Source organism: Pholcus phalangioides, unplaced genomic scaffold (genome assembly GCF_987345545.1).
Source record: "Pholcus phalangioides strain wild (caught in Gottingen) unplaced genomic scaffold, Ppha-v1.0 ptg000008l_1, whole genome shotgun sequence".
In the NCBI taxonomy this organism is placed as follows: domain Eukaryota; kingdom Metazoa; phylum Arthropoda; class Arachnida; order Araneae; family Pholcidae; genus Pholcus; species Pholcus phalangioides.
Window position 1 is genome coordinate 19,674,323 of NW_028301601.1, and position 137,078 is coordinate 19,811,400.

Here is a 137,078-nt window from a genome sequence, read left to right on the forward strand (position 1 = left end):
CGGCTCGCCCCCTTCGACGGAACCAATATTACTTCCTCCCAACAAGCCGCTCAAGCGGAAGTGCAAATTTTTTTGAAATGCGTATATTCACCACGAACGATAAGCGACCCTTCCCCCCCGTTCAGTGTACGTCAAAGCGTGTGGGTGAGAAAAAAATCTTGTTGTTGACAGAAACTTTGTTTATAGGAGTCCAGAGCAGCTGCAAAGAAATGCATTTTCAAATGGCTCTGCAAAAATGATAGGCACGCATATTTCATTTATGTCATCAAACGATAAAGAAGAAAACTCTTTTTCTTGCAAGAACTCTTGAAGAAGTGTATATCAAATCTGTTTGTGTGAATAGGAATAATAATAATATAATGAAACTTCCGTTTAAAAAGGGGACGGTACTGTTTGAGTTAGACAGGCGTATCCTGTCAACACCCACCCTGAAGACATAGCAGCAAAAACGCTTTGACCGATCTTTAAACAATATTTCTTCCCGTCTTCCAGATAACTTTAAAATATTATGGAATAAATATTTAAAAAAAAAATAAAAATTATGAGGTATTTTATGGTATCAGGGGGGGGGGGACAAACGACAAAGGACTATATTTTTGGCGGTGTTGCACAGTAAGAAAAGGTGAAATGTTCTTCAACCAATCATTTTGGGCATCGCACATGTGCTTTTATTCACATCAGGACCCAAGTTAGAACGAACGAAATAGCTGTTCCGACCATTGCGCCACGTGTTAACTCAAAGAAACATTCAAATAAATGTTGTGATAATGATATCCTAAATGGGATAAGATTTTCACTCATACTACTATTCTTAAATGTTCAATAATTTTGAATATTTAAGAACAGGATGGCTAAGAAAGAAAATACGTTAAATATAAATAAGCCTTACTATTGGGATAGCAATTGTGTAAATGAGAGGCAAAACAATTTTTTTCAACTAGAAAATTAAGTCAATTTAAGTGAAAACAAATCACCATTGAACGGAAACATAAACAAAGCAGAAAGCACTTTACCGCCGAAAAAAAAACAATCTCAGTTATCTTTTTCAGACAAGGAATAAATACTATTTTTTTTCAGCCCACTTTGTGGATCCTCGAAATAATTTTTCAGTACTGGAGTTCAAAATACCTCTTTATTTAATTATTCCTAAAAAAAATACTATAAAAATGTTTAATTTTTCGATTTGTAAATATATTTATTGGATTTTAATATCAATTTCCAATTCGAATAGGAGGTTTAACGCCATCTATCAGAAGAGGAAAAAACCATCATCATCCTGGAAATTAAACCCATTATGGAGACTTGACTTGACTTGACTTGAAAAATTAGAGTCCTCTATACCTACTGGGGGCTTTAGGACAATTGATAAAACACAGGCATTTTATAACAGAGAACAATCCAAAGAACTTGAATAAATAAAAAATACAAAAACAATACAGACTTATGCAAAGAAAAAAAAAGAAGAACAACAACAATAGATATTATAAAAACAACATGAAAATAGAAAAATATGATACAAGATCTAATTGATCATGAATAGACAAAGACAAAAAACAAGAAAACAGTTTCAACAAAATTAAACAAAAATATATACGACTAGTATCAAAAAATAAAAAAGCAAAAATCATGTAACAATTTGAACAGGAAAAAGAAAAAAAATATACATACACATATATATTTCTTTTTACATACCCAAATAAATATATATATAAATTCTCAAAATTTCTGCAACAGATATTATAGCTCGCAAAAAATAAAATAAAACTAAAGAACAAACATCAACAAATGAAAAATAGGAAAGAATTCAAAATCTATTACAAGCTGACAGATATAATTCAAATTCATCAACTAATAGCTTCGGTGCAATTTTCAAGATAGAAATCCAGTTATAATCTTGAATATTTGAGATACCAATATTTTTAAATAATCGCTTTCTCTGAATGTCCCACTTACAGCATGCAAACATGAAATGATTATTTGTATCTTCAGAACTGCAAAAATCACAATTAGCTGAACGTTCCTGATTTATTCGGAAAAGATAACTTTTGGTTGGGGCTCTGTTGGCTAACAATCGGTAGAACAATGTCTCATATTTGCGTCTTGAAAAATGATGTGAAAACTTTTCAATTGATTTGAAGAAAACATCAGCCTGAGGGTAATTTAATTGGTCCCTAATGAATTGGTAAACATGAAGTTTCCATTTATTTTGGAGCAAATTCAGAACATCTTCCATATATGCATATTCTGGAGGTGGAGTGACAGGATTGTTAGCTGCTGAACGTGCGAGTCGATCAGCAATTTCATTGTATAAGATGTTTCTGTGTCCTGGTGACCAGACAACTGATATTGAATTGGCTTTATAAGACGCATGTGCCAATGCACAAAAAGAGGTTAAAATGACAGAATGAGATTTAAGATTAATTGTGGATAGTGCTAAGATGGCAGATTTACTATCTGACAGGATCACATAATCAGTTTTTTCAGAAATAAATTTAGATGCAGCCTTGGCAATCGCCAAACACTCCGCAGAAAATACAGATGAACAATTATGAACCAAAGCTTGAATACAACATGAATTTTTCACACAAAAAATGCCAATGGATGTATAGTTGTTGTTTTTCGAAGCGTCTGTAGCTATTATAGTGCAATTAGACCAATGGAGTTGTTCATACTGTTTGAACAAAGGTGGAATCAGATGTGAGTCAGATGTCATTTGAAATGGGAGAGAGTCTGTTATAAAGTTAATATTCGATATTGTCCATGGTGGGTCTGGAATGATGATAGGTTGAAGTGGAATCAATAAATGATTTTCTTGCAAAAACTGGATATGTGAGGGACTGCAAACTGGTAAAATAGTGTTTTGAGATACGTTGCTGATATTCGTGCAGACAAACTTGAAAATAGTACCATATTTTGATACCCTAGCCTTAATAATTTGTCTTGAGGAAACTTTCAGGATAAGAGAAGGGAAGGGAGGTTTGCCACAAATACTAAGTAAAATTGGAATTGGAGTAGATATGGGAAGGCCTGAAGCAATTCTTAGTACTTGATTATAGATAGCTGAACATCTTTTAAGATTTTTCTGAGAGCAACTGTTCCAAAGCATTGAGCTATAGTTGAAAAAGCTAGAGATGACATTATAGCAAATAGATAAAAGTTTATGGCCCGGAGCACCTTTAACTCTGCCAGCAATAATTCTTGTGATGTTCAATACATTAACACTTTTCTTCAAAAGATGATTAATATGAGAATTCCATATAAGCTTCCTGTCAAAGATAACACCTAAAATTTTCATATTTTCTACAAATTGCAGTTGAAATTCATTGATATGAAGATTAGGAATATTGAAACTATTTTTCATTGTAAACAGAGTGAAGTAGCACTTGTCGATTGAAAGAGTGAAACCCCAATGATCCATCCAATCTTTAACTACAGATAAAGCATTGTTAAGCTCAGTGTTGATATAATTGGGATCATCATTACTGCACCAAAGCAAGATGTCATCGGCATATATGAAAGGGTGAATTGAAAGAGGTAAATGAACAAGCAAATCATTTAAAAATATATTGAACAACCATGGTGAGAGGACACATCCTTGGGGAATGCCACGATTAAAGTTGATCCATGATGATTTATGTTTTCTCCAACTGATAAAATATTTTCTGTTAGACAAAAAATTTGTAATCCACCTCAAAAAATTATCATGAAAACCAATCATATGAAGCTTATAAAGGAGAGCAGAATGGATCACTGCATTATAAGCTCCTTTGATGTCCAAAGAGACCAACACTCCCACATTTTTTGACTTGAAAACATTGAGAATATTGCATTTAAGGTCTAAAAGTAAATTTTGCGTGCCAGTTCTTGGTTTGAAGCCATACATGTTGGAAGGGAATAAATTGTATTTAATAGTTATCCAATTCAAACGAGAAAGTATAATGCGCTCAAAGATTTTCATGATAATATTTGTTAAAGTGAGTGGTCGATAAGAGGATGGATGCCTTGGGTTTTTGTTTGGTTTCAGTAGAAACACAAGTTTGCCTTCTTTCCATCTTGATGGTATGGATCCAGACGACCAAATGGTATTAAATTCAGCCAACAGAAATTCCAATTGTTCTTGTGATATTAATTTGTAGGCCTTGGCATTAACTCCATCCGGACCAGGTGCAGTATTAGGTGTTTTCTGGATTGCTGATAACAATTCTTGAAAAGTAAAAGGTTTGTTGACATCGGGTGAGAAACTATTATGGGGACCACACAAAAAATCATAATTTTTTTGGATATATGGGTTAATGAGTGTTTCTTGCAAAAGATCTATTTGCTCATCTGGATCAGACACTAAAGAGTTATTATGGTAAAAAATGAGGTTATTGTCCTCATAAACTTTTGACTGAATGAATTTGAGTCTTCTCAATATTGTGAAGATTTTAGGATAAGATGCATGTGTAAACAGTTGATTAGTCATGAAGTCATTTTTACGTTGCTTAAGGGATCTCTTAAAAATGGCAGATCTTTTTTTGTATAGAATCCAACAGGTTTGGCATGGACAACTTCTGTACTTGCGGAATGCTCTTTTCTTAGATACCAGAAGTAAACGAATTGATGAATCAAAATATTCATTATATTGATAGTTCTTACGGATTACTGTGATTTGTGAATTTATACAGGTTGTCCTTATGAATTCAGAGTAGGTGCTGTTGTCATAGTTCATCAAATTATTGCTATATTTTTTCCAACAGGTTACAATACGCCTTTCAGGACCACGATGAGCTTGGATTTTAATAGACAAAGTGATAGGTATATGATCACTTCCATAAAGTGAATCTCCACAAGACCATGTGATATTTCCAAGAAGGTCAGTACTGCAAAAACTGAGATCAATGGTATTGGAAGAAACAGCTGAAAAATGTGTAGGAGAAAGTGGTTGTACGATACAAACAGGATTTAGAATGAACCAATTATACAAAGCACGACCTGCTGTATCTGTGCGAGATGAAGACCAAGCAAAATGCGAGCTGTTAAAATCACCAACAATGATGAATGGAGGAGAAATCTTTTGGAACAAGCTGGACATTATTGAGATGATATCTGATGTATCAGCAAAATACAAATTTAAAATGGTAATAGGATTATCTTGTAAGTAGATTTTTGTTATGAGAGCTTCAACACCTGAAGAATTATAATGGTAAGTTTCTTGAGAAGGAATATTGTTTCTGACAGCTGTCAACACTCCGCCCCTTTCACCATCATTACGATCACACCTATAAATCTGGAAGTTCGGTAAATAAAACTGATCATTCACATTTAAGAAGGATTCTTGAATACAAAGAATGCCGAAATCTTGGATGAATCTTAAAATATGATGTTTTTTATGTTTTATACTTCTGACGTTCCACTGCAAAAGTTTATGATGTGAAGACATTAAGACAGAAATTAGATGAGAAAGAGAAAAAAAAAAAAATCAGTTATGTCTTAGTTTGGTACGTTCTGATATTGATTGAGTAAACTGATCCACAATAGATGAAACAGGCAAAGGATCCAATAGTTGTTGTTGAGAAGATGAGTCGGCTGGAGATCCAGGTTTCTTCCGACGAGGCAACTGTAAGTGATTCAAGCCACGTAATTCTGAGACTAAAGTTGCAACCATAGATTTCATGTTGTTAGCAAACTCATTTCTAAGGTCATCAATTATCTCAACAAACTCAGTCTTTGTGAGGAAGACTTGTTCATGATGGGTGATACTATTGTCCTTGATTATATCCAAGTCCTGGTGTAACTGATCAAACATGGATTTAATTTCTGATCTTGTGATCCATTCCGGATTCTTAGGAATGTCGAGCTGATTTATTTGCGAGATTTTTTTACCCAGAGAGTTGTTTCTGTCTTTAAATACTTTCCTGGCAACAGATAGCGGAACATGGTTTTGGCATTTGAATTCCAGAACTTTTTGTTCCAATTGATATGTTTCACAGTTATGGTCAGATGCCATATGTTGAGCATTGCAATTCGAGCAGATGAGATTCTCGGATGTACAATTATCTGAAGAATGGGATTCAGAACCACATTTGATACAAATGGGTGCTGTACGAGAACAATATTTTGTAGGATGGGTAAATTTATAGCATTTTAGGCACTGTCTGGGCCTATCTATGAATAATTTGATATTTCGTCTAATCAACCATACTATGATTTTTTCTGGCACATAATGACCCAAGATGGTAACGAGAACATTGGTTGTTGCTTTACCTTTAAAGGAGAATCTTCTTACCTCCAATACACTTAAGTCATTTCTTTCTTCTATTTCTGTTAATAAGTCTTTCAAGTCTTCTTGAGTTTCTATGTCCCTGAGTAAAAATCGGCTGGATAGTTCTTCAAGGAGTAACTGTGGTTTGACATCAAAGTCTAAGAAGGATTTTAAATTCAGAATATCCAAAGCTGTATTTACATTTGATGTTTCTACAACCGGATGGTTTTTCGATGTGAAGTGCACTGAAGTGATGTCCTTGGCCGAACGAACGTTTTCTTTCAAAAAATTATTGAAGATTTTCGGACTTAACTTTGGAAAAGCATCTCCATTTCCTTTCATTAGCAAAATGCTAAATTTTCCAATACCGGAATTTGAGGCCTGATTAAGAATGTCAAAATTTGTTTTGTTTGAAACCACGTGGGTAACAGGGTCTACTTCCATGTTGGGTGAATTAACTATTGCTGAACTATTTCCATTTGATAACATCTAACAGACAGCGAGGAGGGAAAAAAAAAAGTGAAGACTGACTTCAAGTCTCCACAAAACAACCGCTTACGCGGCACCCTAACAAAAAAAAATATATTTCTAATAGCTACTCACTAATAAGATTTGTAAAAAACACCAATTAACTAAAAATTAAGTTCAGGCACAACTGTGCTCAAAAAAAAAATAAAAAATACGATAAATACGAGACACAAGCGAAACAAAAATCCGACCGTTCTTACCGACGGATCCGATCCATCGCGATATCTCAATCCCCCATTATGGAGCTTCTGCTACCTCTTATATTATAATATAAGCTCGATGGCTACCACCCATGATTCATGAAAAGAAAAATAAAACTTTAATCGTATCACACTTCAACACTAGATGGCTGCAGACCCTTCATCAAAGAATGTCTTAGGTATTACAATCCAACCAATAAGCGTATTGGTTGCATTTGCTCGAATGTAAGCTATGCGCTTAATTGTCTAGATTTTTTGAGTTTTATAAAAGGGATTTTATAAACTTTTATAGTGTTAGGCCGGTATTACACTATAAAAGTTTGATAAAATCTCTTTTATAAAACTGGAAAAATCTAACCAATAACGTTATTGGTTACATTCTAGAAAATGCAACCGGTGGCCTTATTGACTGCATTTTTCAAGTTTTATAAAAGGACTTTTACCAAACTTTTATAGTGTAATACCAGCCTTAGCCCAATGAAGTTACCACTATAAACAGTATGTTATTGTATTGTAAACAGAATGTTAATTATATTTTGCACTTGTCTATCAACCTGACAACCGTTTGAGCAGTTTTTTTTTTCAAACTGCTACTTTTTGGGGAGAGTTTGCTACATTGATGGTAGCCTGCACCAGCAGTATGATCAGGAACCTTTCAATACGGTCCAACATCAAATTTGAAATGTGGGCAGCCATGTTGTTTGTGTACATGTTGAAATTCCGACGGCTTTAACCAAAAAAAAAATGGACTTTTCTGTTATTTGTTTGCAAAATGTACTTGTTTCCAGTTTTCCCTTTGTTGCTCAAACAATAGGTGGCGGCATGAGATCTATTCCCTCTTATTTGGAATTCAATAATGAGGTTCTCTAACCTATGGATAGATGGTGCAAAAGTCAATCATGGACTTTCAAAGACTTTGAATTCGACTTGTCGATGACAAAGAATTTGAGTTGACAAATACAGATTTCATTAACAAAAATGAAAATATTGACAGAAAAAATGATCTGAATTTTTCATTCTGAAATGTATAAAAATTAAAATGAAATGCTCACAGATCTGGCATCAAAACAACCTGGTCTTCAATGAAGAAGCTCGGTGAATTAAAACATGCCACCGAATGTCAGGAAGTAAATGCCTAAACGCGCGTAAACAATAAAGCATCTGCGTTTAAATTAAATCACGGATTTACGATTTATTTTTTCGTGCGTTATTAACTCAATTTTAGTGTCGGAGAGAGTTTCAAACGCCATTCGTATTTATTCAGTGATTAACGTTGTGAATGTTCCTTGTTTCGTATTAGTGTTGACAACCAGTGTAACGGCTGAGATGGTGGTTTGTATTTATAACAATTTTTTTTTGTATTTGTGATGACTGTGGGGGAAGATTGAATTGTACGCTGTTGGTCGCAGTCATTTGCCGCATTATATGATTATATTGAATGCGGCCATCCAATGACAGATTGCTCGATGTCCAACTATATTGAAATTACGTGCAAGATCTTTCTTGAGCTTAAACTTGTATTCGGCCCAAAGCCCCCCCCCCCCTCCGAAATTTCCCACTATCTCCATAATAACTTATCTGAGCCCATCAACATTTGTGAGCCCTCCCAACATTTCCAACACTGAGGGTAATTCAGCACCTTCTAGAGGTAGAAGGCCCCCCGCACAGGTTTCCAAGTTCATCCGTGACGTTATTAAGATTACCTAGCAAGTTTGCTACATTTTGAACCACAGAATCCTATTTTGTGTTTTATTTGGGTGTAGAATCTTCCTGGTTAGCTTACAAATACAGTATGATGATTGGATGTGGGGCTTAGAAATCGTCACTTTTGATCTCGATCGTTTCTTTTCCGCACAACGATGACACTGCCATGTGCAGTGGAATTTTTTCCCCCTGAATAGTCTGAGAGAAAATGGTCTACTTGCTGACATCATGAGCAGTGTGCAGAGGCCTTCTATCTAGGTGGCGGTGGTTAACTCCCAATATATGGTTTGCCATGATTTGGCTACTTTTTCTATTTATCGGCGAACCTGCTTTGATGCTATGCACAATGATATTTTTACTAAATCATGAAAAATAGGCAAATGCATGTCAATGAATATTTTAATAAGCATTTATCACATCTTTTTCTCATCATTGTTAGGCTTTTATTAGAGATTGCATGGGGGAGCATCCTTATAACATGTGGGGGGGCAAACGATATCAATTTTTTTTACAGAACTATTGAAAAGTGGTTTGTTTTCGTCCTTATGAAAGCGACCCCACATAAACTCAGCTAGGTATGAATCAAATTGTTTGTACAGTGATGCACACCTTCAATGGCATTAGTATAGGTATGATTTTTTGGATCTTTGAAAGTTAGGTTGGGATTTACAGTGAAGTGAACTATCTTTGAGACTGGTGTATGACTTCCAGTCATAGGCGGAGGTAGACCTGGGGGTGGGGGGGGGTCATGGAACAGATGCAGTATGGTCCGCCACGACTTTGGCGACTTTTTTCTTGTGATAAGTCGCCAAGACCGTCATAATGCTTCTCTGGGTTGCCGTATTTTTTAACACTTTTTCGGTTTCGTTGGGTGATACTAGATGGCGCTGGCTTCACCAAACAGGATTTTTATTTTGTTCATCACGTTTTTTCAAAAATTCTAAGTAGCCGTTGTTCCATTTCCAGCATAGCTGCATTAAGATCTTTCAAGCGGCTTTGATTTCCAGCGTGTCTCTCTCTCTCTCATTATTATTCCTCCCTTCTGTAGCTCTAGTTATTTGGATTATCTACTGCTCAGGTTGTATCATACCATTTTATTATTTCGTTGTATTTATTAGTTATTCATCCATTGCCATGCCTTCCGTTTTATCGGTTTATTATTTAAAATGAACGTACAGAATTTTTCATGCCCGGATCCGTTCATTTAAAAAAAAGGGTCCGGGTTTTAGTTTTAATGCATAGAATATTTATTTATTCAACATGCCCGGATCCGTTTATTTAAAAAAAAAGGTTCCGGGTTTTAGTTTTAATACATAGAATATTTATGCCCGGAATTCCTTATGCCCCGATCTTTTTATTAAAAAAATGGGCCAGGTGTAATTTTTTTTAACTGATATTTTTTTCTATTTTTATGCTTGGTGGTTTCTATTATGTTTTGCACGCTGTTTTTTTTTTCGGTGTCCATAGTGTCTGACGGCCTTGGCGACTCTTCGTCGGGCCATCGGACATGTGTGGCGCCAAATAATCGCCAAGTGGCAGACCATACGACAGCTGTTCCGGGGTCATTATTGCTGGGGGGCACGATGATGATAATGTTAATTTATATATATATATATACATTTATACACTAGATCAGTCAACTCCACCTTTGACGCTGGGGGGCAATGTCTCCTGTATCTCCGCCCATGCTTCCAGCTGTTAGTGATTACTATTGTTCCTGGTAGCGTATGTTTTTCAGAATGTTTAATAGAGCATACTAGAGTGTACAAAAAAAAAATTTAAAAAAATGGCAACAATAAGTTCAAAAAGATAACCAGGCATATGTGTTTTAGGACCTCAAACAATTATATAGTGACATCACTGTTTTGGCATGCATAAAAATTTGGCCACAAAACAGGATGCTGCATATTGGGAATTATCCCAGCTTTCTTTATATACTTATAAGTGTAAACTTGTATCTAGCCCATGCCCCCCCCCTCCCCCAAAATTTCTCACTATCTCAATAATAGCCTATATTGGGTCTGATCCCAACACTGTGGATACATATCGAAGCCAGACGTTCATTTGATATACGTCTGAACAAGAAGTGACGCCGTGTCTGTGTGTCTAATATGAGAGTGCATGGGTATTAGTAACAAGTGAATGTTCAACAAATGATGAATTAAATTAGGATTTCACAAGGGCTGGGGCTGACAGGGCTCCAACTTAGTGGGCATGGAATGATTAACATCATTTTTTGTTCTTCTCACACTATAAATTCACCATAGATGACCCCGCCAAAGGGGCCATGACATGAGCCATCATGACAATTGATTTCTTTTCAGTGACTTTATTTGGGGTTGAAGGGTCATGATGTGCTTGCTCCGTGGGGGTGGCAAATCAGTGAGCGAAATACGTACACCGTTCCTCCCCCCCCCATGCGAACCGTCATGACAAAATAAAAGCATAATTATCGCATCTATGTTATAGATGCAATAATTATGTGCTTTATTCATTTCAAGGCTCCCACTTGTCCTACAATGCCCTTCATTTGCCCCACTTTTCTAGGTTTTGTCCTTTTTTTTTTATCGAATTCTATCAACAAAATTTGTGTAATTGATTTTAATTGAGGAGAGAATCATCAATATATTGCTGAACAATGCAAATGTAGTAAATTGCACTTAATGATTTTGCCAAAGCAGAAATTTTATCGTTTTTTAAGTTATTCAGATTGGGCGGTGTACACAAACCATTTGGTTTATTAATTATTCTTTTGCGTAGTTTCTGGGTTCAGCAAGTGGATTGGCCATTAACCATTAACTGATATGGTGGGCCCACACATTTTTCATTTTGCTGCCCCATGAGAAAGAAATATGTCTGGACCCATTTCATTTTCAGTACCTTTTAAAAAGCTAGTTGTTTACATGCGCTTGACAAATTTATGATGCTTTTCTACTTCTTCCCTCTACATCATTGATCAAAGTTTCCTTGGGGTCAAAATGACCCCCAACACACCACTTGAGTAAGTCTTTTTTCGTCTGACAACTGGAGTGTTCAGATCAAAATGTGGTATCGAAAGAGTGCCAGTTTTCTCTATAACAGTTCCAAATTAATAGTCAAACATTGCATATCCAAGGTAAGCATGAGGATAGTGTGTTGTTAGTGAATCATACCTAAGATCTCTGTGTTCATGTCATGGCGGTTTTTGCAAAAGTACTGTGTTTCCAACTTAGAATATGTCTAATTTTGGTTCTTGAATGAATGAACACTAAACTTTGTTACTGGACTTATCCTGTTACAGAGATCTCTTCCAGCCCAGCGATTAGTGACCTGTCGGGATTCAAACCCTGGATATCGTAGCGAGGATCGTACATGTGACGCTCACCCATGGAGACGTAATTTTGGTGCTTGTGAAAATAATTTAATTTGCAAATTTTATTTTCTGAGTGTATTTTAATCATATCTGTTCATTTTTTTCAGAAATTTAATAAACAATTAAAAAAAAATTTTAAAATTCATGTATCCCTCCATTTTTTTCGGATGTGTGTTTTGCATTAATACTTGCTGTGATCAAAATGACCCCAGGACACCAGCTATGCACTGAATTTTCGCAACACCTGTTAAGGGTTAAAAACTCTATCTGGATGGGAAAAAAATGCTTTCATATTTACTACTTTGTGGTCTTGGACAGTAACTAACATTCATCATTCAAAATTATGGATGTTTGCTGGCACATTTTTGTGTATGACATTGTCAAACCTCGCTAATGAATCACTCTTGGGAAACCAAAAATATAACCTTGTAAGTGAAGTGACATGCTAAACGGAGTAAGTCATAGCCGTGCTGATTCCTGTCTTCCTATTGATACATTCATGCAAGGGGGGGGGGGGACATTTTAGTTATTTGAACAAATTCAGTCATGAAAATTAAGTTTTTCTTCTAATCAATTAATGTTTACTTCCTACGTAATTACGCACATTTGAGTAACAAAAATACTACCTTTTCAATTTTTTAAAAAACTTCACAAATTTTTTCATGTGTTTATGGAAACCAAAGTATTTCTAAAATTATGTAAATAGTCATTATTTATGATTTATTATGTCATTTTTCACCTATAGAGTTGGTAGCGCATTGCTCTGTAAATCTATCCAAATTAAAGACAAACTTAGCACGTTTGGTGACAGCTTCTATAAGTTGGCGATGCCGTGATGCCAAAGGAAAGGATTGCATATCCATAGAAGATGGTAGAACTCTCGAACATTTTTTTGCTGCCATATAGTAGTGACGACATAAAGAAAACATAGAAGAGCTGAAAGTTTGCTGGTCGTCCCATATATATGGGGCATACGCATGTACACAGGAGAGGGTACATTGCATTGTTTTTTCTCTAAATTATTGGGAGGGGGAGGCTTAGGCCCCTTACAAAATTTATTGGGGAGGGGCCTCGAATAGTTTCAGCCTCAAGGTTTCAGTGCCTATGGCTGCCACACCAGAACTATGATCAGTTTGTTGAATTTTATTTGGAAGACAGTCTTATTTGTCTGTCACTCGCAGTTTTTAACGTGTTTCATTAAAATTGCTGCTTATGAATACGTGTAATAGCTATTCTGTAAAATAAATCTCTGTTCGTGAAATTGCTCCATGCTTTACCATCTTGAGTGCTTGTGAGAGACATTATCTGGAACAGTATTATCGTCTTGAATGGCACAATCACCAGGTGATTTAACTCGAGAGCAGTAATAACAGGTAATTTAACCTACTGGTTGCAGATAATTTGCTAATTGGCACTAATCTATGATTTGCAAGATTTCACATTTTTGCAAGGTGAAAAAAAATCCCCATTTACCTTTTTTTTTTTTTTCAAAAACCCAATATTTTCTTCAAAAATTTCTCATCTTTATTTTTGTACAGAACTTAAATCTGTGCGAAAACCTCCCTGATTCACATTTTCCAAAGTTAGCAGCTACGGCTTCAATTTTTGTGTAATGTGAGTATTTTGTTGAAGGTGTGCATTCTATCTGTGAGGAGACTTTTCCAAATGAGAGGCAGAATTGCATTCACACTTCAAAGTTGGGGAACCGTAAAAGACAGACTTCAGTAGACCACCATCTTGTGGTGTGAACCTCAACCCTCACAATGAGAGTCTGACACGATACCAATGACAATTAACTTGGTGTCCTATGTTTGAAAGTCTTTTGCATGTCTAATCACATCAGAATTGTTGTTTCTCTTCTTAGTTATGTATGGATGCCATGTTGAAATACAAATATGGATTATGCTAATTCCTATGAAATTCACGTTAATTTTAATTAAAATTTGAAGACAAAATGAATTTTATAGCAATTAGCATAATCCATATTTGTAGTTCATCATGACCTAGAATTGTTTGGCACGAACACCAATTTTTTAGTTGGCATGATCGTCTTGTACATGGAATATGCCAAACTGTCTTACACTGATGAATATTTAACGATTTCACTTTTAAAAAAAAAATATTTATTTTAAATAAAAAAGTAAATACGCTTTCTTGATTTAGTGTCAGAAAATAACATATTTATACAGTCAATTCTCAATATAACAATTTCCTTCGTCCCGTGAAAAATGGGCATTATATTGGGAGGGTTGTTATATCAAAAGTAAAACGTATGTGATAGTTGTTAGATGAAAACATTTGGAAATTGTCTCATTGTAATGGACTGGTCACTGTAATGTGGGATTATTATAACGAGCGTCGACTGTATATTTTTTGGTGGCATGACTTCTCTGAATTACTTCATAAGGTTGTTTTTGTCAAATGATTTTCTTCATTAATAATAATAAAATATTTAAATTGTAATATTGAAAATAAAAATTTTCTTTTTCAGGTACAGTAGATTTCTTCAAATGCAATTAAGACACTATTATCCTGAATTTCGCATTCTTACGAGAATCAGAGTAACATTGGTATTCGCTTAGTTGTAAGATGTGTGTAGTTAAGAAAATATAGATTATGTGAAATTGAAAAATATATATATATAGAGAGAGATTATATGAAATTAAAAAATAATGTATATTGATGTCTATTTCATGATTATTTTCTTTAGTATTTTCATTGGTGATTGCTTTTTATATATATGTAATAAACACGTTTTGGAAATTTGTCAATGTATTTTTTCATAATAATTTTTACCTTTGATGAGTCAGATAACTTCCTTTTATTGATTAGTTTCCATAAAGTTCAGTTGTAGGATAAAAAAATATTTTGTTATATTATTTCAGACACAGGACTTAATTTTTTGAATTGCTGACATTTCACTATTCAGTTTTTTTTTTCCATTATTGATTCCCCCGTAATCAACAAGGTTTTTGATTCATGTAGTTTATTTATTTTACTCAAATTTTCTTTACCTGTTTCACGATTCAGAAAAGGTGTGATGTTCATCTACCCAATAGTGTTTGATTTCGACCATTTCTGTGCTATTTTCTATGAATATTTATAATTTCTTATCATTTATACTTTCAAAGATATGAATTTTAAATTTAAGTTTGCCAGTTTTTTCAATGACTAATCCTTGTTACACATTGCTATTCGTCAATTATTATTATTATTTTGCTTATAGGTCACCATCTGAAATGCTGCATGTATTTTTTTTTTTTCTATAGGATATGCTTCAAGAATTTCAAAAAAACACAAGTGCTCACTTTGCGAGTACCAGACTAGTATCTTTGGAAGCATGCAAAAACATATGCGAATTCATACTGGAGAAAAGCCATATAAATGTCGTTTTTGTCCTAAGACGTTTTCTGTTAACTCTAACAAGAATCGCCATGAAATGATACATATGTCTTAAAGTTCTATTTTTTATATATATTTTTTATTTCTTCCTCGGACAAGTATTGGAGAAAGGTTGTGAAATGATTATCATAGGTGCCAATCCAATGCCTCCAGTTGACATCAAGGTCTTTCGATTTTTCATCCTTATTAAAATATTCTTCACAGAAACCAGATTCTTCTGATTTTTCATATCTTCATAGAAAAATCCCTGAAAATCTATAGATTGGGCTTTGATCGAATGAAAAATCCCTAAAGGAAAATTCTCCTTCAGTCAAAAAATGACCTTTTCTGGATGTTATGCTGAAGCCAATCTTTGGAAAGAAAAGTTGCTTGCTTCCTCTGGGAATTGAACCTGCAAGGGTTACTGGGGGAGACAAACAACTTTTACAGTGAAACCTGTAAATAATAATACTGTAGGGACCTAGGAAAAATATTGCCATTGACAGGTTATTGTCATAGACATCTTGAGCACTATTTCCTATTGAATAGGAATCCTGCAGGGGGCCAAAAAAATACCATTATAGACAGGTTTATCGTTATACACAGGTTTCACTGTGTTTCCAAAGATCTGTTTCAGCATAACATCCAGAAAATCCTATTTGTCAATTTGGGCTGACTTCTCCCAATTTTGAGTAAAAAAATAAATTTATATACTCTTTCAATCTTTGCAATTCCACATTTTCTCAGCAAAAATATGGGGGTTTAAGATTTCGAGTACACAAAATTGGCAATTGCCACCAAGTATGATGCCGAAAGTAAAGTAGACAATTATTGCTGAAAAATCATTGTAGGTGGGAAATGAAGCATCACTGTAAATCACATTAGGTTAAAATGAATTCTACGAAAAAAACAATTACGACAAATATGTGAAATACAATAGCATTATTTATAGTCATAACTTTCATTTGTAAGCTGGTAAAATAGTTTTAATCCTTCATTTTAGCAAAGGATAACAAAAATTCAATTAGGCTTCAGTGAGAAAAAAACGGAACATTTTTATGGGGAAAAAATCCAGACAGCAAAAAATATGGGGACATTCCGGAAAAATTAGTCACATGGTCACCCTACGTAGTCGCAAAAAAATCCTCCAGTTTTCCTTTTTATGTGTATGATATATTTTCTTCAGTAAATTCAGTAAATATATTTTCTTCAGTAAATTCAGTAAATATATTTTCTTCAGTAAATTCAGTAAATATATTTTCTTCAGTAAATTCAGTAAATATATTTTCTTCAGTAAATATATCATCACACCAAAAGCTACAGATTCCTCATCTGAGAATTGGCATCTGTGTTATTCATTTAATTGTAAGATGTGTGTAATTAAAAAAATAAAATAAAGATTATGGAATTAAAAAAGAAAATGTATATCAATGTCTTTATGATTGTGTTTTTAAAAGTATTTTCATTGGTTTTTTTTCTGTATGTAATAAACATGTTTTGGAAATTTTTTGATGCATTTATCATTTTTCCAGAATAATTTTTACCTTAAGTTGGATAACTTCCTTTGTTGATTAGTTTTGGTAGAGTTCAGTTGTTCAAAGAATTTTTTTCATTCATACATGTGATATAATTTTTTGAATTTTATGAGGTTTTGCTATTCAGTTGTACTTTTTTTCTGTAATCTGCAAGGCCTTTGGTTCATGGAATTTATTTCACTCAGAATTTTCTTTACTTATTTTCAAATTAAAAAAAAAAAAATGGTGATGCTTAATAATGTTTGGTTTTATTTTCTGCCCCCTCCCCCCCGTATAATTATGATTTACGCTCCTATAGATACCAACTTAAATTTCAAATTTCAGTTCATCAGTTTTGCAAACACTTTTATCTTCGTTTCACATTTGCTATTCATCAGTGAATTTTTAATTTTTTTTGTGCCTATACTCTGAATGCTGTATGTGTTTTTTCTTTTCCGTAGGATATGTTTCGAGAATTTCGAAAACACACAAATGCTCACTGTGCGAATACCAGTCTAGTCTCTTTGGAAACATGCAAAAACATATGCGAATTCATACTGGAGAAAAGCCATATAAATGTCGTTTTTGCTCTAAGACATTTTCTAATAACTCTAACAGGAAACGGCATGAAATGATACATATGTTCTAACGTTGTTGTTTTTTTAGATTTCTTTTCGAAATTTTGTGTTGAAAAAAAGATTGAAATGATTATGGTAAATACCGATATTCCGGTTTTTTTTTGTCGAAGGAAGAATCTGATGGATTTTTCGAGTTTCTCTTTATACAAGCAAACTGTGAAAATCTTATTTAGGATGGGACAATAAAAAAGAAAAAGTTTGGTATAAGCCGGGTAGCTATATAACAGAGTTCTACTGTATGTGGTAGTAGTTATTTTGATTAGAATTGAATATGGTATTTTTGAACCAAACACAATGTGGTTTGAAATTGCAACTCTGTGTAAGAATCACTGGAATTCAAAGGAAGTTGATTGTACTTGTTTCTATCAGTGATAAAAACAATTGATTAATATTTTATAGCAATGCAACAACTTTTTAAGAGAAAGAAAGTTAGTATCATCAAAGCCTCAATGAGAGGCTGGTATAAGAGCTTCCATAAGACATTGAAACAAAAATGTTTTGAATGTTTCCGTGGGAAATCCTTTGCCAAGCTGCTTCTATCTGAATTCACGATTTATTGGTTCTGGACGGTAATGATGACGGGCTACCTTTTTTTTTAGACCATGTTCAAGAACCTTCATGTCTAGCAAGCAAGTAGACCAGAAAGTAAGTGGTATCTGTTAAGTCGTGAACATTTCTCGTGACATGGGTTCAGGCATTGTTTTTTTGAATTAAAGTGTTTGAGAGTAAAAGTACTGCTTCAGCCCCTAGAATTTCTGCCATTTTGTGTTTGCTGCTGCTTATCTCAGACATATACCATCATTTCAATTTATATTTATTATTTGTTATTTTTTTATTAATACTCTAATATTTCCATGGGATATACTGCTTTTAATTTTGTGTAAGTTTTCATGCTCACTGCATGATTCCAATGTGATATTGCAATATCAAATCGATGGAATGTTCTAATGGGCATTGTATAAATCTATAAAATAGTGCCTCAGAACTCTACCGCTGAAATGAGAGGTGATAATACATGTCAAAATAAATTATTTTTTCAATGGAAACTAGATTCCTGATCTACTCATTGAGGAGATGCACACATTATCCAACTTCAGAAGTCACTAAATTATGGTAACCCTGCTCACTTCGTGAGGAACAAGAAAATTTTTTCTGTAGCAATTGTTGCTATACTAGAGAGAAAAAATTTCCTTCCATTCACAGGTTATTGCAGAGAAACAAGAAATATTTCCTTTTCTCCCTAAGATAGGTGTGTAAGGGAAATTTTTTTTTCTCTCACTCTTAGGGTTACTTTAGACTTTTCTCCCGTTTTTTTCTGGGAGGGGTCATTTGCGACCCTTGGTTTCATTGGAAAGATTGTTTGCCTTGATGTGTGAATCAGCTCTATCATTTTAGCGATAGAGTTCTGGGGGCAACTTATAAAGATACAAATAGTCACACTATGCTGTAAAGAATCTGAAGAAACAATTTTGTTCATTTAAATAAAAAAAATCATTAAATTGGGATCGAGAAGACCAACACTATTCACACAAAACCCTAGAAATAGAATTGTGAAATTGGGGACTACTGAATATACACGTAGGAAATGTATAGCTATAATATGCTTGTAAAGTTGGATACTTGTGTATTTTTTTTTTAAAGGAACAATAATTTTCATAATTCATGTCATTCTTCAGTATTTGATTTCACTGTCTTGTTTTGAATTAATATGTTTCTATCTTCACTATCATCCATCCTATGCATTTTTTCTATCAATAGGGTATGCTCTGTATGATTTTGAAAGCATGAAGAAGCATAAATGCCCACAATGCACCTTTCGTACTGCTTACTCATGGTACCTGAAAAATCATATGCGAACTCATACTGGAGAAAAGCCATATAAATGTAGTTTTTGTCCCAAGACATTTGCTGTTAACTGTAACAAGAAGCGGCATGAAATGATACATATGTCCTGAAGTTCTTTTTTTCTTTTTTTAATTCTTCCCAGAACAACTTGTAGAAAGGTTGAAATTTTGTTAAATACCTATATTTTGTTTCATTAGTTGAAGACAGAATCTGCTAGATTTTTTGAGTTTCTCTTTGTATAAGCAAACTGGTGAAACATGATACAAATAATACCAAAGGAATACTGTTATGTATCATATAATTAGATATGGACATAAATATAACCTTATGGGATGTGGGACAATTTTTTTTTTTTTCATTATAAACTGGATAGCTGCAACAGGGCCCTATGTGTGGTAATAGTTGTTATAATTAGAAATGAATATATAAATTTTTGAATCAAGTGCAGTGTGGTTTGAAATTGCAATTCTGTTGAAGAATCAGAATTCTAAAAAAAAGTTGATTGTATCTATTTCTATTAGTGGTGAAGTGATTATCACTTTAAAACAATGCAACTATATTGAGAGGAAAAAAATGAACATTATTAAAGCATTCACAAAAGGCTATTAAAAGAGCTGCTATATGACATAACATATATCATCAAAACAAAAATTGTTTGTCTGGTGCTGAAGGAGCTAATGACTTGGTACCCCTCGTTGTAAAGCACTGGAGTTATCTAATTAAAGTGACAAGAGTTGTTCCTGAGTGCGAGCCCAGCTTCAGCCTCTAGAACTTCTGTCATATAGTGTTTGTTGCTAAGCTCAGACATACGTCATCACTCTCACTATAATTAAATCGCTTTCATATTTTCATGTCATATCCTATTTTTCATTTCTTCTGTTTCCATACTCTGCATAATTCCTTCATGGAGTGGCAATATCCAATCACATGAATGTGCACTGTATTTGTATATATGCTTACATATAGATGGATACAGAAACTATGATTTAACAAATCCAAAGGGATGGGCAATTTTGTTCATTAAATCAAAAAATCCTTAATTTCGGATTTAGATGATAAACAATATTCACACAAAAACTTCATTTATTTTTATTGAGGAATACTGAATATTTATGTAGGAAATGTGTATGCCTATATATTCAATCAGAGGCATATATATTGAATGCTAGTAAAATAGGACACTTAAGTAATTTTGAATTTTACGAGTGCAATAATTCATAAAATTCTTCAGAACTTGATTTCTCTATCTTTTCTCGATTGAATTAATGTTTTTCTATCTTCACAATCATCCATCGGTATGCATTTTTTCTATCAATAGGGTATGCTCCATATGATTATGAAAGTATGAAGAAGCATAAATGCCCGCAATGCACCTTTCGTACTGCTTACTCATGGTACCTGAAAAATCATATGCGAACTCATACTGGCGAAAAACCTTACATATGCCGCTTTTGTTCTAAGAAATTTTCTGACATGTCTAATATGAAGAAACATGAAATGATACATGTTTATAGCTGAACAGAGCTGTCAACTTTTATGAAAAATTGCTATTGTAAAAACGTGGTGTTAATTTTTTTTTTTGCCTGTGTTGTAATGGACGCCATGATTTATTCATTATTTCTTTGATGGTATGCTAATAATCTTGAAATAAGTGATGATATAATACTGTGCTGTAAAATATCAGTCTAGAAAATCATTCATCTTTGAAGTTTGGAGTTCATTTATATCGGGCCATGACAATTAAAAAAAAAAAATAATAATAATAATTAGGTTCCAACCAAATTCCTTAGAAGCCGAACATTTTTCCTCCAGTCTTAAAATAATCTTTTTTTTTTTACTTTTTTTGGGGCTTGGTGGTCTTTTATGTGCTAGTAGACTTGCAGACATAAAATTCCAAAAATTTTGTGTTGTACTCAGACCCAGTTTAGTTGTCATACACAGAAACTTTCAAGCATCAATGCCAATTTTTAATTTGTCATGGCAACCTTACACCTGGGATTTGACAAGCATTGTGGCGTTACGTGACTGTAAAACATGGCAGCATATATATTTTGTAATAGAATATAAAATTAGTTGATTTTACTTGAAAACACTCCTAACTTCTGTAAAAAAGTTAGCAGAATTTTACACTGCTACTACGTATAAAGAGGCTGAAATAAATCTTATGTTGAACTAATAAAACTTGTTTGAATTCACATTTGTTATATAAAATGGGGCATTATGAAATTATTAGCACATAATGCTTAATTTACCACTTGGTGTTTGACTTATTGCTGATACTGATAACACTCCAATCAGAGATCTTATAGTATTATACTGAATCTTGTTCCATTTCATGCAAATTTTATGTTCTAGCTTTCATGGAAGATTTTTTTAAAATTCATGTTTTTAGCTTCACACAAGAATTTTATATATTCAGTTTACAAATTATGATGTGTTTCAAGTTTTTCATTCGATTGAGTTTTACTTTTTCATAGTATTTGTCATTGTAAAATTAGTTTCATATAACAGATTTAAAGGGTTTGAAATACGTGTGAATAAAATTATATTTTGTATTTTCGAGAAAAATCAGTGGTTTATTACTTTTGTTTTGTACTGTTAACCCTAGATAACTAAACTCAAAACAATGTTACTGAGTAACTAATCTGTTAGGTAGTCTGTTAGACGAATGTTTAGTTACCTAGGGTTAAATATAATAACATATGTAATCATGATATTGTGTTGGTGTAGATTTTCTACCATGTTTTCAATACTCATGCAAAACCATGTGTTTAGTTGTCACCCATTATAAGCATCTAACTTAGCTAAAAACATGGGTTTGTAACCAGTCTGGAATATGGATCTGCACCTTAAAGATGGTATTGTCTAGTTTCACATGCATCAGTGACATCCTTGTTGAAATAGATATTTTCAAAATCAGTCATACAAATAAGGGTACTGGGAACAAAAAAAAAATCTGTCCTGGAGTGATAAATTTTGGTCCGTACTTAAATATAAGTTGAACAAGTTATAAAATCAAAGGATGTTTTTTCAGTTATTCCTTGTACATTATCCCGCTATCTAAAACATGGTTTTGAAAAGATAATTTGAGAAAGCACAAACTCGTGAAATTTCATCAAGAGTTTGATACTTATAATTTTAATCATGAAAATGAGCTTGCTAATCAAAGATATGACATAGATGAGACAAATGTGAATAAAACACTCAAATTTCTCACTCATCAGAGCTCTGCCTGCTTGTAAATGTTTCGATAATAGTAAAATCTAAACATCCTTCCATGTGATATCATCCGGAGGAGTGATTGTATTTGTGAAGTACATATGTCAGAGCATGTCCAGTGAGTGAGAATCTTTATTGCTTGTGAGATAATTTGTCAGAATTTTAAATTAGAGTGAAATATTTATTTTCAGTTAATTCAACTTTCATAGGGGAAAGGGATATATATATATATATTAGAATTTTATGTATGTTTTCTTTAACTTGGTTAAAATTTTTATTGGCAAATAATTTTCATTGGAGAGAAGAAAAAATGTCATGAGAAAATGATGTGCCCCCCCCCCCCCATTGAAATAGTGTGTGCTAATAGTCTGTTATTTTCACACTTACGTGGATAATCAAAATATTCACAATTTTTTTTTTTTACATAGGATTTACTCTGAAAAACTTTGGTGATGTCTCAAACATAAAGAGATATGCCTGTTCGTTCTGTTCATATTCATCTCTCTATTCCTGGAATCTGAAAACCCACATGCGAACTCACACAGGCGAGAAGCCATATGAATGTTCTTTCTGTAATAAAAGATTTTCTCAGTTGGTTAGTGTGAAAACTCATCAAATGAGAGTTCACCAGACATTCATTGCTAAGAAATAATTTGAGTCAAAAAGCTGCTATTGAAGTATTTTAATTGTCTTATATAACCTTAACTTATACATAGATTTCCATTGAATTTCATTGCACATTATAAGTAACAATGATATCTTGGCTAACGAATGCCTCAGCTTAAAATTTTTAGGCTGATGAAAAATTTTTTCCGTGAGTTTTCTGCTTGGTCTAACAAGCATTTTAATTGATTGGCTGCACATACTAACATAAAACAGTTGTGTCATGAGCTAAATTTTTTCACAATCATCATTGGTGTCACTTGAGCCTGATTAAATCATTTCCACCTCTGAATCTTTTTCCAGACATATCTTCATTTTGCTTTCAGAAAGTTTCTAAACCATTTAATGTAAAATGAAAGATTCAGCTAATAGAAAATGTTTTTGAAAAAAAATGAAGCCCATGTTTTCAAAACATGCATTCTTTTAGTGCAAGACTTTTAGCATCAAACATTGAACAGTCTGGGCATTCTAGGAGATTATGTATCTGCATATATCAGACAGAAATTATTTGTCAAATGAATAGGGACACTTATGAACTTGACTGGGTTACGCCAACACCAGCTTTAGTAGACTTGAGACTTATCTACATAGTGTAAAATAAAACGATCTTATGCCATCATCTTGTAAATTCTCATCCAATTTTGAAGCTGTAAATGCAATTTTGAATCTGCCTTTGGACAGTTTTTGTCTGTTTTATAGCACTCCTTGGTGTTTCAAAAAACTTACCTTTAAATTTTTGACAGTACCCGGAACAAATTAAATGATTTTGCATAGAAACGTATGGAAAATCATGTCTCAGCTTATTGAGATTTCAACTAACAAATGCGATCCTGAAATGAATTGTCTTCATTAGCCAAGGTATCACTGTATTCAGTTCATCGTTTGCATGGCTTGTACAGTATCCTAGTCAAAAAGCCTATTTCAGTTCTTATGGAAAATGTAAAGATTTAGTTTTCATTAACATTTTCATTTCATTAACAAGTTTTCATTAGTTTTCAGTATTTTAAGGTTGTCTGTGCTTTGAATGTAAAAAAAATTTCTTATTTATGTAAATTAGGAGTAAGAAATCATAGTTTTCTCAATATTTGTGTATGAAGTTTGTAATTTCACATAATGAACTAGTGGTTTGAATAAATAATCATTCTGAGAAGCATTGGTTTGATTTATTCTGTATTTCTCAAAAATTTATGTGTGTTGAGTTTCATGAAAATAAAAAAAAATTGTAATATAGTAGAATAATTATAAAACAGGTATATTATTCACTCTTTTTTTGTACTGTTTCTGCACAAAAAATCATGTTATGAAATTGTAATCCTTTTGGAATTAATTTTAGAGAGTTTGTGTGATTATTATGTGTCCTATCGGCATAAAAATCAAATTTTTCATTCTTGTATAAAAATTACGCAAAATATACTGCTCATTTATAGGGACATTTTTTATGCTTCAATAATTTCGTTTTCCTTTTTCATGAGTTTTTGTCTTCTTTAATGTGTGTATATGAATATTCAGTTTGGAATATCTCTTTCATTAAAGATCTAGATAATTGGTGTGTTTTTATTTTTAATAGGTTTTGATCTATCAGAATTAGGAGACATAACAAGCATAAAAAGATATGCCTGTTCATTCTGCCCATACACATCTCTGTATGCATGGAACTTGAAAACCCATATGCGTATTCACACAGGCGAGAAACCATATAAATGCCATTCCTGTCCTAAGAGTTTTGTTCAGTTAGCTCATTTGAAGATGCACCAGAGAATCCATACTGGAGAGAAGCCATTCAAATGTCATTTTTGTTACAGGACATTTTCTCAATTAGTCAGTGCAAGAAAACATGAAATGACACACATAAATTGAGCCTATACGTTTGAGAGAGAGAAAATTGACGTATTTTGTTCATTACAAATATGTTTTATAGTTTAAATTTAGTTTGTTTTTTCATAAGATATTCAAGAACTTTGTATACCGTTGTCACTTTTGGGTGGGGAAATTCAGAATGGTTAATAGAAATAGTTACCTGTGCATTTTTTACAATTGGGAAAATACAAAGGAAAAACAAATTGATATTGCAAATATTTGAAGAAATTCATTATGGTGATAATTAACTTCAAAAATATGTCTATTGTTTGTTTTTTTGACCATTACTAAATAACTTTTTTGGCAATATTCAATGGTGGTTGTTGATTATTTGCATTTAACATTTTTTTAATACTCTTGCCATTCCCTAGTTTGTGTGTTTTTGCTTTTATTGAAAGACTGTTTTTTTACTGTTATCCTTGTAAGGATAACGCGTAAACTCACTAAAAATAACTGTGTAAAAATCAATATGCAATACAGTACATAATATGTTGTATATAAATACACTGTATTTTATTTTTCCTCATCAAAATACTAAATTTCAAGGTTTTTCCTTGGAGTTTGAGCAAATTTTGCAAATATTTATGTTTTAATCACCTTAATTGTTTCTATTTTATTGTTAACATTGACAGTAATGTTAAAATTCTAACAGTTTATACAAAATTTTGTAACATTAAAAAAGCAGTCTTCGGTTCTAAATAATTTGTGGATATGCAAATGATGATTTGATTGTTTTCATCATGAACTTACGTGTAACTTTTTGAGTTTAGTTATGCTTATTTATGTAATTTCAGTCTGAACTCAAAAAGTTTAAAATAAGTCAAATGCAATCTTAAATTACAGTCACTATCAAAATATGCTTCTATCTACTGTCTTTTCATTCATTAGGATTCCATGAATTTTGGTCTGAAGGTTTGAAGCAATTTTGTTGTGCTTTTTGTCCATACAAAACTTATAAAATGTGGAACCTTAAAGCTCATACAAGAACTCATACTGGCGAAAAGCCTTTTATATGTCGTTTTTGCCATAAAAAATTCACACAAGAGGTCCACGCCAGAAAACATGAACTAACTCACAAGCTGACGATTTAATCGCTCATCAACTGTATATATATATATTTTTCAGTATTTTGAAAATGTATTTCAGAGTGCTTAACCTTACATGTAATGCTATCATGCAATAAATTTCTAAATCACATGGCTCTTAGCTTGTGATGATTCTCATACAACTGTACTGGATTCTGACTTATTGTTTTTTAGGTATTTTGGTCACCAGTAAGTTTTGTGTTTCTTGTAATCATGACCAACATCAGAATATGTGCTTATTTTACTTGTGCTGAATTTAGGGAAAACCAGCTTGAATTTACATAATAAGATTAAATGACTAGAAAATTCTTGTGGGAGCATGTTGCTTAAAAAAAAAGACTCCTAGTTTAGAACCGGTAACACAATGTTTTCCAGACAGGACTTTAAGCCCTCTGCATAGAGAACCAGAATGGTACAAACAGTTGCATAGTGTCCAATTTCTGATACCAGCTCGTAATAATGAACTGGACTGATTTGTGATGTAGTCTGTAGAAAAATATTTTCTGCTGAAAGTATAAAAAAATTTCGATGGGAAAAGAAAATTGAGAAAAAGTAAGTGAATATAGAAATATTTTATTGTACTAGACATTATATTTTTTTGTTATTAATCTTTTAAGTAATTTTTAAGCGACATACTTTGAGTATGTATATATATATGTGTGTGTATACTTTGCGTGTATTATTTCTAATTTAAAAATTTTTTAATTTTTGTAATGTTGCTGACTGACTTTTTATGTTCATGAATCAATTTTTAAAAATAAGTGGATGAAAATAATATTGTCACACAAACTCATAAATGCTTTTCAAGAATGAATGAGTACTTTATTTTTGTAACCAATAATGTGTGTGCATAATTACTTCACATAATCACATCCATAGAACAAAAAAAACTAAGTATAAATATGTTCAATTATCTTGGTATTTAAGTTAAAATAATAATCCTGAAGGTGAATATGTGTGGTGCTTCAAAAATTATGGTATTGATAATTTTCTCATGCTTTGTATTTATATTCAATTTTATGAAATTGTATTGATGATAAAATGTTGTTGAATACAGTGTCTTAGAAAGAAAATTATATACGTGCTGCAGTAGTTTTTTGAAGTCTGCAAAGTTTTCACGTTAGCCTTCATTTTAATGGCCAATGTTTTCAGTTGGAAACATGGGTTTTATTAATTAGAAAGAAATATTTTTCTTGCATGAAGCACTTGATTTTTTTTCCTGAATGCATGAGATTCGAAACTTAATTTGCAAGAAAAAAATTCATTCATTTCAGCATTTATGCCACAAATTTATTTTTTTTGAATCACCTATTTTTAAGGAAGAATAAAATTTAATTTTTTTTTGTTTTGATTTTAATGTTTCTATGGACATGAGCAAGTTCAGAAAACATACAAGAAAATTTTTTTTCATGAATTTTATGGTTGATATCTCTAATCTAAAGGATCAAAAGGGGAAATAACAAAAAAATTTAGAAAATCAATTCAAATCTTAATTTGGCCAGTAAAAGATTAATTGTGAAAGAGATGTGGTTTTTGTTATTAACTGTCATACTAATTTTTGTTTTGAAGTCCTGTTTGGTAAACCATGTAGAGTGTCATTCAATTTTGTTTTTACTATGAGGGAAATTCAGTTATTCCTATATGCCTTGGTTATAGCAACACTTATTCACCGTAATGTGTGAACTGTTTCATTTTTGCTGCAAAATTTTATGACACACATAGCGGGACGTACAATTTTTATTATTTGAAAAACTGTTCCTCCTGACTCCTCAAATAATTTAATTTCCTCGAATAATTTTCATCAATTTCCTCAATATTTATATTGAGATTAGTTAATTAATTTCAATATTTTGACTCGGAAAAAGAAGTAACAAAAGAATTATTTTCAATGCGTTTAATGGTAGTAAATTTCATAGGCACCTTAGTACTTGACTAAGGTGCCTATAAAGAAGAGTTGACTCATCATGCTCCGTCTTTAAACAAAAGCTGGTTTGCTGCTCCAAGTGATGAGCAAGACAGGAAACAGCAATTGGCTATAGGGATAACGTTGATGTCACACTTTTGCTCGAAGATGGTGGATTAGTCAGTCTGATATTTCAAGGAGCTCTATACTGAACTAGAGTTCTTATAACTTATTATGGACTTATTAATAGAACAAATGAAATTCAAAACAGCTCTCCTAAGACAGATATTAACCAAATTAATCTAAAAACACCTGACCTGTTTCAATAAATGATTTCAAAATATGTTTTATAAATATCAAAGTTGAAGCCTGAATTAATTACGTTTCATCTGAGCAGCTGTTATTTTAGCAAAAACTTGTGAATTCAGATAAAACAAATTTTCAATCCTGGTCAAAAGGGGAATGCAAATCAATTTGAAGAATAATCTCCGGGCTGTAGTTTTGTAAATGTTATCATAACAAAAAAAGTTCAGGCTGCAGTTTCAACTAATATTTGTGGTTTGACAATTTGATGCATTAAAAATCAATTTATGTTCACATTTTAGATAGATGGATGCAAGTTTTGGTCCCTGCTGAAAAATGCAAGTTGGTCCTTGAAGTTCATCTTTGATTTTTCAGAACATTTTTTTTCTCCCTTTAGAATCATTCATTTGAAGAAATATTTGATTTTATGAATCAAAAGCAGTAATAAAATTATTTTTTGTATCATTGAAGATCATTATTGATTTTTTATGTCAAATATATCGATTTTTTTTTTCAGGCTTCAAAGTTTATTATTGTTGCTTTTAAATTTTACAGGTTCAAATTTTTTATATTCATGGAGGGGGATATAATTAATGTCCTGAGATATATTTGTACAGTCTAAGTCGATCAATTCTTCAATTTCAGAAAGTGTTTGGGATGAAGTTAGTCTTGGGATGAAGCCAAAAAAGTTCCAGTGCCACCTTTGTTCCTATGCCACAATTTGGAAGACAAATCTAAGGAATCACATACGAACTCACACTGGAGAGAAACCTTACCAGTGCAAATATTGTGATCGGGTATTTGCTCAAAAAGGAAGTGCAAAAAGACACGAGTTATCACATTTTACACTTAAAGAATTTTAACTTTTTTTTAATAACAGTCTTACATTTTGAGTCTGATGCTTTATATCGCAAATGTTATTCTATGACAGGAATTTAATTGAAATGTGCATATTGATAGATACCAGTGAAGTTTCAGTGTAAAGTTCTAAAAATTCTTAGAAATTTAAAGGAGAAATATTGATTGATTTTACCATATGATATGGTCTTACCAAATACTTTGCCTTTTACTTGTGTGTGTTCATATATACATTGTACTTGTGCATCACTTGATAGAAATGGTCAAAGGTCTTTCAATGATTGTATTTTTAATAAATAAATAGTATTGAATTTTATAATTTTTTCTTCATGGTTCTCATTTGGTTTAGCTTTAGTGATTCTTTTTATGTTTCTGTCTGACACCTTACTCAGCCTTCACCTTTGCTTGAAATTAAATCTGTGTAAAAATAAATTATAGTGATTCTTGGTCGCAGAATATTTTAAAAATAATTAAGCTACATGAAATGATTTTATTCCTACCCTGAGTATTTGTACTGTTGTGGTTGTGCAAACTCAGTTGTACAGTTTTTGCTGTGTTATTATTAGAACTGCAGTAGTGCCTTGCTATTTGACATTAATCTATTGAAAAAATGTTGAGATACCAGGCAATGTATTCTATATGAATGTTAGTCCAATTTCTGGATGATGTACTTCATATAGGTCTATCTTTCGATTTCACCCTTATGCATGCACAACTTGAGGATTGTGAGCAATTGCAGGTCATTGAATTGTGAGGCAATCACTTAGTATGTTATTCTTTCATCCTTTCCTATTGTATAATATTTTCATGTCGAGGTATGATATTATTTTGAATGTTCATATAAAATACGCAAATCTTTTGTTGCTCGACATAAAATACTTGTGTTCTACATTTTGATCTAAAGTTTAACCAGTCATTTAATTTTTGAAACAGCATTATTGAATTGTATTTTTGTCTTATTTTGTATTAGGTTATCTGTCTTTTGAATCAAGAGAGCTTGACAGAAAGTTTCAGTGTTCACGATGCGATTATTCAAGCAATATAAAGACTAATATTAAAAACCATATAAGAATACATACTGGTGAAAAACCTTACAAATGTTGTTATTGTGATCAGAGTTTCACTCAAAAAGGGTCTGTCAAAAGACATGAAATGCGACATCTTACTTTGTTTGAAAGTTTGGATGAATAGTTAATTTGGTAGCCTGAAAATTGTTGGATTGAGCCATGTTAAAAAGTCTGTTACTTAAAAATTATTGCATTGTTAAAATAATTGTTGTGTATTATATATGTTGTGTTTGTTCTTTTGACAATAAAGTTTCATTTATTTTTTTATATTAGGCTATTTGATGGAACTTTTAAAGGAACAGCAGAGAAAGTTCAAATGTCCACACTGCAACTACTCAAGTGATGTCAAAACTAACTTGAGAAACCACATGCGAACACATACTGGTGAAAAACCGTATCAATGTACTTATTGTGATCGTGTTTTCAAGCAGAGAGGACATGTGAAAAGTCATGAGATATCACATTTCCTTTGAAAAGGACTTTAATCTTAAGTTTCTCTAATTTACCATTTTTCAAAAATTTCAATTCAATCTCTTCAGAAAATATGTATGTACTTAATTTCAAAAGTTAATTATATGCTGCTTGTTTGTCCATCAAAATATTTTCCTATTTGTGATAGATCACATGAATTCTTAAGAGAAAGAGAAATAATGATTGATTTACAGTTGAATAAGCCATTTTTTGTGTTAATTAGGTCATCTTGTTGAATATGAAGCAGAGGAGAAAAAATACCATTGTCAGTTATGTGCCTATGCTACAAAGTGGATGACTAACCTGAAGAATCATATGCGAACACATACTGGAGAGAAGCCATTTCAATGCCGTTATTGTGATCGCGTGTTCAAACAGAAAGGACATGCCAGAGGCCATGAAATATGTCATTTCAGTTCAAAGAAAGATATTTTTTGACATGTATAGTTACGGAAGTATAAAAGTTATACATAAAGAAGAGTGGTATTGTTTTGCATTCCTATGTTTACCATGTCTTATATGGTTCAAAAATAACCTTTTCCCAGTGCAGAAAATTTCCTATATCTTGTTGTTTTCCAATGTTCCGATGGACTATCAGTAAAAAAATTGTATATGCTTCGCTATTTTAAAAAATAATAATATTGACTATCATCTTGTCAATTTTAATTTCGTATTAATATTTTTCCCCATTCTTATTTCTTTTCTTTTTTTTAGTATTAATGTGCGAAATTGTTAAGTAGACATGAGAAAATGTGGAACAATATTTCAGTTAAATCTCTGTATGTGGATACTCTGTGAGGGAATAAGCATGTCAAATAGATAATTTTTATTGTTGCATTGTTTCCACATGCATTACATATGATAAAAATTGAATTGGATAAAACCCCAATTAGCAGATTGCTCATTCTCTACCCAAATGTACAAACACAATGTAAATAACACGTCCTTAGGTGGGTACTAAAGTTTCATATCCTAATTTTCTTTCCCATCTGTTAGCGAATTATCCGCATAAAATGTGTTTGTAGTAGAAATTTACATGTAAAAACTATATTTGCGTAGTTTTGCAACGGCTAACAATTGGGAAAATTCTATGAAACAATTTTACTGCATTTTGCAAGACTATTTGTACATATTTTTTCTGGTCCTTATATTGGTCTTTGATATTGGTTTTTTGAGAGGTATTAACTGTAGTAAATTCTGTGTGATAGTCAAGTTGCGTATAAGTTTCTTTTTATGCCACTACCAACATTCCCTCTAATTTTTATTTTACATGCATAGCCCCTTTTCTTCTGTGCGCTGAAGCATTTTCACGATGTATTGTCAGCCGCCCACACGGCGCACACAGATTAGCGGGAACAGTGGTCACTACTGCTTCTTCATGGCAGGATATGTTGCATATACCAAATTCTATTTTGATAAACTGCTTATCCGGTTGTTCTAGTTCAGTGGTTCTTAACCGGGGTCCTTGGAGAGAACAGGTTTGTGGGCTTGGATGACAAAGCAACGTATTGTTTTTACATTTTCATGTGCGGAATATTATTCTGTGAAGTTCATTTTATTGATGATGGGTCCCTGGGGCCTTCATCCAATTGGAAATGGGTTCCATACCTTTTGTCCTATTGGTGTAAAGGGTCTGTGGGGCACCAAAGGTTAACAACTCCTGTTCTAGTTCCTTATATGTACATATATTTTTTATAGTAACTTTTTTAGATAATAGAGTTTGTAATATATTATTGAATCATAAATACACCAAATGAGATGACTGGGTTTTTTTATATTGTGTTTTATTTAGTTAATGATAATTTATTCTACTTTTTTAAAGGCTAATTTTCATACATTTTTATTTGATACAGTTTCTAAAGCATTTAAATAATTATTCATGATCTTTATATGGTAAATTTTCATTTAAAACTTTTATATGTTATTTGAAATTATTATTTGCTGGTTCATTTGTGAAAAAATCTGGAACATATAACAGTGATTATTAATAAAGGTACCATGTACGCAGCAAATAAATTGTTGTCAATTTTGTTTTAAAAAAGAGTACAGTAAGGCCGGTATTACAATATAAAAGTTTGATAAAAGTCCTATTATAAAACTTGAAAAATGCAGCCAATAAGGTCAACAGTTGCATTTTCTAGAATGTAACCAATAACCTTATTGGTTAGATTTTTATAAAATGGATTTTATCAAACTTTTATAGTGTAATACCGGCCTAAAACCTCATTATAACAGACTAATAGGGGCTAAAAGTTGTCCATTTTAATCAGAATCCAGTTTGTAAAATATAATTCTTATAGGGGGTGTAATGCAATAAGACAGTGGTTCTCAACTTTTATTGACTTGCTAAAAGCCCCATAACCATCTTTTTTTTTAATAAAATTTACTGATTTATTTTATTTTTCTCAAGTGGCCGGGGAGTCCCTGGGAGGTGCATATGTGGAGCATCTATTGATAACCACTGCAATAAGGTGTATATTAATGAAATTTAAGTAGTTACCTATAGAAAGTGCTTATTATATAACAAATAAACAACCTCCAACATTGGATGGATTGAAGATGTGTACATATATACGCTGCATTAATTTAAATTTTTCTGGCTGGTGTGAGCAGTATGAATCGTGCATCACATCCATGCAAAACAAAACCATGACCAATGTTTAATCATTTGCTTGGAGATATATAAAACTTGTCAGTTAAAAATAAGCGCCCTTTATTATATTATTTAAAATTTTTTAACTTCCATAATTAGTGATGTCTGTCTTAATGAGGGTCTACCGTATAGTAATTTATATGTTTCCTGTGTACATTGTATTTACTTTAAAAGCTTCTGGGATCGAACAAAGTTTCTTGCATTTACTGTATGTAACAATATCAGAAAGTACAGTAATTTTCCATGTATTATCCTTGTGTATGAATTTCATTCATCAGTAATGAGATCTTGAGAAATGACAGGAGGTGAATGCTTACCAGGATCTGTCGTTGAAATAAAATAATTGCTAAAACTTCTGTTCCCAAAGTGGAATTTCAACTTGGCCCTTTCCGACAAAATATTAGCGGGCTAATCACTGAACCGAATCGGCCAAATTTGCATGTTGATTAGTAGTGATTTATTTTGGTTTCTGTATCAAATGTGATTATCATTTTACTTCAATATCTTGGAAATAATGAGCTGTACTAAAAGAATGAGATACAATTTGTTTCACAGTGAATGAAAAGAAATTAAAATATGCATCTGTCAGAACAGTTTTATTCTTCTCAATAAGTCTCATCTTTGATTTTTTAAAAAATGTCTACTATAATTGTTTTGAGTATACCAACAATGCTTGACAAATACTACAGTCGAACACTTTTCTGATCCCCCAAATAAGTTTACATAGGAACAATGCCAGGTAACCTGGGATTCTTTATAACAAAATTTCGTTCCAATGAAGTGATTCCTCCCTCCAGTCTCGTGGCGTTTGTTATAACAACATTCGACTGTATATATAATGCATTTCATACCAAAAAATAAGATTCTACTACTACTATACTAGGCCATACATGCACTCTTAACTATTCATCTATGAAATTATAATGAATTGGTACATGTTAGAATATGTGTTCTACATATATGGGTGACCCTAATGGAAAAATAGTTGGTTATAGTAATAGATGATGTATGAAAATGAAACTTTTTTTATGTACTGTATTTAGTAAATGAATTAAATTATAGTGAGAATATTTTATTTTAGTTCAATTTATTTTTGTACTTCCTAGAGATAAATATATATCAAACTTATATATTTGCAAGAGTTTTAAATTTTGAGTATCCATTACCTGACATGAAGAAGAAGAAGAATGAGAGAGGTATGTTAGCAAATCACTAGCTTAGATTTCTGAACGTGTGCTTGTGAATCCTGCTAATGTGGTTGTAACCATTGATACTTCCAGATGCAAAAGTGGTTTTAAAATAGGATTTGTAAAAGATAAATTTCCAATTCAAAGAAATTTCAGTTTATTTACAACTTCATGAACTGTTGAGTTTTTAAAATCTATTATGCATACATAGAAATGATTTTTAATTGATATACATGTTTTTAAACAATTTAACTAATTTATTGTGGTTTTGAGTAGTTTTTCCCTCCCTTCACTTGAAGAAATTGCCAATTTACATTTTTGGACCATATGTGCTTTATGTATTTCACTTTTTTGCACATTTTGTACTTACACCAATTTTTTCCTCCCCAACAGGAACATATGGCTTTCAACAATCACAATGTCGAAGATATAAGTGTCAGTATTGCAACTATTCTTCTAGTTATTCTGGGAATTTGCACAAGCATGAACGAATCCATACTGGGGAGAAGCCTTTTCAATGTTTCCACTGTAAACAAGCCTTCAAGCAGAAATCTCATTTGAAAGCCCACATGATAACACATATGCATAATGCTTGAGTTAAGAAGAAAAAACAAGTTAGATTGTGAATCTGCTTGGCATGAAAATATATTCACCCTCTTTTTATTGTTAGACTAATACTTCATTCTGAATATATTACTTTCAATGTGTATACCAATTTGTTTTCTGGATTTTTTCCCCTATTTATTGTGAATAAAATTTTGTATTCACACTTTGCTTCTTACTTCATAAATTGTTGCAGTGTTGAATTTTATGTACCAATTTTTTTTCTCTCCATTTGTGGCAATTTACTTCAATTATTTTACATTTATTAAAATCATTCTGGTTTCCGATTTCTTACAGGAATGTTTGATTTCATGCAGCCATGTTCTATGAAAAGACATAAATGCCGCTACTGCACATATTCTTCTGATCGTTCTTATAATGTGCTAAAGCATGAAAGAGTGCATACTGGAGAAAAGCCGTACCAATGTCACTATTGTGAACAAGCCTTCAAGCAAAGGGTTCATTTGAAAGCCCATGAAATGAGACATATTAAATGAAAATCATTCTACTTGGTAGAAATCTAAATATATATATATATAAAACTAATTTTATTGCTTTCATAAAAAGCATGATGTAGAACCATTCAGACTATGAACTTAACTTTTTCAGTGTTTCCATGATTCATGACATAGTCATATTTGTATTCATGGATTCATGGAATCCCATGTTTTCTGTACTGTGTATTTCAGATGTGCATAACACTTCGATATTATTATGTTTGCTACAGAATAGTCAAATCAGCAATAGAATTATTGTTCAAGGATTCAATTTTCGCAGTTGTTGTCTTGATATGGTTTAATTTAAAAAATGTTCACAGAGCTCTTGCTATCTTCTGATTTTATGAATATTGTTGTATAAATTTTTATTATGTACAAATATAAGTAACTGTTTATATTATAATTATAAAGAACAAAAGTTTGAAATTTTAATTCAGAAATCTGCCTTGAAAAATTTAAAATTTATGATGACATATCATCTTTTTAATTTTTTTAAGCTGTTTAATTAATTTCCTTTTTAGACGTTTGAAAATATTCAGTAACATCTTCAAAAACTATTTCAAAATGATTAATACCAGTATTTTCAATTGGAGAATTTTTTCTTTGGATTTGTTTTGAGTAGTGAATTTTGTGTTTGCACAATGGTTTATGCCAACAATTTTTTAATGTTTCATTTAGTATTAGAGAAGCTGCTATAACTATTTTTCATCAAAAGAAAATAGCTTCCAATGAATGGATGATTGATTTATATGTTACATTGTGAAAATAATTTCCATCTTCTACTGACTTGTTATTTGCTTAAATTTAAAAAATGAAAGACCCTATGCAATTTTATGTTCTTTTATGTTACAGATCTTCACTTTTTTCAATATTTTATTCTTCACTTATACCTTTGATATCAATAAATTTCATTTGTGCTTTGGTAGTTATGATGTGAATTTTGTCAAATGATTAAGTATAATTGAAATAAGCAACATTTGTTCAAAAGCATGTTCCAATGAAATTTTATGTCTTTATGTTGTATCATCTTATATTATATTGTTAGATTAAATATTATATTTGCATTTATTTATTTTTTCTGTTGTTCATGCTAAATCATATCCTTCTTTTAGGCTTTCAACTAGCTTCTCAGAAGAGACATAAGTGCATGTACTGCTGCTATTCTTCTGATAATATCTCCCATCTGCGGTATCATATACGAGTTCATACTGGAGAAAAACCTTTCAAATGCTCATGTTGTAAACAGGCTTTCAAGCAAAAAGCACATTTGAAATCACACGAGATGATACATATGCATAAAAAATTATTGTAATACTCCAAATCTTTAAAAGGTTTTCAATTGTGAATCTTTGTGGTAATTATTTTAATATTTTTTTAAATCTTTTTTTTTATGTGCTCGGTTGTTCTAGAAATTTGAACATGCTTATTTGTACAATGTCAGCATTTGTGGATTATTTCTGTTGAAATGTATGTCAAATATATCTTATTCTTTACTCATACTTCATCACTAACACCAAGTTAAATTTTGTTTGTCAAACAAAATTGAATTGCATTTCAGATGCTAAGTACATGAAGATATGACAGTGATTATGTAGATGTCTAAAAATGACAAGATTATTGCTTCTTCTCTGGAATAATCCTTATTTCCAATAAATTCAGATCATAGGCTGAAGGTTGTTTACCCTTGCTTTGAAAGTTTATTATTTTCAATGATATTTGTCATGATATTCCATTATACTTCCTATTCCATTCTTATAGGTGGATTTTACATTCAACATGTGACAACACTTCAACAGAAAAAATATCTGTGCCAGTATTGTACATACTCAGCAGACTATCCTAGTATAATGCGGAATCATGTGAGAACTCATACAGGAGAAAAGCCTTTTGAGTGTTTAAAATGTGGACGGTGTTTCAAGCAAAAGAATCACCTTAAAGTTCACAAGTGCTCAAGGTGGTATCATAAAGTTCCTGGGCTAGGCATATAAACTAAGTGAAAATTTGGATTTTTTAATTTTTCTGCCTCAAATTTGGAAAAAAAAATATTTTTTGTACATGCATATTAAACTTTTCTTTTTCAAAATTCATTCACTATCACCTGTGTGTTTGTATCTAAATTTCATCCGTAATTTGAAGTGTCACTCTTTCAGTACGATATCCACTTTAGAGGTAAACTGATTTGTTGATATATATATATATATATATATATATATGAAACAAACATTTATGTCTATATGTTGTTGTAGGATTTCCACTACTGCTTCTATTTAATATATTATGTTCAACTGAAGAAATTGTTATTGAACATGCATCACTACGACACGAAATATGTACAGTCGAGCTCGCGTATAATGAACATAGATATTACTCTCTCTCTAATGTTCACATATAGCAAAGTTTTTCTATTTCTTGTGAGTTTTGTATTGCTTATCTATGTTTATAAAAACTGGTACGGATGTAACAAAACTCCCAGGCGACAAATATTTTTTGTTTTTTCTGACTTTGTTATAAGCAGCTCCAACTGTGTATGGAGAAAGAAGTAACTGTTGAGAATAACACACTAAATTATTAAGACTGAGTGAAATGGCAAATGATATCAGTTTTTCATAATTATTTTTTTGATTGTGGATTATTGTTCTTGATAAACGGCAGTTGGGGAAATTTTTTATATGGTGTAACTACAGTGAAATTGATATCTATAATTTTTCAAAACCTACCAGCTTTGAACCAGAGGGATATGCTGTAAGGAATACTTATTCATCAAGAACTTTATCGTATTATACAGAACCTTGAAAATGGTGATCAGAAATTATTTAAAAGTTTTATTTTGTGTGTGTGAGTGAGAGAGAGAGGAGTATTTTTGTGATTTTATTGAAAGGGAAAAACAAATAACTATTGTAATGTTTCGCCCTTATAAAAATTTTGCTTTGGCTGTCCTGAAAGGAATTATCTGGGGCTGTAGATGGTTATATCGGTGATTGTTTTGAAAGTTTTAAAACAAATTGTGCTACAGGAATTTGTATGTGTACTTCTTGTCTCTTTAAAGTCACATATTCTGAACATTGCTTTTTATGTTATGATTAGCAAGAAAAGTTCGATTTTTTTTTTATGTATGAGAGGTGCTTGTGTGAAAGTTTCTTTGTTGAAAATTAATCTAATTTAAAAAAAAATTACTTTATTGTTATTAAAAATGAGAATTTTCTATATAATTTTGTGTGATGTGATTGATTCGTTAATTTATCATAATCATTAACTTACAATGCTCATGACATTTGAATAACTCAAATCCAATAATGCTGTATGTGTATCTATAAAATAAGATTGCTGTTAAGTTCTTGATAATCCAAGGTTAATGCATAGCTGCCACGTCTCCCAAATTTTAGCTTCATCTCTCGACCTCCTGAAAAGTTCTTAAATCTCCCAAATTTTTACGAAAATCACGAAAATCCCTAATTGTCTCTAAAAATTCCCTACTTCATTTAAAAAGAATCCCAGCTTCTGAAAACAATCCCTGAGGAATTTCTTGTGGGGCAAAAAAGTCTTTTGCCTCTGTTTTTTTTTTCCCTTGCGAAATGATGTCACACATCGTAAATGGGAGAATAGTGGGAAATTCCATTTTTATAAGGAAGTTTCACAAACCCTCTGATGGTAACAAGAAAAGTTGTTTGTCTTATCGTGCAGGGAAATAGCTTAGCAGATAATAGTCCTGGATGATAATTGAAGATTAAAGTGATGCACATGTGGTCAGAACTTCCTCTTTTGTTGAAGTTACGTATGTGCGATAACAGTACATGAATACTTGATAAGCAAAAAAATATTTAATCAATTCTAAAGATACTTATTCCCCAATGAATTTCCTTTCATAAACGTTCCAGAAAAAGTCTGACTTTTTCTTCTTGTGCAAGTTGTGTTAAGGACATGAACATCTGTCATGGTGGAAAGACTGACATCATCACCCATGTGAAATAAAAAAAAATCAAGCCAATGTCACAAAAAGTCAGTGTTCTTTAAAAATTGATGCTTTTTTCCTTCATCTTCTGATGATTTTGGGGTCATTCGTGCAGAATGTTTGTTCAATCACCATTGAAGTTTTGGCCTCCAACTTCACTTGCTATTTGCGTAGGGATTTTATTCCCTACACATTAACCTTTATGTGTGGAAAATCCCTATTGTATTTATTAGGGAGTGGTTTTAGTATAAAATAAGGGTCCGCTCGAAAATCTCCCTAATTTTCATTTTCAAAAGTTGGCAGCTATGTTAATGGAACCAAGAGGAAAAGTTTTGCTTGTGTGAAAGTCCTTGTTGTACAAATACAGTGAAACCTGTATGAAACAGAACGTCAACAGACAAATAATATTCTTTTATAGGCAGATTTACGTTTTATAAAAGCACTAATCATTGAACAGACTATATTTTGATTCCGTTTAAAAGACAGGTTTCTGTCTCATACAATGTCTGTCTTAGACAGGTTTCACTTTACTTGAATTACTTAAGGACTTGGAGACTTACATTGAGACCATGGGGCCATTTTTTTCAAATATATTAATCACTCTTCAGACTTTTCTGCATAATCTGATTTTGTTCTTAATTTTTGATTAATCGACATTACAGAGTGTCTTTCTAGGTGAAATTACTTGCATTCAAGCAAAAAGTATTTACATTTTGTTCCAGTGAATTGTAGTGTGTCTTTTAAAGGAGAAAATTTCAGCATTTCCAATTATTGACACTCGAACAGTTCAGACTTCACTATTTAGGGTGGAAACACATGTCAGTTTCACCTCAAATAACTCCTAAACTGCTGGATATACAAACATTTTCAACTGGAAAAAAGTATTCAAACAATGTGACTACCTTTGATGCATCATTTATTGTATCGAGGACTGCATATGTACAGAGATGGAGAAATTAATTAACTGGATAATTTTTTTTACGGCCCCATCTTCTAACTCAATTATAAACTCTGTCTCTATTGAGCTCAACAACAAAATTTCATCTCTAAGTGCAATATTTGCTGTGATATTTGAATTTAGAAATCACTAAACGTGTGGTAAAGAACAGCATATGAAGTATAGAATAGTTCTTTCCTTCATTTTTGAATTCAAATCTTTCAGCCAATATTCCACTTAGAAACATGGAATATTTCTGTTGAGCTTGAGAATAATAGGGCAACAACTTTCAAATTTGACCTTTCAGGACGGGGAACCATATAGAAAATTAAATTTTGTATCTTGGTACATTTAGTGAAATAAATGACATATCAAGGACACGTTTTTTGATTACTTTTTCTACTTGACATTGTTTCTTTTCCCACAGTTTTGAAGGACACGTTTTCACACCATTCATATATTGTTTCTTTTTATTACTGAAAAGTGTTTTGAAGTACCCATTTTTTCCATTGGTTTAAATATGTTTTGCATTAAATTACTAAAATTAAGACAGTGAAATTTAAAATGTATGTCACAGTCATGATACTTATCTGATAATGCGCGATAGTATTCTTTACATATTTAATATATTTGCAAAGCGTTTGTTTAGATAATTGGAATATGATATATAGTACAAAATATCCAAGAAATATTCATCTGATGTGGTGCAGTAATTATGCATAATTTTATGATGATTAGGCATTTAACCATTTGCATTCGCAAGCAAAATAATCTGGAAAGAAAATTTTTATTGTCCTTTTTCACCAAGAGTGGAATAGTTTTCCTCTAACAGCTTGCAAGTGTTTATGGAAATAGAGAAAAGTATTTGGAGATCATTAATTTCACTGCATTCAGCTAATTCAAATAAGCTCAAATACACTACTACTTAGGGGCTATTCAAGTGTTACATCAGCAAATTTTTAGCCATTTTTGATCCCCCCCCATCAGTAAAATTTTGTAGCTCTACCCCCTATATCCTAACACATATTGATGGGATCAGAGATGTATGCGGGGGAAGGGGGGTGGCATAAGAGGGCTCGTTGCCCCCCCCCATACGATCTAAAATGTATTTCTTTAATGCAAAAATATTTTTATAATGTAAAATTTCGAAAGAAAATACCTTTATATGTGTTATTATAGTAAATTTCTATTAATTTCAATGCTATTTGAAGGCTAAGAACACAATATACATTTTTTAAGAAATTTATTGCATCCCACCCTCTAAGTGGTATATAGCAACTCTTTGGCCTGCGGGACAAATGTTACCCTGGGGGTTATCTGATGTGGCCTACTCCCCAAACCTAATTTTGTAAAAATGAACTAAGCAGCACATTTTTACTGATTGCTTAAGGCCGGGATTACACTATAAACGTTTGATAAAATATTGTTTATAAAATTTGAAAAATTCCACAAATAAGATCACTGGTTGTATTTGCTCGAATGTAACCGATGCGCTTATTGGTTGCATTTTTTGAGTTTGATAAAAGAACTTTTATCAAAATTTTACAGTGTAATGTCAGCCTAAGTTACCTGTGGCACACTTTCAGAGCATTTAAGCAGCCAGTGGCACATTTTCAGATCACTTAACTGACCCGCGATACAGTTACAGAACACTTACGCAATTCATGTTACATTTAGAGATCCCTTGAGTGACATGTAGCACAGTTTATAGCACTTAAGCGGCTACAGTGCAGTTCTACATCACTCAAGTTACCCACGGCACAATCCCAGATTACTCAAGTGATCCTTGGCATAATTACGAATCACTTGAATGATGTGCGGCACAGTTCCATAGCTCTTAAGTGGCCTGGACACATTTCTAGATCACTTGGATCCATAGAACATTGAGATCACTAAAGCAGCTCTGTAGGGGACTTATCAATAGGGAGAATGTTAGTTCACATGCCCACAAACTAGAGAAAGGTTTTTCTTTTCGGGGCACCGAGTAAGATGCCATTAATAATATTTCATATTTTTATAAAGGGTGGTTCATGACATAAGCATCATCCAAACTCCCCCCCCCCCCACCCCATCAGTAAATCGTAAAACCCCTTCCCCCAATCAATGCTGACGTAATACTTGAATGACTCCTTAACCATTCCATGCACCTCGTAAAGATTCCTTTGGGGAACTTCTAAGGGATTAGTGCATGCATGCGAGAAATTATAAGTATACGTATGGCCATTTTATAATGTCAGATTACGCTTTTTTCATTGTCTAGTGGTGCTGCCAAAGTGAGAGTGCTAGATACTTGAAAGGTATGCCCTCTGTATTATTGGTACTCTTCCATTGAAACAAATGCTATAATTTCATAAATGATATATAAAAAAACTCATGTAAGCTTCAGCATTTGCTCTTTTCCACAACTAGTCTAAATCTGACATTATCTAAGAGCCATTAAATTTTCAACAACCCAATATATCAAATCTGTTGGGAATTTCATGGGGGAATATTGAATTTTTTTGCAAATATTGTTGAGAAATCAGGATGATTTATTGCGGTTAAAAGTTATGTAATTATGTTTTACAGAACTAATAGGAGCTGACATGTTACTAATTACTGTATACCCATACTATAGTAACATAAAACCATCCAAGACGTACAGAACAGGATTTTTAGGGGGAGGGGGTGTTCTGCTGTATGTTTTGTTTCTTTTTTTTTTTTTTACATTTCTAGAGCTTACAGTGTTATTCTCTTACTTTGATTTTTTTTATATCATATGATTATAATGGAGTTTGTGAAAATAGGGAGATCTCATTAAAATTATCTTTTCTGTTCCAAAATTTAGGTCTTCTACCTGTTCAAGCTTTACAGAGTGCTAAGGCAAAGAGATACCAATGCCAATACTGTGCATATTCAGCTGAATATCCAAGTTATATAAAAATTCATGAAAGAAAACATACTGGGGAAAAACCATACAAATGTAGTCATTGTGAACGTAGATTTAAGCAGTCAAGTCATCTGAAAACTCATGAAATGACCCATTTATTTTAGCATGTTATTTATGCTATCTGTCCAAAATAATCCCGAAATCTCACATTGAAAAATATATCAATAGGCATGTAACTGTAATGATAACATTTTTATGTATTATTTATGTTATGCCTCATCTCAAGTTTGTTAGCTTATCAGATGTATTCTTTCAATGCAAAAAGATGGTTTTATTTATTATTCAATGTGTTTGTTATTTGAGTTATTATTTGAGTGTAAAGCTTTTGTCATATAATGAGTATAGTTCTCCTCGCATGAGACCAGATTTGGCCACAATACATAAAGAGATTGCAAACCTAAAATTGCTCATTGCTTAGTTTTCACAGTTGGCTTCTGTTAGAAAAAAATAAGTTCATACGACATGACACGGTTGGCATGATGGGGCCAAATCTCACCTCATGCTTGAAAGACTATATATTTGTGTTTTTGTGTGGGATACCGCTCTCAATATGCGAAATGTACCAGATCAGTGATATTTAATGATTATTCAGTGATTTTATAAAAGTTAATTTTATGAATAATGATTTATTCAATGTCCTTAATTTTATTTTTGAATTTTTCTCTACTTCAAAGAAAATTCGAAGAAAAAAAATAATTTAATAATTTTTTTTTTCTTTCAAATTGTTGAATAAAACTTGCCAGAATTTTCTTAATAATTGTTTTTGTTCTGCATTTAGGTGAATCTCCTATGCAGAGTAATCAGCCTAAAAGACTTCAGTACAGGACTTGTATTGTTCGTAGTTCCAGTTTCTCAAAGAGATTTAGTATAATACAAATTGGAGCAAAACCCATTATGTGTCCTTACTGTAAACGGATCTTCAAACAAAGAAGTCATCTTAAAGGACATATCTGGGTAACACATAAAATAACTTGGACAAGTTCAGTTACATTTTTTGACGACTGTAAAGATGCTCTAACACATGCACGTAAAAGGAAATGATGTTTTTTTTTGTATGTGGAGTGTAATGACTTTTACCAGTTTCCATTATTTTATAAAGTTTCATTTGCAGACAAAAAAAATTTTTTTTTTTTTAATTAGTTGTTTTGTTGCGCAGGAATTTTTTTTACTTGATTGTGTGTATTCATTCTTACTTTTGTATTTCTTTCTAAGCATAAAAATCTCGTGTATACTTTTACTTTGGTATTGAGAAATTTGTTTTGTTCAACTGACTAGATAGAATTTTCAGTTATAATTAGGGTAGAATTTTATACTTGACTTGTAGTTTGCTTTTTATGGACTATTATTGTTTATTTACTTTAAAAAGTAATTTTTTTGAAAGATAAATGTTATAAAATATTACATAAAATTTTATTTGATAAGATTATATTTAATTCAAAAATATTCATTATACATGGTGAAAATCGTATAGAACAATATCCTCTATAATTATAACTGCCTATGCAACAGTATTACTCTGCGGTCTTGATGTACTTTTCATAATATTAATGTATTCCATTTATAATAATGCATTTCTTTAGTCCCTTGAGTTTGATTGTATAGAGATGTATTTATTATTATCATAAAAATGCAGTTTCGTATTTGTTGCAATCAAATATATCAGTTCACCTTAATATTTTCAAACAACAAAGACAATTTCTCTGGCACAAGGTTTAAGCTAGATAAAAAATTTCTTTAGCAAAAAAAGCTAAAATGGGAAAATGAGCTTTAGCAAAATGCTAATGACTGATTGACTGATGGATGGATGTCTACTCGTTTCATACATCCTGTAAGCATTTTTGCGTGAAAGTGGCTACTACTTTTGCATTCTAAGATTTTTCTTCACATTTTGCAAAAAATGTGACTATAGCATCAACCCTGTTTTGGCACAAATAATGTGTTTTGAATAACATGGAATAATTTATATATATATATACGATCAAAAAGTTTTTTTTTGCGAAATATTGTTCTGCTCTTAGCTAATTTTTTTTTTTTTAAGTATTTTTACCTCTGAAGGGTGCGCTGAATAATATGAAATTAGAATTTTTTACCATCAGTCGGCAATATATGCTACATTCTCATGCCTTAAAATTATAATCCAAACTAAAAGAAATATATAATTACTGAATTAATAAAATTGCTACTAAACCCCCCCCCCTCCCCCCGCCCCCACACATGAACACAGTTGATATTTATCATTTTGTAAATTCAATTCTTGAAATGCTAAAATTAGGGAGATGGACGTATTAAATTCAGTTTTCTTAAGTTTGCAATATGTATACTGCATCATGATCTGCCATCAAATTTAAGATTTTCAGACATGAAGCTTTTGGTTGTTTGTCCCACCACTTATGCTAAAAAATGATCTCAATTAAAACTGTTCATTAGAATATTGGCAAATTTCTGTTTTACTTCTGTATAATTAAATGTTTAAAATGTAGAAATGTAGACAAGATGCATAGAGAGGTATTTTAAATATAGTAAAACCTTCCAACAATGGCAACTAATGGACCGTGAAAATGTGACCGCTGTTTTATTTCTGAAAAAACAACTAAAATTTGCAATCTATATAACCTAAAAGGATAATCCGTTTTGGAATTAAGATAATTATATAATTTGATTATATTAGAATATATAATTATATTGTTACTGTAATGTTATAATAATTGATTAATCAACAGGGTCACTAGTCACTACTACGAGGGGATCAGTTGGATCTGGCGCCCCAGGCCATAAGGGGCGCACTCTTCAAAGTATCCTTGAAAATTACAAGGGGGCACCAAAATGTGTTTCTTTTCCTTGGCTGACCAAGTATCTAGTTGTTGCCCTGTTAATCAGTCTACAGCACTATTTTTGGTATCCTAATATTTAGGCTTGCAGTGCTGAGGTAAAACACAACAGGAATGACTTGGCAGGAAAAATTGATATGGATCAAGACGATGTATCATTAACTCCAAATAGGTTTTTATTCTCGCCCATGATAGACCCATACATGCTCAACCCATGAGGTGCATCCAAATGTAGCCCTCAGAGTCATCTGATGTGGCGCGCGACCTCAAACCTAATTTTTTATGAATGAACTGAGGGCCCCATTCTCAGATCACTTTAGTGACCTGCAGCATATTCTGACTTTGATTAAGTGGTCCGCAACACACCCATAACACCGGTCAGTAAGAAGACTTGCCATTCTAAATTTTAAGTTCTTTCTTTGCGAATAAATGGGGGAAGTGGTTCCACTCATTATTTTTTGTTTTAAAAAAAATCAAAGTCGTTGTTAATGGGTTAAGATCACAAGTGGCCCACGGTACAATTGCAGATCACTTAAGTGGTCCATAGTGCATTTACAGACCACTTAATTGGCCCTTTTCCCCCCCTCTCCACTGCCTCCAATATACCCATCTAGCATTTGTACCCAGGAAAAGAAAGCAAACATGTGTGATTTCCCCCCCCCCCACCATCGTGGAGTTCGAGGGGGGGGGGGCTCCCTTTAAAATTATTATTTTTTCATTGTGATATGTGTAGTTTTTCTGGCTCATCCAAAGTAGCTGTTTTTCGGAAGTTACCTATAATGTCTATGGGACATGTTTGGCTCCAACAAAATGTGGCCGTTAGAGGAGGTTTTACTGTATTAAAAAAGTTTGAAAGCCCTGAATGCTTTAATATTGAACTGATCTATGATTAATTGAATTCTAATGTATATGATATGTACTTTTTTTTCAAAGTTTATTCAACCATGATGAAATGCTACTTGATACCATTTTATTTGTGAATGGCAAATGTATCTAAATGAAATATGTTTCTATTCTTCATGCATAAAATTCCACTCTTTACTATGTTGACATATGTTTCTGTATATCTTCCGATATTACAATTAGAGAAAAAATATTTTGTGTGTATAAATGTATATTTCAAACGGCTGAATTATACCGTGTGTTTGTTCTATTCATGTTTTGAATAAAAGAATGACGATCACTATGATGTGTGCAAATTATCATTGAGACCTAGTTATACATATCTTGCATAGAACATGCCAGTGGAATAAATTATATTTATTCATCATTTAAAATATTTTTGAATAATGAAAGGGGAGAAATTAATTTAATTCATATATGTGTTTATTTTCAATCAGCTTCAATGATGCATCTGCTTATTGCATGAAATACTGAGAAGCTAAAATTTTGAAATTGATTTTTTTCAAAATTTTTAGGATTTGACTTGATAACATCTCCTTAAAAAAAACGTGCATAACACTTTGTTAACTTATTGCAACTAGAATTTCTCACCTCCCCCTCCAATTCTGTCGACATCATGATATTTTGGTAAAAAGATCAGTATGAACTTCGTCAGCATGGCATCAACTATGTGAGTTAATAGGAAGTAAATTGAAAATGCTCTAAAATATCAGTTTGCATGAATATATCTGTCTCATCATATATTAAAAGAGTTTTTTTTTGTGCAGGTTACATGTTTCAAGTTGGTTATAGACATGAAAGAAAGAAACACTTTTGCCCATTTTGTCCATATATGACTTTCTATACTTCTCATTTAAGAAATCATGTGAGGACTCATACTGGGGAGAAACCATTCAAATGTGACATTTGCAGCACTGCATTTTCTGAAGAAGGCTCTGTGCGTAGACACAAACTCACACATATGGAAATGTTTTTCTGACTTTCTATTTAAAACTCTTAAAATTACCTTTCATTCACATTGTAATGAGTGATCGTTATTCAGTTAATTAGTTTTGATTTAAGTTGCTATAGCTTTTGGTTTTTTATTGATATTTTGTGCTATGCAATTAAAATTTACTGTCTTATCTTTGTGTATCAGCTATTTATGTTTAATAATACCACATGTGACACACCAACTTAACGGGAAAGACAATAAAATTTTTCAGAGTATATCATTTGCATTGAAAATTGAATTTTATGAAATGTATGCAGCTTCAGTGATGTATTTACTGAATGAACTGAACACTGAGAAGCTGAAATTCTTGTAACTTCTTTTGTCTTGCAAATTCCATTAAGTATTGATTCAGTGAGATTTGATGTGTTAATTTCAAATATATTTCAGAAAAATTTTACACCATAATTTACCCTCAAAAATGTGTTTAAATCTCTCTTATATCTTTAAAATTGTGTCAAAAAATATATATATTTTGTATATAAAATTAAAAGTTCATAAATGGGAAAGATGTGTTAAAGAAATGACATTGTTTGTTACGAACAGACTTGTTTGTAAAATCGAGCAGCGACTGCAGTGTCATAAACCATTCCCAGACCTGCCAACTCTGGATTTAGGTGGGAGACTCCGGATTTTTCATTTTTCCTCCTGCTCTCCTTGGCAGAGAAAATGAGATTGTACACGAGTTTTCACGTTGTTGTGACATCAATGACTGCCATCATTGTTAGGGAAAACACCCATAGAGGACAGCTGTGATCATTTCCATCGAGCAGCCGTAAAAAAGTCTTGGTGACCACATATAAGCAACTGACAAAGTCGTGACTTTGTTTACGTAGCGTTTATCGGCAATCATTTATCAGGGGCATGACTTTGGCTGCCGAAATTTCTGTATAATCGTTATTGTATTCCATTAACAGCCGTTCGATAAACACAAGTTTTTTCGCCAGCAACTTTGTATTTTGAAGTTTTTTAAATTGTTTCCTCTGATTAAATATGTCTTCAGAAATAAAATATAAAGCTTTAAGCTATATAAAGCTAAATATCAAGCTTTTAAGAGTTCAACTGTTCAAGATTATCAATCACTGATAGCATCCACGAAAGGAAACACTTATGTTTTATGAACAGTATGTAGACATGATTTCTCTATTCTGCATGGAAAGACTGACTTGGAATTATATTCTGCTCAGGGGCAATGTAGAACCTGCCTTGGGGAGGGGGGGGGGAGGAATAATGGAACTTTGTCTTAATTGGTTAAAAAAAATTTTTTTGATCGAGTCTATGAGGGGCGGGGGGGGGGTATCTCACTCGGGAGAATCTCCGGATTTCTGGATTCCAAAAGTTGGCACATTTGCATTCCTCCTTTTGCAATTTCTGTGAGCTTCAAGTATCAGTTTTTTCCTTGAAAAAAAAAACTAATTCAAGCTTTTTTGTTAAATATTTATGCAGGTGCATACTCCTGATTTTAAATTCTCATTTGAATGATCAGATGATATGCCTGAGAGGGATTTTTAAAACAAGCATTGCTTTCATTAAAAACACAGTGTTGGATGCATTTTGAAGTCAACTGTGTAGAACCATAATATTCTTTTGTGATAAGAATATGGGGATAATAAGTTGGGGTGAATATTCTCTTGGGAATACCAATATCCATCTGAAGCTTGCTTCGTATAGATCTTGAATGGTTTTAAATTACAAGACCTTTTTGAAATAATTTTTCCTTGTTCATTTTAAACAGTATAGGTGGGCATTTAACAAGCTTTATGCATAGTAACAAGCAGTAGTATCTCATCTATTTATTTTTAGTTTGTTATGTGCAGCCTTGTTTTACTTAGTTATAGCTGGATTTTTATTTTCTTAAATTTAGATTCATTGCCTAGTCAACAAAGTTTTAGGTCAAAGCGATATCAGTGTCAATATTGTGATTATGCTGCTGAACGTCCGAGTTACATAATAAGGCATGAACGAAGACATACCGGGATCAAACCATTCAAATGTAGCATTTGCAGTGCAAAATTCACTCAAAAAAGCAGTTTGAGCAGGCACACCATTGTACATTTATCGAAGCAAATTTGAAATTAAGGTTTTGTTTCAAAGAAGTATACTGGGGTATTTATTCTACTCAAAATTGTGTTTTGCAAATCAATACATGTATAGTTCCTGAGAAATATTTATTGATTAGTATTGTGGTGAAATATTTCTTAAATGACTTTAAATGCAGTAAAAGTCTGTTATATTGAGTATGGCTTATAATCAAGTTTGGGTTTTTGACATGACAAGCGTCAAAAACTGGTTCAAACTGTCGAAAACCGTCAAAAACCTAAAGGAATGCTTTTTTGATAATGTTTTGAACATAATAGGTATATAACATGATGGTGAACCTACCTTTTTGCATATTACAATGTTTTATTTTTAAACATTAATTTATTACAATAATTAAAAAAAAAAATTATAATTTGCAATTTTGAATTTTTCAACATAAAGAGCCTAGAACATATAAAATACAATTTTATGGTTTATTTATCTAAGCTACTCATTACCTATGTTCAATTTGCTAAGCAAAATAGAGCTGCTTATTCAAAATATGTATGATAGGGCATCAAGGTTAGGTTTCTGACTTTAGAAACTAAATCAGTATTGAAACAGTCAAAAACTAATTGTCAACGTTGTCAAATAGTTTTTTCACCTGATAGATATGTTAAATAACAAAACACTGATGTAGATTAAAGGGTTTTATATTCAGAATTATAATTATTAAGAAAAAATATCAATTTTGATATTTTAAATTTTCTGATCTGCCCAAAATTTTATTCCATATACAAATACAATGTCACAACAGGCAAAATGCCCAATGAGGTGGCTGAGAAAAAGATGCCCATAACAAATATGGATGTCATATATTTCAAAAATTCTCACGCAGCATCTGTTAATAAATTAATTAAACTCATTTATTCTCACCTAAAAGTTTCTTCGCTAAGTTTGTATAAATTCACAGAGTTTTGAAAAGTATTTTCAACCAAGGCAGAGCTAACAGGACCCAAAGCAAAACAAATTTTGCACGTTTAAATGCAGCCTTAATTGGGAAAACCATTGCATTATAAATGATAGTAAATATACCATATTATAGTACAGAAGAAAGAATAAGTTTGACTAATGATAATTTATGGGAGTTTCTCAAGCATCATATACAAGTTAGCATTGCCAAATTAAATGACATTTTAGTCCTACAATTTAGTATTTTGATCACCAGATATATTTCAATGTTATACACAATAAGAGTATCGTTTTAAGTATCAGTGATTATCTAGATAATTTAATAATAACAAATCAACATTACATGTATGATGTAATAAACTTTTTTAAACACTTATCTGTTGTAAAAAGAGTACAGCAGGTAGTTTATATCAGTACACATATATATAAGTAGTTAAAGAAATTTTGGAAGGTCAAGAATCATCTTGAATCAGGGAATGTCAAATCGTTCCATAATTTTCCCTTCAGTGTTTATGCTATGCTTTATTCAAATTGTATATTTTATAAGAAAAAAACCAAACATATATATATTATTAAAATAATTCTGTAGAGAGTAGAAAATTATTTTACAATCATATGAAATTTTTTTCTTTGCATAACATAGTCATTTTAAACATTACATGCAATCAACGTGTGTATTTCCAATGGGAATTGTTGCATTGAAAAGCAGTATTTGAGGTTTTTGACATGACAGTTTAAACTGCAGTTTAAACCATTAAAAACCTGCCAACCCTGCTTATAATGAGTGATTGTCAAATAGCTAATGTCAAAGATACAAGACTATTATAGCATGCCGAGTTGAAAATTATGAAGCTTTCATTATAACGTTAGAAAAATACTCTGAAAAGTTCAGTTCCCCCCCCCCCCCCACCTCAAAGAATCGAACTGAAAGCATGGGTACTATCATTTGTCATCATGAATGCTTCTTCTAAACACTACTTAAAATATGTCTAGCAATAGACTCAAAAAATCAAACTTTTTGTTGAAAGTCCCACATCACCTCCTTCCTTCCCCTTTATATTTTCAGGCTTTTCCACCATGTGCATAGAATATGTGATGATTTTATTTGGCTGTTGTCTCTCCCAGTGACCAAGAGACCATGGTCTAAAGTCCTGTACTACTGAACAAATCATGCTAAAAACTTTCTGATCATCAGAAAAATGTTAATAAATCAATAACGCCACAGAAAGGAGCCGTGAGAATTTTGGTTATGTTTTCATCAGCAAATTCTATGCAAAAACATCTTAAAGAACTAATTGCTGTGAGACAAAAAATCACTATCACGGCTGAAATTTTGTTCATTCACTTTTATTAAAGCAAAATGAGTGAAAAGATTATTACAATTCAGGTGGCTGGAGTTTCCTAAAATATATACCCAGACGCAAAAAAAAAAAAAAAAAAAATCCTATAATGACAAATTTTTCTGTAATTGTAAGCTCTCGTTATAACAAACTTTTACTGCATATTTCTCAGAGGTATGTACTGAATTTTTTATGTCAGAGCTACAATTGTTACAATGATTATATTTTTAATCACGTAGACAAGTCTATGGACTTTTTATATACAGGGTGCATAGGTAACAGGGCTAATGGTATTTTACTGGTGAACTGTTGATCCTTGAGGTATAATTCCAATTAGAAAAATTATTCAAATAATGTGTAGTATTCAGATACATTTTTCATGTTGCAAGGGATTGCATAGTTATTAAAATGAAAAAAGTAACTTTTTATATAGTCCCCATGTGCCCAAAAACCAATTAGAAAGTTTTCACCCTGTCTTTCCTGAAAAAAAAAATTCAAATTTCAAAGTGTGATATTCTCAGAGATATTTAATTAAAAACCAGGAAAAGTGAGGGAAAAAAACAGCATTAAATGTGGATAAACCGTTTTACCAGCATTTAATGCAGACTTTTCCTTAGCGTTTCTTCATTTTTCAAATTTTTAAATTCAAATATTGCATTGAGTATTCATATTTTTGAATTCAAATATTGCACTTAGAAATATGGTTTTTATTTTTTTTTTGCGTCGGGAGAGACATGACAACTTTGTAATTAGGTTTTTGAGGATAGGGTGTCTGTATAAAAACTTAATTTTTTTAAATTTTTAACTATACAACCCCTTGCAACACACATGAACTTGCAAAACACATGAAATATCTGAGTACTACACGTTATTTGGATACTTTTTTTAATTGGAAGTATGCCTTTAGGATCAACAGTTTGCTAGTAGAATACCATATTCCCTGTTACCTATGCATCCTGTGTATTATACTGCATCACCTGAATTGGTCCTGGTTTTTATTTCAAGGCATCAAGTTCTGTAATAATTTGATCATTCATCAGTTTTTTTTTTATAAAATCAATAATGTCATGCTGTTGATGTTCTTGATTGAATAAATATTATAATTCCTTTTCATGGTCCATAGTATAATTCTTGCCTGCTCATTCACGAAAGAATTTGTTTTACTGTGTTCAGTTTTTCATTTTGGTTTTGAAAAAAATAATTTCCAATTTTTTTTTATGTGTTCTTTTTAGACTTCTATTTGTATTTTTATTATTTTTGTACATACAGTAGATCTTGTTTAAGGAGTCAACTTATGACATTTTCCCAGTTTAAGACCTCATATTTCCAGCTTCTCAATTTTTCTCAATATCAAAATTCATCTCACTTACTATGCTAAAATTGTGTTGTCCATATGATGCATTAAGCAGGATTCATTTTATTTCTGATTTGAAATTTTGCTACACATTGTTTGAGATTAAAAATTTTTAGAGACATGAAATAAATTAAATTTTGTTGTATTTAAGTTTCGCAACAAAAAATGAGGACTTCCAAGTATAAATTTAAAAGGAATATAATCTGAATTAAGTTTGATTTTTTTTCCCTCTAATGCAAACTATTTACACATTCAACCTGCTTATTATGAGCATTCAGACAACGGAATTTTATGTATCACAAAGTTTTCCCATTTCTCTTTGATTATGTATTGTTTATCTATGTTATTTTCATTTTTAATAGTGAACAACTAATTTGGGTAAGCATGCATGAAATGAATTTCTTTTTATCTATAAATTTTTCTAACTGCAAATACTTTGCTACAGTTAATAAATAATTAATGTGGGAGAGATGATTCTTCTCCCCTATTTGTTTCCCCTGGAACGCATTAACTTAGATTTCACTTTGCGAAATATATGTATGTTGTAGCTCTTGATAATGTTTTCAAGTTGCTGTAAATGCCTATTCAACCTTTCTTTCACGCTTTTTTTTTAAGTAGTATAATTTCACTAGCTGGTATTCTTGCACATGTCACACATAAGGGTTTTTTCTCTAAGAATTCATCACCAAAATATTTGTTACTTGTTGGTCGACTGGGACTTCCCTTGTGTGTTGTAATCATGCACTAGATAACTGATAATAAATGAAAAATTTTATACATTGCATCAGAAATTGAGGCTATATAGTTAATTTAAATAATATTATGGAGAGCATCAAAGAAATTTGTTATTCCGTATTTCAAAGAGCTCATTATCCGTGATAACACAAAAAAATAGGTTTTGAGAGATTTTACTGATAGGGGTGAAACTTGTTTTCAATGATATAGTCACAATTACTTAAGATTGTAATTTATTTTTTATCTCACCATTTTTATAGTACTTGATTTATTTACATTATTGAATATTTAGTATCATGTGCTTAAAATACTTCCATTTCGGTAAAACATTCTGGTGCGGATATGACAAAGTTTTTGTGTTGTGTAAATTTCTTTCGGCTTCCTTTGACTTTTTAAAAACAGATTGAACTATAATTTTTACTTTTATTCAATCTGTAAAAACAGTTTGAATGTTGTGTGAGTTAAATTTTGCTGACAAGTAGGTCTATATTAGCAATGCTTGACAAATCCCAGGCGTCAGGTTGCCATAGGACTTGAAAATATATATTGGTAGCTACAATTTTTGATGCGTTTTCAGTAAATTGAAATTTGAGGACGACTTAGAATCCCCCCCCCCCCTTCCCCCAGCATATCACACTGACACAGAAAGGGATCACAGAGTAGAAAAAAAAGATTATTCAGAACCATTTCTTCTTGGAAAAAATATATATTTATCGCCTAAGACATTTGGCTGACGCCTTAATTTTTTTTCAGTTTGTCAAACCTTGTATATAAGAGTGAAAATGTTAATGCATAAGTACTATAAAAAGCCATAGTTTTTTAGCAATTTTATTTTTCTTTCTATTCTCTGCAGTTTTCATGGATAGAGTAAACTCAAGGTTCAATAGAAAAAAGCATTTTTGCCATTTCTGCCCATATGTGACTACTCATGTTACTCATTTCCGTAACCATGTGAGGATACATACTGGAGAAAGGCCCTTCAAGTGTGAAATATGTGGTGCTGCATTTACTCAAATTGGTTCAGTGCGAAGACACAGACTTAGACACGTTAAAGGTTTAGAACTCCTAGATTAAAATCATATTCTGTTCTTATGGATAGTTTCTGTTTTGAAGAAAGATTGTTGTGAATGCATTTATCATAATAAATTTTGAGATTAAACACAAGGGAGGTTTTACGTTAATTTTTTTAAATTTCAGATGAAAATTTTTTATTCACGTTGAATTTCAGCGTTATTATATCTATACTGTAATATGGTGGAAATGAAATTTATTTTAGACTGCTTTTTATATTGATTGTTAAATACTACTTATTTGATGAGAGTTGTTTTAAGTTTGAAACTTTTCACATAATATAGATGTCCAGGTAAATGTGATAAATCCGGTGATTATTCATAATCACAAACCATTTTGTTAAGTTTGATAAATTTTGTGAATTCATCAGCAATTATGTGCGATCTCCAGCTCATATTGATAAATTGTCAATGAATTACAGTCTCTCTCAACATATGTAAGGAACCCCTTTTTTCCCAAAAATTGGGTCCCAAAAATAGAGGAGAGTTTCTGATTTATTGATAGTAGTATAGATATGTATAAATTACTCAATTCCTCGAAATTGAAATCTTCATAACTTGCAACACCAAGGTCTACAATTCATATATGGCTTTGCTTAGTGCTGAGGAACTTGATGATAAATAAAAAGTATCTTTTTTAATATTTTAAAATAAAACCTCTGATAACAGAGAGAGAAATTTTTTTCCAAATTTTAAGACAGAAAAATCAAAGGGTTCCTTGTGTTAAAATACTGTACCTAAATTTACCAGACATGCTTAAACTTCAGTGTAGGAGGAGGAAATCAATTGGTAATATTGGTTGTTGAAAATTGTTTGTTCGGGTTCAAAGACCGTCATCTGTTAGAGTTCTCAACATTTCTCCAACACTAGTGGTTGCATCATCAGGGGAATTGATAAAACTGGATCAAATTTCGTAAAGTTTTCTGGAGTCTCAGGTTGTATTTACGTACATGAGTGGCTTGACATACACTATTGTTGTGTGATTGGTCAGTTGATCCTATATCTGGCAGCGAATTGAAAACAGTTCTTATGCTAGGAGATTCTGATTGGCCGAGAGATATGGAGTAATCTGATTGGCTGTTGTCATCATTCTGTTGCTGGATCTTGAAGGGGAAGGTTCTTGTTGTTCTGAGAGTCTTGTGTCTAGGAGGATCTGCTCAAAGATTCTTCTCTTCTATTATAGCTGTTTTTGTGTTTGTGTATTTCAATAGCCTCTCTGTAGATTTGTGGAAAGAAGTGGTCAACATTAGCTATTACCTGTGTTCTGCGGAACTTTTCGTGGCCACAGATCCTTTTGTGGTTCCAATATATACCTGGCCACAGATGCACGGTATTTGGTAGATCCCAGTGTTTATAGAGGGTCGCGGTGGTCTTTTGATGATCTCAGCATTTCACATATTTTTCTGGTTGGTTTGAAAATGGTCTTTATATGATGTTTTTTCATGACCTTGATGATTCTTGCCATCACTCCGGGGATAAAAAGCAGCACAGTTTTCCCAATTGATTGTGACTCCCCATTTTTCGCTGAGATTCCGAAAAATGACTTTGATCCAGTTTTATCAATTCTGATGATGCCAACCACTAGTGTTGGGGAAACGTTGAGAACTAACTCAAACGGACGACGGTTTTTGAACCCAAATGAACAATTTTCATCAAATGATGGCTGCGAAAACCTTATCAACTAATATTGGTTGTGTTTGCAAATAGTGATAAATGTGAGAAAAGCCAACTCAAACATTGCAAGAATGATAGAAATTTTTATGCTTCTGACCTGTCACATACAGAATACACTGAAAACTGCCTATATGTTTGTGCTCATGTGATCCTGATTTAAAGATTTTTCTGAACTTAACTAATTGTCCTGTCTGATTCATTAAATCGAGCTCTGACTGTAACTGCATTTTTGTGGTAGTGCTTGTCTGAACGTTAAGAAAATATTTCAATATTGTTATTTTCTAGTTTTGTTCATAACAAATATAGTATATTCGATGATATATATCTCTGAGGCTTTGCATTATCCTTGCAACCTTGCTGTTTGTTATACCACCACTAATTGTAACTTGTGCTGATGAGGAAAGTTTAAAATTTAATTTCCTGAATGGTTTATTTCATTTTTTAATGGAAAATGGACAGCCTTATATAAAAAACAGTTTCATGTTTGAAAATTTGGTATTTAAATCTTTGAAGAAAGTTTCATACAGAGGAGATATCAGTGTCAATACTGTGGTTTTTCAGCAAACTGTGAGTCATTTTAGAAACCATGGCCAGAAGACGGAGAAGCCATTCAAGTGAGAAATATGTAGCAGTCCTGTGGGGCCACGCTGAAAGTGCCAAATAACGATCCTCATTGGTCATCGTGGCTCTTCGACGACCTTGTCCAGGTCTTCTCGATATGGATCCAGTGTAGTACTACATTTATTTATCAATGCTGAGACACAATAGTAAATATTTGTAAAAGGGTTCATGAAATTCTCCCACACACACTTGTTCATAAGCCAAATTAAGAAGTCAGCTGGCTGTACTTCTTGGAAAACTCATAAGAATCATTCCTCAGAAACAAACTTCACATTAGATACATAGCACATGTCACACATTCAAATGTGTACCCAGGGCCAGACTTGGAAGGAGGAGGGTGTGAAAGGTGTGGTCACACCAGGTTGCAATTTTTCCAAATGAACCTTTTTCTCAGCAAATGTTTTGGAAATTTTTGATTAAAATTACAATTTTTTTTCCCATTAAACTATTATTGATTGTGAGGGGAGGCTTTCAGTTTAAATCCCTTATAATATCATTTTTAGTGTTATTAGGTATGGCATTAGCTTATTTTAAAGAGGAAAAGAGCGTATACGCAAGTGGGGGGGTTACTGTAAAAAAAAAAGTCTGGCTTTTCTTTCTGCCATTAAATAATAATAGGGCTATATTTACCTAGAAAAAAAAACATGCTTAGGGCATCAAACAAAAAGGAGCATCACAAAAGTAATCTAGTAATTTTTTCCCCTTGAAAATTTCCCCTCTTGTTGGTGGTTACTCCAGCTGGTCTGTAGCATGAACATCTCTAGATGATGACTGCCCCAGAGCGAGGCAACTTCGACTGTCTTCCAGAGTGTTAATTGCATGCATTCCTGGGATTCTGAACTGCCATCTGAATCATTCTCTCATCTATTGTGGTAGATGGATATACATTGTGTAAGTTCAAAATTTTTCTGAGGGGAATTAAATGTGGGGGCCATATGACCCCCACATTCTACAGCAGGGGCCCCCAGACTGGGATCGTGGGTGGGCCTCCTTGTCAGATGTTTCATGGGTCCCAAAGAAGTGAATTTATCGCATGAAAAAAAAAGAAAAAAAATTAGAATCATTCTGGGTCCCCCGGCTGGAGCCCTGTTATCCACACACGGGGGGGGGGGGGCTGGGTGTTAGTTGTGGCGTTTCAGATGGATGCAGCCCATGCTAGAAAAGAAGAGAAAAATTCGAAATTTTTGCTTCTTCACATTTTATGTCTTGCTCAGGCATTAAACTACATTTTATATGTACTGCTGACTGATGGATGTTCCAAGAGGTGGTCATTTGACATCATGACTCACCCAAGGCAAAGTAGGAGAAGGCAGCTCCAGAGACCCATCTTGTTTTGATTTTGTTTTTACACCAAAAATGCACTGTAAATAACCACAACTATTTATTTTACATAAATTTTTTTTGGTATTCGATTAAATTGACACTCCTCATGGATGTGTTACAGATGCGGCCACACAGAACTCCATTATTGAAGGAGTCCCGTGTATGTGGAAATGCAAAAAAAAAGTAATTTTTTTACTATGATAGAACAAGATAGCTATGTTTTAACTACAGAAACTATATTGATTATTCCAAATAATACATGAGATAAAAGAGAATTAATCACATCTCGAAAGAGCCCTACCTATAATTTTCTCTTCGGGCTCCGTGTATGGTAATGGCGGCCCTGCAATTGGTCTGAGGGACCTCAAATGCTTGGGCTTGAAATCAATTCAACCATGCAGTTGTTATCAACTCTGAATGAAACAGTAGACAGATTAAGTGCAACCAATTTTTCAGCTAGTTTTTGGATCCTTGATACCTTAATTTTTAGTTGTATTTGCTTCCTTACATAAATTATAAATGTGCCTATTTTAGGTATTCTTACTGCCTTTTTCGACTATTTTCAGTGCCTAAACTTTCAAGTTCTTTTGATTTTAATTCCAACTATCATTCCTGAATTGATAAAAAAAAAGAAAAAAAGAGTTTTTCCTGAACGATTTTTTCCCCTTCAAGATTTATGTTCATAACTCAAAAAGTTTATTAGTCGACGAGTACATTGTTTTATATTAATATTATTTTGTAAAGTGGTTTGTACTTTTTTATTGCACAGGGGGGAGGGGGGGCTGTGGAACACCCATGCTGGAGTGGGGGTCTAGGTCAATTCGTCGCGATCAACTTGTCGCGCGACAATTCGTCGCAATCAATTTGTCGCAGCGTCAATTCGTCGTGCTACAAACTCGTCGCGGTACAAATTTGTCGCAGAGTCAGTTCGTCGCGGTACAAATTTGTCGCAGAGTCATTTCGTCGCGGTACAAATTTGTCGCAGAATCAATTTGTCGCGGTACAAATTTGTCGCAGAATCAGTTCGTCGCGGTACGAATTTGTCGCAGAATCAGTTCGTCGCGGTACAAATTTGTCGCAGAGTCAGTACGCCGATCAAATAAATTTTCAAAATTCAGTTTTCATGGTATTCATGCCACACTTCCCGCTTTCTGGCGGGATCTCCATTTCTCGCAGCGAGGGGCGTTGGGCGAACACACGAAGATGATAGATAAGTTATGATAAAATAAATTTTTAAAATTAAATTTTCACCGTATAAGCCGCACTCCCGCTTTCTGGCGGGATCTCCATTTCTCGCAGCGAGGGGTGTTGCGGGAACACACCAAGATGATAAATTAGGATCAATGCCCATCCCAAAGCACAATTTGCCTAAGGGGTCATTTAAGTATTACGTCAGGATCGGGGAGGGAGTTTCGGATTTGTTGACTTTTGATGGCGGAGGGGGGGGGGGGGGGTTGAAGGTCGCTTACGTCATCAACCACCCCTTTTTGAAGATATGAAATATTCTAAGCTGCTGGTGAAATTTTGCTGACAGGGGAGGGGATGGGGGTCAGTGTTTTGCTGATTTTTGCTGACAAGGGGGAGGGGGTCAAAAATGGCTGAAAATCTGCTTACGTAATACTTGAATGGCCCTAATTCACTATTGAATATGTATCTGCCATGTAGAGAATACATCTTTGAGGAATTTTTTACCGACAATATATCTAAGGCTAGCATTACACTATGAAAGTGTTCTAAAAGTCCTTTTATAAAACTTGAAAAATTCAACCAATAAGATTATCGGTTGCATTTGCTCGAATGTAACCTATGAACTTTATTGGTTGGATTTTTTGAGTTTTTAACTTGAGCAACTTATCCGGTGCAAATTAAATTTTGAAAATGTATGTGATCGCAATTTATCATCTCGGTGTGCGCCCCAACTCCCCTCGCTACGAGTAATGCAAATCTCGAGAGAAAGCGACAAGTGTGGCTTATCCGGTGAAAATGAAATATTAATTAAATTAAATTATTAATTATTTCAGGTTCTTGTGGAGATACTGTAGTGGTTAATGTTGGTGGGAGTCTCGAGTCCACATGGGACAGATACAAGTTTACACTTAAAGAGAGCCTCCGCTGTGCTGTAATTTGGGGAATATCATAAACACCGACATTTTTTTACAGAATTTTAAAATTTTATCATAGAAAAAATGATTTTTTTAACATTTACAATAATTGAATAATAAAACATTAATATCAATTGTAATTTTAATTTCGATGTAATTTCGATGATTTTTTTCGAAATGACAAAAAAAAAATTTAATAAACTGTGTGCATTTCTTGATGGAAAAAAACTTTTCTTCATGTTTATTTTTTCACGTATGTGACAAAAAACCTACATACAGATCGCGTGACGAGTTGACTCTGCGATAAATTGACGTCCCGACGAATTGGTTACACGACAAATTGTCACTGCGACGAATTTGTACCGCGACGAATTGGCTCTGCGACGAATTTGTACCGCGACGAATTGGCTCTGCGACGAATTTGTACCGCGACGAATTGGCTCTGCGACGAATTTGTACCGCGACGAATTGGCTCTGCGACGAATTTGTACCGCGACGAATTTGTATCGCGACGAATTGGCTCTGCGACGAATTTGTACCGCGACGAATTGGCACTGCGACAAATTGATGCGCGACGAGTTGAGCGCGACAAGTTGAGTGCGACAAATTGACCGGCTACGCTGGAGTGGGATTACCATTACATAAATAAAAGGTCTTATAAATTTTTTTTTTTAATTGGGCAGCATGGAACTTGATACAACTTTGGAATTTTTTATCTGTAATGTTGTATTGTTTTATCTATAATCTGATGATCATCTATATCAGTCCTTGATAAATTTTGAATATGTTTGTGAATGTAAAATTTGTAAAAGGGACTAACTGAAATGCGTTTGTTTTCTTTCAGAGCTGTTTTTTTGTTGGGCCAGTGTCAGATTGAATTGTATGCTCGGAAATAAAAAGAAGCTTATAAGAAATGTGACAATTTTATTTAGCTAATTTTATATTATTCCTTCATTTCCTTGATTGTGGAGCATAAAACATTTTTTTAAGCTCTGGTAAATTAAGGAACTAAGAGCGTTCTCAACAAAGATCCACTAAACACTTCTTGCTTTTTGTTTTAAAGAAAATTTACACTACTTTTGAAATAGCAAGTATTAGAGCACTTTTAATTTGAATAAATTGTCCATTGAATTGGACTATTACAATTACGGACTGATTATCTGTGGATGATGCCATGATCACAATTTTTACTCCAGATTCTTTCCAGATATTGTATATATGTATATCGTTGTTGGTTATTTTCACATAAATAAATAAATTTCCGGATATACCCATCCCCGGGAAAGCTTCTATATCTCTCTGAGATGGGAAGCGGGGGTGTGTCCAGTCCTTCAATGTCCATTGAATTGAATAACAAACAATTTTTCTTTGAAGTTGCGGACTATGTTAAATGGTCTGTAATGTTCGTAATAAATAAGCTTTGCAATAAAGTTATTGCAAAGTTTGAAAGAAAGCAAAAATTCTTTCTCTTTGTCCTTAGATGTTCATATCAGCCAGAGATGGCCCAGTTAAAAAGTATGGGCATGTTTAGAGACTTTTTATATATGTTTATGAAAAAAATCAAATGCTAAACTTGTGTTTTGCAGCATTGTATAATTTGTGCAGATAGTAACAGTCATGTAAAAAGGTTTCTATATTAACCATACTGACTTTCATCTACTTTTCATTATATTATTGAAACAGTTTGCTTTTTTTTTTATTTTGTTTTAGAATAGAACAGTTATGGATGATTTTTTTGTTAATAAATAAATGGGTTTTTTTTTGTTATAACTGTTATATAATTAGTGCATCAATAGTTATTTCAATCATTTTTAAATGTTTTTGTTTCAGTTTTTACAAATACTTGTAAATTTTCATGGTTTTAGTTATTGCTGTTTTACAGAGGTTTAACAAGCTATCTGAACTTTTATCCTATAGTAGAAATATATTTAAATGTTTCATCATATCTGCTACACATACCTTCAGTGCCTGACAATAAATCCGAAATCAAACTGAGACAAATAAGAATATTTCTTTTGCTCTTTAGTGTAAAATCTTTATCTGTGAAAGCTGTTTATCTTTATGATCTCAAACAAAGCAGAGTGCCAGATTTTGTTCAGTCTGAGACCCTGTTGAAACTGTTGTTCTAATGTTTGAAGAGTCCTTTCTGTAACAGGTATAACTTTGATTCAATTTGAATCATGTACAAGATTTTTTATTGACATTTTCTCTAAACTTTATGTGTATATCTCGTTTTGAATGGGATTTTCCTGTTTTTAATCCCAGATTAGCAACTTTTTGTGGGAATGCATTTTTTTGACTTAATGATGATGATGCTCAAACAAAACCTCAGGAATGGAACTTGAGGATTGACTTGTATATTTTATGTATAGATATTGTAGAGTTCCCAACAACCTCAAAAGTCAAGAAAATAAGAAATGGTCCAGGAAAGTTAGGGAAAATGCAAAAAAAAATTTTTTTTTTCATCCAGAGTTCTTTTCAGGAAAATTTTTGAGTCTTGATCAGGAAAATAATCAAGCAGATTTTGCTGAGAACCCTGTATTGAAAGTATGATATTTTATCATGTTTCTCTTATTTGTTTTACATTTTATATTCCTTTTATGACTTTTCTCTCCTAAAGACATTCTTCAAGATTATTTTCCTCTCTTTCTCTCTACAGTTCCCAAAGACCAAGCTGATTTGAAGCAGAAGAGGAAAATATTTTTGTCATGTCTATCCATATGTTGCTACTCAACTTTGTCATTTGGTATACCATGTAAGAGTACATACTGGAGAAAGATCTTTCAAGTGTACAATTTTTGTGGTTCAGCATTCACCCAAAGTAGCTCCTTAAAAAGACACCAAATTACACATTTGGGAATTTAATCTTGAGCTGTCAATTTTTGTTGAAATTTATTTTCATTCTTGTGCATATTTTAGCATAAAGAAAATTTTTTTGAAAATGTGTTATCAGTTTATTTCCATTTATTTTGTTATTGAAACATAGAATATCACTGTGTCTCTTAAGATAAGTAAATTTTATTTTTAACATACAGGTTTCTTTCCTATTCAACAAAGTTTGAAACCAAGAAGATATCATTGTCAATATTGCGATTATGCAGCTGATTATCCAAGTGTTTTAAAAAGACATTCACTAAAACACATGGGACAGAAACCATTCAAGTGTGACATTTGTGGTGCGGGATTTACTCAAGATGGCTCTGTTCGGAGGCATAAACTCACTCATATGAAAGAATTTCCATGAACCTCAAACTGGTTACTATATACATAATATTTTGTGGTGTGTCACTTGTTGATGCAAAGATTGCATTAAAAAAAATATGAATTTTCAAAAAAATTGTATGTGGATTATTAGACAAGTTGGTAATGAAGATGCTAATCATCTCTATTTCCCCTTCGCTAAACAATAAGGAAAGGGTTAATTAAAATGTTAAACATAGTCTCTCTCTTTCTCTTAGTTGTCATTTTTTAGTGTAGATTACTATAAATTCAGTGTTAAAATTTTAACTTTTCTTCCTTCTGCTTCATTATGTCTATGTTCAGCTGAGTAACTAATTAACAAATATGCAACTTGGATTTTATATGGTGGTTTTTACCATCAATTATGCTTATGCATGATATAGTTTCCAAGTGTGCATAACTTGAAGCACTGATGACTTGATGATTTCCTTGTCAGATTTTTGTGTTTAGAACATAACCTGTGAAAAAGATGGAAATTCAATTTGTGTTTGTTTATAATCAAATAATTTTTCATTTGTAGTTCGTTAGAGATTTTTTTTTTTTTAATTTTTTAAATCTTTACACAAGTTTTCAGTTTATGAAGAAATTTACAGAAAATAATCAATTCAAGAGAAATGATACTTTGTTCTTTTCATTATTTTATGTCAAAATTAGTAAAATGATGAGTGCTCAATGAAAAGTAATACTGTTTTAATAATATATTGATCAGTAGTCTATAATAATGTTACATTATCACTCATTATTTAAGTCTTTTTCTCTATTTTTTTATGCTTAACTAGCGATTATTCATGAATCTCAAGCTAAGATGGTTTCTGAGAATGATTAGTATTTTAGAATTCAAATCAGTGAAATATCATTTGCATGAAAAGAAAAAGCAAATTTTCTAAAACCTCTACTTTTTTATGTCAGAAATAGTTTCTATTTGAAATTCATGCTAATTTTTGTAGTTTTTTTATTATCTTAATAATCTGCTTAAACTGGAGTTTTACGGGTGCCCATCTTTTTTTTTTGTCTGTGTATTGTGCAAATACTCATCACGGTATTCCCAGGTGTTGCCAATGATGGTGAACTGAAAAGGGGGAATGCAACAATATATATGAGTTTAGTGTGTTACCTCAAATTGTATGTGATTTTCTGAATTTTTTTTCCGAGTTTCTGATTATTTAAATTTTTAGTTAATTTTAAATCGCAGTAATAATAAAATAACATAGTTTTTTTGCAATTTTATTTTTCTAGTATTTTTCTTGTTTGATAAACTGTTTCTGATAATGCCAAATCTAGTTATTGCTCAAATAAAAACATTAATTCTTTTTTCTTTTTCAAAAAGTTTTCAACTGATAATAACTGAACTTTGCTCTAGAATTATCTATATAGAGCACTGCTTGAGACTGAAATAACTTTTTTTTTTCATGGAAATATGTTTTTCTTTTTCAGTTCACATTTCCCAAGGCGATTTCCAGAATCGAAGAAGAAAAAAACACTTCTGCTCTTTCTGTTCATATGTGACAACCAGAACCAGCAGTTTGCAAAATCATGTGAGAATACATACAGGAGAAAAACCGTTCCAATGTGAATTTTGTTGTGCAGCATTCAGTCAAGTAGGCTCCTTGCGAAGACATAAGCTTACACATATGAGAGATGTTTTTTGATCTGCTGATGTGTGTACATACTTTTTTTCATACTGCACATGTGTTAGCAGGAGTGTGTTCAAATAAAAATATTCAATTGTTTTCTTTTTCAAAAAAATAGTTTTCAACTAATAATAACTAAACTTTATATAACAAAACCCTTTAATTTCAATAATCTTTTATGTATAACAGTATCATTCCATCTATAATGATACATTTTTCCGGTCCCTTGAGTATTATATAGGAGTTTGACTATTTATTAGAGCCTTACTATCAAATAATATAAATAAGCAGATCCTGCTTAATTTGTCAACTTCTGGACCATATCAAGTGGGAAAAACTTGCATGATAAATTTTCCAATACAAACAAAAAAAAATCACAACTCTAGAAATAAGATGTCTTAAACTGGAAAAAACGTCTTAAGTAGGGATCCATTGTGTGAATTTTTATTGTTGAAATGTTTTTTTTTTTTTCCCTGCAGTTGACATGGACCAAAATTATTCCAAGAGTGGAAGAAAACAACACTTTTGCAGTTTCTGCTCATATGTGACCACTAAGCGTAGCAGTATGCGAAATCATGTAAGAATACATACAGGAGAAAAACCTTTTGAATGTGACATTTGTGGTGCAGCATTCACTCAAATGGGCCATTTAAGAAGACACAAAATCACTCATATGCTTTCAAGTGATAGTACGCAATTTTAAGATTGGTGTTTTTCCCAATTTGTAATTTCATTATCATCTGATATGGACCATCTGATATGGCTTTTCACTGTTACTTATTGATTTCAATGTGTTGTAATTTTTTTTTTTGTCTGATTTAGGAAGATAATAAAAGTTGTACACAAAAATCAATAGACCTATAGTTAATTTCTGATAATCATCTGATTTCATTTTACTTTGAAAAGTCAGAAAGAATTTTTTTCCAGCATGTATACAGAAGAACCACAATTTCTAATGATTTCTTTGATTCAATCAACAAAACTGTTTGTCCGGCCCTATTTCTTGAATCACCATTGGTCTACATTATAATCAAATTACAAAGTTTCAATCATAAAGTTCCTGTGTATCACTTTGATCATGATGTATTACTGTGTATCACTTCCATATTTACTTATGTTACTGCTTTTGCTCATTTTGTGGCTTTTTTTCCCCTTCATGCTTAATTGTATCTGGTTTTTTTCATCCCTGAGTAAAAAATATGTACAGTAGAACCCAAGTTTCAAAAATATCCTTGGTTTCATCTTACTTCACACAAATTAATTAGAAATATACCTTTCTGTGTATGCAAGGGAAAAAAATTTCCCTTTTCTTTCGCTGTATCGCATACTATCTAAAAGTTGTTCAGCAGCTCATCATGCTCTTTATTTATGCATGTGGATACAGCTTGGTAGTTGATGAATAAAACTGTCAGTTCTGTGTCACTCATGAAGTCAGGATGGATTGCACAACCATATAAGATGAAATCAATTGTAGAATTTTTATTCACATTCTCCATGAAGTACTGTATCTCCATATGATCAAAACTATAGTTTTTATATTATAATATTCATAATTTCCTCCCTGCTATCGAAAAAAAATCTAGTTTTTTCCCTTTTTGTTCTTTTTGTTGTATGTGTGTGTGTCATACAATACAATACAATTACAACGCCACAACAGGCAAATTGCCCAACGAGGCGGCTGACTTAAGAACATCATGGATCCCCGAGCCCCTACCTACTACTGCTACACCACACATGCACCCCCCTCCCCCCCGCGGAACCCCCCAACGAATCGGTATATGCGGGAATGTGCGTGTACGTGTAGTGCAACCTGGCGTAAAGTTTGTTTCTGTGTAATGCTTGTTATGTGTAGTGCTGTCATCTGCCCCCAGTTTTACTAACTATGAGTGAAGTGTTATGGTTGAATGATTTACCGTTGTAGGACTGTTGCTCTCTGTGGCGAGACTTTTTAACGGGGAGATCGGCTCGCATTTGCGCCTTGAAGTTGGGAACCACAGAAAACCAACTTCAGCCGACCACCACTGTGGGGTTCGAACCCGGATCCTCGCATCACGAGAGTCCGGCACTATAACCACTCGACCACCACAGCGGCCACACCACATTCATTCAAATATGTCAGCAAACAAGCAGAAAGGACTATCCATTCATAAAAGATTTAAATTGATAAAAAGAAATTTATTTATAAAAAAAGGTGTCGATAAATTTCTGCTTTCTAGATGAAAGAAGCATTTTGAGAAATTCAATTGGATCAGTACAGTAGTGTCATCATTACGATGTTTGTTATTGTTTCCGAAATCTCTTTCCGAAGATTACATATAAACATTTAATTGAAAAATTTACACTTTTACTTGTTGAGAACTTGGGTTTTACAACCTGGGGTTTCACAGACCCAGGCGTGACATCATCACTGTTGGATCAACCTAACCTTGTTTCATTTCAGCCATATTGATACTCTTGTATGATGACATCAGAAATTCTACTATTATCCACATTCAGGCTTATTAGTGATTCATTAGATGATGGTGGAGTCCTACTTGATGAGAGGTTGGTCCATGTTTCAAGAACCTGTGATTTTTGGAATTAAATATTATTTGTATATATAATTGATTGTCATGCTACGTTTGTGTGTGCTGTCCATATAAATATTCAATTTTGGACCAATCTTAGAATTTTGCATGAATACCTTTCAGGATGTGGCTAAAACTATTGTCAAAAATTTTAATTTCGAAAATGGTGAAACAATTGTTTCCTATGTTCATTATGGTGCATAAGAAAAGGTGTTTGTTCTCTGGCTAGAGGGAAGGACAAAAAGGAGGAATGAAGACAAAACTGTTGCTGCAAGAACGAAACAGATTTTTCTTCAATGCTTTTCGAGAAACAGTATCTCTCTCCAAAAGCAGAAGTCATGCATGAAGGGGGGGGGGGGAGGATATTTCAGGTATTTTTCAATAACCAATTGTGGCACACTGACCCGCCAACTTTCTGGATTTAGCCCAGCAATGGCAGATTTTGGAATATTTACTGGGCTTCTAGATTATGAATTCGTATTGCCTGGTTTTTCAATTTTTGGCATTAACATTGAAAATGAAAACACTTTAAAAAAGAAGAAAAGAAATATTTTTTTTGCGGTTTTGGAATTAGAATGTTTTTGGTTATTAGAAGGACTTCATGGGGAGAAAACGTTTCATATAATGAAAATGAACAGTTAATGTCATTTTAAGGAAGCATCATTGAAAAATATAGACATTTTCCTTTCGAATAGTCGAATGGTAAACAATGATGAAAAATATGGTAATGTCCATATAAAATGTAGGTAATATATGATCACTTTATGTATTTCTTCTTATGTTGATTCTTATTATGGTCATAAAAAAATTAGGCATGGAAAAGTAAATTTGCAGGATTTTCGTAAGAAAATTATGGGATTTTTACCTTCTGAAGGTTGGCAGGTCTGGACACATAATGCTGCATGTTATTTGCTATTCTTTCGATCAAAATAAAATCTGTTGAATTCTGAAGCATAATTTTGTTTTAAGGTCATGATGTATTACTGTTTTTTGTTAATTTTATCTACTTAATTTTGTAATTTTGTGGAAATTTTTCAAGCACATTTGAAATAAATAAAATTCAAAAGAAAACATTTTGTTTGCACTTTTCAGGTTTGATGGCTATCCAGCAAAGTTGTATGCAGAAGAGATATCAGTGTCAGTATTGTGAATATGGAGCAGATTACATCAGTGTTCTCAAAAACCACGAACGAATACATACAGGACAAAGACCATTCAAGTGTGGAATTTGTACTGCATCATTTTCTCAAAAAGGCAATATGCTGAGACATAAACTCACGCACACGAATGAGCTTTTTTGATGATTTTCATCTGAAATATTTTTCTAAATTTTCAATTATATATATTTTTTGTAATCAATCATTTGAATCCAAATTTTTTATTAAATTAATTTTTGAATAGATATCTACTTGTTTATTCAGGAAATTTAGTACCAGTTGTTGATTAAAAATTCAGTAGCTGTATCCATTGGTTGGAGTAGGGTTTCTCCAAAAACATAGGTCATGTAAAGGGGGGGGGGCAGAAGAATTATTTCAAGGTTTTTCAGTAACAACCAATTGTGACATGTCAGCTGCATGTTATTTTCCATTTGTTTTATCAAAATAAAATCTGCTAAATTTTGAAGCATAATTTTTTTTAATGCTCTTGACTTCATGTGTTGCTGTTTTCATTGATTTTATCTATTTAATTTTGTTTTTGAAATTTGTCAACATCATTTGCTATAAGTTAAATTTAAATAGGAAGCATTTTGCTTAACTTCAGGTTTGATAGCTATTTAAAGTTTTATACAGAAGAGATATCAATGTCAGTATTGTGACTGGAGGAAATTACATCGGTGTTCTCAAAAATCATGAGTGCATACTACTTCACCAAAAACCAACTCTGGACTTATCGCTATATTGCAATTTACTGCCATTAGTGAGATGGGTTGGAAGTGAATGCGCTGTCTATCGGTGGTCGTCTCGAGTTCGTTAGGGAAAATATCTTATCTACATTTTCCCTTGGGTTCGAACCCGGGACCCTGACAACAATCCTTCATGATGGTAGACGAGCATCCTACCACCATGCCACTTGGACATAAAAATTTTTTAGGAACCTATTGGGATTCGAACCCATGGCAGCTGATAAAGTCTTTTGTTCTCCAGGCTAGTGTGCTAACCACTGAACCAAATAGACTTATGAGTGCATACTGCACAAATTATATACAGTAAAACCGTGTTTGTGGACTCTGGTTTAGGCAAAAAAAAATTGTTTGTAAAAGAGGGGGTGACTGCATTTTAGGGGTGTCCATTAAGCCGGGTTTTACTGTATAACAAATTCAAAGTAAATGAATAAAAAGTTTGGAATTAGTACAACGTCATTTACTCAAAAAGGTCATTTGCAGAGACTTACACATGCAAATAGGCTTTTTGATTTTTTTCATCTTAAATATTTCTGTAAATTTTCAGTTATATATATTTTTGTAATGAATCATTTGAAGCTAAATTTTTTATTAATTCAATTTTTGAATGGATATCTAATTTATTTCATAAAATTTAGTGTCAGTTTGTGATTAAAAATTCAGTAGCTGTGTCGATTGGTTGAAGTAGGGTCTCTTCAAAAGCATGGATCATGTGAAGAGGGAGAGGGCAATTATATTTCAAGGTTTTTTCAATTTTCATGAACTTGATGTATTGCTGTTTTTTATTAATTTTATATTTTTAATTTTGTTTCTGAAATTTTTCAATATCATTTGTAATATATTAAATTTGAAAGAAAACATTTCGCTTAAACTTTTCAGGTTTGATGGCTATTCATCAAAGTTTTATGTTGAAGAAATATCAGTGTCAGTATTGTGACTACAGAGCAAATTACATTAGTGTTCTCAAAAACCATGAACGAATACATACCGGACAAAGACCATTCAAGTGTGGAATTTGTGCTGCGTCATTCACTCAAAAAGGCCATTTGCAGAGACACAAACTTACACACCCGAATGAGCTTTTTTGATGCTTTTCACCTGAAGTATTTCTGTAAAAATTTTCAGTTATATATATTTTTTATGAATCATTTAAAGCTAAACTTTTTATTAATTCAATTTTTGAACTTCTATCATATGTTTATTTCATGAAATTTAGTATCAGTTTTTCATTAAAAGTTCAATATTGGTTGGATTACGGGAGCTATTTTTTCTGTACATTTTATGTTTACTCAAGTGTCCCACATAAATCATGGAAGCTGTAAAGCGCATTGTTGGGCTTTAGCTGTTCATTTTTATCAATCAACTAGAGCATATGTAAAAAAAAAAACAGTTTTGCTTTTTATTTATTTTGTTTATGCTGTCAGCTATATTTCTTGTTGAAGTTCATCTAAAAAAACTTGTTAAAAAGATTATTAATTGTTAAGATTGTTATTGCTGTTTGTTGTTTCACCCAACTTGTTATATTTCAACATTAAATATACACTACGGTGAATTTTTTTAGTGAAGCTTTTTTGAAAGAAATCAAAATAGAAAAAAAGAAATCATTTTTACTTCAATATATATTGTTATTGCAGTACAATGAATGCTGCAATATCATTCAACATTCATTATGTGAGTATATTAAAACTGTGTGCCTTAAAATGTTTGTAAGAGAAGTATATTCAAGCAATATAATGCATGTGTTGAGTGCTTTGTTGTGAAAAGTAATGTGCATTGGTACCCCAACCTATGTCAGTAATTCATGCCAAGACTAATAATATCAATTTAGGGAGACAAAGGTCAAGGTAAGCTTTTCTGGGGGCTAGGGTTAGGAAGTTTAGGAATTAAGAAAGGTCAAAATAGGTAGGCAAAAATGCACTAGAAAAAGACATTTATAGTTAATGAATGAAAGGAAAAATAACCAAAAGCCTAGGTATTGAGTATTTGAAAACTGGCTAAAAACTGATTGCACTTACTGCAATCAACAGACCTACAAATAGTACAGATATTCAATCATTACACCATTTCTGAAAGATAAATAGGAGCACTGAAAATCAGACACCACACTAGATATGCGCTCAGACTGTTAGGTACACACACTTACACAACTCCCTAGGTAGTAAATTTTCCATGGCAATAGACCCGAGTTGTGCTCAGTTTGAAAGAAAGTGTAGAAAAATAAAATGGGCTTAAGTGTCCAGAGTGCTCTCAACTCCTGCATGGCCTGGGTGAGCCAAGACGTCAATTGATGTCCTCTTAGGACAGCGATTAGCCAGCTATACATGTGCAGTGCAGTCCAACGCATGCACAAAACATGTTGAAAGGAAAAATTAAACAAAAATTAAATTAAAAGGAAAAACTTCTGATTTTTCTTACCTTCTCTCATATGTAGCTGTGTTTGTCTGAAACACAAAAATATGCATATCCAATGCCATCCCGCAAAAGCAAAGTTAATGCAGTGGAGCACCAAGTTTTCTATTTCACCGGCACTTACAGCTATTTGCATTTAAATCAGGCTGGAAGGATGATGGGGGGGAGGGAGACTTTCTGATGATAATTAATACGAAGAGTGGGATATTTAAAAAAAATCAAGTTTTCTGAGAAGAAGAATTGAAGTTCTTCATAATCAAAATATTCCAGTTCTACAGAATATGGTCTGAAATTCACGAACAAACTTAAAACAATGTTAAAAAGTCATTTATGATAAGGGGAAAAAAAACATTAATGAAGGGCGTTTTTACAAAAAAAAAGTTTGAAAATAGGCATTTATTGCATTTTGCCTGAGCTTTCAGACTGTGATGACTTTTTTTTGCAGTAAGATTTTCAGATTTTCCTTACTTTTTCTTAGCTGTTTTTTTTTGGTGTGATTTCTCTCCAGAAAATGCCTCTCTTCAAGAATGCACAATCAAAAGCCTTTAATCTTTTTTCAAAATGTGTCTAATTGGGAAAAAATCCTTTTTAGAGAAACACATATATTGTAAATATGGGTGGTGCAAGTCAAGGGGACGTAAGTTTGGGTATTATTGTATATTCATACATTCATATAAACTCTATTTTTGTTACATTGTATCAGTATAAGATAACAACTATAATAATAACTATGTATCATCATGTGTAAGAATGAATAACTATTTTAATCAAAATATTTGTTTTGGTTTTAATATTTTGAAATAAAGTAATTACGTCTTTTTAACAGTGACTTTGTTTTTTAATTTGTAAAGCTTAAATCTTGAAATAATTTTTGAAATAATATAATATTCTCTCATTCAACTAAAAGAACTTTCTACTTATAAATTTTCTAGCCTACACAAGAAGATAAAAATCTGTTCTCTTTTTTTTTTTTGGTAATCCGTTTTATTTATATTCATTTTCTGTTTCGACGAAAGAATTTTTTTGAAAAATCTATGTGGAATTGAATCCATTGAAAAGAGGATTTAACTACACCAGCATCTGTTCAAATGCAAGCAAAAACTACCTAGACATCTACAAAATATGCTTGCATTAACTATTAAAAAAAAAGTTTAAATGATATATTTTATTATTACCAATTTTTTTATGCTGGTAAATTCGTGGATTATTGCTGAAATCTGATTTTTTTATTTATTAGTTTTGATTTAGTTTCAATTTTTCCTATTTATAATTAATGATTTTCAAAATTTTGATTATGATTCTTCTGTTAGATTAAGGTGGAATATGAACAAAATATATTGTTCTTAACTATTTTATAATGAATGTTGGTCATTATAACAGGTAAAATATTGTGAATAATATGGCTTAAGTGGAAAGTCTATTGTTATGATCGACGTAGTACTTCATATGCTGATTACGCAAAGTATTCAAAGACCACCATTCATGCAAGGAAAAAGCAAATGTTTTTGTTCAATGCTTGATTTTTAAAAGGAAACTTCCTTAACCTTTAAAGACCACTAAAATCCCCTTCTAAAATCAAGCGATTCAGATTCAAATATCGATTCAGATTCAAATATCGTGTTGGATGCAGGTTTACTTGGGATATTTGAATATATATTTGATTTATTGAATATATTGGTGATGAACTTAGACTAGAAGAAAGACCATCTTTTTGTTTGCATGTGAATGTAATACATATTTTTTCAAGGAATTCTTTTTTCATTTCTAAGAAGCATGAGAATCAAGAATCAATTCTTTGATTAATTTTTTTTTTAAACTTTCACTCTTGAGCTTTTTTTTTTTCGTCTACAGGTTGTATGGATCAAGTATATTTCAAGGATAGAAGAAAGTCACGTTTTTGTTCTTTTTGTCCATATGTGACCAACAAAATTAGTCATTTACGAGACCACGAGAGAATACATACAGGAGAGAAACCATTTGAGTGCGAAATGTGTAATGCAGCATTTACTCAAAAGACCAATTTAAGAAAACACAAGCTAGTACACATGGTTTCAAAATAGAGTATAATTTGATTTTTTTTTCTGTTAACATATTTTAGATATCTATAGAAATATGACATTTCTCTCTTCATTGAATTAGTTCTTGTTTTTTCAAGCATACATGCAATATTTTTATTTCCAACAGAATGAAAAGTTTTATTTGACATTGTTTTTAAAACTGATGCTTCATATAATTTTTTGCAATTTCCTTTCATAAGTTTTTAATTCCTTAGATTTTTTTTTTTCATTTTTATTTCTAATGTGTGTGAATAAGAAAAATCATTGTGTACTGGAAGGAATGCAATATATTTTCCATTGTAATTTCTTACCATCACACGGCAAGGAAATTTTGGATATTTTTTTAAATATGCATTCTGATGCAAGTTCTGTAGTTCAGTAATGAAGTTGGTGTCATCTTAATTTGATTTCATATCTATGCTGTCCATCTTAAAGACATCTTTATAATAAACTAAAATATTGTACGCAAAAAAAGGGGTTATTTCCAATTTACTGTAACCATATTCATGTCATAGTTAAAACAATGCAGTTTAATTATGATCATTAATCTGTTATTCATTCTACAAAATTAAAGATGTAATAGAATAAGTTCTAGGAAATAATATGAATGCTTATTGGTCATTTATTATTATTTTGTATTTGTAATTTATCAGCCTCTATGAGTATAATTTCTCAATGCTGGATAGAAATTGGATGAATGCTCTAGAGCAGGAATGCACAATCTTTTCAGTATGCAGATCTATCCAGATTTCAACGTTTATGGATATGGGGGGGGGGGGCAATGAAATAGACATGATGCTACAGGGGTTGATGCACAAAGCATTAATTTTCAACACAGGCATACACAGTGCATTGACCTTCACTGCAGAAGGGCAGCAACATCAAAAAGTTTGGGAAAAACAGAATTAAAGTGTGAAATTTATAATGTATCATTGGCGAAAGAAAACAATGCATGGTGGTCTGGAACTCCACCAATAGATTTCTAGTTGTGATCGTACACGTCAAGACAAATAACTTTTGCAATGGAATCTGGAGTCTCTCAAAACACAATTATTTAGTCACCCTCCCAAGTACTAACCGCACCTGATTCTACTCAACTTCTGTGATCGGACAAGAACCGATGTTTTCAGCATGTTGACCATTGGCTTTCCGACAATTATTTAGTCTGAAATGATGTTGGTTACAGGAGAACCGTCAAACAAGCAGTAACATATCTAGGGAGTAGATTGGCCGTAGTGGATCTGTGGCATGGCTTGCACACTTCCTGAATCTGATTCCACTAGACTAATTCTCTTGGTGGCCACATGAAATCATTAATCTATGACACACCAGTGAACTCGGCAGAAATATTTGTTGCTGCAAACAAGATTAATCCAACGTCAGACTTTTGTGAGTGGGTGTACCATTCCTTTATTCACCGTGCCAGTTGTGCAACAGTACCCTCAGATGCCACTTTGAGCAGCTACTGTGAGTGCTTGTATACCCTGAAACATACTAATGTATGTTTCATTTTCTCTAATTTTAGTTTTCTGATTGAATAAATGCATTTCTATCCAAGGTTTCATTGCAAAAGTTATTTGCCTTGAGGTGTACAATCACTCCTAGAAGTTTGTCATTTGAGTTCCGGACCACCCTGTATAATAAGGTATCAACTTATATATGCTGAGGCATGTATGTTTGCTTTTGTAATTATTGTTATCCTTCACAACAATCTCCCCCCCCCCTTTTGTTGTTTATTGGTAAATAGCTTTTCCTGAAGTTCTGAAAATATTTTTATTTCAGTGATTTAATCAAGTTTTACATGATTTGCATATACATTATGACGTGTGCTTGCTCGATTTGTATTGTTTCCAGTCATGTTCATAGTGATCAGTGTTTTTTCAAATAATACTCAGAGCTATATTTGTTTTGAAATAACTGAATTCCAGGAAAAGAAGTTTATCTTTTCCAAAATGTCTGTAATTTGCATGTTTTTTTTCCCCATGAAAACGAAAAAATACTTTGATAAAAATGTAAATAATAGACTTTTCTATAGAATTTGCTAAATATATTCTGAACATTGAATTTTTTCCCCTTGCAGTTTATTCGAATCAAGTCATGCCTAAAATTAGAAGACAACATTTTTGTTCCTTTTGTCCGTATGCGACTGAAAGAAAAAGTAATTTGCGAGATCATGTGAGAACACATACAGGAGAAAAACCTTTTGAATGTGGCAGTTGTGGTGCAACATTTACTCAAGTTGCGCATTTGCGAAGACACAAACTTATACATTTTAACAGAAACTGATGATTTCTTAACTTCCTTATATCGTACACATTTTGAATTAATGGTAGTTGGTCTTCACATTCTGCCCCTATTATTCTCATTTTGTATATTTTGCTGTGTTTATATCTGATTGCATTGTTAGGGTGCCTTAAAAAAATAAATGTATGTCTTTTTTATTATCATGTTTTTACTTGCTAAAAAAAATTAGTCACTCATGACATTCGCGTAGTAATGGGTCTGTTTCTCCTTCGTAACTCAGAAATATGATGAAAGAATTTCCAGGTGAATACAATATTTTAATATTTCTTTTCTGCTCTTTGTAGTTCATTCTGTAGTGTAAATTAAAAAAATTTAAACTTTTTTACTTTTTTTTCAGATTGAAATGAATGTGAGGAGAAATGTACATGGCAATCTATTCATAGATTGATGAAGAGTAATTTTGTGCTGGGCTCTGCTAGAATAGCAATAAAGACTGAAAAATGTTTTGATATTTCCTTTATAAATGTATGCAGATTAGAATCTGTGACAATATTAAAAGACAAGTGTGTGCTTGTTAGATTCTGAGATGTGTTGGATTCTAAAGTGCATACGCAGAAAGGTTTTTTTCCCCTTAGAAGCTTGTGCATATACAAAAAGTTCATTTTTCACAAATTTATGAGTTCAATTATAGCATTGAAAAATACCCTGTGTTCATAGATAACTAAATTTTGATTATATGAATGATTAATTTCATTTAGACTTTTGAATTTTCTTTCTTTTGCTCAGATGAAGGAAAAACAACAAATTAACACTGAATGACCTAAATGATAAAATACCCACAATCCTTGAAGTCAGGGTTGAATTCCTGAGATTAAAAAAAGAATATCTACAGAGAAAAAGAAACAACCCCTATGTTGGTGCTATCTGGAATCTGAAAGCAGTACTATATAGTAAGGATTGTCTCATCCCTTTGCAATTGCTCTTGCCACCTTGACTCAGTAGGCATTATCTCGGATTGGGTACATGACGCCACTGCTCTAATACTTTTTAACTGAAGTGTGAAATACCAGTGTAGCCGATGGCGATTAACCGGTTCTGTCAGGGCGATGATGTCCGCTAGTACCAACTCCACATCATGAGACAGTCCTTGTTATATGGCCCTGTCTGAAAGGAGTAACAATTAATATTAATTTTGTGTTTACGAAATTGAAATAACAATGTGGAGTTTTAACCATTCATCAATTTCAATGATACACCATGTAAAGAATACATTTTGTGTCTGGCGTTACTTGCTGATATGCAGAACAGGGATTTTCAAGCTTGCATTTCTGGTTATCATGCCTTGTTTATCCTAACCTATTTATTGATTACTAGGTGTTACTGTACTGTGAAATTAAATTTCTGAGTTTTATTTTGTTTATAAATAATTTTTCACATATATCACAATTTAAAATTTTCCAAAAAATTTTAGTTATAAAAAAATTATTATTTGTGTAAGGTTTGGTTTTTTATTCAGCTGAGAGGTGCATAAAAAAAGAGCAATATTTTTTGGTTTTATATTGTTATTTTGTATCAATATTCATGATATTATTACCAATAGTTAGATCAATTTAGTCGTCTTCTACCAAATGCATTAAAATTATAAATTTTTGGATTATCACACTTTTTGTCTGAACTGCTGTTCATGGGTCTTTATCTTACTATTTTCTTTTTACTTTGCAGTTTACTGGGATCAAGATCCTCTGAAGAATGGAAAACCTCAACATTTTTGCTCTTTCTGTCCATACGTGACCAACCACACTCGCCATTTACGAGATCATTTGAGAACACATACGGGGGAAAAACCTTATGAATGTGAAATTTGTGGTACAGCATTTACTCAAGCAAGTCATTTGCGGAGACACAAATTCATACATATCAATAAAACGGAATATTTTTGCTCTTTCTGCCCATATGTGACTAGCCAATATAAGAGTTTAGTATGCCATGAGAAGATGTGTATGCATAAAGAAAAACCTTTGGAGTGAGAAATTTGAGGTGCAACATTTATCCAAGTAACTCAATTGTGAAGACGTGAACTGAAAAATATCAATTAAAACTAATCTCTTCTTTTTTTAAAGGCTAACTACAGTTGTGAGAGGAAAATATGAGAAAGTTGTTGCCTTTAAATTTTTATTTTGGACCGGAAATGATTGTATTTTATGAATATTTATGAACAAAAATTTTGTCTTTTTTTGAACCCACAGTATTTAAATTCTTATTTTATGTAGAATGTATATATTTATGCATATTTTTTCAATACTAATAAAATGATCTTCACTCGATCATCCATTTTTTCTTTATTCTGTTTCAGAATGTAATTATCATTCAAAAATTTTATAATTTAATTTTGTTAGATTGTTTTTTTTTCTTTTTTTCCCTCTGGGGATTTGTTACTATTTTCACAAATATTATTTTTTCAAAAGTTTTTCACAGCATGACGTGTGATTTGTTGCTGTCATTGAATTAACAAAAAATATATAAATTGATTTTTTTTTATCATGTTGATTCTGGAGGAAACAGAATTTTTCACTACCATTTTGTGTAAAGCAAAGGCTTGTTCTGCATTTACATTACTCAAAAACATAACATTTCCAGGTAAATATAATGTTTCGATAATTTATTTTCCTGAACTTTGCATTGTTAATAGATGGCTTTTATTTTCTTAAATAACTTTTTCACCTTTTTTTTTTCAGTTGCAAGATGAATATGGAAAGAAGTGTGCACTACAATCCATTTAAAGAATAAAAACAAAAAATGTTCTCTAATCTCTTCAAGTATTAGTAAAAGCTCGCGTGTACATGAAAATGTTTTGACATTCTTCAAATATTACGAGGAAAGGAATTTCATGAAAAGATTTTGAGATCCAATGTATTTTTTTTAGCTTAATTAACAATAAAAATTCAATCTATTGTGTTTAGATTATGCATTTCATTAATTTCAATTCTAGTATTTTGTGTTACATGTACTCTAGATTGCATATAAATGCTTTATTTGTTTAACAAGATCTTACGCAGAAGGTAATTGCAGTGAAACTAACAATAATTTTCTTTACTCTGACATTCACTGTTTTTTATTATTAGCAGTTGACTATATAAATATGTTGATAAGGTTTATAGAGGAGGGAAACATTTCTAAGGTTATCAATTTGTGATGTGAACCATTTGTTTGAAGGAAAAAAAAACAACAATATGCTAATGAATAAAAAAAATTTTTAGTTAATTTAAAATGATAACTCATTGATTCAAACCTTCATGGAATCACAGGATTACTTATTCTATACTGTGGTATAATCGATGAGAAAAGTTTTTTGTTGTTGTTGTGTATCATGCTGTATTTCCAAACGTTTAGAGATGAGCAGGTAAAATGTATTTTATTAAATATATTCTACTTAGATATCTAAATGTGCTGCTTTTTTAAAAACAAGTCTGCCAGTATTTTCTTATATTTCAACCTAAAAACAATATTACCCAACCAGTGGTAAGAGGTACTTACCTAAGTACCTATTAAAAGAAGTAATCCTACTTTTCGGTAAAATGATCTACTTTTCCTACTTTTTTACCAAATCCTATCTACAAAATTTGTGTAATAGGTTTTATAACATGAATGTCGCTCTCCACTTGTCAACACAAGATATACAGAAGACTGGATGTTGTGAAGATATTTATTATTTGAGATGTTAATTTTTTTTTAAGGAAGGAAAAAACTCATCTCTGCCTCTACCGGGAGTCGAACCCGGGTCCCTCGATTGCCGGGCAGAGCACTCGTCCGGCAATCGAGGGACCCGGGTTCGACTCCCGGTAGAGGCAGAGATGAGTTTTTTCCTTCCTTAAAAAAAAATTAACATCTCAAATAATAAATATCTTCACAACATCCAGTCTTCTGTATATCTTAATAGGTTTTAATTGAGCAGGTATCATTGATATATTGCCAAATAGTACAAATGTAGATGGCAATTAATGATCCTGCCAAAGCAGAAATTGTATCGTTTTCAAGGTTATTTGGGGTGGGGGGATATGTGAACCATTTAGTTTATTAAACTTTCATTTGCTTAGTTTGAGGGTTCAACAAGTAGAGTAGTCATTAAAAACTTTGGGTCTGGGTGGAAAAAATAATTTTGTACTTTTCATGGTCTTGGACAGTAACTAGCAATCATCATTCAAAATTATGGCACATATTTTGTGTATAGGTGAAGTGAAACAACAGTTTGCATTACAAAGCAGTTGGATACATAGGCCTATTTTAGGTTTGGTGATTCTGATGCTACCCAATAGCATTTCATTATCTTCTGCATGTTTAGGGCATGCAGAGGCATAAACAATGTATAAAATACTCAGCAGAGCTGGAAATGAAAGTGCCTCATTTTTCAAAAACAATTATACTGGTATTGAACAGTAAAATGTAAACAAATCCCTTTAAAAAAAGGATGGCAACACAATTAACTTATTTGCATCGGAACTTGTAATTTATGTATTTTCCACACTGCTTTTGAAAGTGGTTTCGAAGGAGCGTCATTCTTAAAAATCTTACATGCCTTCATAATTTGCTGAGCATTTTCGAAGAGAGTTGGCAGGTTGGACTGTGGAGGACTCCAAAAAAAAAAAAAAGAAAATGTAATTTATAATTTGAGGAGAGCAGAAAAGAATTTTCTGTGGTTGCTAGTGCACTGTTTTGGCCAAAAATTGTTTTTGTAACCAAGTCATTTCTGTCATTTTGCTTTGACTTGAGTCAATCTTATAAGATAAATAATGCTATAAAAAAAATTAATGGGGAAAAAACTTTTAAATAAAAACAATTTTTTTTAGGAAATTTGTTTTTGTTATGCTATGATTATGTTGTCTAAGGGGGATACCTTCCCCAAATCTACTTTTTAGTCTTGCTTTTTTCCCTATTTTTTCTAATTTTTTGAGTAGGCCTTTGTGTGAGACAGCTCGTTTAGGGGTATGCGAAAAATTATCAGCAACAACATAAGAAGCAAGTAAAATAATGAGAAATTACAAACATTGGTTATATCACAATATATAAAGGAGTGCACAAGCTTCAATTGCACTCCTTGGTGTAAGTAGGCTACATCTCTCATGCATTCCTAGAAATATGTGTGCCTAATATTTATTTTTACTGATACATTCCAAGTTCTTTAAGATTCCCAGTAACCTGTAGAGTCAGGGAAATATGCAAATATTTATTACAAATCTATGGAAAAATTCTGCAAAGGGAAAAAATCAAACGAAAAACCTTTCGAAGGGAAAAAATCACACGAAAAACCTTTTGAAGGTTAAGATTCTTAATTATATTTCTTTCTTCGGGAGTTTGATGGAAAGTCTGCAAATTTTTTTTTTGTTTTGGTCAGGGAAGTAATATACCAGATTTTTCTTTGAACCCTGGTCTTTAATTTGAAACTATCAATGACTGTCGATTTGAGGTATCAAAATTTGACAATAGCTACCCAGTATGCCTCTCATGCATTTCTAGGAGTACACGTTCCCTGTGTTGTTCTGAGGGTTCTTGAAGCATGAAAAGTTGGGAGCCTAGGATGTAAGTTGTGGTGAATTTTTTATTTTATATATTTTTGAACCAAGTTACTTGGATATAGAATTCCAAACCGAGAGAGTGTTCATAGTGTTATTCAGTGGTATACGGTGTTGCGATTTCATTTTCAGTCTTGCATTTCTGATTCAAATGCTTCATTTGTTCTAGCTTATTTCTAAATTCATCATTCTGTTACTTAATCGCAAAACAAACCTTAGTTTTTTGTTGATAAATAATTTTTCACTCGCATTTCGCTTATAAATGTTTTCGTGCAATTAAAAAAAATGATATTTCATAAATTTATTTAGCTAAGAAACAGTCAAGTAGTGTCATCTTTTGGTTTTCATATAGTTATTATTATAACTTTATTTTTTTTAGATGAATTTCTAGCTAAAATAAGAAAAATGCAAGAAAATGTGAAATGTTTTTGATTTCCCCATTTCTCACCAGAACATCTCTTCATTAGCCTGTTTTTTTTCCCCCTTTCACAGTTCATTTGGATCAAGTCCATTTCAAGAGAGGAAGAACCCAACATTTTTGCTCTTTCTGTTCATATGCAACCTACCATTCTAGGCATTTACGAGATCACGAGAGAATACATACAGGAGAAAAACCCTTCAAGTGTGTAATGTGTGGTGCAGCATTTGCTCAATCAACAAACTTGCGGAAACATAAACTGAAACATTTCAATGATAACTAATGTTTTATGCTTTTTTAAGTTAAGATTATAATTTTTAGGGTCATCTCTCTCTCTGTGAAGTCACTTTTTCCACTCGTTTGATATACCATATTTTATCATGTACAGTCAAATCTTGTTAGTGTGTTATCCGGTTAACACGTCACTCCGCTTAACGGGTCACTTTTTGGAAGTCCCAGTTGTCCTCAGGCAGGAATGGGCACAGCTATGGCTTACTCCGTTTAACGAGTCACTCCGCTTACTAAGTCATATTTTTGCTCTCCAAAGAGTGACTCATTAACGAGGTTTGACTGTATAAGGAACTCCTTTTTTGCCGTAAAAGCCCCAAAAACAAGAAGGATTTCTCACATATGGATAGTATTATAGATATATCTTTTCAACTTTTTTCTAAATTTTAAGAACAAAAAATCGGTGGTTCCTTATTAATATTAACGTATGGTATAAATGTTTTTTTGGTAGAAAATAAAAGGAACATAGTTTATGTATGGATTTTAGAGCTGCGTAAAATTGTTTTTAAATTACAATATTTAAATTTTTATTTTGTGTAAGTTAAATTTTTCTCATTAATAACTTATAAAAGGACCATATATAGTATAATGTTTTCATATTTTTTTCCTTCTTTTTTTTAATTAGAGAATATGTATTATCACCCAAGTTCTACAACTTGTTTATAAGAGTTAAAGTGTCTCTTAAGATTCTCATGGTGGTATTGTCATTTTATTTATTAGTCTATTTTTTATTGAATACTTTCTCAGCATTTCATAGTTTGTGTGCTTAAGCAAATAAATGTGTCCTCTTGTATCATGGTGCTTCACTCAAAAAATGTGTGTGTAGATACACATTTATTTCTACATTAAATCAATTCCCCCTCCTCCCTTTTTCACTGCTCTGTAAGACAATGTTGTTACGATCTTATTGAATTACTATCAGAGTGAAAGATTTTCTTTCACATTCTACTTAACTCAAAGACATGATGAAAAAATATTCGGATAAACATAAACCTTATGGTCAATGATTTTTCTTTTCCCTTAGTTCTCTCCAAGGGATCTATTTTTGTTGTGTTTGCAGATTAAAGTTTTGTGGTGAACATTGTCCGTTCAGGGAATGAGAAATTTTTTTTTGCACTGTTCCCATCGAATAACAAGAAACAAGATAGTAATGTGGCAGCGGGCTGGGCCAATGTATAAATATGGGCAGAGATCTTGAAAACTCAAATTTCCTTAAATATGTCCCGATGGTTCCAACCACTTTGAGTGTTAGAAAATGTTATGTGCTAACTCCAACCTGTGATAGAGGCGTAGCTCAAGACTTGAAATTCATCAGCCAACCCCATCCTAAGCAACCAATAGGAAAGAATTCTTGGAAGACAATTTAATCAGCCAACCACAGTCAGTGAACATTGCCCCCAAGCACAACAGAAAAATTCCATTCAAGCCAATAGATTGGATGAATTTTTTGATTATTCTTACGAGCCAGGCTTGCACAATCAAAACTGAAAGTGTGTACCATGTAACCATGATTGCTTGTGCAAGCCTATACCAATCTTCACACTTCAGTGAGTTCTGTTCAGTGTTGGTATTTTTTTAAATTTTTTTGTTTTTTCACACAAGTATGAAGATAGCCCGAGCAAGTGCATCATAGCCTGAGCTCTAAATATCTGATGCACAAATTCGCTTTTGTGCAAGAATACTTGTAACTGTGTAGGTAGTGAAAGAGGAATTATGCATGCATGTACAAAATCATTCAGTAAATTTTTTTATTCTTTAAGAGTTTATTATGCATTTAAAATCTCATATGAGGACACACATTCCGGAGAGAGACCTTTTCGGTGTAAGAAGTGTGGTGCAGTGTTCACTCAAGTAGCTCATTTACAAAGATAAACTTGTGCATATAAAAGATGATTCTATGAATTTGATTTATTTTTTCTTTGATTCAATTTGCTTTATCTTTAAATACTAAAAACAAACTTTATTGTTTATAACCAATGGTTCATACCAACTGATATCAGCATTGCAACTGATAAGAAAAAAATGTTGCAAATATTTGAAAAAATAATCGTAATAAAGTTAATTATATAAAATTTTGAACAAGAATGAATGTAAATTTGAAAATAAAATTTGTAAATAGTTTTAAAAGTAGCAAATTTATCTAATTGATTACTTAATGTACAGTGAAACCCCTCTCAATGGTCACCCCGCAGATGTAGTCACCCATCTGTTATAGCAGAATAGTAATTTTCCTTTGTATGATGAAAGTGATATTCTAACTCCCTGATTAACAGTCTTCCCTCTTTTATAGACGAGGGGTATCATTGTATCTGCAAATTTGAAAAAGGATTTGTCTATCAGATTTTTTTATGAAATGAGCAATATTCTGTAGTAGATTTTTTAAGTATAGTTGTCAAAGTCTTGCATGAAAAAGACAAATGAAATAAGTTGCCATCCTTTTGTTCCCTTCTTCAAATACAAGTAATGTGAGTGGTTTTTCCAGTCTAGAAACAGTCCCCGCGTTTTGAAAGTTTAACATATACTATTCTTAAATGTAAACTTTTGTTTTTATAATTTTGTATACGTCAGTTATCGTCCTATTACCCTACAAGAATAGTATGTGATAATATTATTAAATTATTATCAGAGTACTAGATTTTGTTTCACATTCCACGCATCTCAAAAACATGATAAAACAACTTTTAGATGAACTTATTTTGCGTTTTAACGTGTATTTAGTCCTTGATTTTTAAATTTTATTTTTCTTTATAGAATATATATATATATTTTTTATGTTTGTGAATGCAAGTTTTTTGATGCAGATGAGAAATGTATATGTGGTGGAGACAATCCATTCGGAGATTGATAGTAATTACTTAGTTTTGATGTCTTGGCCCATATTTATGCACTGACTTGACTTGAGTGCAACTTCTCTGCTGTAGTTGGTCACTGTTTGCTGAATATAGTTGGAATTCACTGCCTGGGTGAACATTGGTCACCTGGGATGGAAGCTCAGCCAACGTATAAATATTGGCTGAGATTTCTAAAGTCTCAGTGATCTTGTACTCCAAGATTCTAAAACGGGTGACCAACTTTTTTTAAAGCTGTGCTGTAACCACGATTATTTTTGATGCGGGTGCCACTCTATGAATTTCAACACCCAAACCATAATTCCCATTTCTATGGGACATAAGAATTCTCTCTGATCGTACAAAATATTGTTCGGCTGTCCTATTATTTTGGTAAAAATGTTCAGTTTGTCACTCTTTTAAGTTATAACTTATTTTTATCTTGGGGTCATGAATTTGATTATCGTAATGCAGATTGTGTACACGCATATTGATAGAAGCATTTTACCTACACCATGTTGGGCATAGGCACCAAAACCTGAAGACTCAGGGTGCTTGGGCTCCGAATTCTTAATAACCTTTTTAAAAGGGATTAGCTCTTTCCATCCTAAATAATTTTGGGATATGCACTGTAATTGCATTATACAATGCATACCCCCATACCCCCCCCCCATGTGGATGATCCCGAATCTCCTACATATGGGACATCCAGCAACTATGTCCAAAGATGAAAAACTGAACAGAAACTCATTGAATAGAAAATCATCGTATAATAATTATTTTTAAGAGTGCCTACGGTGCTGAATATAGGTTTGGCAGCCTACACGACCATCATTAATAAAAAAAGGATTGTTTAAAAGTTGTAGAGAATTTCTTTGATTGTGAGAAATGGAATATCTTTAATTTTTGAAAAGCATTCAGGTGCCACCCCTGATACCATGGCGTGTCACGGTTGGTCAACCCCATTCTAAAGCATCTCTAGATGCCAACCACTAGAGCAGTGGTTCCCAAACTTTTTGAAACGCAATCTCCTTTTGACAAGAAATTTATCAGCAATCCTCCATATTACATGACCATATGTCTCAGTTTTCTGGGACATTTTAAATTTTTTGGTAGTAACTGATTTGTCTCTGCCTATTTTCTAGGCTCTAATTAGGCGATATTGTCTTTTAATGATATTCATTTGATTTTAAAATATTATATAAATATTTATTTTGTTTTTTGAAGTAGTTACTTTAACTTGCGCAAGATGTGTAGTGAGGTGGACATTTCTTACTAACCAAGTAATTTTAATCTCAAGAAAAATGGTCCTAAATAATGTTTTTTTTCTATTTTTTTAGGACTTTATATCATTTTCGTATGTTAAAAGACACACTGTCATGAAATCATATTTTTTGTAATTTAGACACCATACCAATTCAGCAATCACATACAGAAAAATTTAAGCACCAATACTGATTTTCTAGTCGCCATGCTGACCTGACACCTAATATTTGTCAAATCCTGGTGACTGTATTCTGTGTGTTAACTATGGAATCCTTTGAAAAACCCATGTATGCTGGTAAAAGTGTTATAATGACTCAATGTGTTGAATCATCTACACATAAATAGAATATGCCAAGTTTCTGACTTCATGTTTGGAAGCTTTTGTGTTTTTACTGTTTAATAAAGTTTCAATTTATTTTAATTAATGTTTGAGCATGAATTTCAAAAATTTTTCAAACTTCTATTTACATTACGATACTTTTTTGTGATTGTATTAGCTATTTCGTGTACTGATTTTGTTTATATACTGATATTTTTTATATTTCACAAAAAAACATGATTTTTTAGTGTTAAGTTATTGTACATTGATTTATAAGGTGCAGTGTATTCCCTTTTTTCTTCAGTTCCTGTGGGCCAAGAGAATTTCAACTTTGGAAGAAAAACACACCCCTGCCCATATTGCCCATATGTGGCTAAGCATACTTGGCATTTGAAATCTCATGTAAGGACGCATACTGGAGAGAAGCCTTTCCGGTGTGAATATTGTGGTGCAGCATTTACTCAAGTATCCCATTTACGAAGACATAAACTTGTTCATTTGAAAGATGATTCTATGAATTCATGATTTTTTTCCCCTTAATTCAGTTTTTCACCTTCAAATACTACAACTTTGTTGTTTGAATTAAGCATTCGTTACAGCTGATAAAACGTAATAACTGATAAATTATAAAGAAAGTTTATGAATATTTAAAAAAAAAAAAAATAGTAGTAAAGTATTAATGATATAAAATTCCTAAATTTTCTTCTAAAATTTCTAAGAAAAGGTTTATTAACCTTTGGTTAATGGTTTGAAATAAAAAAAAAATCAGTAAATAGTTTTAAAAGTTGCGAATTTCTCTGTAATTTGATTACTTTTGTGATATATCTGTAAATTTAAAAAGAATTGTACATTCGATTTTAGGAAATGAATGTAGCAGATTTTTTGTGTGATTGTCTAATGTTTTCATAAAAAAAACAGTGAAATAAACTGTGTTGCCATGTTTTTGTTCTTTTTTTTTTCAAATACAAGTTTTATGAATGGTTTTTCGGTCTAGAAATGGTTCCTATGAACTTGAAACACTTTTCTCTCCCTTGAGTGTAAACTTTGGTTGTTTTTGTATTTTTATATAGTTTTAGTAGTAACCACCATATTACCCTACAGGAATAGGTTGTGATAATTTTATTGAATTACTGTCCGTGTAATAGATTTTGTCTCTCATTCTATGCAACTCAAAAACATGATAAAATAATTTTTGGATAAACATTGTTTTTTCGTAATTTTTTTTTCAAGTGATTTCCATTTCATTTTCCCCTCCTGTCTACCATTGTCTGACTTCTGTTTAGTGGCCACCTTTGCAGATGATGGAGACACTCAAAACGAGTGCAAAGAATCGGGAATTATGATTGGTGGTAATGGGCTACTAATTGAACTAAGATGCAGTGCATAGTTCCTAAGTCATATCTCTGCCGATCCAAGACAGCTCTGCATTTAATGCCATGGCTTCAGTAAAGTAAATGAGTGCAAACTCCAACCTATGATCACCTTTTAGCCCCCCCCCCCCAAAAAAAAAAGAAAACTTGATTGCCAGCGGATCAGGTAACTCTATCTGAGCCAACCAATGGGAGTGTTCCCCACAAACAGGACAGTTCTATCCAAACTGAGCCAATGTATAAATATAGGCTGAGATCTTAAATAGTCTTGAAGATCTTACGTTACAATATCTCAAACGACCTTCTAATGAGGGTAGCCCAAGTCGATTAGATACTCACCTGCTGTGCCAATGACCAATTCATCCTTGTCAGCATCTGGTCTGATGTGAATGTACGATAGATGATACAGACTACTGAATACATTACAATCACAGAAAGTCCCCCCATCAAGGGGCTAGCGCACCTACCCCTCTGCTAGATGCGTGAAAAACGCGTCGAATGCTGCTGTTTGTTTTCAGCAATAAACTGTAAGTCCCTGTCTAATCTGCCCTTGCTTGCAGAAAATGACTGTGGTGCTACAAAAACGATCATATGATGATCTTCTGATGATGTCAAGCACCAGAGTCTGGGGGACATGAAGTCCAACCTACAATGAGCTTGTAGCTTAAAAAAATCGTATTAGACACTAAAAAAAGTGTCTTAGCGTTGTATTTATTATCAAAGTTTTTCAATAATTAATATTAACTTCATTCCGGTTATATTTAGTTTTATGCCAGTTAATTTTTTGTCAGAAAATTTGTAACAATATTCTGTTGACCATAGGAAACTTTTGAAAAACCCATGTATGAATGCATACTGATAAAAATGTTACAATAATTCAATATGCTTGATCATTTACACGAAAGTAGAATATGCCATGTTTCTGATTTCATGTTTTAAAATTTTGTTTTTTACTGCTTAATGTGTTCAATTTATCTTAACTAATGTTTTAACATGTCTTTCAAAAGTTGCTTTAACTTCAATTCACATTATGATGATTTATGTGATTGTGTATCAACTATTTCTATATACTGATACATTTTTTTTTTTATTTCCCAAACCCCCTTTTTTTTCATGTTAAAAAATACATTTGTTTACAAGGTGTAATGTCTTCCCTCTTTTCTTAGGTTCCTGTAGGCCAATTTCAAATAATTTCAAACGTGAATGAAAGATACAGCCTTTTGCCCTTACTGCCCAATGTAGCTAATCACTTTACAAATTTGGAATTTCGCTTAAGAACACATATTAGGGACGGTCCTTTTCCATGTGAAGTATTTGGTGCTCACTCAAGTAGCTCATGTACAAAGACATCAACTCATTCATTTAAAAAATATTTGATTACTTTTGAATTTTTTTTCTAATCTAGTTGTGTTCCATCTCAAAATACAGGTGGCGTGAATGATTTTTCAATCTACAAATATTACCTGCAATTAAAATGTGTGAATTATATTACTATTCTTGAGTTCACATTTTTGTAGTATTTATATTTTGCATTAATTGCAATAGCTTTCTTTCATCATTTGTTACTAAATTGTGACTTTGCATGTGAAGATAGCTGTATTACAAACTTACCGTATTTCAATCTGCATAAGGAACCCCTTTTTGCCGAAAATTGGAGAAGTTTTTTATTCATGGATAGCATATTATAGATATATCTTTTCAACTTTTTTCCAGTTTTTAAGCCCCAAAAGTTAGAGGTTCTTTATACATGAAAGTCCTGTATACATGTCAAAGTACAGTATTTGAAAGTGAAACTTCAACAGCAGCCATTAGTGGGACTGACAAAATAAAGTTTCAGTATTTCTAAGAAAAAAAAAATTTGATTGCATGTAAAATTACATCAATCTATACTAAAATTAATTAAAATGATTACTGCTTTTTAGCACATTCCATTTATTTTGCATGAAGATCTCTAATTTACGATTGAACACTTTGTCTGTTGTTAATTTCATTCAAGCAATAGGCTAAGTTCTCGATATGAAATAAAACTTGTTTTGGCAAAAAAAGTAACAATTTTACGAAACGAAAAGTTTGTAAAGTTGCCAGCAAAATAGTTGGCAATTTTTCATGCCAATTATAACAAAGTTTGACAATTCTTTTTGGTGTAATTGACAACCTTACTTGCTTTCGGCAATGTTTTGACGATAATTTGAGATGTTTCATATGGATACTTTTTTACTGGAATACCTTTTACAGGTTGAATTTAACACCTTGACGGGCTACATTTGGGTCAGAGGTTTTGCAAACCTGTTTTATGTGATTGTAATAGCTATTTCATATACTGATAGTGTTTATATACGATACAATTTTTTTTTTTCCAAAAAAAATTTTTTTTAATGTTAAAAATGCATTTGTTTACAAGGTCTTCCTTCTTTTCTTCAGTTTCTGTGGGCCAAGAGAATTTCAAACGTGGAAGAAAGACACACCCTTGCCCTTACTGCCCATATGTAGCTAATCACATTACACATTTGAAATCTCATGTAAGGACGCATACTGGAGAGAGACCTTTTCAGTGTAAAGTGTGTGGTGCAACGTTCACTCAAGTAGCTCATGTACGACGACATCAACTCATTCATATAAGAAATGATTCTATGGACTTTTGAATTCTTTTCTCTAATCTGGCTGTGTTTCATCTTTAAATACAGGTGGCGAGTGTGATTTTTCAATCTAAAAATAGTTCCTGCATTTGAAATGTGTAACATATGCTATTCTTGAGTGTACACTTTTGTAGTTTTAATATTTTATATAATTTTAGTAGCGTTTTGTTATGTCAGTCAATCAATCGAGACTTTGTATATGATGAAAGTTCTATTACAAACTTATCTGTGTGTGTATACTGTGAAACCTCCCATTAATAGCCACTAATGAAGTGACATAATTCGTTCGTTATTGAGAGATTACTGTTGTTAAGAGGTATTTCTGAGAAAAAATGTTTTTGATTGCACATAGTTATAACAATCTTTAGTATAAAAAGAAGTTGTCTTTTAGCATATGCCATTTATTTTGCATTGTAGATTTTTGAGTTTTGCATGAATATTTAGTATTAAAATTATAGTATTCACGATTGTTAACACTTTGTCTGTCATCAATTTCATTCTAACAACAAGCTAAGTTCTAGGTATGGAGTGAAACTGGTTTTGGCAGAGAAATGAAGAAAAATATGTAGTACATGCTGTGATCTTTGTATCTGCGAAAATACATTCATTTTAAGTGATCAGACTCATCTTCCAGTGCAATCAGCTATTTTTTGCTATATTTGCTACCTAAGCCTGTATTTACAAATGGTGCTCACATGAACACCTTTGTTCAAACAACAGAAAGCAAAGAACTACCTTGACATAGCCAAATATTTTAAGCCTAATTTCTGCTTTGTTGTTTTCTCTGTAAAGTGTTTAGATCACACATTAGCAACTACTTGTAGAACCCCAAATTCTTGGACCTCATTTTGAAAACCCTCTAATGTAAAGAAGAACCTATACTTATTTTTTATGTTCATAAAAAGTTCAAGGAAGAAAAAATTCTTTATAGATAGCAATTTTTGGGAGATTTTTCACGTACAAAAGTGGCTACTATTCAGAAACCCTTGTTCAAAGGCCAACCTTAGTATTAATCCAATGAGATGTGTTCTGTTCCTAGAAAATGTGGCCATTGTTCAGAGGTGACCCCGTTATGGGAGGTTTCACCGTATCTGAAAGGGAGTTATTACAGACCCTTTGAATTCCTCCAGCTTCGAAACTTTTTTTTAAATGATAATTGAACAATGTTATTGAATGGTTAATTTTTTTTGTTAATGATAATGAGATGGTTTCACCTTCTTGTTTAATTTCTGAGTGAATATATGTGCACTGATATGTACAATGGTGTGTAAAATGTTTTTTTCCAAATTCAGGTTTATTATCTTGTCATGGACTTATTAAGCCCAAGAGATATCAGTGTCAATGTTGTGATCATTCAGCTGATTTTCAGAGTCTGTTAAGAAAGCATTCACAGAAACACACTGGAAAGAAGCCTTTTAAATGCGATCTCTGTAGTGCAGCATTTGCCCAAATGACTCATTTACGAAGACATAAAATCACACATATAGAAGACGTTTTATGAACGTTTGGATTTCTTTTTAGTTTTGCTTCATTTTCAAATACAGGTGGTGCGAGTGATTTTCCAGTCTATAAATAGTTTTCATGTTTAAAACTTGTGACATATATACTATAATTAGGTGTGCACTTTTGTAGTTTTATGTTCTTGTATAATTTTAGTAGTTTTTGTTCATCAGCATCAGTCAAGATACCAATTGTGCCTTTGCATGTGAGGATGATTTTCTTAAAACTTATTTGTATGAGAAAGATTTCATATAAAGCTTTAAATCTCCTTCAGTTATGATCCATAATATATATATATAATTCTTTTTTTTTTTCCATTAAATTATGTGCTTTATATTTAATGGTTGAAATTTTTTCTTTTAATGGTGGTATAATGATTATGCGTGTTATATATGTGTGCTGATGTACATGGAAAAATTTTTTGTTTCCAAATTCAGGTTTAATATCTTGTCAAGAAAGTATTATGCCCAAAAGATATCAGTGTCAATATTGTGACTATTCTGCTGATTATCCAAGTCTGTTGAGAAGGCATTTGCAGAAACACACAGGAGAGAAGCCTTTTAAATGTGAATTGTGTGGTGCAGCATTTGCTCAAGAAAGCAATGTGCGAAGGCATAAGCTTACACATATGGGAAATTTTTTATGAATCTTCATTTGTACTTTTTTTATTAAGAAAACTTTTTTTTTAAATTAATGATCATATGCAGTCAGACTGTAGTATGACCTCCATTTACTTTCAATGCCACCATACTTATAACATGTTTCAAAGATCTTTGCCAAAGTAATCAGTGTATTGAGTAGTTATTAAGCCACCCTGCTTATGATGTCATTTTTGTTCAATTCCAAATGGTTACTGTCTTTTCAGAAATACAGTAACCCAGTAGTTCTCAAACATTTGTCATCCACAGCTCCCTTTGTTCATTAATGGTTCACCTGTGGCTCCCCAGAATTGTTTGGTAGATATTTTCTCACATAAAAGAATCGCTTCAAACCATTAATAGGTACCAAAATCAATATCCCCAGCTCGCGCTATGATGGTTGACAAAGGTTGGTGAGGCCACTTGGAGCTGTGTCACACACTTTGAGAAAACACTGTAGTAACCCTTGGAAAGGAAGTAAAACCACATCATAAGCAGGGTGACTTGATAACCCCCCAACACACTGATTACTTATTCAGGAAACAATGTTGAACTATTTTGTATTATCTTATCATTTGATTTCCCGGTAGAAATTCTAGCTAATTATTTTCATTTCTTCCTTCTTTTTTTTCATTGGGATAATAAAATAAATCTTTATCAAAATGAATGTGATATATTTTCTTTTCTTTCAAGAATTGATAAGAAATTTGTTTTTGTGTATATCCCTGTTTTCTTTATTTACTACAAAAATATGTAAATATGAATTTTGTAAATTTTTCCTTATGCTTTATACCAGGGTTCTTGACATATGAGTTGTGGCCTAAACTTGGGTCACAGGGTATTCCAAGATAATATAAATTCATGTACAGTCCTTTTATAAATGAATTTATTGTTTCGTTGGTTTCACTAATTTTAAAGCCAAACAAGACCCTTGGTTCGTAAAAATTATATAGTTTATTTTTTGGTTGCAACTAAAAAAAAGGGTTGATAACCCCGGTTTTATACTCTGATGCTATAACTTAAATTTAATTTATTCATTCATATATGTTGTATCATGTATTTTTTGAAATGCTCTTGTATTATTTCTATTACTGATTTCTTAAAGTAATGCATCACCAGGAACAGAATAAAAAAGTTGTGTTGCTATTGTTAAACCAAATCGTTTTTTTCTCCTTCTTATAATAGAATTTTTCTTGTTGCTAAGACGGGGATTACAGTATGAAAGATTGATAAATGGTCTTTACAAAACTTGGTCTTTACAAAAAAAAAAAAAACCCCCAACCAATGAGCCGAAGTTACCAATACTCTTCTTGGTTGAATTTTTCAGGTTATAGAAAAGAATTTTTATAAAACTGGTATAGTGTAATATCTCTGCCTAATAGTTTTTATTTTTTGCAATCGGAAACATTGTAGATGAATATTTTTTAGCCATTCAAGTTTCTTTAGGAAATAATTTCCTTCTGTTTCAAATCACATTTAACTAATATTTCTTATGTTTAAAGCTTTGTATGTAAAGAACAAAAGACGAAAATTTATTTGAAATAATTTTTTGTTGTTCAGGAATATGTATAATAAGAACAGAAAATCATGCATATTTAAATGCTTCAGTAAAATTTTCTAAAAATTTTGAAGTCACCATGCAAAAGTATAGTGAGCTCACTGGCCTCCTGTTCAACAAGCTTGGATTGAAATACGCTTTAATATAAAAACGACCACGACTTAAAACTGAAGTTCTTGTTTCCAACAGAATAATGAATTACGAATTCTTATTTTAGATATTGTTCTCTATTCATTTCTTAAATTTGTAACTCTTTGTGAAGTGGCAATGGGATATTAAAAGAAATATATATGTTTTTGTATTTAACAATTTAGGTTTAATGCCTGTTGAGCAAAGTTTAGTACGGAAGAGATATCAGTGTCAATATTGTGACTACACAGCTGACTACGTGAGTCTTGTAAGAAACCATGTACGAAAACATACAGGAGAGAAACCATTCCGATGTGGAATTTGTGGTGCAGCATTCACTCAAAAAGGCAGTATGCTGAGGCACAAACTCACAACACACATGCAAATGCTTTCATGACTTCATACTTGTTTTTTTCCAGTGTATTGAGTATTGATGGAACATAGTCTCAAGCATGACTTTTATTAATGATCATCACTCAGTGTTATGTTGATTTTTTTTATAAGGTTCTGTTTGAAAATTTGATAGCTGCTTTTCTTTTTTTCTTGGGAGAAAAAAGCTATTTATTTTTGTTTTGCAATTTAGGTTTCTTGGCTCTTCAAAGTTTTATGCAGAAGAAATATCAGTGTCGATATTGCAACTATACTGCTGATTATCCAAGTTATCTAAGAGTACATGTAAGAAAACACACTGGAGAAAAACCGTATAAATGTGGAATTTGTAATGCAGCATTTACTCAAGAAAACAATCTGCGAAGACATAAACTCACTCACATGGAAAAGTTTTTGTGAACAGTTTTTGTGAAGAAGTATGTTTTACACTTCTTCAATGGATGGATTCGTCAGTTCACTCAGTTTATTTATGATCCAGTTTACATACCTGATATTTTATGAAATATCAATCAATCTGTTTTAACAATTTTTTTATGTTCAAAATTTTTTTTGATAGTCTATCTACATATAAAATCATAGAAATTTTTTGCTCTTCAAACTTAGGTTCATTTCCTGTTCAACGAGGTTTTAAGAAGAAATATCAATGTCAGTATTGTGACTATGCGGTTGATTATCCAAGTTATCTGAGAATACATATGCGAAAACATACTGGCGAGAAACCATTCAAGTGTGAAATTTGTAATGCAGTATTTGCTCATGGAAGTTCGATGCGAAGGCACAGACTCACACACATATAAATGATTCTTTAACCATATGTTTTGGCCTAACATATTTTTTGCTTTCATTCACTCTATAGACCTATTTTTAAGAGTGATCACCCTTCAGATAGAAAATATGTATGTATATTGTTCAATTTCTGTTTTGAATATTATTGCTGTTTCTTCTTTTGGTGAATATTGGTGAATTCATGAACATTTTCGAACAAGCAATTAATATGTGTACCATTTCACATTTTACATGTGTTTATTTTGTATATGCTGTATGTATTTTATTTCATTTATATAATGTATCATAAGAATTTATTATTACAGTTTACGACACAGTTTTCTTAAGCAAAAAATCACCAAAAAATCAAAGCTGAGTTTATTATTGATTATGAGTATTTGATATCTGTTTGGTTACAGGTTTCATTTTATTTCAACATTGAGTTTCATATGCATCCAAACATTTGACAATAAGTTATAGTGAAGAATAGGAAAAAAAATGTTGATGAGGTTAAAAAAATTTTTATACTTGGTTGATTAACCTTTTATTAAATGTACATATGTGGTTTGACATAGATATTTGACCATGTCGATAAATGTTATACAGATTTTTTTATCCCATTTCAGTTATAGTTGATAATTTTTATGGCATTAACAGTTATGATTTGACTGCCATCATTTTGAGTAGACATACATTAAATATTCTTTACTAGATTTTTGTTTGTTTAGTGTCAGGGGACTAATATGGCATTCCTCCGAAAAGCACCTTAGGCATTTAATTGGTTGTTCAAAACTCCAGTATAATTTTGATGGTCCTATTTCCGATTAATATTAATGATATCAGACTTACTTTGCACAGAAAACCCTTTTCAGACCATTACCAGGCCTCAGCTTATCTAATGATTCATCTAAATTCACTGATGAAGTCGTTTACAAACCACTCTGTAAAAAAAAAGAGGCCTTGAAATCTAGAATGGTCCTACGATTTTGTTGTTTTTGATTTTCAACCATAGTTTTGTGACCAATGAGTATATTCTTCAAATTTGATTGGCTCCCTGCTCTTGTTGTATAAGTTGAAAAATACTGTAATTTGTTTTGTGTCAATTTAATGAAATCTTTGATGGCCTCTTAAGATTCCTCCTCATGCCATATTTCTCATCGACATGGCTTGTCACTTGTGGTTTATTTTCACAGTTCAGTTCCACTCAAATGTAATGAAAAGAAATGAAAAAAACCAAAAATTATTAAAACAAATTATGTATTCCCTCGAATATCGTTTTTGAGCACACCATCAATAATAAATTTAAATAAGTTTATTATTTATATAAAACAGATTGAAAACTTGCTGGATTGAATGTTTTATGTCACTATAGTCATTGGATCAATAAATCCACATCACCAATCACAGCGCCATGGCTTAGGTTTATTACAAGCAAATATTGTAAGAAAATTTGAATAGACCAATCAGATAGCTCCATTTTGCAAGCAGCCAATCAGGACATTATGGAAGACTTACACTCAGGCGCTCAGCTTCATTCTGGTCACAACATTTGACTTGGACAATACTATATTTTTTCTTTCGACTGAGCAATCAGTGGTCAAGATTTGGTAATCAATTCAAGTGGGATCCTCAGTTATGTGATATATTTTTTATCCTCTGAAGACGACACCCATAGTGTCCAAATGCATAAGGAGTTTCATATTTTCCTTAAATTTGCCTTTGCCCTAACTTTTTCGTTTGTGATTTTTCTGAGTATTTTTAGACAAAGTTTACCTACGAAGTACGAAAGCCTGGATAACCAAGCGGAGATCGAGATGTTGTTCGCCCGGACAGTGAGAGATTGGTGGTTCGATTCCCCACAGAGGAATGTGAATTTTCTTTCCGAACAACATCTCGATCTCCGCTTGGTTATCCAGGCTTTCGTACTTCGTATGAAAAGCGGAGAGTGACATCGTTTCTCTCTATAAAAGTTTACCTACTCTTCCAAATTGAACTGTGTTTGACCTTTGGTATTTTTCCACATCAACTCGAAAATTTTTTTTTAACATTCTTATAAATCATAGTTCTGAGTTCCTGTCTGATATCCAGAGTCACGCGATTTGAATGATTTGAGTGAAACTGTTGCAACTGAAAACTTCATAAAACCATTCACTTCAAATGAAAAATTTATAAAACCATTCACTTTTCAAATTAAATGCTCATAAAAAATTCATTTCAAGTTCGAATGATTTTATGCTTAGAGATACCATCCAGAATGGTTATCAAATTTAAACATCCAGTAGCTCGGTAGGAAAAATGTGTCCTTACAGATCTGACTATGTGGTCAGAATGAAGCTGAGTGCCTGCATGTTAGATGCTCCAGTAGGTTGCTTGCAAAATCAGGTTATTTGATTGGTAAATTTAAATTCATATTTTCACTGGAAATGAACCTAAGTCATGGCGATGTAATCAGTGGAATTGATTGCTTGCATGTTCATTCTAACTGTAGTATCAGATCTGTATGGATGTATTTTTTTCCACAGAGTAATAAAAAGTTATGATTTTGTTGCAAACCCAGATGGGACCCTCAGCTTATAGTAGTTACATATATCCTGTGGAGATACTATTCATAGTGTATTGAAACACATTAAGATTCATGGTTTTCCTTTTCTTTGGCTTTACTGCTTTTGGGTTAGCGTGTTATGTATGATATTGTCACACACACAAAAAAAAGTTCATTGTTTGTTATGAGCAAAAAAAAATTATGAAATTAAAGTAACACGAAGATGCTTTGATATTTTATTTGAGTGAGCTTGGTAAGTGGCTACAATTTTAATTTTATTTATAGCTGTACTGTTCATATCATGTTTGCTTTCATAAAGGTTAAATGTTAAATCACTCTTATTTTCCTGTATCTAACAATGCAATTCCATGTATAGATAATTTTTAGATTTTCACTCTTGTTTTAATATTTTTTAATGTAATTTATATGCATATCATGTAGCATCTCTTCATCAACTCCAGGATGGTGTTCAATTACTGCAATCATTATGCATTCATTTTTTTATATGTGGTGTTTTATTTCACTTTCATTGCCATTCTTCATGAAAATAAATGTTTTTTTTTATTGAATTGTGTTCATGAGATGCAAATAAGATGCATATGTTGTGTGCGTAACAAATGATGTATACTCAGAGTTGAAATGTTAATAAAAATACTACATTGCTTGATGCATACCCGTATTCATTAAGTTGAGTAATGCTTGTTGCTATGATTTGCTTCCTATCTTAAATTACTCCCATGATTGACCGATGAGTGATTGATAAAATATTGTAAGACTTGATGGATTTTTGTTTTTAAATAAGCGATTCATCCGATTACATATACTGCAACTCACCTTGAGATAATAAATGTGTTTTAAACATTTTTTCCTTGAATATAAAATCTGGGGTTTTTTTCACAGTGAAGGATTATCAAATACTTATGTTCTTGCTTGAATAAACTACTTGATTTTTATTTTATGAAGCTGTACATAGCTTTTTATTTTAAAAAAAAACAGATTAAAATATTTCTCAATAAAAGATATTGTTTTATTTTTGGTGGTTCCCAATTTCTATTAAATGCATTTATAATTTATATTAATATGCTGTGTACGTTTTTTTGTTTTGTAACTTTAGGTTTTTGGACCGATAAAAATAGTGCCAAGAAGAAAAGAGGATATCTGTGTAAATATTGTAACTACATAGCTATATCTCCATCATCCTTGAAAATACATGAACGTAAGCATACTGGAGAAAAGCCATTCAAGTGTGGAATTTGTAACATGACATTTACTCATGAATGCTCCATGAAAAGGCACAAAATAACACATATTAGCAAGTTTTGAAGAGCCGTTTTTCATTTTATCAAGATTTTTTTAAGTTAAATTGTTTTTTTCCCAATGAATTATATAGATGTATGCAGTTGTACACTTCTAATTTTTGTGCTGGTTTCTGAAATACCGTTGAATCTCATTAAGAAGAATTGAAAGAAACTCCCAAAATATTTTTATTAACTGAGAAACAGTAATTTGATTTATATTCATAATATATGAATGTTCTAAGGAAATAAAAAAAACTTATCATAAAAGGAAAAAAATGTGATTATATATAAAATTGGAAAAAATATAGAATAAGTACACGTCACACCAATAACATAACTCTAGAAACATATGCTTATCAACATTTGAATTTTCAGATTTACATATGTGATTTATGTTTCATTTTATGAAAAATGAAACAATAATAAAATGAAACATAAATCACATATGAAGATAATACATATGAATGATAACATTATAAGCAATAGCGAATAGTTTGCTAGTAAAAGCCACGTCTCGGCTTCTTAGCAATTTTTTCTTATATTCTGCATTTTCTTTGTTCATGAGTAAAATTGGATTGAATTCAACAATAATTTGTGTAAGTTAGTTTGTCTTAATGAGGTTTAACTTTATAACTATTAATTAAAATTATTCTGAATTTTATAATTTTGTGCCATTATAAAATTTAAAAAAAAAGTTGTTTATATGTAAAAGTGTTATACTAGTCAGTGGTCTATTATTTGGGTATGTATCATTTACTTATTCAACCTGATGAAAAAAAAATCTTTGGTGTATGTTTATAGATGGTTTTTTGGAATAGCTTTATTGTTATTATTTTGTAAAACTTATCAGTCTCCTCCCCTTCCATAGGATTGCATAGGCTTGCAATGAAATGTTTCTTGGGTTACATAAATTGTAAAACCTAAATAAATGAATATAAAACGAAAAAAAAAATGAAAATAAATATATAAAATGAAACATAAATCACATAAATATAAATTGGGGAAGCACTTTTGAATTTGAAAATAGGTTTTTTTTTATATTTTCATAAAGATGTATAGCTCATTTTATGGAGTTAATTTCAATTTTTTATTTCCCAGATTCGAGTTTTTTCCTCCTTCTGTTCAAATTGCCCTTGTTTTCAATGGCATATCTGAAATGAAATGAGAATTTTATTTTGTTATGCTATAAAATTTCATACATTTATACAAATACAAGGCCATAACAGGCAAAATGCCCAATGAGGTGGCTGAAAAAGATGCCCATAACAAATATAGATGTCATATATTTCTAAAATACAGCAACCCAATTAAAAGTGCAATCATAAAGACTAAAAAACTATATGTCATAGTTATACATGATAAAATATAATACACTTCCTATAAGTGTTCATTTGAAAAGTGATTTAATGCAATGATATTCTGGTGTATTTGTTTTGAATTGTTTGGTTGTTTTAGTTACTATCCTAGCAGTATCCAAAACATTAGCTAGTGTATTTATGGTTGTACATTTTTGTGAATAAAATTTTTTTCACCAATTTTTTTAACACTTTTTCTGATTACATTAACTTAACATTCATGCATTGAAGTGTTCATATTTCCACTGTTGCTAACCAATTAAATACCAAAAACATATGTAATCGAAATGTGTTAATTAAATGTGTTCTCAAGCTAGCTAAATTTTAATCTGAAAACGATCACAGTGTCAGCCCTATTTATTGTTCTACAAGCCCTCAACTGACTGGAAATGTTCTGTGGAAAAAATTCCCATAATAACATTTTCTGCACTTTTCTTTGAAATTGTTCCAGATTATTTCTGCAGTAGCACTAATTGTTCCACAACTTGTCACATATTTTGGCATATTCTGTTTTGGGGAGGATTCTGTGGATTCAGTCTAGATATAAACATTTATTTATGTATGTGTATTTTTGTATGGATCTAAGAAATGGATTTTTGTAACTCTCAGCCTAAATCTGATTAATTCCTTTTGAGTATGTCAATTCATGGTCATTCTATGAAATTCCTGTTTAACAATGAAAGAAAAAAAAAATATATATAGCCTGCTAAAATGCATACCTCCTATTTTTCTCTCCATATCACTTGCAAAAAAATATGTTGTTAATAAATTTATACATGCTAAGCGTATTTTGTCTGTTAATAAATTGTTATCAGAGTTTTATATTCAGAAATATGATACTTATGTATTTATGTAAATAAACTATTAAATAAACCAATTCAGATTGGAAATTCATATCTGAGAAAGATTTCATTCCACATGGGAGTGTTAAACTCTATGAAATTATATAGCTAATTCATGACTTCAATGATGCATATACTGGGTGCTCAGTATACTGAGAAGCCAAAAATTTTATTTGTTCAATATTAAGTTTTTTTTCTTAAATATGCAAATCTAGTAGATAAATTTGTAAAAAAATTACAATATCATGTTAAAGTTTGAAGGGAAAAAAGTATGAGCAAATAGTTGCAGTGTTTTAATCTCATTTATATGAAACAAAAAGCTCAACTCTATTGTTTAATTTCATGAGAATGGATCCTTGTTTAAATTATGATATATTCTCACCTCTCAGTTGAAAAATTCAATTATCATTGCAGGGAACTGTGTTTTTATTTATTTTATTAAGGGGTAACTGTATTTTTTGAATTTTATAATTAATGAATTTCATTATTGCACTTGGATATTTTCATGTAATTTAAAAATATAATAAGTATTGGAGGGATAGTTTGCAATATCATCACAACCAAATGAAACATTCATGAATTGTTCAAGGGTCCGAGCCATGTTGAAAGTTTTAATGTATTGATACATAGTGTAGGTACTGCTAGATGATAAATGAGTATTTATTGCCTCGAAGTTTTGTTGAAATTTGGGGATGAATTCCAGAATTTTCTAAAAACATTATTATTTGTATTAAGGCAATGCAGGAAGCAGCCTGCAACACTAAAAAATAGCAGTTAAATAATATTTACTTCATCGTAAAATTCAATTTTCATGAGTAGAATGAACACCCTCAACTGTATTTTTAAGAATGACCTGTGCACAATTGTAGCTGGGTATGTAGTTGTATGTCAACTCAGAAAAGGACTAGTTTGATAGTGATTGTAATTGATTTGTTTAGTTTTAATTAATCAAAAAGAAAAGTGATATGGGCAGTCTGGCTTTTTTTCCTAACATCAGACCTAATATTTGAACCACATGTATAAGCATTTTCCTACCATCTTTTAATCTAGATATTAATCAAAATTTATAAAAGTTTCAACCAATGTTGTTGAGATTTTTTTTCTTCCAAAATTTTTTATGTTTCTGTTATTTGAGTTATTCGATTGTATTATTTAAATTTCCTATTATGTGTTTGAGTTTCGTCAATTTTTATTGGGCTAGACAAATAGAAAATAAATTATTGTGCTAGTTAAATTTTTAGGAGCCAATCATGGTTGTTGCTCAAGAAAGACTGTCCTAATTTTTTTTAAAAATCTTTTTGGCGACTTAGATATAAGTCTTTCTTATGTTAAAAGATTCATCATCTTGAAACCAGAATATTTTTGTCATCCTTAGACTAATTTAAAAACTTTGTACAGAAAATTTTAGGAGCTGGTATTGATTTTCTATTCACCATATAGCAACCTGGCACCTGGGATTTCTCAAGCTCTGCTACATAATGTACCAATTGTGAATCATGTCTAATAAAAGTCTAGTTTTGTAATATATCTTTCTATCGGCACCATGCAACTTCTAGCAAACAATATTCAAGAAAATATATTGGAGAGATTCAAATGCAACATTTGTTATAATACTCTACAGCATATCACTTCCAAAGATATGGCCATGTGCATCATTTTTTCTTTGATACACATTAAAAAATTGCAGACTGAAAATTTTTGACTGTATATTGACTGAGATTTGATGGCTGTCTTTTATATTGCCTATTATTCCCCAAAGTTTTATTCATATGGCTGTGCCATGGAATAATGGAACCAACCACCCCTATGTCTAAGTGATAAGAATTACAATTTCATGGACTCTTCCATTTTGGGATGCAAATGGGTCAACTTTCATGTTAAGAGTAACTTTTATGAATACCTATAATCATTTTTTTAACTTGGTATTTGTATGGATTTGTAAGGTAACAAGGAAATTGAAAGATAAAAATTATAATTCATTTTCTATTTCTTGGAATCAAAATTTGTTTTGTGTGTGTGTTAAAAAAAACTGTTTTATCCAGTTTGTTCCATAAGTTCAGAATCACCTTATATAAATCTGGATGAGACCGTCATTTCTATTTGTTGAATCCAGGTTGAGATGATCACAAATATATTCACTGAAACATCAAAAAGAGATTAAATTCCTTTTAAAATGAAAGAAATTCTTTGATCTGTGTTTTATTGTATGTGTTGATTTGGTCATTCAAATTGAGTGGCGTGGTAGGGAATAGCAGAAGAACACAGTTTCACATAGGAAAGTAATGGTTGTAAATATACACAATGAAGTAGAGAGCTCTATGTGTGCGCAACTTCTGTTCATCTGCAGAGTTGTCCAACTACTGTAGCTGGTCAAATAGCTTCCCAATTGTACAAAGATCACTACCACAACAACTGAATATACCTCTATCATTTCTGTATTCTAGCAAATCGTTGCAACTTAGTACAGCTGCTGTAACTCTGTAATAATGGTGAAAAAATTGGTGTTAATTTAGCATACTACTTGCTTGTATTGCATTCTTTCTTTCAGGTTCTATGCATATTTTTCCCTCCTACATGATGCTTGAGATCATACTTCCTCTATGTGAAATTGGGGTGTTTTACTATTTCTCACCCACCACCTCTCTCATCAGATTTTTTAATTGATCAGTTCTGAATAACCTTGTATGTCTTAAAGTTTAAGATCACATAATATGAATATGCATATATGTTTGATATTGATATTCCAATGAAGTAAGCGTTATCATGTACGATAATATTGAAATAAACTATATATATATATATATATATAATGTTCCATTTTATGCTTCTTAATTTTGATTGATTTGTGTGAATCTTTGAAAAATTTTTTGTGTTTGCCTTTTCATATCCATCTATGAATGCATGTATATGACTTTTTCTTGAGACGAAGCTAAAGTTAATTATTTCCACTAATAATGTGTCCTTTAAGATAGACATTATAGAAAATGTGTTATATATGCTTATTTGATTTTGAATAAAATACTGTGGTATCATACGTACCACTTCCAACAAATAGTTAGTGTACACTGACATTAATTATCTTATTTCATAACCCTGCATGTCTACAGGGTGTCTTAAAAACATTGAGACAAACATTTAGGGGAACTAGGTAACATCTTTCTAGAAGAAGAATTGCATACGTACCCATGACTGAAAATGTCACCATGAGCTGGTAGGCTGCATGCATCGCTCCTCACAAGGTATATTTCTGGTTTCCTCATTCGAGTTTTATTCACTATACAAAGCATACTAGATATCTATCTAAGGATTACTAGATATCTCTAAATACCCCATATTCACACAAATTTTGATTTAAAAAAAAGGTGTGCTGGTACATGTATTATATTTAAAGCATTCTTGACGAGTTTGTTGAGCAGCTCGTCCGTTGGCGATTCCATACCTTTTTTTACAAGTTTTTATGTTTGCCAGCTCAATGCTTGTAATACTGATATGTACTCTTCATACAGCCACTACCCTGCTTGAATGAGAAAATCAGAAACCTCTCCTATGGCTCACTGTTGAACAGCATCGCCCACCAGCTTTTGGTCGTATTTCTGGTTATGGGTTCTTATTCAGTTCTCATTCCTTTAGATGTCATCTACCTCCCCCCCCCTTTGTCCCAATATTTTTGAAACAACAAAAGTGTAAGAGTAATTCCTTGTAAATAAGAATCAAAGATTAATATAATTAATTAATATATAAGATATTATAATTTATATTATATTTCTTTTCTATTGATAAACCATAATGAATTTTCATTTGTATTATGCATTTATTTTTTAATTATATATCTTCAGATTTATTTTTCCTCTCTCCCCTCCCCATCTTCAGTTTATCCTAATAGGTATTCTGGAAGACCATTGAAAAAGAAAATCCATTGCTGTCCATTTTGCAATTACAGTACACCCAACAATGCTCATTTGAAAGATCACGTGAGGATCCACACTGGAGAAAAACCGTTTATGTGTGACACATGTGGTGTGTCTTTCAGGAAGGAATCACATCGGAAAAGGCATAGGCTTGTACACCTCCAAAGAAACTGTTAATGTTTCAGTTTTATTCCATGATTAATTGACAGAGAAACATAACTGACACTGACATGCACTTCATTGTTTATATTTCGCTTTTATAATTGTTCAGTATACATGCACTTTTGAAAATATCAATATCAAATATTTTTCTTTTGTTCATAAATATTTATAAATATAATAATATGACAACAATATATTCTTGTGTTTGTTTTCAAGTTCTTTTATGATTGCATTACAGTCATGTTTATTTTCACTGACACATCCATCGCGTGACAAATGTGCTTCGACCTCATATTGCTATGTGATTCAGATTCGTGTGTGAGTCACCTATTCCCCAAAAATTGGTATGTGCGGCAGTAAATCACCCCATATATGTTTACTTGATGTGAACGAAATACTATGGTATCATACATATCACGCCCAACAAATTTGTGATGTACACTGACATCACACTTCTTAATATGACCAGGCTTATTTCATACCATAGTATCTACATGTCTGTATTGATATCCAATATAGTACAACACAGGTGTGAAAGTGAGGTGCTATTTGATAATCAAAAGTAATATAATAATTTACTCATTTATTATATTTTACTTCCTATTGATAAATCATAATAAATTTTCATTTGTGATCTGCATTTATTTTTTAATTATATATCTTCAGATGAAATCTTTTTGGTATACACTATTTTTTTTTCTTCTCCCACCTTCAGTTTATCCCAATAGGCCTGGAAGACCCGTGAAAAAGAAAATCCATTGCTGTCCATGTTGCAACTACAGTACAGCCAATAGCGTTCATTTGGAATATCACCTGAGGATCCACACTGGAGAAAAACCTTACATGTGTGACACATGTGGTGTGTCTTTCAGGACGGAATCACAGCGAAAAAGGCATAGGCTCGTACACATACAGAAGAACTGTTGATGTTTCAAGTTTTTCCTAGTGGCAGGAGAATATACATAACTTACTCAAATTTGTTTTCTTGTTTGGAAACTATGCTTATATTTCTCTTCTACAATGGTTTAGTTTTCATTCACATGAGTTATTTGTTCATCTATTTATGCTTATAAATACAGTGATATACCTTGGCTAATGAACGTCTCTACTTACAATTTTCTGGCAAACTATGATTTTTTTCGTAATTTTCCCACCTCGGCTAATGAACATTTTAGTTGATATGGATGCATATGTTAATTTAATACAGTCATGTTGCGAGTTGAATTTTCACACCAATTCTCATCAAAATTACTGTCACTCGAGCCCAAAATTTTTCATGTCTACCTCAAAATACTTTTCCAGGTGTATCTTCATTTCTCTTTCTGAAGGTTTTGAACCATTTCATGTAATACTGAAAGTTTCAGTTAATAGAAAATGTATTTTAAAAAAATTGAGCCTATATGTTTTCAGAGCACGCGTCCTTTCAGTGCAAGACTCTTAGCATCAAACTGAACAGCCTGAATATTCTAGGAGCTTATCTCCCCCATCTGCATGCATCAGACAGCTGTGTTAGTTGTGTACATAGTGTTAAATAAAAAGATCTATCATTGTATTCAGCAGCCTGTGTGAAGTGTCAGGCTAGTCCTGACAGAGATCCCCCAAGTCAAAACAGTTGAACTTGGCTTATAACTTGGAGGTTCTAAACCTTTGGTGTTGTACAAACTTTTTGGGCAAATAAAGTGAAGTCAACAGATCCCCTCTGTCATTAAAACGAAGGTTACAAACCCCTGTACAAAATTATATTCAGTTTATAGCGGGGTGTGACAAATCCCAGGCACCATGTCACCAGGGCAATTAAAAATTTGCGTTAGTGCTTAAAATTTTCTCGTGCAGTAACTAAAATAGAGTCTGAGGACAACGAAACGTTATCTGAGTTTTTGTAAGTGTTCCCATCAACATTGGGGAAAGGTGAACAAGACCCAGAAGAGGCTAAAAAATATATTTTGGTCCTTTCTCCTACAAAAACGTATAGTGGGGGGGGGGGGGGGGGGACCTTCGACCCTAAAAAGAATTTGGTTGCTACCGAACTTTTTTTTTTGATTTTTCAAGCTCTGATACATATCAATGTAAAAAATAATGAATTAACTGATTTCTCATCCAAGACCCCTTTCCCCCCACAAAATCTTTCCAAGAACCTCTGGTTAAAAACCACTAGCTTGTAATGAACTATCATATATGACAAAATTTTTGGTCCTATCATATAGAAAAGTTCATGTAGCCATTATATTACTTTAGATTTGATTAGTAAAATATTGTATCTGCATAAGTTTTTACTTCCCTTAGCCATCCCCATCAGTTCTACAGACTATTTATCCAGCCGCTGTGGTGGTCGAGTGGTCATAGTGATGGACTCGCATCACGAGGTCCCAGGTTCGAACCCCACCGTCACTGTAGTGGTGGTCGGCTGAAGTTGGCTTGCTGTGGTTCCCAACTTCGAGATGCGAATGCAAGCCAATCTCCCCATTAAAAAGTCTTGCCGCCGAAAGCAACAGGCCTACAACGATAAAATCTTGAAACATTACACTTCACTCATAGTTCAAAAATATGTGGTAGATTGCAGCACTACAACAAGCATTACACAGAAACAAGCTTCACATTAGGTTCACAACATGGACATGCACATTCCAAAATGTACCAATTCGTTAGAAATATGGACGAAGTACATGTATGGTTTAGTAGTAGACTATTTATCCAATTTCTGCCGTCAATGAAATTGGTTACATTTTTTCACTGGTCCGCAAGTGTGGAAAGTTTGAGGAACGCTTCCAATATTAGAATATTATGTTATTAGATCTTAATATAGCAAACAGTTTTTTTTTCTTTGAAGTTTGTTATTACAGAGTTAGACTGTGTTATATGTATAGGTGATTTATTTTTATTTTTAATTAGAAATGAATGTCTTGCATGTTCCGTATTTCCCTATATTAGCTGGCATGCCAGGAAACATGGAGACCAGCATGCCAGGAATACCCATGTTTTCTGGCATGCTGGTCTGAGCACATATTTTAGAAAATTCTTAAATATAGAGGTCCCAGCTACCTGTAATGTGAAATGTTTGGTAAAAGTGAGGGAAAAGTTCGGTGAAGGGAAGAAACAAACTTGGAAAAAATTCTATAATTCAGAAGGTTGAGATTTTGAATTATATTTCTTTCTACCAAAGTTTTGATCAGAGAAAGTCAGGAAAATTATCAGGCAGAGTTTGCTTGGAACCTTGAAATATCTGGACTTCAAGAATCGATTGAATTGGCTGATTTGAAGCTTGTCTGTTCTCTGCATTTTACTATTCTTTATATTTTACAAACTACAATGGAGCTAGAGATTAGACTGTTTTTTTTTTCTTTTTTTCTTCTCAGCCCAAGATATCAAGAAAACATATTTTCAGGATATTATGCTGAAGTGAACTGAAAAAGAAAAGCCATATTGTCTCCACTGCGACTCGAACCCAGGCCCTTTTGCAAACTGGGCAAGCATGCTACCATCTACACCAATGAAAAGAAACTTGATCTCTCTCTACCGTCCCACCTGGTGGCCATTTCCTGAAGTCTGAAGTTAAGAGAGATTACTAATGCCTTTACTTCAGCGCCTTAGGCCACAGTGCGCGAGTGAAAAAGGCATGTCTCCAGTGGTGTAGGTAGTAGCATGCTGGCCTGGGTTTGAGTCCTAGTGGCGACAAGATGACTTTTCTTTCCCAGATCATCTTAGCATAATATCTAGAATATATAAGTTTTCTTGATACAATGGAGATAGTTCGAGTTTCAGGTTAGCTTTTGATACTATAAAGCATGTTTTCTTGCAAATTTCGGATGCCAATCATATTTGTTCTTGTAGATGAACTAAGCTAAATGGAAAATATTATTAGAATACAAGGCATTTTCATATTCTTTGATCATGTGTTTAAGATTTGAATAAACAGAGCAAAATATTAGTCACATTCAAAAACATAGTATTGTAGTATAAAAGCAACAGCATATTTCTTTAATCTCTGAGCATTCAAAATACTTAATATGGATTGATATTGGTCTCTACATGCATCACATGATTCTAATTGAACCTAGCTTTTCCATGCCATATTAGAAATGGACTCCAACATTCAAAAAGCTGGTATCCCCCAATTTTTGCATTCCAGCTAAATACATGGGGAATACAGTATTCGTTATTTTTAATAATGTGTGTGTTATACTCTTTTGTTTTAATGACAGATAGTATAATGTGAGTGTTTCTGAAACTTTTCAACAGAGTTTACTGAAGCTGCCGTGTACATATTTGAATGTATCAATATGTATCGTTACATGCCAATAAAAAAAGATTGAATAATTTTTTTTCTTTTGTTTTTGGTTTATCTGCCAATATAGTGATCGGCAAACTATGAACCATGGACTAGATGTGTCACACTTAGAGGCTTTATCTGGCCTGTGTAGATTTCAAAGTAATAGAATAGAGAAATATTTTCAATATCAGTGTTTTAAAAAAAAATTATTCATTCAATTGCATATAAAAAATATAGTTGTGAGAATTCAAATAGAAATTGACTCAAAAACATTTGGATACGCAAACAATGAAACACATGTATAAATTTATAAAACTTATTTATTTTTTCATAGTTGTAAAGGATAAACCACTGTCTCTTATTTGCACTGATACAGTGGCAGTCTTCAAAGTATACAACACATTTCACCACTTCATTTCTAAGCATAAAAATTCCAAGTATGACTGTTTGAATATGTCTGGCCCATCAAAATTTTTCCTTCAGTGTTTTAGAGCGCTCCCAAAAAAAGTTTGTTCATCACTGTCTTAATACTATTACCAAATTCAAATGTTCTAATACAGTGATCTCACTTATGTGTCGGCAAATAAACGAGAAAAAAAATGTAAGTGAGAGGCTTATAAGTGAATAGCGTTATTATGCTACATCTTTGATTTGGCATACAGAAAATTGTCTTATAATTGAGGAGAGGGGAGTATAAGTGAGAGTTCACTATAACTACTTGAAACATTGAATGTTATGAATATTTTAATTTTATTAATCCACTAAATGCATATTTGTATCCCATGAAAACATTTTGGAAAAATGTTTAAAACTAAATTTTTTTGTGTATGCATAATACATCTAGTTTTTTTATATTTTATCTATAGATTTTTTAACAAAATTCATTAAAAATTATGTATCCTTGTTAGCATCATCCATTTCATTCAAATTTTATTCCTTTGATCTCTCTGCCATCATTATAAATATTCATAAATTACATTTTCAAAATGAGAAATGAAGAAGCCTCTTTTCTTTCTTCAATATCTCATGATTTGCTTGATTTGATTTCAGTTGAAGGAAAGAGGTACTACCGGAAGAATAGTTATAATAAGGTGCGTTGCTGCCAGTTTTGTCTTTACAAGACTTTTCAATCAACTCATTTGGAAGATCATATAAGGAATCTCCATGATGAAAAACTCTTTAAGTGTCAGCAGTGTAATGCAGCTTTCAGATTCAACAGCAGTCTCAGAATTCATTTGAAAAAATTCAAATGTGATTTTAAAGCTATTTGATTGTCTTTAAAGTTTTGATTTAACTTTTTATTTTCGATTTTTTTATCATTTCATTCTTTGTGTTTTTTCTTAGTGTGAAAAGCAATAAATATATATGGATGTGCCATTTTGTATTTGAGTTGTTACTTTTGTGTAAATTTGAATTTTATTGTACCCATATTAAAAAAAAAAAACTTTTATCAGCAGAGTGATCAAGAGCTGATTTAGCTGGTCGGACTAAATCCCAGTTTATCAACTATTTGTCAAGAAATTTTGAAGTTTGGTCCTTGTAACATATAATATATTTTGAAAATGTTATTTTTAGATAATCAACTTTTTATTTATTGATTCAATGAAATACAAAATTTTTGGGGCTAAGCTGGCTTGTGAGCCCTGAAAAAAAAAAAAAATGGTAATCATATAATCAAGTAAAAATAGTAAAGGGGAGGGGAGAATCTACTTATAAATGTTGTAAATATTTTGTATACATATATGTAACATTTGTAGTATATATCCTGCATGCGTCGAGTCTAATCAAATCAAAAATGCTTGTGTTTTACATTTTGCTTGAAAACCATCAATCATTTTATAAGATGCTGGTTTTTATACTTCTTCTGTAACTTAATGGTATGGCCGGTATGTAATATTCTACAGCTCATGTCTATGATAGTTAAAAAGTTGAAGCACAGTTTATTTTACTGTAATATTTGTATGCTACAAGTAAATATTCATAAGTAGCATGTTGATGAGAGAGATGATTCATGTTTTTCATTTGACAAGTATTGATTTCAATAAATGCAAATTGATTATTCTATTGTCTCGCATGCTAAAAACCTAAGGCAGTTAATTATATCTTGTGTGTGAAAAAGCTAATGTTTTATTCTATTGATTTAATGTTTAAGAAGTCCCATGCCTTTTAACATAGTGAAAAACAATGTTGTAATACAGAGGGTTCTCAAACTTTTTCCACCTGTGGCACCCCCCCTCTGGCACCTTCCCTAATCAACACTTATTCCAGGCTCCACCTTTGTTAGAGCTGCCGCTCTGCACCACCCCTGACGAAGGTTGGTGACCCACCCGAAGGTGCCGTGGTATCCAGTTTGAGAACCCCCTGCTCTAGTAGAAATATCATTTTCAGGGCTGTTTAAGAAAAACAAATCTTCTTCACTAGTACAAACTCTCCTAGCATTATCATAGATGAGATCTATCACAATTTTGTATTTACCAAGCATATTATTTGCCTAATAATCTTCAAGTCCACAGTCAGCCTGAGTAGTTCTTAACATTTTCACTCAGCTGCACCCTAGTGCATCTTAATTTAGTAACTTATTTTTCATTGATGCCAAATGTTTCATTCAATAAAAACATGTGTATAGTGGCTGATATGATTAACAGTTGATGTGTGAAGCATAATATTTTATTAAGCTGGGAAAAGTCGTTGAAATTATCATATTAAGTGAGGAACTTTAACATTGTCTCTATAGGAGTAATTTTGGTGCCAGAGGATTTCATCCATTTAAGTGGTGGTATCCATTATCCGATTAAGCAAGGCCAACTGTAGTAAAAAAAATGTTGAATCAATGACTCGTGAGATATTATTCAGCTTGCATTTCCAAGATTGTTTTCTCACACCCATACTTAAGTATCACTGGTGAGCATACATTTCATCTTTCTAAAGGAATTTTATCAAAATCTGGCAGAACAAGAGCATGAGAGTAAATTTTTAGAAAATGAGGCAAGCCCCTTCCTCAGGCCTGTATATGGTTTCATGCAGAAGTTAACCTGAAATATGAAATTCTGTTTATATACACAAAAAAAGCCCATTGTATTTTTATTGTATCACTCTAAGAAATTTAAAAAACTAATACAAACTTCTAATTTGAAAAATCACTTGTGAAAACCCCTTGACATTGACTTTTACTCACTGACCACAGTTACATGATACTGTACTCATTTGATTCTAGTTATACAAATATTCCATCTTTAGTTGTTTTTGGTTGTTAGAAGTTTTTTTTTCTTCTTACCAATGTTTTCTGCTTTTTCACAGATTTCTCTCATGAAATGGGTTTTGTGAGCTTGAAAAGGAAAATTCACCAATGCCAATTCTGTGACTATAGCACATTCCAGAAAAGTCATATGAAGAATCACGTGAGGATTCACACTGGTGAAAAACCATTCAAGTGCCAAAAGTGTAGTGCAGCTTTCAAGACTTTATACCACCTAAAAAGGCATCAACTCATACATTTGAACTGATTTTTTTCTTCTTTTTTGATGCGACTGAATGAAATGACTTCATTGACATTAATTCGTTTTCATATTGATTAATCTCTGTATTTACACATGCATGTGATATGAAATACGGTGAACTTCTAAATTACAAAATTTTACAGACCGAAAAAGTTTTGGTTTCCCATTCAAACACATCGGGTTTTATTTTTCAAGAAAATGCTAATAAAAAGGACTCTAGCAATTTTTTTTATCAACAGAATAAATTATAATTATTTAAAATATCATTATTTGCATCGTTTTCCTTTGGGTGAATAACCTTGACTATCTTGCTTGCGGTCCATGCTTTGTGAGTTGTTAAAATAGCACTAAAAACAAATTTACAAGTTATTCTGTAAGTGTGTGTGCTGCTGCATTCACAGCTCAAATTGATTTTGGGTTTCAAATGATCAAAGATCATTCATATGTTTGATTGGGGCAACCTAATAAAATAATTACCTTTATATTGAGAGGCATCATCATCACACCTTACAAACTTATGCGGTCATTGACTTCTCTTGGTGCCATTTGATAATAAACTTATGTGTCACACACACAAAAATGTGACTACTTGATAATACAGAGTGGACAAGAAGTCCTGGACACATTTTAGAAATTAACTAGCTGATACTCGGCGCAGCGACGTTGGCCATCCCATAAAAAATTTATATATGTATAGCTTATTAATTATTTCTTAAACAAAAAAATTTCTGCATAAAGTAAAAAAAATAATTTTAATTAAAAATTTCAGGCAATTGCTTGTAGATACATAATATTTTTTGTTTTTCCATCTGATGTATAGATGTAAAAATTTTTGGTATTACCAACAAGCGATGTAAAGCTGTCCGTGTGAAAAACAGGGCTCAAGTAGGTTGATACCTGCTGTTGCTAATAACTGGCCTTGCACTTTGTTGATTATCATGGCAAAAGCTAAACGAATCAGAATTGTAATCGCTTAAAAGTAAATGGCATTTCTTCAGTGATAATTGATATACGTGGAATAAAGATGTCTTCTCCTTTGGTACATCCAGTCAGAATCATTGCTTCAATGATGTAATTGTGCAATTTCTTCACATAGAGTCGGGTGCCATTGGAGAGTCTCTGTGTCTCCAAATTTCTTAAAAGCGTTATATGTGCTCCGACTTTTAGGTTCAAGTTGTGTGGTGGCACACCCAGAATATGCAAAGAGTTCAGAAATTCTGTAGGATAAAGAACTTTCTGCTCTGTGTCTGTGAGAGTGTCAACTGATTTGTAAGATTTGGAGTCTCCTGGCATAATTTTTAGGATTTTTTTTATTAATCTTGTTCACACCACACTGTCATTTTTCGGTGACAGAATTGCTCTCACAAAGCCACGCATGGTTTCTGTGATTTTGTTGAATGTTTGAGAAGACTTTGTCTGCAAGTTCTTGAACTGAGTTTAAAAATTGGCAAAATCCATTTGGGAACGTAATCAGTCCAGTGCTTGGGTCTACGGGAATTCTTCAGTTGCCAAGTTTGATGAACTGATGTGAAAATGTTCACAGTGTTGAGTCATTTTGCAGTTGAACTTGTATGTTGGTGGATAAAGATAATTTTTTAGCTTTGTGCCAGAGTGTTGATGATTTGAGGCAAGCATTAAGTTCATCAGCTGGCGCTGAACGCGGTACTACAGGCAAAAATCTCCAGCCCACAAAACAACCACTTTTACTTTTACCATGAGCCGCTGCTTTCCTCGCAGATCTTTAAGTGCCATGTTGACAGCTTGTGGGGCCTGTTTGTGAGACATTGCACAATCATCCCAAACTATGAGGCTGCACTCTTGTAGCACTTTTTCTGAGCCTGTTCCCTTGGCAATGTTGCAAACTGGAGATTCATTATGGTTCAAGTCCAGTGGTAATTTGAAGGCGGCATGGGCCATCCGACCTTCATTTAGTAGTGTTGCAGCTATGCCAGAAGAGGCCACTGCTACTGCAATTTTCTTTTGTTGTCTCACCTTTGCCATTGAGATTGTTGTTGTTAGTCGGTTGTGGTCTCTGAGAGAAAAACCTAAAATTTTGCTCTGAAGACGGCAACTAATATTGTTTGTTATGAATGTTTTTATTCAAATAATTTCATAGATAGTTTATACAGAAAATGATTAATCATGTAACATTTTTTTTCATTCATTTCTTCCCAGTCTCTGTATTTAATGTAGTTAACAGCTTGGAGTTGCTTCTCCTAGTAGAAGAGTTTATCACACCGTACATTTATGTTGTACAGAGAAATATCAACAGCGTTTTTGAGACATTTTAAGAGAGCAAAAGCATTTTAAGTAATGCAAAATAGTGATGTTCCTAGAGTTTCTCAGGAAAACAAAATTAGAAAGAAGTTTAAAATTTCAATGAAAGAGATTTTGACTAAGATTTAGTGGTTTCAGTCTAAAAAATTGTTATGGAACAATATATCATAATGAAGGATTTGTTGAATTGTTGAATTTAGCAATAAATGAAAGGCAGTCCCAAATAAGATTTTGTGAAATACAGTCAGACAAGCTTATAACAGGGAGCTCTTTCAGTGATAATGCTTGTTAAATCTGGTCACTCTCTAATCTATTTTCAAGTAAAAAAAAATTAAATTTCAGAAATTAAGTGTTTAATAGTGAGTATAGGCCTACAGTAGATTATATCAATATTTGACGTAAATTTTTCCTTTCACTTTTTTTCTAGTGACTTGATGATTTCTATTTAACTTTGACAATGAAAACTTTGCTTTTGGACATTTTTGCCTCCAATGAATACAACACACTTTGAGCAAGGGCCGAATTAGCCATTTTTTAAAAATTGTAATTGGTCAGTTTATTATCTTCATTTTTTATGATTATTTGCCTTTTTTAGATGTAGTTTTGTTGTTCCTGCACATTGACAGCAAACCCAAAAGGGTTGATAGACCTTTTGTGGAACCATTTGTTCAACAGTCATTCTTTGTCAAGTGCATTATCTCCATCAAAGAGCATTACCTCTATATTATAGCCCCGTTCACATGTGCAAATATTGCGGTAGCATTGGGAGTGCTAGCACCCACTTGACGACTTTTTTTCCTTCGTAAGGGAAGAAATGGAGTGCAGTCATTGGTGAAAATTTTTGAAGCAGGTTTTAAACCAGCTTTTCTATTTCGCATGTGAACAGGACTTATGAGAGCGGTAAAAGAAGCTCAAACAGTTTTGTGGTTTTTCTTGCATTTACTTTTTATTTTATTATAATTTTTTCAAGCTACTGCAAAAATCCTGCTCTCTAAAACCGATAGAATTGCTACATCATCAAAATTGTACTAGAAAAAAAGTGCATCAATATGCTAGCTAAATCCAGACCTACTAAAAGCAGGTCTGAATGTATTGTTATCGAGACATCTATGTACTTTTGTAGTAAGGCTTACTGTGTCATAATTTTTTCTTTAAAATAATAAATGTATATTTTGATACAAGATTTGATTTGTATCAGTAAAGCCATATCATCAATTCCATCATTTCATAAATAAACAGATAGGAATGCTTGTATATTTAATTGCCTGTTTGGAAAATCAATAAATTGTCTTGATATAAAATATGTGCTCAATTTTGTGATTTTCTGCAAAATAAAGTTCAGTTTCTATCAGGGGTGCACACAACCTCTGACCAACAGGAGAAATGCAAAAGCTGTTTGTGAAAAAAAAAAGTATCAATTCACACATATAATAAGTGTAACAATTATGTATGGCTTGTGATGGGTTGTCGGCTGTAGTGTATGTATGCAGGCTGTTTCAAAACTTGTGGCATACACTAGACAAGCATAAATTGCTATAAAATCCATGCCTGGTAGTGCTATGTCACGAACTGACAAGAAACAAGACAGACAGAATGAAAGGACACAGATGAATTTAAAGAAACTGCTTTATTCAACAACTTCAAATTACACAGAGGCATCACTGCAACTGTTCAAAATTGTGGCTGTCAACAGTGACACAGACTTCACAATATAATGACTTATATAATATATATCACAATACAATATAAATATGACATCCATATTTGTTATGGGGCATCTTTTCTCAGTCAACCTCGTTGGGCATCTTGCCTGTTGTGGCCTTGTATTTGTATTTCTAGAATGACTTGATATAATAACCACTGAACATTGGCGAAAACACCAAGCATGTCTCGTATGGTACCAGCAGCTACATAAATCCGGGCAAAGAGGTCTGTCGGCCTTATCTTGATTCGTGAACGCATTCATCTTGCTGGTTATCCTCGGCACAAATGACGATGGCTGCTGTGAAGAGCATATTTATTTTACTCGCTGGGAAGTGCCTTCTAAGCACTTAACCATTTGAGTTCTGAAATAGATTCTGATGCTAACCTGCTCGAGGGTAGCATCAGAGGGTTAAATCGTTAAATAACTACTAATCAAGCTTTTGTGAAATTCTCTCGAAAAAAATCTTTTATCAGTGTGATACCATTATAGATGGTAACACATGTTAAACACTGCGTTATTAGTTTGATAAGGGAAAAATATATGACTTGCATTTGTAGGACACTATTGGGGGAACTAAGGAAAGTGAAGTGAGATCAAAATATTTCATTTTTAATGAATACTGTGCTGCATGTATACATTATTTTAAAAATGATATGTGTTGCTACTTGTGCCCCTTGCTCTGTGAACCAGGAAAAAAAAAATTCATGTAATGATGTGCACACATTAAAAAAAGTAAGAAGCTTATACAAACCAAATTCAGCTATGTTTCTTTTTATTATAAAATTCATTTAATTTGTTTCATTCAGTAAGATCAATTAATTTACTTCTAAGCAAAAAAATCTATTTTGTTGAGTAGCTACTGAATTTATTTTTAATTTCTCATGATTACAGGTTACATGGAGCCATTGCATGTGGGAAAAAAGCATCATCTTTGTCCGTATTGCCCATATAAGACATTCCGTACTACTCATATGAGGGATCATATAAGAGTTCACACTGGTGAAAAGCCCTTCAAGTGTGATCTCTGTAATTCAGCGTTCAGTCAGAATAGTGTTTTGAAACGGCATAAACTAACTCATGAAACTAGTGAATGGATGAATTATTCATGAATGGATAGCTAATTCATGAAGCTTGTGTTGTATTATTAGAGAATTATTCTATTTCCAAATTATGTGCTTGGAACCGATTTCTGTAATTGAACTATCATTCTTTTTTTTTCTTTCTTTAATTTGAACCAATTTTTCCAGAAGGTATTGGAAAAACTTGAAAAATTCATGATGGGTTGTGATATCATGACAGTATCTCATGGCAGTTTTTTTCCCTTTCAGTTTGCTTTACAAAGATTTTTTTCATCATAATGAATAAAAATCATTCTTAAACATTAAACTAATTCCATGCCTATTACTTTGCTCCATATTCTACATTTACAGGATTAATTTAATTAATGTATAGTATCTGATTTTTGGAGTCTAGCTGTGAAAGTTACTGTGGAGGATTATTTTTTGAGTGTCTGTTGTGTGAGGAATCTTGTTTATGCATTTTAGACAAACACATTATTTTGGGGGAGTCAAGGTAACCAAAGTAGTCAGTCTAAAAATCGTTGAGGCTAAAAACATTAAAAAAGTAAATAACCATTGTTAAGTAATAAATGTATTTCCACACTGTTGAAAGTACATTCTTTCAAAACTGTGGCTACTAAAGTTAACATTCTGGTTTGTTTAAAGCAAAAACTTGCTTTGTTGAAGTTTCAAATTCCTATCATTCAAGGCAGGTCTTGTTTTGCACATGAATATATGTGAAATGCTGCAAAGAAAGGTGAATTGTTATGTTACACATGTATCAAAAATTGCATGTATTGGCTAAGCTTTTCCAAAATTCAAGTTGCTGCTTTAACAGTGTTTGTGTAAAAATATTTTAATTCTTGTATAAAGTTTTGGTTATTATCATAATTTTTGTTTCTTACTTTTGACTGAAGGTTGAACTCCTGTGAAGACAATGAACCAAATATCAGGGTTGTATAATAGCATAGTTGCCAGCAATATTCCCCCTTTAGAACATTCTGCCGAAGAAAGCATGTCATATATGCAAAAGGGAAAATTGGGATTTTTTCAGGGTTACCATATGACCTGTTTTCCTCTGGACCTTCCTGTATTTTCCCGTAATTTTGACCCTCTTGACTTTTTGATGTGAGTACGCCTTTTAAATCACCTGACAATAATGATAGTATTCACAAAACGTTTGCTTGAAAAAATTGTGAAAACTACTTCAAACGCTCATATCTCAGAAAGTACTCAGAAAGTCAAAAGCAACAATATCGTCAGATGCACACTGCCAAGGTACATTCAATAGTATCATTTCGGTTTCAATATCTCTTTCTATCTAAGCACCGTGCCTGCTGCTCAGATTTATAACATAGTTTTTTGCTATATCTCAAGCAGTTCACAATGAAAATAACACTAGTATTGTTTGTTAGCTATTCCAAAGACAAAGCTGATGATAATTAATGCTAATTTAATGCCTACCATGCGATTCAAGGCACAAAAACACAAAAAACATTTACGTCAAAGCTTACTGCCATGTCTTATGGCACAGCCTATCCCAATTTTTTTAAATAAAAATTGTCCCATTTCTTTCTTTTTTCAGCAAAGCCTATTTAAATTTTTATTCTTTGTTGAAATCAAGCTGGTCATTATGACTATGAATATTTGTCATGCTTATTTTTTTTTTTTTCGTGTTTGTGGAATTAGTTTTAATCCACTGTGATTTGCAGTAGCACGTCATTCCACACCATTGGAGATTTTTATTTTCATTTATTTTTTTTTTTAAGTTTTTAGCAACAATTGGGAATATTTTAATAATTTTAACATTGGAAAAAATTTTCTTGATTAAACATGATCATTTTGAGAACTGTGGGATTTTCTTTAAGGACTTTTATTTTTTGCAAAGCATAATTAGAGAATTTTTTGGGGTTTTCCTAGAAAGATACAAAAAATCTGAAGAATCGTTTTCGACTGGAAGATTTTGACAAGGCTAAAAAATTGGAAGGCTTCCAGGTAAATTTGAAGCATTTGCTTCTATGGTTAAGTATTCAAAACTAAAACATATGGATGGTAATAAAATCGATCCTAAGGAAAATTAGAAGAAAGTGCAGATTATTTTCTGTTGAAAACAATGTTTGAATTTTTGATTCGGGTCAATATTATATAACTATCTTGCTGAGACTTCACTTTAAGGAGCTGTATGTTGATGCCAGCTGTTGAACCTTTCATTTTGCATATTGTTTTGTGTAAGTTGTCTGTAATTTTCTGAAAATGTTCATTTATGCTCATGTAATTTTTTTTAATACTTATTAATTGTGTTTTTATGTTTTGGGAAATGTTTGTTTTTGAAAAAAAAAACAAAAAAACAAACAATACTACCAAGTTTTCTTTTTCAGAACAAAGTTGTGAGCTGTTACGTAATCCCATGAAACAACTATCCTGTCCTTATTGTCAATACATGACGATTCATCACACCAATTTGAAAAACCATGTGAGGAGGCATACTGGAGAGAAACCATTCAAGTGTGGCTATTGTGGGAAATCATTCAACCAGAACAGTAATCGTAAAAAACATGAATTAACACATATCACGGGTGACTTTTTCTGAACATTTTATGTGTGTGTGTGCACTTTTTAATACTAGCAATGTACTGAGTATGATTATATGCATTTTGAAAAAAATTGTAAAAAAATGTATAATTTTAATACAAAATATAAATGTGTTTCCATTTGCTACAGCAGATACATGTAAAAAAGAAATAAAATGTTTTTGGTCATTCGAATTTGAACATTGTTTCATAATGTGAAAAAACATGATTGAATAGAAACATAAATGAATACTAGATGCTAAATGCTGAACAAATCATTTGAGAGGTCAGTTTAAAAAAATAACTTCACAAACACATAATTATTAAACTTTTGATTACTTCTTCATAAAATGCTTGCAATAATTTTTCCTTATATATCATATGCATTTAAATCTGGCTTTTTTTCCAAAATCCAGCCAGTTTTGTTATTCATTCTTGTTAGATTCTGTGACAGTTTCAAGAAAAAATATGAGTTTTCTCGTCTGAGAAATAAGGTATGTGTTAGGTTATGAAGTAAAAGAAATCAAAGTAAATATTTTATTTTCTCTCTTAAATTTGTTTTTTTTTAATTTGATCAATTATTCAGTTTTAGTTGGTCAGTATTACATGAAATTTTATCCCTTTTTTAAAATTTTTAAAGACAGCAATGACATATTTTAATTTTTGAAGATAAATCCTATTAACTTGTGCAAAAAAGTTTCAACTGTGTATGTTTTCTGGACAGGTCATACATTCTCTTGGGAATATGTGAGGATCATTTTAGAAAAAAGTTTTTTTAGAAGAAATATGTAACTGATCACAGGTTTTGTTGGTTGTCTTATGAATGAAGGTTTTTTTGAGTTGCTGAGTTCTCATAGGTTGGATTTGCACTCACAAACACTTGGTTTTTATGCAATGTATGTGAACTTATGTGTTTTTCACAATGTGCTTTCCATAAGAACCTAGAATCGTAAAACGTCAAGAAATATAGGTACAGCAAAAAATAATTTATTTTTAAAAATATCTTCCCTCAGACAATATGCTATGGTTTAATCATTCAATCCACTTTTCAAAGTGAGTGAGAAGGCTTTTTATGGTAGCTGCCTCAGTGAATCGTACACAACTGAAATTTCTACTCACTCACAGCACTTTATTGATGTGTTATCACAAACTTTTCAAAACAGACATAATACGTAAATGCACTATTGAAATCATGCTACAACCCCCTTACAGTCCGGATCTTGCACCCATGCAAGTTTTTTTTGATTATTACGTGCAAGATTTCTGGCTGCTTCCTACGCTGAGGAAGAAGCTCTGTGAGAGAATTATTAGTTATTTTATCTGTATAGGGTTCACTGAGACGGCTTCCAGATAAAGCTTTCTCTACTTGTGCTTTGAAAAGTGGATTGAGAGACTAAATCATAGCATGTGGTCTGAGAGGGAAGACATTTTTAAAGGAAATAAATTATTTTTAGTTGTACCCATATTTCTTGATTTTTTTTATTTTACTCAAGTTCTTATGAAACATAAATTATAAAAGAAGTATAATTCAGTAAAAATCTGATATAATGATATTAATCTCTGGTTCCAGTGCACTTTTCATAGCATTAATTTAATTAGTATTATAAATTCATTCATTATATTGACATTACATATTACCTTATCGTCCTTCCAAAATGATAATTATTTTTTGTTTAATTTCGTTTTCATAAAAAAGTAAAAAGTTATGCAATAGAAACATTTCTCCCAGAATTTTAAAGGTATTGTCTATTTAGTAAAATTTAATTACTTTTCTATTTCATGATACTATGGACATTTGTGTAAATTGGGTAGTTGTCAATTTATAATATTCTATTGTACAACAATAGTAAAAGATGAAAGTTAACTTTGTATAAAACAGTTTCTAGCATAAAATTCAATGAGACTATTATACCACTATTTTTGAGTGTTGACGATCATGATGATTATTTCATCTAGTGGATTCTCACATTGATCAATGAATGGTCGATACACATTAATACATTCTTTTGAATATATTTTGTTATAATTTCAATTAAGGTTTTTCCTCATCTGAAGTAGTTGAAATATAATGACTAACAAATTTTAATATAGTGTTTTATTTTCCCTAAATCTGTTAAAATTAATTTTAAATTTAATTCCGAAAAGCAGATAATATCTTTCACTATATATATCTATATATATATCACTATATATATATATCTTTTGATTTATTTCCAGTTTTCATTCAAAAATTAATGTTTTTATATCTGTTTCTCTACGTATCATGTAAAATATTACCATGACAAAAGCATCATTGTCATCTTTTTCAATTATTTAATCAATTTCATTATTTTAAAATTTTCATTTAGCTATACTTTTGTTAGCAATAGCATAGTAATCGATGAATGTATTCATGAAGTTGCCAATATAAATATTGATTTCATTAAAATTATTCTTCCTTGTTTTTAAATATCTGTTAATTAGTTTGAATACTTGTTGAATCAAATGAACAATAGAATATCTTTATTTCTATTTTTACAAGCTTAAATACATTATTATTTAATGCTATAACACTGTTATGCTCTTTATTCAGGTCAAAGCATGCTACATGATCCTCAGGTTGGTAAAGTGCTGTTGTGCCCTTATTGTCCATATGGAACAATCCATGGTACACATCTGAAATGCCATATAAGGAAGCATACAGGAGAAAAACCATTTGGATGTCGCTATTGCGGGAGATATTTTACTCAGAACTGTAATCGCAAGAAACATGAGTTGACACATCTTTCTGACTTTTGCTAAGTAATTTTGTTTCAATGTGTTTTTGAGGAGTGTTTTTCTGCAGCACATAAAAAATGCTACAATTTCCCATCTTCTTGACTTCCTAGAACACAACAAAGACTTAGTGATAAGATTAACAGCCTACTTGCTAGACAGTGGTACATTGACCCCCACTCCCAGTGAACACAATGCCCTTTATAAGAGTGGCATATTACAAGCCATTTTTGTGATGTTTCAGATTTTTTTTACCTTTATTTGACTTAGAAATGAAAATTAATAAATTTGTTGTTATATCTCGGAAGTTTCTTTTCAAAGCCGTCTTCCTCTTAATTAATCCTTTTATAAACAAAATGATTTTTTTTTAATGATATTGGTTTTATTTTTGTTATTGAATGGTTGTATCTTTTTCCCTTGATCTCTCACAGAGGAAGTTACGGATCACTGGAAACAGAACGAAAAGAGACATCCGTGTCCATATTGTTCTTATTCGAGTATCAGATTGACAGATGTAAAAAGACATATGAGATGTCACACCGGAGAGAAACCATTTGCATGCCGCTATTGTGGAAAATTATTCACTCAAAGTTCTAATTGCAAGAAGCATGAAATCACACATTTATCTACTTTTTAACTGATTAAATTATACTTTTGGGTCATGAAGAGATTTCAGATTCGTTTTTATCATGTAACTTCATTTTCCTATGCGGTAAAATCACTTTACAAAGATTTCTTTATGAATATTTTGTTTGTTTCTTTGTGCTTGCTATAATGTAGTCATAGCATATATATTTATCACATTTTCTTGTAGAATCTTGTTTTAAAATTAAATTTTGTGTCCTACTTACTCATCAAAGTCTTATGCTATTAATTCACAAAAAATTATTTTACATTTTCAAAAGATATATTTCAGATTTAAATAAACAATAAAACCTAAACATCAGGAAGTATCAGATTTGTGAGAAATAGGAGTTCTTCAATATACAGTCGAACCCTGTTGTAGCCCATCCCCCCTCCCATTATAGTGCCAACCCCACTTAGTGCAGGAACTAATTTTTAGTGCACAAATCTTCCATATAGAGATTATAATGTAAAAACCTCATTTTAGCTCCAAATTGTTATTAAACGCCAACTATTGTTTGGATCTATACAAAGTCTATCTGTCATTTTCAGAGAATTTCTACATTTCTCCTCCCATCATTTTGCTTTTTTTTCTTCAGAAGGAGTTGAGATTCCACTGTTATTATCTGTCAACACAACAACAGTTTAGAGCAAATGACTTGAAAAATAAAGAATGAGGTGGTCACAGGAAAGCACATTTGTCACAAATATTTGAATAAAAATAGAAATCTTAAAGCAAAACAATTCAAAGAAACAGATTTATTGAGAGAATTTATTCAATTGAGAGATTTATTAAAGGAAAGTGTATGATGAGCCTATTGCACCAGTTTGTTCAATGTTGCTAAGGTGATAAGTTTTTCGACAGTGTGTTTTTTTACATGCTGGTCATTATATTTCAAGTGGGCGTGGGTTATTATTAACAGGGCTACAACTAGATGCTTGGTCAGCTAGGACAAGTGCACATTTTAACTTGCCCTTGTAATGTTGAAAGAGAGGTTAATGGATGAAATTTGCACTCCCTTCTGCCGCCTGCCCTCCCTCCATCCAGTTGTGGCCCCCAGTCATCAAGAGAGAAATCATCTCCCCTGATTTTTTCCATTCAAAGCATATCAAATGAGTTGTTCCTTCAATATCTGAAAAACAAGATTTTTTTTGTTATAAAACCAATGGGGATTAAAAGCAAAAATTCTACCATTACTTCTCTTTTTTTGTAATTTTGTTTTTGTACGTATAAAAAATATTGCTAAATTTATGCAGAAGTACAATAATTTCAGTGATAAGTGTATGTTTCTGTCAAGTTTTATGTACAGAAATATTTATATAAATAATTTGCAGTGTTCACAGTTTTACCAATTTTCTCAACTTTAAATTGAATGCTTATAAAATTGGTTATTTTATATTTCATGGAGTAACACTACTAAGATATTGAGACATAGTAGTTCTTAATAAATGTGTTAATTTATGTAATGGTGTTTCTCTGAAGCACTATTCCAACCATGATCCGATCTAAGGTCAAAATTCTTTGGGACGGATGGTGGTCTTAAATCAGGGTTCGACTATACTTATGTGTTTATTGAAGATTTATGCATCAAAATTACAAAGTACTAAATTCAGGAAATATTTTAAAAACTAGGTTTTGTTTTTTTGTTTTATATAATTATTTTTTAAGAAAGTAGGTTTCCCCCTAATGTATTAAAAGTCATATTATGCATAGTTTTACTCATTCATATACAAGGTGCACTCAAAAAGTTTTGTGAATGGTTTCAGAAAATGGAAGATACAAACAAAATACCTTTTTTGGCTTTCAAAGTAGTCTGCATTACCTACATTACACGTTTGAGAATGGTTGTAAGACTGGTGAAAACTTTCAGCGAAAGCTTTCTTTGCAATCGCTTGAAGTAACGATGTCGCTCTTGCTTGAATGTCTGGTACATGTCTACTAAGTATAGGCCTTTCATGACTTCCTTGAGCTAGGGTAACAAAAAGAAGTCTGCAGGGTCCTTGCTAATCGCTTAATTCATCAGCTATCATTATTGAAGTCAACCACCGATCATCCACAAGCATCTGTTGTACTTGTTTGATGATCTCTGGTGTTTTGCTTGTTAATGGTCGACTCGAACGCAGCTCATTATCAACAGTTTTTTTTCCATCACGGAAGTGTTATATTGTCCTACTTTCCCTACCAAATCCTATCAACAAAATTCATGTAATTGATTTTAATTGAGGAGAGAATCATAGATATATTTTGCAAATAAAATACAAATGTAGTAAATTGCAATTAATGACTCTTCCCAAGCAGAAATTGTATCATTTCTCAAGTTATTTGGGAGGGGGTTGTATGTAGACCATTTGGTTTATTAATTTTTTGTTTATTGGGGGGTTCAAAAAATGGAGTAGTCATTAAAAACTTAATTAAAACCAAAAAATAATTTTGGTATTTACTACTTCATTTTCTTGGACACTAACTTTCATCATTCAAAATTATGATGCACATTTTGTGTATAGGAGAAGCAACAGTTTGCATAACAAAGCAGTTGGATATATAGGCCTATTCTAAGTTTGGTAATTCTGATGCTACCCAATAGCATTCAATTGTCTTCTGTATTTTTATGGCATGCGTAGGCATAAACAATATTTACAATGCTCAGCGAAGAGCTAGAAATGATAGTGCTTCATTTATCAAAAACGATTACACTGCCATTGAACAGTAAAATTTGTACAAACAGATTTCTTTTAAAAAAAAAGATGGACAATGAAATAAAACCATCTGGCTCACATTGACTTATTTAAATTGGATCTTGTAACTTACACATTTTTCACTGTGCTTTTGAAAATGGTCTTGAAAGAGTGCCATTCTTAAAAAACTTACATGTCTTCATAATTTGCTGTGTATTGTGGAAAATAGAGTTGACAGACTGGATTGTGGATGACTCCAAAAAATAATGTAGTATATATTGTGAGGAGAGACAAAAAAGAGTTATCTGTAGTTGCTAATGCATTGTTTTGGCCAAAAAATTTTTTTGTTACCATCATTTCTGTCATTTTGTTTTGGTTCAATTCAATCTTACAAGATACTGAAATAGTGCTATGAAAAAAAATTTACTTTTAAAATTAAAAGAAAAAGTTTTTTACACAAGGCTATGATTATGTTGTTTTAGGGGAAGGGGGGACCCCCCATCCTACTTTTTCAAATTTTTTGAGAGAGTCCTGTTCACTGCTTCTGTTCTGTACACTTTTGTCAATATCTTATAGGTCTCCATTACAGTTTTCCCCATTTTGTAGAAAAACTTTATATTTATCTGTTGTTCCATTGCATCGTGACATGAAATTTCACACTGAATGTGTTGTTCTGTCGGTTGCAACGGGCAGCTGTGCTTCAGCTTTGTGTTTTCGATACTAAGGGGGCGATTCCTTACATGTCTCTCAAAGCGCATGTGTGGGTGCACGTTTCTAACCCGAGTTCTTCAAATATTGAACCATACATCAAACATTTTAAGCGCACCTTGTATTATAGTACAACTATTTGTAGTGGTGATTATAAAACTGATTTACAGCTTTTATTTTCAATTCAAAAAGAATATTCAAAATCTTGAGCCGAAGTCAGTTTTATTCCCCTATAGTTTTTAGAAATCTTAACCTACTTTTGTTGTTTTTTTTTTCGTTATATATTATACTCTTCTTGAACGGCATAAGTTATAATTGATTTTTGGGAAAACTTCATATAATTTATCACATTCCTATTTTTAAGAAAGAAATCTTTTGTACACATTTTTTTTTCATTTAGTGCAGAAATTATATAATTTATTACCACTGGCATTACAGAACACATATGTGGCACTTAAAAAAATATGATTATAATTATTTATGTTAATAAACAATGCAATTTCTCATTTTGGTATTTTGGAGGAGCAAGAATGTATAATTTTATATTCAGAAAACATATTATTTTAATACAATTTAAGTATTTTAATCTTGTTTCTGTTGTTTTAAATATTTGTCGAGAATTGGCCAGTTCGAGAATTGGCCAACTTCAGCCTCATGACTAGATCAGAAAATGTGTTAAAACCAGAATAGCATCATTGGATTTGTCTCGGAAATGCCTATCAGGCGATAGCATTGTCTTCTATTTGTATTGCGAACTTCTCGATATGCAGTATAGAGTAAAACGATTCCATTATGATAGCGAGTTTTTTATTTAACCAGATTATATATAGAGAGAGAAGTTTTGTTTATATATTTTGTGTTTTTTATCTGTTACAAATTTTTTCTTGTTTGTGTTGTATATTTTATTGTGTCCTTTTTTTGACATCCCTAAAAAAGTTGATTCTTTTTATCACCTGTACAGACATTTATTTATATATCATATAGATGGTGATGTGTTTTTCGAAAATTTGTTTTGATTTTTTTTCTGTCAATCAAATAAAGTTGATTTGATTTGAATTTATTTGTCAACTACCTGTATAAAAGAAAGCTGACATTATACATCTGCTATTTCGTATGTTATTTGAATGCTCACGCTTTAGTTTTAATATGAATAATTGAGAAGACTTTAATTGAAAAAGGCGGTAAGTGACTTTTTTTTTTCTTTCAAAAAGTTGCCTTTTCCTGTAAAAAAACAATGCAAGTTCCGATGACAATGCAACGAAATAATGCTGAAAGTTTCCTGACGATTTGTTAGTTTGTTGTATGCATTTAGAAAAGTCCTCTCCACTTGTCAATACAACATTCATTGAAAGACTGGTTATTTGTGGAGATGAAGATTACAAGGAAGAAAATTCATCACTGCCCCCATGGGGACTCGAACCCCAGTCTCTCGCTTGCCGGACGAGTGCTCTACCATCTAAGCTATGGAAGCAGATAGAATATTTCAACCTTGGAGCGTATATATGTGTTGGAAGGCTTGAAGTTGAAGGGACTTTTCTGAATGCATGGTTGGCCATCTGGTTGGCGTATGCCATTCACAAGCTATTAGTTGATTGTTGACGCCATCCATGTACGGTGCCTTTCAACACATATATACGCTCCAAGGTTGAAATATTCTATCTGCTTCCATAGCTTAGATTGTAGAGCACTCATCCGGCAAGCGAGAGAGACCGGGGTTCTAGTCCCGGTGGGGTGGGGGGGGGGCAGTGATGAATTTTCTTCCTTGTAATCTTCATCTCCACAAATAACCAGTCTTTCAATGAATCTTGTAGTTTGTTGTAGTTCCCACTAGGTAATGTTTGATGTATCTCCCTGCATTACTTTCTTAAAAAGGCTGAGAGCGGCATTTCTCTTATAACCTGGTAGCACCTCACGCCTTCTGTTTTGTTTACATTCACTGTTCGGCTAATAATCAAGGTGTGTCTTTTATTATTATGTCTCCTAAATGGAAAAGTGGAGAAGGGAGATAAGAACAAGTGGGCAAAAATATGAATTGGCGAAGAAGAAGAATACTTCAAGCAAGCAGCTTCTGTCGCGATCGGTAAGTTTGTTGTTTTTACCGGTGCTGACATTTATACTTTCCTGGTGATATATACATAGTTTTTTGTAGTAATTATGTTATGGAAAATTTTGCAATCTGTGAACTTTGTTTAGTGTAACACTTTATTATATACTTCTTTGCTTCTTACTTTATTTGGTGACTTGCATGTGTGTTTACTGTTTCAGATTGATTGCAAGTGTCATTACCCGTGTGAGGCTGTCTGTCATGACCAACAGATGAAGCTTTTTACTGAATATTGCAAAATGAAAGACTACGCTTCCCCAACGACTTCCCTTTTGGGACTATTTAACGTAGCTGCTATCATTCGTTGTTGGCATGGAAAGTATCAAATCCTAATCAAAGCAGAAGGCAATGTTCATTTGCATGCTCATTACCTACTGCTGAAAGGAAAATAATTTGTGTCTGCCAGAAAACATTCTCCAATATGTTAAAGCTCCAATATGTTCCAATTTCTCCAATATGTTCTTCGCTAAGTGCAAAGAGGTTTCAAGTTCTGAATAACAAGAAAAAGATGGGTGAATGTGTTTCTAAGGAAACAAGAGGTAATAAACTCTGTCAATAGAAAATATTCTGCAAAGATTGAAAAAGCATTGTTGATGTAAACTTGATAGCTCAGGATATCAGTCACTACTCTTGTAATGAGACTTCAAGAAATATATACCTGCACGATTTGAATTACCACAGTTTATTTCTGGCGCTTAAGGAACTGCATCCCAACACTGATGTTTCATACAAATACTACAGAAAGGTATTTGTTGAGCATTTCTCGAATCTTTGTTTTCGTGCACCACGATCGGACACTTACCATACCTGCTATCTAATGGCTGCACAATTAAAAGTGGAAAAATGAGAGTGCATTGAAATATTGGAATATTATTTCAATGCATTCTCATTATATGGAAGAAGATTACCAGGTGTCTGTTTTGCCTGGCAGTGATACCACAACGTGTTCAATGGACTTGCAGTAAACATTCACGAATGTTTTGTTTGAGATAGCTACCAAATTTGAATTTTTCGATTCATGTTGGGGATAATAACGCAGGTTTCATTCACCTCTGGCTTGAGAGAATGGCTGGCCGTGGAGGGAATGAAATAGCTTCATTCGTCCTAAAAACACTGACTTTGGAAATTCAATGAAAAAAGCTGATTGAGTGATAATTGTTGTGGACAAAACAAGAACAAAATGATAGTGTTCTTTTAGATTTATCTAGTTGCAAGGGGTTATTTTATGGAAATTTTAATCAAAAGTTCCTAGTTTCCGGTCACTCCTTCTTTAGCTATGACCCGTTAATTGAAAAGCTTAAAAAAACAAACAAATGCATTATGCAAAGAGATTTGGTTGAGATGATTATTCATTCCAGGCCTACACACCCATATCAAGTCACGGCCATGAACAACATGGATTTTTACGACTTTTCAAAGAGGCAGCTGGAAGTTTCATTAATTCTACCAAACTTCTAAAGTATCTATAGTTCTCAATGGATTCAAATGACTGCTGACAACCTTGAGTTGATGAAAACGAACGCTTTGTTGAACAGTTTGGAATCGTGGCAAATGTGTAAGGTCCTGAAGAAGGTAGTAACTGTTGAAAAAAATAAAATCTATGACATTACCACAGCTGGAACTCGCTAATCATATGTCTGAAGAAAAGAAGAAAGATCTTGAGCAAATGCTTCCGTACTTGGAATCAGATGAACAGTGCCATTTTTTTATTTTTTATTTTGCTAACATCATAAGAGGATGAAACACTTGATTAACTTTCAAAAATGTTTCTACAATTTCACTTACAACCTTTCTGAAGAAAACAGCAAGTGAACTTTCATTCTTTCAATTTTTTTGATGTCCTAATATTTTTTCCTCACTTTGCTATCTTTTTTTTAGTCATACATGTTTTCCAAGTTGTGTCAACTACAAATTGTAATTTTTTAAGTGTCTGAAATAAACTGCATTCTTGCAAGTTTTTACATTAATTTTCCTTGGAATTTACATTTTGGCACTCACAGCTTTTTTAATTCCAATCTTCACTTATATGAATTATGTTATTCATTGCATGATTCATAATTATTCTGAAATATGTGTCATAAAGTAATATAGTTTGTATCATCTAGTAATACAATCAACGCTCGATATAATGACTCCATTTGTCCCATCGAAAATAGACATTATATTGGTAGGGTTGTTATATCGAACCTAAAACATAAATGATAGCCTTCTATGAAAACATTTGGGACTTATCCTACCGGTCGTTGTAATGGAATGGTTGCCATTATGTGGTGTCATTATAACAAGTTTTGACTGTATAATCAAGTTTTATTATTTTGATTTAATACATTTGGTTTCAAAAATGAATAATAGATCTTCAAAAATAGTTTTGCATCTTTCTCGAAGAAAGAAAATTAAGTCATCAATGAATTTAATGACATAAATGTTGACTTTTTGTTTGTGTTTATTAATTGCTATATTTGTTTAAATTAAAATTTTCTGACAAACACAGAAGACTACATTTTTCATTTTGTTATTACTTAATGCTATAATGCTGCTACATTCTCTGTCCAGGTCAAAACATATTGCATAATCGCAAGGCTGAGAAAATGTTTTGGTGCCCTTACTGCCGATATGGAACTATTTATTCAACACATCTAAAAAGTCATATAAGGAAGCATACAGGAGAAAAACCATTCATATGTCAATATTGTGGAAAATCATTTAGCCAAAACTGTAATCGCAAGAAACATGAACTGAATCATTTTTCTCATTTTAACTGATTGCTGTTTGTATTTATTTTTTTCCCGAGAGGAAAGTTGGAGATTTTTTAATTTTTACCTTGAAATGAATCTTGAGTTTTTGAGAAAAAAAATCAATAAATTAATTTTCAATTAACACCAGTGCTCTGTGCTTTTGTTGCATTTATATTTCTGATTAGTCGTCAAAAAAAAGTGTGTTCCGTTATTTTGTTTTGTATCTTCATAATTTTCATATAAAAAAAAGTGTCAAATATTTATAGCTCTTCTTCTCTCTCACAGAGGAATTTCATACTGATCGGTGGCAACCAAAAGAGAAGAAACATTATTGTCCATACTGTCCTTATTCTGCTATTAGATCGACTGATGTAGAAAAGCATAAAAGATTGCATACAGGAGAAAAACCATTCAGTTGCCGTTATTGTGGAAAATTATTTGCTCAAAACTCCAATCGCAAGAAACATGAAATTACTCACTTATCCAATTTCAACTGATTTATTAGTGTTTGCATATTCAGTCTTATCCTATAGTGTTTAATGTTCCCGAAGTAATGATTAGTGAAGACTATATAAAGGGCTACATTTTGTAGGACTATATTTCATTAGTTTCTCTTGTTGTTGTCATTTTCAGATGTTTTTTTATTGTATATTTAGCTGGAAATTAATTATAATAGTACAATTCATGACTATTCTGAATAACATTATACAATTTAATGTTAGTTTACATATTAATTTCTCTAAAAAAATGTATTCAGTGTAGGTAAAAGTCAATAAGAAATCAAGTTTTTTTTTCTAGGGATGTAAATCGATTAAGGTTTTTAAGTGATTGATTGAAAGTTTTAATTGATTGATTAATTGATGAAATCTCAATTTCTAATCATTTATTTTAATAAGTTTTAATAATCGTTTTTTTAACAAACGAATGAGAATGAATACACATGATTGTCATCATGATGTAAATTAATAATTGTTATGAATGTATTTTTTATATGCATTATTATTTAATGCTGTAATGGTTACCACATTTTTTATGATGCAGGTCAAAGTGTATTGCATAATCGCAGGGCTGAGAAGAAGTTTTGGTGCTCTTATTGCTCATATACAACAACTAATCAAGCACATCTGAAATATCATATAAGGAAGCACACAGGAGAAAAGCCATTTGAATGCAGTTATTGTGGGAAATTATTCACTCAGAACTCTAATCGCAAGAAACATGAATTGACACACTTAGCTAGTTTCCGCTGATCAATTACCATACTTTTGCATTCTATTATCTCTTATTCTATAACTTCATTCTCCCAAATGATATAGTTGATTTTTTGACTATAAGGTTTTCCTAATGACTGTAAAAATGCATATGCATGAATACAAATAGATTTTTTTGTCTTCCTATTAGAGAAGTAGCAATATATTGTGTTGATCTGTAGTTCTTTAGCTGCATTAAATTGCTTGATACCATTATGAATGTTATTGTTATTTTGTTTCTCTTAAAGTGCCTTTCATTTCAGTGTCATTTGATATTACTCTTAGGAAAAGTCAAGAGAATCATGAAATTCTGCAAAAGAATAAAATAAGATGGCTAATTAGATAAAAAGAAATTAACTTACATAATTTACAAAGTCATGAAAAATATATCATAGCTTACGTCAAGTTATAAATACAAGTTATATATCAAGTTTTGTTTGTTGATTTACAACTTGGAAACTTGGTTAACATACAAGTTGAGTCTCTGTCACTGAATAAAATCTTTACTGCTAGAGAAATGTTGCATCAACCAATCGAGATTACTTTTGAAGTTTTACGACTACTAGTTTTTTATGTTCACTTAAATTTATTTTAACGCCTTTATAATAGTCTTTTGGCAGAAAATGTTGATGATTTGGAGATGAACTAGCAGAGATAAATTTCAAAAATTGGTACTATCATTAATACATAGAAAATGAAGGGAAAAAGTTTTGTTTTTCATGGAAAAACAATTCTAAGGAGCTTGTTTTTGATTCTTTCTCCCCCTCTTCCAACAACTTTTTTTTCTGTGCATATAGTAATACTATATCTTGTTTTTAATCCTCAAACCATAGCAAGGGAGAAAAGATAAATTTTAATCTCAAGAAGACTATATCCCTTTCCTATGCTAAAAGACATACCGTCATGAAAATGTATCATTCATGGACTCCAATTTAGCAATCACCTACAGAAAATTTTGGGTGCTAATACAAATTTTATAGCTGTCATGGCTACCTGGCACCTAGGATTTGTCATTCCCTGTTTAAAACAATATAAAGGAGTGAAGCTTTTTTTTAGTTGTATTAAATTTGTTTTATTTGTCAACTATTTAATTTCCTGCTCATAATCTGCACGCGGAAAGTTCACTATTTTGAAGAAAAAAAGGTCACCCTGCAGTCCATCAATGTGTATAATCTTATGTGTAAGAACTATATGTGCTTTTTTGCAAATACAAGGCCACAACAGGCAAAATGCCCAACGAGGGGCTGAGAATGATTGGTTCCTATCATTGATAAATAAATTTTTATTCTAATTATATATAGAAATTTTTTTCTATTACATTAATGACTTTTATTATTAAACAAATGATTATTAATTTTTTCCCCTCTCCCACAGAGAGACCTTATACTGTTCAATGGCAACAGAAACTGAAGAGGCATCACTGTCCATACTGTACTTATTCGGCTACTAGAACATCAGATATAGGAAGACATATACGATCACATACTGGAGAAAAGCCATTTAAGTG

At 32.1% G+C, this 137,078-nt stretch overlaps 6 protein-coding genes across 8 annotated transcripts in view; 5 read left to right on the top strand and 1 right to left on the bottom strand.

Moving 5' to 3' along the window:
* LOC149083956 (ribonuclease H2 subunit B) overlaps nt 1–1,047 on the bottom strand; it is a 20,680-nt gene extending 19,633 nt beyond the window's left edge. The window contains exon 1 of one of the 3 annotated variants that reach the window (XM_089234331.1): nt 975–1,047. The gene's annotated coding sequence lies outside the window, so the exon portion shown is untranslated. Of the gene's footprint in view, nt 1–889 lie in introns of all 3 variants that reach the window. The other 2 variants (XM_089234330.1, XM_089234332.1) reach the window with 2 other exon arrangements.
* Nucleotides 1,048–8,077: 7,030 nt separating this feature from the next.
* Nucleotides 8,078–21,819, top strand: LOC149083957 (zinc finger protein 711-like). Its single transcript, XM_089235233.1, has 5 exons — nt 8,078–8,304; nt 14,520–14,598; nt 15,298–15,484; nt 17,338–17,565; nt 19,174–21,819. The coding sequence occupies exons 3-5, from the start codon at nt 15,369–15,371 to the stop codon at nt 19,514–19,516; spliced, it is 687 nt and encodes a 228-aa protein (XP_089091359.1). The 5' UTR covers nt 8,078–8,304; nt 14,520–14,598; nt 15,298–15,368; the 3' UTR covers nt 19,517–21,819.
* Nucleotides 21,820–24,721: 2,902 nt separating this feature from the next.
* Nucleotides 24,722–32,669, top strand: LOC149083958 (zinc finger Y-chromosomal protein 1-like). The gene is made up of 4 exons (XM_089235234.1): nt 24,722–25,142; nt 30,252–30,484; nt 30,612–30,700; nt 31,050–32,669. Exons 1-4 carry the CDS (start codon nt 24,957–24,959, stop codon nt 31,268–31,270), a joined length of 729 nt encoding a protein of 242 aa, XP_089091360.1. The 5' UTR covers nt 24,722–24,956; the 3' UTR covers nt 31,271–32,669.
* A 1,987-nt stretch (nt 32,670–34,656) lies between these two features.
* LOC149083959 (zinc finger Y-chromosomal protein-like) lies at nt 34,657–43,873 on the top strand. Its single transcript, XM_089235235.1, has 4 exons — nt 34,657–34,681; nt 34,949–35,265; nt 37,425–37,757; nt 43,374–43,873. The coding sequence occupies exons 1-4, from the start codon at nt 34,657–34,659 to the stop codon at nt 43,689–43,691; spliced, it is 993 nt and encodes a 330-aa protein (XP_089091361.1). The 3' UTR covers nt 43,692–43,873.
* A 24,757-nt stretch (nt 43,874–68,630) lies between these two features.
* LOC149083960 (zinc finger and BTB domain-containing protein 41-like) lies at nt 68,631–88,867 on the top strand. The gene is made up of 6 exons (XM_089235236.1): nt 68,631–70,248; nt 70,359–70,386; nt 71,712–71,940; nt 75,118–75,324; nt 79,290–79,433; nt 88,531–88,867. The coding sequence occupies exons 1-6, from the start codon at nt 70,055–70,057 to the stop codon at nt 88,776–88,778; spliced, it is 1,050 nt and encodes a 349-aa protein (XP_089091362.1). The 5' UTR covers nt 68,631–70,054; the 3' UTR covers nt 88,779–88,867.
* A 25,954-nt stretch (nt 88,868–114,821) lies between these two features.
* On the top strand, nt 114,822–135,430 carry LOC149083961 (zinc finger Y-chromosomal protein-like). The gene is made up of 4 exons (XM_089235237.1): nt 114,822–115,114; nt 117,983–118,143; nt 119,971–120,198; nt 134,118–135,430. Exons 1-4 carry the CDS (start codon nt 114,925–114,927, stop codon nt 134,346–134,348), a joined length of 810 nt encoding a protein of 269 aa, XP_089091363.1. The 5' UTR covers nt 114,822–114,924; the 3' UTR covers nt 134,349–135,430.
* Nucleotides 135,431–137,078: the final 1,648 nt, after the last annotated feature.

What these genes read in the sequence shown, in the direction of transcription:
- LOC149083957 (XM_089235233.1), top strand. Translation starts at nt 15,369, where the DNA reads ATGCAAAAACATATGCGAATTCATACTGGAGAAAAGCCATATAAATGT. An exon ending in GAAATGATACATATGTCTTA is followed by an intron (nt 15,485 to 17,337) that starts AAGTTCTATTTT and finishes TTTTTAATTTTT; the next exon opens with TTTGTGCCTATACTCTGAAT. An exon ending in CGGCATGAAATGATACATAT is followed by an intron (nt 17,566 to 19,173) that starts GTTCTAACGTTG and finishes ATGCTTGTAAAG; the next exon opens with TTGGATACTTGTGTATTTTT.
- LOC149083961 (XM_089235237.1), top strand. Translation starts at nt 114,925, where the DNA reads ATGGGTTTTGTGAGCTTGAAAAGGAAAATTCACCAATGCCAATTCTGT. An exon ending in TCACATGTGCAAATATTGCG is followed by an intron (nt 118,144 to 119,970) that starts GTAGCATTGGGA and finishes TATTTTTAATTT; the next exon opens with CTCATGATTACAGGTTACAT. An exon ending in GTGAATGGATGAATTATTCA is followed by an intron (nt 120,199 to 134,117) that starts TGAATGGATAGC and finishes TTAATGCTATAA; the next exon opens with TGCTGCTACATTCTCTGTCC.
- LOC149083959 (XM_089235235.1), top strand. Translation starts at nt 34,657, where the DNA reads ATGAAGAAGAAGAAGAATGAGAGAG. An exon ending in GAAGAAGAAGAATGAGAGAG is followed by an intron (nt 34,682 to 34,948) that starts GTATGTTAGCAA and finishes GGTTTTGAGTAG; the next exon opens with TTTTTCCCTCCCTTCACTTG. An exon ending in TAACACATATGCATAATGCT is followed by an intron (nt 35,266 to 37,424) that starts TGAGTTAAGAAG and finishes TTATTTCCAATA; the next exon opens with AATTCAGATCATAGGCTGAA.
- LOC149083960 (XM_089235236.1), top strand. Translation starts at nt 70,055, where the DNA reads ATGGCTATCCAGCAAAGTTGTATGCAGAAGAGATATCAGTGTCAGTAT. An exon ending in AAACTCACGCACACGAATGA is followed by an intron (nt 70,249 to 70,358) that starts GCTTTTTTGATG and finishes ATTTTTGAATAG; the next exon opens with ATATCTACTTGTTTATTCAG. An exon ending in TACACACCCGAATGAGCTTT is followed by an intron (nt 71,941 to 75,117) that starts TTTGATGCTTTT and finishes TTTCGTCTACAG; the next exon opens with GTTGTATGGATCAAGTATAT.
- LOC149083958 (XM_089235234.1), top strand. Translation starts at nt 24,957, where the DNA reads ATGCGTATTCACACAGGCGAGAAACCATATAAATGCCATTCCTGTCCT. An exon ending in TTTGAAAGTTTGGATGAATA is followed by an intron (nt 30,485 to 30,611) that starts GTTAATTTGGTA and finishes TTGACAATAAAG; the next exon opens with TTTCATTTATTTTTTTATAT. An exon ending in TCCACACTGCAACTACTCAA is followed by an intron (nt 30,701 to 31,049) that starts GTGATGTCAAAA and finishes ATTTTTTGTGTT; the next exon opens with AATTAGGTCATCTTGTTGAA.